A 141,506-nucleotide genomic window follows, 5' to 3' on the forward strand; every position below is an offset into this window, starting at 1 on the left:
AATTTTTGTATTTTTAGTAGAGATGGGGTTTCACCATGTTGGCCAGGCTGGTCTCGAACTCCTGACCTTAGGTGATGCGCCAGCCTCAGCCTCCCAAAGTGCTGAGATTACAGTTGTGAGACACCGCGCCCAGACGGTTGGTTTTAACTACTTGGGGCACACACTGTGATTTTTTTTCTGACGCAGCTAGAACAGTGCTTGCTTGTAACAATTTGCAATTCACTAAACTGAGCAGGGTCTGGGCACCTCGAAGGCACACATGCCAGTGGCTGAGGAGAACACAACATTCAAATCCTCTCCATCTGGGGACTTGGTCCGGAAGGCCAATCTCACTGCAACCCGAGCGGCTTTGAGACATCTCCCTCGTGGCGGGTGCCCGAGCTGTAGCCACGCGGCCTCTGGAAAGAGATGTGCTAAGTCCCAGGACTTCAGAAGAGCTCTGTGACCTTGGCCAAGTCCCTTCCTCCTTCAGGAACGCTGCAGTGGGCCTAAGTGCCTCCTCCCGGGACTGGTACGGGACGGGCGTGCGATCTGGACAACATTCGCCTTTTAATGTTTATTGATCTTTTGAGACACGCGCGTGGGTTTCCATCGGCAATGAAGTCAACGGTCGCGGCGCTGGAGACTGCGGAACTCGCGCTCTGGATCTCGCGAGATCTCCGCCCAGGGCTTCGCAGCGTCACGCCCTCCGCGGCCGTGGCGGCGACGGCGGTGCGTAGCTTACTCACGGGGCGGCCCGTATCCCTCCGCCGCCGGCGCGGCGCGGCCCTCCCTCCCCTGGCCCGCCAATCCCCGCGCCTCCCGACCTGCCCCTCGGTCGGGCCCACCCCGTACTCCGACGGCCCCACCCCGGCGGCGCAGCCCGCCCGCCCGCGCGTCCCTCGGTCCACCTGCAGCAGGGAGGAAGACAGGCAGTCCCTCCGGCTGTCCGACCAAGAGACGCCGGCCGAGCCCGAGGCTTGGGCTTTTGCTTTCTGGCGGAGGGATCTGCGGCGGCTGAGGAGGCGGCGCTGATCCTGGGAGGAAGAGGCAGCTACGGCGGCGGCGGCGGTGGCGGTGGCGGCTAGGGCGGCGGCGAATAAAGGGGCCGCCGCCGGGTGATGCGGTGACCGCTGCGGCAGGCCCAGGAGCTGAGTGGGCCCCGGCCCTCAGCCCGTCCCGCCGGACCCGCTCTCCTCAACTCTCCATCTTCTCCGGCCGACCGGGATCGCCGAGGCGGCCTCAGGCTCCCTAGCCCCTTCCCCGTCCCTTCCCCGCCCCCGTCCCCGCCCCAGGGGCCGCCGCCACCCGCCTCCCACCATGGCTCTGAAGAGAATCCACAAGGTAAGCGGCCGGAGGTCGGCTGCGGGGCTGGCCAGCTGAGCAGGCTTCGGCCTGCACTTCCCGCCGTAGTCTCCGCCGGGCTCGCGGCCTCCTTGGATCTTGCTGCCGGTGCTGGCCCGGCGGGGCGACCTCCATACCCCACTCCCAGTGATGGCGCCCGTGGAGGCCCCGGCGCGCAGCCCGCGCTTAGGCCGGAGGTGCTCTGGCGGCCTCAGCGTTCCTCCCCGGCTGCCCTTCTAGGCCCGCATGGTGTGGACTCTTAGGGTTTCTCTCCAGTCTGGGACTGCCGCTGCACTTGAGGGCCATTGTCCGGCCAGGATGGCGGGGTTGGGGCCGAGGGGGGCGCTGGGGCGTTGGGCGGCCCCTTCGACAGAGGTCGAAAGGGCTTCTCGCCCCATTTCTGTTTCGTCCTCCCACACCTGCCCTAGCTCCCTCCACAAAACCGCCTGAGCTCGGGCGGACGGAGGAAGCCGTTTTGCCCGATCCACAAGTATATCCTGAGTTCACTTACCTCTTGGGTGGCAGCACACATCGGTCCACCCTGCTTGTCCAGAAACTGTTAAGAGTTGGAAGTTCAGAAGAAAAAAAAAGGTGACTTAATGAGGGAGGAGGGAAGTAGAGGGAGAATCATTTTATTCCTTGAGGTTGCTATATGTAGTTAGAAACTAACACTTACGTTTTGCAGGATTGGATCTAATAGAAAAGCTGTACGTTGGCAAAGGTAGAGGTAGAAACCTGAACATTGAAAACCACCAAAGAAATTATACAAAATTCCTTTCACAGCCTCTTCGCAAAATGGACTTGACGCTATTAGGTGATATGTTTACGGAGACTCTTAACTGGGAAGGGGTTTTACTAGATTTTGTATTAAAAAGGATTTCTCTGCTCTTTAAAGTGAAGGGTTATTTAGTTATCGATAAGGAGGTTTTCCTAATCTAGAGTATAAGGTTGGCTTAAAGTTTATTTTTTTTCCCTTTCTGATGTTGTAACCTCTTAGTGCCACTTTCATGTTTTTTTTCTTAGAAGTAGGGAGGCACCACTATTAATTTCTGTTTGGTGTTTCACTTGGCTACTCAGATTGGCTATATTAAACCGGTAGCTACTTTTTTCTTCAATACATATTTTTCCTTTTAGTGGAGAACGGGGTCTTGCCGTGTTGTCCAGGCTGGTGTGGAACTCCTGGGCTCAAGCTAGTCTCCTACCTCTGCCTCCCTTAAGTGTTGGGATTACAGGCATCAATTAGCCACTGCACACGGCCTATACCTGTAGCTACTTAGAAGTAGGTACTGGGGTTATCCATTCTGAATGATGGGATGGGGATGCAAGAGGAAGAGAACCAGTTTTCAGCTTGTCTTAAACTAAGTCAGAATACAGATTGATGATTTAAACACCTCAGCTCAGCGGTTGGTCCTCATTTCATTTTTGCTCAGACAGTGTGGAGTCAGTCGCATTGGTTACTATAATTAGGTTAGCTACTTAACTTCTTTTGACTTTGATTTCTAACAAATGAAGAAGGGCAGATTTTAGACAATAAATCTTGTACTAAAATGAAATGGTATTTGTTAAATACCATAAAGAAGCTTGAACCTTAAGCAAAGATATCTTAAAGAACCATTTGAGGGGCAGGGGAGCACACTGAGGAGTAGTCATCCAAATAAAATATATACATATATATTTTAAAGGCTTTTAGGAATTGCTAGGTCCTTATGGAATCTAATTGGGAAGTTATCAAATACCTGTAGAAGCTTGTCCTCTTATTTTAAAACCTGAGAAAAAGCAAGTGGGTATAATGTGTGATAATTTACAGATAAAGAAATATAGATCTGCTGGGCGCGGTGGCTCACGCCTGTAATCCCAACACTTTGGGAGGCCGAGGTGGGCGGATCACGAGATCAGGAGATCGAGGCCATCCTGGCTAACACGGTGAAACCCCGTCTCTACTAAAATATACAAAAAAAAAAAAAACTAGCTGGGCGTGGTGGCGGGTGCCTGTAGTCCCAGCTACTCGGGAGGCTGAGGCAGGAGAATGACGTGAACCGGGGAGGCGGAGCTTGCAGTGAGCCAAGATCGCGCCACTGCAGTCCAGCCTGGGCCACAGGCGAGACTCCCTCTCAAAAAAAAAAAAAAGGAATGTAGACTTTAATCTCTACATTGAATTATATGTGTAACGGACTTTTTCAGAGAGGGAAATATCTCTTTGACACAAAACACACATTTTAACTAATAATACTTGCTCTGGTAATATAGTTTCTTATGAGTTGCTACATATTTTCTAGAATAGATTTTCCCTAAAATATGCCTTTGTAAGATTTTTTAATAAAATCAAGTTTAGAAATAATTTGAACTTTTTTGGGGGATAGAGTTTCAGTCTTGTCGCCCAGGCTGGAATGCAATGGCACGATCTCGGCTCACCGCAAACTCCACCTCCTGGGTTCAAGTGATTCTTCTGCTTCAGCCTTCTGAGTAGCTGGGATTACAGGCACGCACCACCACACCCGTCTGATTTTTGTGTTTTTAGTACAAACGGGGTTTCACCATGTTGGCCAGGCTGATTTCCAGTTCCTGACCTCCGGTGATCCACCTGCCTCAGCCTCCCAAAGTGTTGGGATTATAGGCGTGAGCTACCGTGCCCGGCCTGAACTTTTTTTTTTTTTTTTTTTTTTTTAGAGACGGAGTCTCCCTCTGTCGCCCAGGCTGGAGTGCAGTGGTGCTATCCTGGCTCACTGCAACTTCCGCTTCCTGGGTTCAAGCGATTCTCCTGCCTCAGCCTCCAGAGTAGCTAGGATTACAGGCACCATGCCCAGCTAACTTTTGTATTTTTAGTAGAGATGGGATTTCACCATGTTGGCCATGCTGGTCTTGAACTCCTGACCTCAAGTGATCGGCCCGCTTTGGCCTCCCAAAGTGCCGGGATTGCAGATGTGAGCCACCTCATCTGGCCTGGCCTGAACTTTTAGAATTCAATATTAACCATTTTCCCCTAGTTTATTCCCTAGAGCCCTTCACAAAGTATGGCTTGACTTCTCTGAGACTGCCAGTGATAAGAAAATGAAGTTTATTTTGGTATACCACTCAGAAAGATTGTGAAAACAAAATGGAGATTAATTTTTTTTTTCCAAACTCTTTGTACCACAATTTTAAGTTGAATAGCTGACTTCCTAGGCATGGATAAGATCAGTTCTATCTTATCTTCAGTCCTAGTAATGTGTCTGCAGTGGAATCCCCATTGCTTGGCTTCTATAATTGATCTTGATCTTAAACCTTCCCAATTATCATTCCCTGAAAAAATAATTCTACTTAAATACCTTCTTGACTTAAATGTCATGAGTTGCTACATCTGGGTTCTAATAAGATTTTTCTAAGAAAAACTACATTTGACATGTGACATCTTCAGGAATTCAATATCTTGTTTCTTTGACAGAGGGACGCTATTCATGTCTGTGAATTTGGCAGTCTTTGAAATGCCATGTCTTTTTTGGAAAAAGCTTTTGATGGGCTTTATTTTGATATACGTCTTAAGGTCCCCTGACCTATGCTATAAGCAGAGCATAGCAAAGAGGGTCATTATGAACATTGTGTGTAGTTCTGGGCAGGGCTTGGGATCCTTTGGGATTGTTGGTATCTACACCACGTGGCCCCACCCTGCTATGTTTTAAGGTTTTCTGCTAACTTTTTAGGTCTTCAAGCCTTGATTTTGATGCTTTGAGTGCCTGCCTCTAGCAGCACCACCCCCAGCCCTTTTCCAGTTGGCTGCATCTCATCTGTTGTGGGCTAAGAAACCAGATCACAGAGCTTATTAAAATTGTGTCTAAAATAAGATCCAGTAGGCTCTTGACTGAAGAGGGCTTCATGTGCTCTGTGAACTGTGTGGTTTCCTTGGCTGATCGGAGACCTTTTTGACTTGCTTCCTGTTTTTCTTCTTTACTTTTGCTATACAGATGTAGGAGGCTTTTTGGTGTTCTTAGAGTGCTGTAATGTTGAAGTATTTGGTTAATTTCTCTATTCTTGGGAAGGGTAAAAGGCCAAATAAATATCTTGATTCTTTGAGGAGTTGAAGACTGACCAGAGTTGGATACTAAAAGCTTTTCTTAACAGTAATAGTGCATTGTACATTTTAATGGTGTCCTACTAGTTGCAGATAACGTTTGGTATACATAGCTTTCAAACAAAGTAATGCCAGGATTATCACTTGATCTATTTCTGTGATAGAGATTTTTTTTCTTTTTTTTTTTTTGAGACAGTCTCGCTCAGGCTGGAGTGCAGTGGCATGATCTTGGCTCACTACAAACTCTGGCTCCCAGGGTCAAGCAGTTCTCTTGCCTCAGACTCCCAAGTAGCTGGGATTACAGGCACTCGCCACCATGCCCAGCTAATTTTTGTATTTTCAGTAGAGACAGGGTTTTACCATGTTGGCCAGGCTGGTCTCGAACTCCTGACCTCAGGAGATCCGTCCATCTTGGCCTCCCAAAGTGTTGGGATTACAGGTGTAAGCCACTGCGCCCGGCCTATGGCTAGCTTCTTTTAAGGCGTCTCAAGACAAAGTTCTCAATGAAATAAAGATTTCAGGTCATGCACAGTGGGCCACGCCTGTAATCCCAGCACTTTGGGAGGCCCAAGTGGGCAGATCGCTTGAGCTCAGGAGTTCGAGACCAGTCTGAGCAACATGACGAAACATGGTCTTTACAAAAAATACAAAAAATTAGCTGGGTATGGTGGTGGATGGCTGTAGTCCCAGCTAGGTGGGAGGCTGAGGTGGGAGGATCTCAGGAGCCTGGGAGGTAGAGGCTGCAGTGAACGGTGATCAAGCCGCTACACTCCAGCCTATGCAACAGAGTGAGACCCTGTCTCAAAAAAACAAACAAAAAAAAAAGATTTCAAACTCTGATGTCTATAAAAGCCAGGCAGGTACCAAAGTGAGCAGAGAGAACTTGAGGGAGCTAGAAAGCATGTGCTATCAGATGAGGGCAACTGCTAACCAGCTCCCTGCAAATGTTGCCATTGCTAAAATCTGTGGGCCCAGTGTTGCGATATCTTCCATTCAAAAAAAAAAAGAGAGAGAGAAGCCACAAATCCAGATTTTTTGGCAACCGATTCAACTTAAAAAAAAACAACAACAACAACAACAAAATACACCTTTTTGGTCGACATCCGTTTAGTATGTGGATTAAAGTAACCAGGGATTAGGGTTCATTAAGTAATCAGGAGTGTAAAAAGATTACGTCATTTAAACAGTACTTTCTGTATTTTTAAAAGTTTGAAAGTATTGCTTTATGTAAGATTAAATTTTCTTGTTTGTTTGTTTGTTTTTGAGACGGAGTCTTGCTCTGTCGCCCAGGCTGGAGTGCAGTGGCATGATCTCGGCTCACTGCAACCTCTGCCTCCCAGGTTCAAGCAATTCTCCTGCCTCAGCCTCCCGAGCAGCTGAGACTACAGGCTCGCACCACCACACCCAGCTAATTTTTGTATTTTTGGTAGAGACGGGGTTTCACCATATTGACCAGGCTGGTCTCGAACTCCTGACCTTGTGATCCACCTGCCTCGGCCTCCCAAAGTGCTGGGAATACAAGCATGAGACACCATGCCCGGCCTTAAGTAGTTTTTAAATACAATTCTAATTAACTTGCTTTTTTTTTTGAGACCTCAGGTGATTTGCCCGCCTTGGCCTCCCAGAGTGCTGGGATTACAGGGATGAGCCACTGCACCTGGCCAATTTGCTAAGTTTTGTATTTTTTTTTTTTAGTTTTTTGTTTGTTTGTTTTTTTTTGAGAGAGAGTCTCGCTCTGTTGCCCAGGCTGTAGTGCAGTGGCACAATCTTGGCTCACTGCAAGCTCTGCCTCCTGGGTTCACGCCATTCTCCTGCCTCAGCCTCCCGAGTAGCTGGGACTACAGGCATGTGCCACCATGCCCAGCTACTTTTTGTATTTTCAGTAGAGACGGGGTTTCACCATGTTGGCCAAGCTGGTCTCAAACTCCTGACCTCCAGTGATCCACCCGCCTCCACCTCCCAAAGTGCTGGGATTACAGGCGTGAGCCACCGTGCCCAGCCTTTTGTATGGTTTTGTGTGAGGTCTTGGGAAAACCAGTTTTGTAAATACATTGATCCCATAGAAGTTTATGTATTACTCTTCCATTATGATCTGTTTGATGTTTTGAGTTTCTCTGTAGACTGACAATACACTTTGAAAATGTCTGAGATTGGGAAGTTACCGAAGCATGATCTTAAAGAAAGTAGTTGTATACGCTGAACAGTACTGTATTTAAAAAATTGCTTAGGCTGGGTGTGGTGGCTTATGCCTGTAATCCCAGTACTTTGGGAGGCTGAGGCGGGCCGACCACCTGAGGTCAGGAGTTCAAGACCAGCCTGCCCAACATGGTGAAACCCCGTCTCTACTAAAAATACAAAAGTTAGCCAGGTGTGGTGGCACTCGCCTGTAATCCCAGCTACTCGGGAGGCTGAGACAGGAGAATTGCTTGAACCTGGGAGGCAGAGGTTGCAGTGAGCCAAGATCTCGCCACTGCACTCCCGCCTTTGCAACAGAGCGAGACTCCATCTCGAAAAAAAAAAAAAATTGCTTAAAAATACTGTAGGCCGGGCCGGGCGCTGTGACTCACGCCTGTAATCCCAGCACTTTGGGAGGCCGAGACAGGTGGATCACAAGGTCAGGAAATCGAGACCATCCTGGCTAACGTGGTGAAACCCCGTCTCTACTAAAAATAGAAAAAATTAGTCCGGCGCGGTGGCAGGCGCCTGTAGTCCCAGCTATTCGGGAGGCTGAGGCAGGAGAATGGCGTGAACCCGGGAGGCGGAGCTTGCAGTGAGTGGAGATCGCGCCACTGCACTCTAGCCTGGGCGACAGAGCGAAACTCTGTCTAGAAAAAGAAAAAAAATAAAAATAAAAAGTACTGTAGGCCGGGCGCGGTGGGTCATGCCTGTAATCCCAGCACTTTGGGATGCCGAGGTGAGTGGATCACGAGGTCAGGAGTTCAAGACCAGCCTGGCCAAGATGGTGAAACCCCATCTCTACTAAAAATATAAAAATTAGCTGGGCATGGTGGTGAGCGCCTGTGATCCCAGTTACTGGGGAGGCTAAGGCAGAGAGTTGCTTGAACCCGGGAGGTGGAGGCTGTGGTGAGCTGAGATCGCACCACTGCACTCCAGCCTGGGCAACGGAGCAAGACTCCGTCTCAAAAAAGAAAAAAAAAATACTGTACTAGAGGTGTGGTACCATATATTAGATTAATATTAGAGGTAAGGACTCATTGAATTCCTATCAAAATGATGAAATGAATTAACAGGTAGTCCTGTGGAGTATTGGGAACTTTAATACATGGTTGTCTGAATATGTCTATTTAAATTAGTTCTATCTTGGATAGCAGACATACCTTCCTACTCCAAAAGGTGAGCTTCTTCACATAATTTCTGGGAATTTTTTTTTTCCCCACTAAAAAAGTATTCTTTATTTCCTTTACAAAAGATCATTGAATTGAGGCACTTTCTTTGGCTCTACTAGATTGTTATTTAAATATAATTCAAACAGCCATCGAGGATAACTGTTAATAAATCTAGGTTTTCTCTGAAGTCTCCCAGTGTATATTACTGTACTGATGACTGACAAGGAAGAGGTTTTGACAAGGTCCAATTCTGTATATTTCTGCTAAAATATCCTAGGCAGTTCCCAGGATAGGAGTATCTGACTCATGCCTCATGCTACCAGGAACCTTTGTAGCCTCATCCCAGAAATGCAGAAACACACTTGTTTTGTCTGTAGAAATAAAGTTTTGATGGTTAGATTTCCAGGCAAACCTTCAAAATCATGTTAAACTATAATATAGGGAAATAAAGTAGTAGTTCTTCTTCTGTCTGCAGAGTCAAGTGAGATTTCGGGTAATAGAATCATAAAATGTTAGCACTGCAGCACATCTCAGGGCTGCTGTCTGGTAAGGCCGTGTGACCTACCAGGTAAGACTAGGTCTGAATTGAGAACCTGGATTTCTTGACTGTGTCCAGTGTGTTTTCTGGCAAGCCATGTGTTATCCGTACATAGCTGTTAGGTATATAAATCCAGAGGATGCAGCCTTTTTTCTTTGTTCAAACAATTGGATATTTAAACTGTGTCTTGGAACCTGAAGATCCTCCTCAACTTCCCTTTATATGGTTGGCAAGGTTGCTCATAAGCCCGCTTAAAACTGCAAATTTAGGCTTGACACAGTGGCTCATGCCTGTAATCCCAACACTGGGAGGCCAAGGTGGGAGGATTGCTTGAACCCAGGAGTTCAAGACCAGCTTGGTCTGTAATGGGAGACCCTGTCTCTACAAAAGCAAAACAAAGCAAAACAAAATTAGCTGGGCATGGTGATGTGTGCCTGTAGTCTTAGCTACTCAGGAGGCTGAGACAGGAGGATCACTTGAGCCTGGATGAAAGGTCAAGGCTACAGTGAGCTGTGATCATACCACTGCACTCCAGCCTGGGCAACAGAGCCAGATTCTGTGTCAAAACAACAACAACAACAAAAAAAACAACTACTGCAAATTTGGTGTTCTATTCTCACCACCACCACCCCTGCCTTTTTTTTCTCCCTGAAACGGAGTCTCTACCTCTGTCGCCCAGGCTGGAGTGCAGTTGTGCAATATCGGCTCACCGCAACCTCTGCCTCCCAGGTTCAAGAGATTCTCCTGCCTCAGCCTCCCAAGTAGCTGGGACCACAGGTGCATGCTACCACGCCCGGCTAATTTTTGTTTTTTGTGTTTTTTTGAGATGGAGTCTAGCTCTGATGCCCAGGCTGGAGTGCAGCTGCGTGATCTCGGCTCACTGCAGCCTCCGCCTCCTGGGTTCAAGCGATTCTCCAGCTTCAGCCTCCAGAGTAGCTGAGACTACAGGCGCGTGCCAGGATGCCCAGCTAATTTTTTGTATTTTTAGTAGAGACGGGGGTCTCACCATGTTAGCCAGGATGGTCTTGATCTCCTGACCGTGTGATCCACCCACCTCGGCTGGTTTGGAACTCCTGACCTCAAGTGATCCACCTACCTTGGCCTCCCAAAGTGTTGGGATTACAGGCATGAGCCACCGCCCCCAGCTTTCTGCATATATCTTTCATCAGAGTCAAATGGATTTTGTTTTTTAAGTGAAAGTGAGTTTATTAGGAAAGTAAAGGAATAAAGAATGACTACTCCCTAGGCAGAGCAGCCTCAAATGGGTTTTTAATCTCTAAAAAGACTAAAAACCACTGTCCTTCCATCTTAAACATTATTTTAATCTCAGCAGATGAACAGAGTACCTGTTCTGCAGAGAAAATATAAATCTTATGTGTGAGTTCTTAGGGATTTCCTTCAAGGTATTGAAACAACAGATCGGCTGGGCGCGGTGGCTCATGTCTGTAATCCCAGCACTTTGGGAGGCCGAGGCGGGTGGATCCTGAGGTCAGGAGATCGAGACCATCCTGGCCAACATGGTGAAACCCCATCTCTACTAAAAATACAAAAATTAGCCAGGCACAGTGGTGGGCACCTGTAATCCCAGCTACTTGGGAGGCTGAGGCAGGAGAATCACTTGAACCCAAGAGGCGGAGGTTGCAGTGAGCCGAGGTCGTGCCACTGTACTCTAGTCTGGGCGACAGAGCAAGACTCCGTGTCAAAAAAAAAAAAACAAAAAACAGATTTCAGCTATCCACTTTAGGGTACTCACTGTGCATCAGGAATTACTTGATCTTTTCAATCTTTCAATAATTCTGTTCTCCCCAGGTTAGATAAGGAAACAGTGGGAGAAATAAACTTGCCTAACATTATATGGTTATGGTAGGAAGAACTAGGATTCAGATACAGGCGATCATGACTGTAGAGCTATTGTCTCTCCAGATTTACTTGTTTTAGTCATAGCCCTTCTCCCCTCTAATCTCTAGAGAAGCTTTACTTTTCCCTTTGCCAAACTTAACTTTTGCTTTCCATCCTTCTCTCTCTCTTTCCCTCTTTCCTTCCTTCTCTCCCTCCCTCCCTCCCTCACTTCCTCCTTCCCTCACTCACTTCCTCCCTCTTTCCTTCCTTTTTCCTTTTCTTGTTTTTGCTCTCCAGTAATTGTCTTTGTTTTCATACTTCCAGTCTCTTCTCCACTAACTCCTCTTAGCATCCAAACTTATCGAAGGTTTTCCCCTATTAAAAAAAAAAAGCAGTAAAATAACTTTTTAAACTTCCCTCTTCCATAAGAGCTACTTCCTTCCTCATCTTTATCCTTCCCATCTCTGACATTTCAGTCCCAGAATTCTTGAAAGAATAGTCTATTCACTGTTCTGGAACTATTTAGTAGGGTCACTGATGATTACTTAATTGCCACATTCAGTGGATACCTAAGTTTTTGTTTAACTTTGGTAATAATTGACATGATTTTCATTCAGTTCCTTTGGCTTCTGATAAACTGCTTTCTTCTTCCTCATATCTGGTGTTTCCCAACTTTATTAGAATGCTTATCAAAGTAGTATTGTTGATGGAGTACAAGCCAAAGTGTATGAAATCATGTATACTTGTATTAAAATTGAGAGCACTGGCTGGATATGGTGGCTCATGCTTGCAATCCCAGCACTTTGGGAAGCCAAGGCAGGAGGATCACTTGAGCTCAGGAGTTCAAGACCAGCCTGTGCAATATAGCAAGACCCTGTGTCTACAAAAAATTAAATTAGCTAGGTGCGGTGGCATGTGCCTGTAATCCCTGCTACTCAAAAGGCCAAGGCAGGAGAATCGCTTGAGCCCAGGAGTTTAAGGCTGCAGTGAGCTGTGATCATGCCAGTGCACTCCAGCTTGGGCCACAGAGCGAGATCTGTCTCTTAAAAAAAAAATTGACAGCACAAATTACCTAAGATAAATTATTATTATTATTATTATTTTTTTTTTTTGAGACAGAGTCTTGCTCTGTTGCCCAGGCTGGAGTGCAATGGCGTGATCTCAGCTCACTGCAACCTCCTCCTCTCAGGCCCAAGCAATTCTCCTGCCTCAGCCTCCCAAGAAAAGAAGCTGGGATTACAGGCATGCACCACCGTGCCTGGCTGATTTTTGTATTTTTAGCAGGTTTCACCATGTTGACCAGGCTGGTCTTGAACTCCTGGTCTCAAGTGATCCACCCGCCTAAGCCTTTCAATGTGCTGGGATTGTAGGTGTGAGCCACCATGCCCCACCCGATCTCAGATAAATTAATTAAAATATATAATCAAAATATGTCACAAAATTATTAAGAATTATCAAGATGAGGCTGGGCGCGGTGGCTCATGCCTGTAATCCCAGCTCTTTGGGAGGCCAAGATGGGTGGATCACGAGGTCAGGAGATCGAGACCATCCTGGCTAACACGGTGAAACCCCATCTCCACTAAAAATACAAAAAAATTAGCTAGACGTGGTGGCGGGCGCCTGTAGTCCCAGCTACTCAGGAGGCTGAGGCAGGAGAATGGCGTGAACCTGGGAGGTGGAACTTGCAGTGAACCGAGATCGCACCACTGCACTCCAGCCTGGACGACAGAGCGAAACTCCATCTCAAAAAAAAAGAACTATCAAGATGAAACATCTGTCATTCTTATTTTGCTTTCAGTTTTAAGAATAGTATTTTTCTTACATAATAAAAGTCATCCTCATCAGGTACCCCTTTAAATGTCTTACTGTATATTGTTTTCATTACAGTATAATATGAAAATTTGTTTCCAACAGATACATTGTAGCAAAAGAAAGAATACAGACTGCATATTTTGCAGTTAGGCTGCTGCTGACATTATTAATTATCCCATCATGGATAGGTCACCCTAATTTTTCTGAAAAATGCCTGTTCTTTGCTTGTGTTTATTTTAAAATAATATGATTACTTGGGCTTAAGAATCAAAGGACTCTGCTTTCCATTTAAAATGTCTTTCTTGGCCGGGCGCGGTGGCTCAAGCCTGTAATCCCAGCACTTTGGGAGGCCAAGGTGGGTGGATCACGAGGTCAGGAGATCGAGACCATCCTGGCTAACACGGGGAAACCCCATCTCCACTAAAAATACAAAAAAAAATTAGCCAGGTGTGGTGGTGGGCACCTGTAATCCCAGCTACTCGGGAGGCTGAGGCAGGAGAATGGCTTGAACTCGGGAGGCGGAGCTTGCAGTGAGCTGAGATCACGCCACTGCGCTCCAGCCTGGGCGACAGAGTGAGACTGTAAAATAAATAAATAAATAAGAAATAAAAAATGTCTTTCTCCTAGATATAAGTCAATTGGGAATGAGTACACTTGAAATATTTAATATATAATAAGCTTTGATTAAATAACTTCTCTATTTTTTTGAGACGAAGTTTCGTTCTTGTTGCCCAGGCTGGAGCGCTATGGCATGGTCTCGGCTCACTGCATCCTGCACCTCCCAGGTTCAAGCGATTCTCCTGCCTCAGCCTCCCAAGTAGCTGGGATTACAGGTGACCGCCACCACGCCCAGCTAATTTTTGTATATTTAGTAGAGATGGGGTTTCACCATGTTGACCAGGCTGGTCTTGAACTTCTGACCTCAGGTGATCCACCTGCCTCAGCCTCCCAAAGTGCTGGGATTACAGGCGTGAGCCACCATGCCTGGCAATAACTTCTCAAATATATATTGAATTATGATAAGAAACATAGGATAGATCTGTGATGGTCAAATAGACAATGCTGGAGACTAAATGCTGTTTATACCTCAGAACACAGATGGAAAGTCAAATGTAGGCATCATTTGCTTTCTGGTGTGCAAGTTTCTTGAGGCAAATTACTGCTTTAAGGCTACAAAAACATGTAGTATTTCTTAAAAACGTGTTAAAAATGATAAAATTGTCCGGGTGCCGTGGCTCATGCATGTTAATCCCAGTACTTTGGGAGGCCAAGGCAGGGGGATCGCCTGAGGTCAGGAGTTAGAGACCAGCTTGGCCAACATGGTGAAACCCCAACTCTGCTAAAAATACAAAAATTAGCTGGGCATGGTGGTGGGTGCCTGTAATCCCAGCTACTTGGGAGGCTGAGGCAGAAGAGTTGCTTGAATGCGGGAGCCGGAGGTTGCAGTGAGCCCAGATTGAGCCACTGCACTCCAGCCTGGACAACAGAACGAGACTCTGTCTCAAAAAAGAAAAAAAAATGCCAGGTTCGGTAGCTCAGGCCTGTAATCCTAGCACTTTGGGAGGCCAAGGCAGGTGGATCACTTGAGGTCAGGAGTTTGAGACCAGCCTGGCCAACATGGGAGAAACCTTGTCTCTACTAAAAATTCAAAAAAAAAAAAAAAAAATTAGCTGGGCGTGGTGGCGGGGGCCTGTAATCCCAGCCACTCAGGAGGCTGAGTCAGGAGAATTGCTTGAACCTGGGAGGCGGAGGTTACATTGAGCTGAGATTGCACACTGCACTCCAGCCTGGGCAACGAGAGTGAAACTCCGTCTCAAAAAAAAAAAAAGTAAAATTTAGAAGAAAAATATTACTGTCTTTATTACTATAATATATATTAGTAATTAGTATCTCCTGGGGAATGCTGCTGTAGTTGTAACGCTTGTAGTTGGTCCTTCCTAGAATCTTGTTCTCCGGTCTTTGTTCAGTGCCTTTGCTTATACAGAGAATCTCTTCTCACCCCACCCCTACCTCCTAAATTCTTTATTCATACTTGGGGACCCAGCAGAAATGGCTTCTGTAGGAAGCATGCATGAGGCATACAGGCAGTCAGAGTTCAACTGTAGAATCGTTTCTTAGTGTGTAGACATGATTGATTATTCCCCTATTTAGACTGAACTCTCCTGGGCAAAGTTCTTGTCTTATTCTTCGTATTCCTAGTACCTAAAGCATGGTATTCTGTGTTTGCCAACAACATTCAGTGAATGCCAATATCAGGTGGGGTGGCAAAAAAAAAAAAAAGAAAAGAAAAAGTGGAATTTTGGAGCATTTGTGGCCTTAGGCAAGTCACTTCGTGAATTTTCCTGAGCCTCAGCTTCGCTGTCTGTAGAATGGGAATTAAACCCTGCAAGCCTGTGGGGAAGATTAGACAGAAGAGGGTTTAGCATTTTGGACTACATAAAAGGTAATTTTGTTGTGATTTTTTACAAATGTGCTTGGCAGTTTTATTCACAGTACCCGATACTTAGAAACAACTCAGATATCCATCATTGGCTGAATATGTAAACAAAATGTAGAAAATTCATATACTGGAGCATTACCCACCAATACAAAGGAACAAATAGTGAAACACCCCTGCCACTTAGCAGTTTATTAGTCGGCTCCAAGTTCACCCTCCAGTACTTGCTCTGCTTTGACTAAATAACTTCTGAAATACGTATTTGAGCTGGTGAAGAGCTGGACTCTTTCACCTTTGCAGTGAACAAAATGTTGGGCTTTGTCAATAGAGGGCACTAGAGGGACATTACAGAGGAAAGGGGCTTCTCAGATTTGGTGGACTTTTCTTTTTTTAAGTTTTTAAATATTATCATGGTGTCTTAACATGCCAATAATGTTGACGTACGGAATTGGTATAATCTCGAAATCTTAGGTGTCAGTGTTAAATATATGTTTCATTTTTACTTCATCGTCACCCCAAGCAAAAAAAGAAAAAAAAAACCTGAATGTGAAAAGAATGAAGTCTTATAATATTTCTAAACTAAAAAAGGGATTGAATCCAAGTATTCTTCAGCAAACTTCAAAATACTGTCACCTTAATATGTTTTTAATACATGTGATATTTTTGTAGGTCTAGAATTGTGAAATCAATTCTCTTAAACATTATCTTATTATAGAAGTGTCTGCTGCTATCCTTTGAGCATTAACCCCACCACCTGTAATGCATCATGCCAGTATAAGTGATAGAATTGCTTTGCTAAATTCTTAAGGGCTTATGTCAGGGAAAAACTTTGAAATTAGCTGGGTACAGTGGCTCATGCCTATAATCTCAGTGCTTTGGGAGGCCAAGGTGGGAGAATCACTTGGCTGGGAGACCAGCCTGAGCAATTTAGCAAGACCCCTTCTCTACAAAAACTGCAAAACCTAGCCAGGTTTGGTGGCACATGCTTGTAGTCATAGCTACTGGGAAGACTGAGGTGGAAGAGGAGGATCTCTTGAGGCCCAGAGTTCAAGGCAGCAGTGAGCTATAATCTGCACTGCACTCCAGCCTAGGTGACAGAGCGAGATCCTGACTCAAAACAAGACAAGCCTTGAAATCAAAGTTGATTTTTACAAAAGCCTCAATGGTAGGAGTTTTAGATTTCTTAAAATAATAGCACACTAATGGAGTGAGTGATTTTCTTTAGATTAAATGTTTACGTATTTATACCATCTGTATTAGTTTCCTAGGGTTGCCATAATAAATTACCACAAACTGGGTGGCTTAAAGTAACAGAACTATATTCTCTCACAGTTCTGGAGGCCAGCAGTCTAAAGTCAGTCTGTCTTCAGGTCCATACTCCCCCTGGATGTTCTAGGGGAGAATCCTTCCTTGTCTCCTCCCACTTTGGTGGCTGTCAGCATTCCTTGTCTCCTTTGGTTTGTGGCTACATCACTCTAGCATCTGCCTCCATCTTTGTATCACCTTCTCTGTGTGTGTCTTCTCTTTTGTGTCTTATATGGCCACTTGTCATTAAACTTGCCCATCCACGTAACCCAAAGATTTTTTTTTTTTTTTGAGACAGTCTACAGACGCGTGCCACCACGCCCGGCGAATTTTTTGTGTTTTTAGTAGAGATGGGGTTTCACCTTGTTAGCCAGGATGGTCTCAATCTCCTGACCTCGTGATCTGCCTGCCTCAGCCTTCCAAAGTGCTGGGATTACAGGTGTGAGCCACCGCGCCCAGCCAGTAAATTCTTTTTATTACTGTAGTAGATGATACTTGATTAAGTGCTATCTCGGGTGCTTTCATTGTTAACAAAGGGGCTCCCATCTCTAAGCTTACATAAAATGTAATTTTAAAAAGACATTTCTTTAGATGTACCTGTTCACATTTTTGTTAATAGTGTCTCATGTCTGGTTTTGGAGGCTGGAATGTTCCAGGGAGCCACAAAAATCTCTGTCAGTTGGTGTTTTGAATAATTGTTCTGAAATATACTCCCAGGCTTGAAACTTGGATCTGGCTTTCTTTTTTTTTTTTTAACTTGATTTTTTTTTTTTTTTTTTTTGCTCTTATGTTATTCATATGAATTTTGCAAATAGAGAGTCAGTCTTGTAGCATAGTAAAATTTAACAGTTTATGTGACTATTGATCTACCCATCTTATAGAGATTGTCTGTCTGTAGGAAGACTATGGTAACCGTGTTCAGACTCATCATTTTGAACACTCTAGGTTAGTGTTGGAGAATTTGTAAAACAGAAACTTAACCAACTGTTCTTTGAAAGAGTAAAGTCCATGAAAAGTATTACTTTTAAGTTTCAAGGATTTATAGTTTTAGGTTAACAGTTTTTACATATTATATTTCAAAACATCAGAGTACTGAAACTTACCTATATGCTTATTACTAAAAATAGTTCATGCAGGTTCTTTTGGGTGATCATAGTTTTACAGAGTATAGTAGAAAACAGGATGCCAGTTAGCATCTCTCTTTTTTTTTTTTTTTTTTTGAGATGGAGTTTCACTCTTGTTGCCCAGGCTGGAGTGCAATGGCGTGATCTTGGCTCATTGCAATCTCCGCCTCCCGGGTTCAAGCAATTCTCCTGTCACATCCTCCCGAGTAGCTAGGATTACAGGTGCATGCCACCACGTCTGGCTAATTATTGTATTTTTAGTAGAGACGGGGTTTCATTATATTGGTCAGGCTGGTCTCGAACTCCTGACCTCAGGTGATCTACCTGCCTTGGCCTCCCAAAGTGCTGGGATTACAGGCATGAGCCACTGCACCCGCTCCTGGCCAGCCAGTTGGCATCTCTTTAAGGTCTCCACTATCCAGCTATATTAAGTAGCACAGAAACACACCAAGTTAATGATATTAACATTCATCACCCCCCACCACCACATTTTCTCAAGCTTCGTACTACGGTACATGTGTGATTAGTGTTACAGAAGAGGGTGTCAGTAACCCAACAAATAAGTTCTTTTGGTTTGTGGTTTGCTATGTAGTTACTAAGGAGGGATTCAGCTGGTGGAGGAGATCCTTGCACAAATGCCAGGAAAGAAGCCCTTTTCCTAGCATTTTAGTGTTTCCTTTGAAGCTTAGTGAGTGGTGAAGTCTTTTGGCATAGGTGCTCCACCATCTGTCTATTCACGTAGACTCTTCCCATCTACCTGGCTATGTGCCACCCTTGTTGTGGACATAGAGGGGTAGAGAGCAGAGACCACTGCTTCAGTAACTAAAAATAGATGGAATTTCAGATCCTGACAGAGATTCTCTGTGGAGTCGCTACCACTGCTTCTCATCTCCTGGAGTTAGCAAGGAACAGCTGTTTGTCTGATCTGCTTTTGGTACTATGTATACTTCCTAATACTTTTGTTCCCCTACTTGCTATAGAAGTAGAAGTAGTTTTACTGGAATACCTACGATTTTCCTGTCCTGTCTCTCTCATTCACTTAGTTATCTTCTGCCTTGGCTCTGGTTGCCAAAATTCTAAACTTCCGTTTTGTGTTTTGTGTGTGTGTGTGTGTTTTTTGTTTTTTTTTGACAGGGTCTTGCTCTGTTGCCCAGGCTAGACTGCAGTGGCACAATCACGGCTCACTGCAGCCTTGACCCTCTGGGCTTAAGTGATCCTCCCACCTCAGCCTTCCCAGTAGCTGGGACAGCAGGTGTGTGCCACGATACCTGGCTTTTTAAAAAATTTTTTGTAGAGATAGGGTCTTGCTGTGTGGCCCAGGCTGCTCTCAAACTCCTGTATTCAAGTGATCCTCCTGCCCCAGCTTCCTAAAGTGCTGGAATTACAGACAGGAGCCACCCCACTCTGCTAAACTTCTGGTTTGTTAGGTATATGATCCCATGGCTGCAGTATCAGAGAATGAGGTTATTGCCTTTCCATGTACCTTATTTCGTTGACTCTAAAACGCATCAATTGAAAGATGTACCATTATTCTACTAAGAAGGAAAGTATATTTAGTGCCAATTAAGCTGACATGCCATTGATTATAATATGCAGCCTGATTTCAGCTATGTTTTATTTTTATTTATTTATTTATTTATTTTTGAGACGAAGTCTCACTCTGTTGCCCAGGCTGGAGTGTAGTGGCACAATCTCAGCTCACTGCAACCTCTGCCTCCCAGGTTCAAGTGATTCTCCTGCCTCAGCCTCCTGAGTAGCTTGAATTAACAGTTGTGTGCCACCACACCCAGCTAATTTTTGTATTTTAATTTTCTAAATTTTTTTGAGATGGAGTTACGCTTTTGTTGCCCAGGCTGGAGTGCGATGGCGTGATCTTGGCTCGCTGCAACCTCTGCCTCCCGGGTTCAAGCGATTCTCCTGCCTCAGCATCTTGAATAGCTGGGATTGCAGGCATGCGCCACCACGCCCAGCTAATTTTGTATTTTAAGTAGAGACGGGGTTTCTCCATGTTAGTCAGGCTGGTCTTGAACTCCCGACCTCAGGTGATCCACCTGCCTTGGCCTCCCAAAGTGCTGGGATTACAGGCGTGAACCACCGTGCCTGGCCTAATTTTTGTATTTTTAGTAGAGATGGGGTTTTGTCTTGCTAGCAAGTCTAGGCTGGTCTGGAACTCCTGACCTCAAGATGATCCACCCACCTTGGCCTCCCAAAGTGCTGGGATTACAGGCATGAACAACCGTGTCCAGCCTCAGCTATGTTTTTTTTAAAAAGTCTTACAATCAGTGACAATCACTGTAATTGTAACTATCTGGTTCTTCAACAGACATTTACTGGGCAGTTTTCATGGACCAGGCACTGTGCAAAAAGCTGGAAGTCAGGTCCCTATTTGTTACTGGGTCAAGAGACATTAAATAATCACATGTCGGGCGCGGTGGCTCACATCTGTAATCCCAGCACTTTGGAAGGCCGCGGTGGGCAGATCACGAGGTCAGGAGATCAAGACTAGCCTGGCCAACATGGTGAAACCCTGTCTCTACTAAAGACACAAAGAATTAGCCAGGCGTGGTGGCGTGCACCTGTAATCCCAGCTACTTGGGAGGCTGAGGCAGGAGAATCGCTTGAACCTGGGAGGCAGAGTTGCGGTGAGCTGAGATCATGCCATTGCACGCCTGCCTGGGCAACAGCGAGACTCCCTCTCAAAAAAAAAAAAAAAAAAAAAAAGTTGTTCCCATAGATAAAGCTCATGTCTGTAATCCTAGTACTTTTTTTTGAGAGAGTCTCACTCTTGTCACCCAGCATTGAGTGTAGTAGCACAATCATAGCTTGCTGCAGCCTCAACTTCCTGGGCTCAGGTGATTCTCCAGGCATGTACCATCAGGCCCAGCTAATTTTTTGTATTTTTAGTAGAGGTGGGGTTACACCATGTTGCCCAGGCTGGTGTCGAACTCCCGGGCTCAAGTGATAACGCCCACCTCAGCCTTCCAAAGTGCTGAGATTACAGTCGTGAGTCACCCTGCCTGGCCAATCCTATCATTTTGAATGGCTGAGGAGAGAGGATGGCTTGAGTCCAGGAGTATAAGACCAGCTGGGACAGCGTAACAGAGTGGGACCGTTTCTACAAATTTTTTTCCCTTTTGAAATGGAGTCTTGCTGCGTGACCCAGGCTGGAGTGCAGTGGCACGATCTCGGCTTACTGCAACCTCCGCCTCCTGGGTTTAAGCGATTCTCCTGCTTCTGGGACCACAGGCGTGTGCCACCACACCCGGCTAATTTCTTGTATTTTTAGTAGAGACGGAGTTTCACCATGTTAGCCAGATGGTCTCGATCTCCTGACCTCATGATCCACCCACCTCAGCCTCCCAAAGTGCTGGGATTACAGGCGCGAGCCACCGTGCCCAGCCTCTACAAAATATTTTTAAAAATAAGCAACACCCAGGTGTGGTGGCATGTGCCGGTAGTCTCAGCTCACTCGGGATGCTAAGGCAATATTGCATGAGCCTAGTTCAAGGTTTCAGTGAGCTATGATTCACATCACTGTACTCCAGCCTGAGCGACAGAGTGAGACTCTGTCTCAAATAATAATAATCACACAGACAAATATGAACTGTATAAAGTTGTTAAAGCAACCTGGGCTTTACCGTAGTACTTAATAAGAAATAAATTGAAATGGCGTAAAGAGGCTTCTGGGAAGGTCTGTAAGGGCAACATTTAAGTGAAGCCTGAAGGTGGATGTGGGGGAGGAGAGGATGGGAAGAATATTCTAGGCAGAGTGTTCCTGTAGTCCTGGAGTGGTTGAAATTTAAAAGTTAATTAAGAAAAAGTAGGCCGGGAGTGGTGGCTCATGCCTGTAATCCCAGCACTTTGGGAGGCCGAGGCGGGTGGATCATGAGGTCAGGAGTTTGAGACCAGCCTGGCCAAGATGGTGAAACCCCATCTCTACTAAAAATAACAAAAAATTAGCTGGGTGCGGTGGTGAGCGCCTGTAATCCCAGCTACTCAGGAGGCTGAGGCAGGATAATCGCTTGAACCCAAGAGGCAGAGGTTGCAGTCAGCCGAGATCACGCCACTGCACTCTAGCCTGGGTGACAGAGCAAGACTCTGTCTCAAAAAAAAAAAAGTAGAGGTTGAGCATTCCTTATCCAAAATGCTTAGGACGCTAAGTGTTTCAGATTTTGAATTTTTTCGGATTTTGGAATATTTGCATATACATAACGAGATATCTTGGGGATGGGACCCAAGTCTAAACACAGAATTGATTTATGTTTCATTTAGGCCTTGCACAATTTTTTGGAGCCTGAACATAATTTTATGTAGTTTGTTTTTTTTTTTTTGTTTTTTTTTTTTTTGTTTTGTTTTTTTTTTGAGATGGAGTCTCGATCTGTCCCCCAGGCTGGAGTGCAGTGATGCAGTCTTGGCTCACTGCAACCTCCGCCTCCCGAGTTCAAGCTATTCTCCTGCCTCAGCCTCCTGAGTAGCTGGTATTACAGGCACGCGCCACCATGCCTGGGTAGTTTTTGTATTTTTAGTAGAGATGGAGTTTCACTGTGTTGGTCAGGCTGGTTTCAAACTCCTGACTTCGTGATCCAGCCGCCTTGGCCTCCCAAAGTGTTGGGATTGCAGGTGTGAGCTATTGCGCCAGCCGTTTTTTTGTTTTGTTTTGTTTTGTTTTGTTTTTTTGAAGATAGAGTCTCACTTTGTTGCCCAGGCTGGAGTGCGATGCAATGGTGTGATCATGGCTGACTGCAGTCTTAAACTCCAGTGCTCAAGCCATCCTCCCAAGGACTGCGGGCACTGTGGTATACAGGTGTATAGGCACTGCTGCCCAGCTAATTTTGTAGAGACAAGGCCTCACTATGTTGTCTAGGCTGGTGTTGAACTCCTGGACTCAAGTCATCCTCCTGCCTTGGCCTCCAAAGTGCTAGGATTATAGGCCTTACACAATTTTTTTTTTTTTTTGAGATGGAGTTTTGCTCTGTTGCCCAGGCCGGAGTGCAGTGATGTGATCTTAGCTCACTGCAGCCTCCACTTCCTGGGTTCAGGTGACGTCCAGCTAATTTTGTATTTTTAGTAGAGACGGGGTTTCACCATGTTGGCCAGGCTGGTCTTGGACTCCTGACCTCAAGTGATCCTCCCACTTCGGCCTCCCAGAATGCTGAGATTACAGGTGTAAGCCACTGTGCCTGGCCTTTACACAATATTTTAAATAATTTTGTTCATGAAATAAAATTTAACAGTGTTTTAACTGCTGCCTACCACACGCGAACAGGTGTGGAATTTTCTACTTGTGACATTATGTCAGCACTCAGAAAAACTTTCAGATTTTGGAGCGGTTTAGATTCGAATTTTTTTTTTTTTTTTTGAGATGGAATCTTGCTCTGTCACCCAGGCTGGAATGCAGTGGCTCAATCTCGGCTCACTGCAAACTCCACCTCATGGGTTCACCCCATTCTCACGCCTCAGCCTCCCAAGTAGCTGGGACTGCAGGCATCCACCACCACGCCCAGCTAATTTTTTGTAGTTTTAGTAGAGACGGGGTTTCACCGTGTTAGCCAGGATGGTCTTGATCTCCTGACCTCATGATCTGCCCGCCTCGGCCTCCCAAAGTGCTGGGATTACAGGTGTGAGCCACTGCGCCCGGCTTTTTTTTTTTTTTTTTTTTTGAGACGGTATCTCACTGTGTCGCCCAGGCTGGAGTGCAATGGCGTGATCTTGGCTCACTCCATCCTCCACCTCTTGGGTTCCAGCGATTCTCCCGCTTCAGCCTCCCTAGTAGCTGGGATTACAGGCATGTGCCACCACACCTGGGTAATTTTTGTATTTTTAGTAGAGACGGGGTTTCACCATGTTGGCCAGACTGGTCTCAAACTCCTGACCTCAGGTGATCCACCTGCCTAAGCCTCTCAGAGTGTTGGGATTACAGGCATGAACCATTGCATCTGGCCAATAACAATGTATTCTTAAAAATTGCTGAGAGTAGATTTTTTAAGTGTTTTCACTACCAAAAGAAGTAAGTATGTGAGGTAAATAAGTATGTGAGGTAATACATATGTTAATTAGCTCAGTTTAGCCATTCTACAATGTATTCATATTTCAGAACAACATGTTGTGCATGACAAATACATACAATTTTGTCAATTTAAAGAAGTTGGCCAGGTGCAGTGGCTTACGCCTGTAATCCCAGAACTTTGGGAGGCTGAGGTGGATGGATCACCTGAGGACAGGAGTTTGAGACCAACCTGGCCAACAAGGTGAAACCCTGTCTCTATTAAAAATACAAAAATTAGCTGGGCGTGATGTCAGGTGCCTGTATTCTCAGCTGCTCGGGAGGCTGAGGCAGGAGAATTGCTTAAACCCAGGAGGTGGAGGTTGCGGTGAGCTGAGATCATGCCACTGCACTCTAGCCTGGGCGACGGAGCAAGACTCCATCTCAAAAGAAAAAAAAAAGAAGTTGTGAAATGAACAAAGGATAGTTAAAGGTAAAATAGGAAAGGTTCTTGAATGAATAGAGAATATGGTCATATGCCACATAATGACATTTTGGTCAATGACAGATGATATTATGACAGTGGTCCCATAAGATAATGGAGCATAAAATTCCTGTTGCCTAGTGGCATAGCTGTTGTAGTGCAATTCCTTTTTTGAAAAAGTAAATTAAAAAAATAATAAGTTTATTATAGCCTGAGTGTACAGTGTTTATAAAGTCTGCAGTAGTGTACAATCAGTAATGTCCTAGGCCCTCACATTCACTCATTACGGACTCATCCAGAGCAACTTCCAGTCTTGCAGACTTTGTTCAGGGTGAGTGCCCTATAGAGGTGTGCCATTTTTTACCTTTTTTTCCCCATGTTTTTACCATACCTTTTCTGTTTAGATATATTTAGGATACACAGATACCATTGTGTTATAGTTGCCTACAGTATTCAGCACAGTAATATGCTGTATAGGTTTCTAGCCTAGCAGCAATAAGGCTGTATACCATGTGGCCTAGGCTATACCATCTCGGTTTGTGTAAGTACACTTTGATGTTCCTACAGCTACACATTTCTCAGAATGTATGCCTTTTGTTAAGTTTAGCATGACTATATTCTCTTCATAACACGTTTCCATCTCAGTGGTTGCTAAAGTACTCAAATAAAGAAACTCCTTATTCTCTCATGTTTTCCACATTTACCCCAAAACACCTTTTCCTTTTTTTTTTTTTCTTTTTTTTTGAGACAAGAGTTTAGCTCTTGTTGCCCAGTCTGGAGTGCAATGGCGCGATCTCGGCTCACTGCATCCTCTGCCTCCTGGGTTCCAGCGATTCTCCTGCCTCAGCCTCCCTAGTAGCTGGGATTACAGGCATGCGCCACCATACCCGGCTAATTTTTGTATTTTTAGCAGAGACCAGGTGTCACCATGTTGGTCAGGCTGGTCTCGAACGCCTGACCTCAGGTGATCCACCTGCCTCGGCCTCCCAAAGTGTTGAGATTACAGGCGTGAGCCACTGTGCCTAGCTCAAAACACCTTTTTCATTCAAGTTCAGTAATTACATCGTAATATATTGTGTATGTCACTATAAACTAACTTTTTTTTTTTTTTTTTTTTTTTTTTTTTTTTTTTTTTTTTTGAGAAGCAGTTTCACTCTTGTTGCCCAGGCTGGAGTGCAATGGCGCGATCTCGGCTGACTGCAACCTCCATCTCTTGGGTTCAAGCGATTATCTTGCCTCAGCCTCCCATGTAGCTGGGATTACAGGCATGCACCACCACGCCCAGCTAATTTTGTATTTTTAATAGAGACAGGGCTTCTCCATGTTGGTTAGGCTGGTCTCGAACTCCGCACCTCACGTGATCCACCCACCTCAGCCTCCCAAAGTGCTCGGCCGCGTGCAGGTCTTTCTTTCTTTTCTTTTCTTTTTTTTTTTTTTTTTTGAGACAGAGTTTTACCCCATCCCCCAAGATGGTTGGAGTACAGTGGTGAGATTATAGCTCACTGCAGCCCCAAACTTCTGGGCTCAGGTAATCTTACTGCCTCAGCCTCCTGAGTAGCTAGTACTACAGGAATGTGCTACCACATCCCAGCTAATTTTTTTTGTTGTTGTTAATTTTTTGTAGAGACAGGGTCTCACTTTGTTGACCAAACTGATCTCAAGCTCCTGGGCTGAAGCAGTCGTCCAGTCTCAGCCTCTCAAAGTGCTGGGATTATAGCCATGAGTCCCTGTGCCTGGCCTATAGACTTTCTGTTTCCTGACGCTATTGGTGATTGGGCTGAATAGACTAGACTTCCTTTTGGAAATTTTTTATGTGCCTTTGTAAGTATTTGAGCATTAATTCTGCTTGGTACTCTACTAAGCATTAACCCACTCAGACATTTGAGTGCCTCTCATGTTCTAGTCTCTACAGAATGCAGTGAAGAATATGATATACCTTGTCTCTCATTCAGGGAGTCATAATTAAACATTAAAGGGGTAGAGGTGAGTTTGTGCAGAGGTTAACTTTTGGTAGTTGTGGATAAATTAAAAATGAAACATAGGGAGGCTGAGGGAGGGGAATCAATTGAACCCGGGAGGTGGAGATTGCAATGAGTCGAGATTGTGACACTGCACTCCAGTCTGGCGACAGCGAGACTCTGTCTCAAAAAAAGAAAAAAGAAAAAAAGAAATATAGCTATATAGTACCATATATGATACTAGATTTGTATAGTACAGTTAATAAAATAGCTTCCTAGGAAAAGGAGGCCCATAGAGAATAAAGAGTTAAGATCTTTCTCATCCTAAGAAAGATAAGTCTATTCTTTTTAATTGCAAATGTTTAGTGTTGATGTTTTAAAACCATAACTGCTGTTGTGAAGATAGATAAAGATTATCTGGGGTCTAGCTTAGAATTTTTTTTTTTTTTTAAATCTCAGAATTTCATATTGGTTTCTCCTTTGTGAAACTTTAAACGTGGTAGGCAAATTTTAATGTCTAAACTGCAATTTATTGGATATAAATAACTTATAAGATGGAACTCACTGACTTTAAAACTGCTTTTCCCATAGCTGACTTTTCCTACTTAACAGTGATAGACCTTATTCTCTGACTTGCTGATTCTAACTAACACCCTCCACCCCCTCTTCAAGTGTAGATCTGGTTTTGTATTTAAGGTCAATGATGAGTCTAAAAAAGAATTTTCTTAGGCCGGACACAGTGGCTCACACCTGTAATCCCCACACTTTGGGAGGCTGAGGCGGGCAGATCATGAGGTCAGGAGATCGAGACCATCCTGGCTAACATAATGAAACCCTGTCTCTACTAAAAATACAAAAAATTAGCTGGGCGTTGTGGCGGGCGCCTGTAGTCCCAGCTACTCGGGAGGCTGAGGCAGGAGAATGGCGTGAACCCAGGAGGTGGAGCTTGCAGTGAGTCGAGATCTCGCCACTGCACTCCAGCCTGGGCGACAGAGCAAGACTCCGTCTCAAAAAAAAAAAAAAATTTTTTTCTTTAAAATGTCTATAGTTTTTTGAATTATTTGTTTTATGTTAGGGTAATCAGCATCTTCTTTTGTTAAACAGAATTTTAGACCTTTTACTTTATCAGCATAAATACAATATAGTGCCTTGTTTAGTTTTTATAAAAAATATTTTTAGAGACAGAGTCTGTTGCCTAGGCTGAAGTACAGTGGCACTATCGTAGTGTTACCAGGGGTCCTTGCTCCCAGAGCTCTCAAGATGGTGGTGGGCCACTTCCAAGATGGTGGCAAGCCTTGTGTTCTCTGACCTGGGGTTGTTGGCCTCCCGGATTCCAAGGAATAGAATCTTCGGCCATGCCGTGAGTGTTATAGCTCTATTAGAAGCCGTGGGTCACGGAAGAGAACCGTGGAACCCAGTGACTAGTGTTCAGCTGGATAGGACGAACCCAGGCACTTAGCCATGCAGGAACAATGGCAAGCCTTTAGCCCGATCGGGAGTGGTAATGGGCGTCTCACTGGATCAGGAGTACAGTGGACACCCTGCTCCATCCGGAGGGATGGAAGTCAGCAGCGGGTCTGCGACGGCAGCAAACAATAGTGGTGGACAGTGAGTGAAAGCGCAGCTCAAGCCATAACAAACATGGACGAGGCCGCGGTGGCTCACGCCTGTATTCCCAGCACTTTGGGAGGCCGAGGTTGGGGGATCACGAGGTCAGGAGATCGAGACCATCCTGGCTAAGATGGCAAAACCCCGTCTCTACTAAAAATAAAAAAATTAGCCAGGCGTGGTGGCAGGCCCCTGTAGTCCCAGCAACTCGGGAGGCTGAGGCAGGAGAATGGCATGAACTTGGGAGGTGGAGCTTGCAGTGAGCCAAGGTCGCGCCACTGCACTCCAGCCTGGCCGACAGAGCGAGACCCCATCTCAAAAAAAAAAAAAAAAACAAAAAAACAAAAAAATCACGGGCCAGAAGAGTGCAGTTGCAAGATTTAATAGAGTGAAAACAGAGCTCCCATACAAAGGGAGGGGACCCAAAGAGGGCAGCTGTTGCCGGCTCAAATGCCTGGGTTTATATCCCGATCATTGTCCCTCCTGCTGTGCTCTCAGGCAGTAGATGATTAGCTATTTCTTTACCTCCTGTTTTTGCCTAATTAGCATTTTTGTGAGCTCTCTGATTGGTCGGGTATCAGCTAAGTTGCAAGCCCCGTGTTTAAAGGTGGACGCGGTCACCTTACCAGCTAGGCTTAGGGATTCTTAGTCGGCCTAGGAAATCCAGCTAGTCCTGTCTTTCCATGGCTCACTGCAGTCTCCAACTCCTGGGCACAAGTGATCCCCCAGCCTCAGCCTCCCAAGTGGCTGGGATTACAGATGTGCGCCACCATGCCTGGCTAAATGTTTCTATTTTGTAGAGATGGAGTCTTGCTCTGTTGCCTACGCTGGTCTTGAACTCCTGGCCTCAAGCAATCTTACTGCCTCAGCCTCCACTGCACCTGCCTTGCCTTGTTTAGTCTTTTTTTTTTTTTTTTTTTTTTTTGAGACGGAGTTTTGCTGTGTCGCCCAGGCTGGAGTGGAGTGCAGTGCAGTGGCACAATCTCAGCTCTGCAACCTCCACCTCCCAGGTTCAAGTGATTCTCCTGCCTCAGCCTCCCAAGTAGCTGGGACTACAGGAATGCGCCACCATATCTGGCTAATTTTTGTATTGTTAGTGGAGATGGGTTTTACCGTGTTGGCCAGGCTGGGCCTTGTTTAGCTTTACTTTCTGGGTTGTGATAGTGTAAGCTTTTAATTTTTAACTAAATGTAGTAGTACAACAAATTAGATTATATAAATGACAAATTTTGTTAATGTCTTTATATAGCATATCATTAAAAGGGATAGGCTTCATGAGAAAAATCTTTTTTACCTAGAGAAAATATTGTAATCCAAAAATTAAGTATTTGTATATTTGATCACTACTGGAAGCTGTCAACATTGTCACACAGATTGCATTTTTAAAGGATTTCCTGGAACCTGACGTAACTTCTTTAGTTTTTTGAGATAGGGTCTTGCCCTATCACCCAGGGTGAAGTGCAGTGGCTACTCATTGCAGCCTCGACCTCCTGGGCTCAAGTGATCCTCCCAGTTGTAGATCCTCCTGCTTGTAGTTCTAGCTAGTCAGCCTCCCGAGTAGCTGGGACTACAGGTGCACACCACCATGCCCAGCTGATTTTTAAATGTTTTGTAGAGACAAGGTCTCCCTATGTTGCCCAGGCTGGTCTCAAACTCCTGGGCTGAAGCTATCCTCCCTTGGCCTCCCAAAGTGCTGACAGCCTCTCTTGCTTTAAATAATCTTCTTAGCAGAGTGTCTTTGGTTTGCACCTGTAATCCCAACTACTTGGGAGGCTGAAGTGGGAGGATTACTTGAGCCCAGGAATTCAAGGATACAGTGAGCTATGATCAGACCACACTGCATTCCTGCCTGGGTGACAGAGCAAGACTCTGTCTCTGAAAGAAAAAAAATAGCCCGGGCACGGTGACTCGTGCTTGTATTCCCAGCACTTTGGGAGGTCAATGTGGGCAGATCACTTGAAGTCAGGAGTTCGATACCAGCCTGACCAATATAGTGAAACCCCGTTTCTAACAAACAGTACAAAAATTTGCCAGGCATGTTGGTGTGTGCCTGTAGTCCTAGCTACTTGGGAGGCTGAGGTGGGAGAATTGCTTGAACCTGGGAGGTGGAGGTTGCAGTGAGCCGAGATCCTCCAGCCTGTGCGACAGAGTGAGACCCTGTCTCAAAAAAGTAACCAAAAAATAACAACATTTGCATACAGTGCTTGTTTTGATGGAAACAATTATTGAAATGAAGGCTGTCTAGAGTTTTTAAAATACACTTAGAAAGTAGTGATTTATTTAGAAGAAAATGGCTTTAATAGTTGAAACATCTCAATAAATAGCAAAATTAAATAACAAATCATTTGTTGTATGAAACATTAACTATAGGGTTGACAAGGAAATTATAATTTAAAAGTGGGGGTTGGTACTTTGTTTTTTTTTTTCTTTTTTTTTTTTTTTTGAGGTGGAGTCTTGCTCTGTCGCTCAGGCTGGAGTGCAGTGGCGCAATCTTGGCTCACTGCAAACTCTGCCTCCTGGGTTCACACCATTCTCCTGCCTCAGCCTCCCGAGTAGCTGGGACTACAGGTGCCCACCACCACGCCTGGCTAATTTTTTGTATTTTTAGTAGAGACGGGGTTTCACTGTGTTAGTCAGGATGGTCTCGATCTCCTGACCTTGTGGTCCGTCCTCCTTGGCCTCCCAAAGTGCTGGGATTACAGGTGTGAGCCATCGCACCCGGCCGGGGGTTGGTACTTTCTAGTTAAAGTGAAGTGTTTACCTAGTACTCATGTGTACAAAAGTATTTACCAAATCGTTGTGATAGTGAAAAATAGGAAATAAAGGATCTGTTGTGATTTAGACATAGAGTAGCAGAATAAACAGTAGTAGAAAAAGTTGAACAAGCCAGCCTGGCCAACATGGTGAAACCCCGTCTCTACTAACAATACAAAAAATAGCTGGGCGTGGTGGTGGATGCCTGTAGTCCCAGCTACCTGGGAGGCGGCTGCAGGAGAATCGCTTGAACCCAGGAGGCAGAGGTGGCAGTGAGCTGAGATCACACCACTGCACTTCAGCCTGGGCGATAGAGCAAGACTCTGTCTCAAAAAAAATTAAAAAAAATAGGAAAGAAAAAGGAACAAACTAGATCTACCTGTGTATCTTCGTGGAAAAATATCTCAATATTTTGAGGGAAAGCAAAGTACAGAAGAATACATGCCATGTAACACTATCTAAATAAAAGTTTAAAAACATGTAAACAGTACTGTCTTGTTTATGGACTCTTAGAAAAAAGTATAAAAGAATGCATGGGAATGATAAACACTGTATATTTAGGGTATTAATCAGTTCTGCGAGGGTACACAGGGGATGTAGATCCAAAGCTAGTATGGCGATGTTAAGACTGGGCAAAGCTGGGTTGTAGGTTCATGGTGGGTATTTTCTCTTCTTTTTTTTTTTTTTTTTTTTTTTGAGACGTAGTCTTGCTCGGTCGCCCAGGCTGGAGTGCAGTGGTGCGATCTTGGCTCATTGCGATGTCCGCCTCCCGGGTTCCAGTGATTCTTCTGCCTCAGCCTCCTGAATAGCTGGGATTATAGGCATGTGCCACCACTCTCAGCTAATTATGCATTTTTAGTAGAGACAGGGGTTTCTCCATACTGGTCAGGCTGGTCTCGAACTCCTGACCTTAGGTGATCTGCCCGCCTTAACCTCCCAAAGTGCTGGGATTACAGGTGTGAGCCACTGCGCCCAACCTATGGTGGGTATTTTCTTTTTCTTTTTTTTTTTTAAAGATGAAGTTTCGCTGTTGTTGCCCAGGCTGGAGTGCATGGTGCAATCTCGGCTCACCATAACCTCCACTTCCTGGGTTCAAGCAATTCTCCTGCCTCAGCCTCCCAAGTAGCTGGTATTACAGGCATGCACCACCACGCCCAGCTAATTTTGTATTTTTAGTAGAGACAGGGTTTCTGCATGCTGGTCAGGCTGGTCTCGAGCTCCCAACCTCAGGTGATCCACCCACCTCAGCCTCCCAAAGTACTGGGATTACAGGCATGAGCCACCGCACCCAACCCATGGTGGGTATTTTCTATACTTTTAGTTGCTTTGAATCTTTTTAGAGGGAATACAAAGTTTAATCTCAGATAAGCTTACCATGTCTTCTTACAGTTAGTTCACGGAGAGATTGTTACTGATACATGTTTCCATCGGTTTGTCTGTCTTTATACTAGAAGGCAACAATATTAAGAGAGAAATAGAAAATGAGAGTGCTAAGGGATTAAGTCTGTCGGCTCCAGATAATTTGATTTGTCAGAAATTATGTCTTTCAAACTCATGTAAGTTAATTATGAGTTACTAATATTTCCTGAGTTTTAAAAATTCATAATTTTAAAATATGTAAGCAGTTATTTTCAAATATTAGCTTAAGTGTTATGCTGGGAACATAAGCAAGTAGTAAAAATTAAATTGTTTCTGTTGCAACCCTAGTTAAGATAGGAGTGAGGCAGGGAGAATGCAGGTACTATAGTAATGACAGACTGCTCCCCTTCAATCTGTCTTGAAAACCTGGGGCCGGGCGCGGTGGCTCATGCCTGTAATTCCAGCACTTTGGGAGGCCAAGGCGGGCGGATCCCTTGAGGTCAGGAGTTCTCAAGACCAGCCTGGACAACATGGTGAAACCCCCTCTCTACTAAAAGTACAAAAATTAGCCGGGCCTGGTGGTGGGCGCCTGTAATCCCAGCTACTCAGGAGGCTGAGGCAGGAGAATTGCTTGAACTTGGGAAAGACAGAGGTTGCAGTGAGCCAAGATGGCTCCACTGCAGTCTAGCCTGGGCGACAAAGCAAGACTCTGTCTTAAAAAGAAAAAAAAGGAAAAAAAAGAAAACCTGGAACACACCTTGGCCTTCTAAGTCTCATCTGTTTTTCCATTTTGTGCCATTTTGCGCCATTTTGCCCTTTGCCCTCCCTTGCTTTCCCCTCGAATCTTCTTGGTAGTGAGTTTTCTAGTATCACCTTTTGTCTCTGATGCTTTTTAACTCATCAGACATAAAAGTAATGAGCTCTGGTGTGCATTATAATTCCTTGAGGCCTTGTTAGAACAGTTTGGCTCCACCTCAGAGTTTCTGACCTGGTAGTTGTGGGGTAGAGCCTGTGAATTTTCATTTCTAATAAGCTTCCTTGTGATGGTGATCCTGCTGTGTCAGTATCTCAGTTTTGAGAACTACTGGTTTAACTGTTCTTTCTTTGCAATTCAGTAATCTTTTTTTTTTTTTTTTTTTAAGAGATGGAGTCTTGCTCTGTTGCCCAGATTGGAGTGCAGTGGCACGACCTCGGCTCACTGCAACCTCTGCCCCCTGGGTTCAAGCAATTCTCCTGCCTCAGCCTCTCGAGTAGCTGGGACTACAGGCACGTGCCACCACGCCCGGCTAATTTTTTGTATTTTTAGTAAAGATGGCGTTTCACTGTGTTAGCCAGGATGGGTCTCAATCTCCTGACCTCGTGATCTGCCCACCTTGGCCTCCCAAAGTGCTGGGATTACAGGCATGAGCCACCACGCTTGGCCACAGTTCAGTAATCTTAAAAGAGGTTCAGCTTAATTTCCCAAATAACGTGATTCTCAGACATTTCTTTTTTTTTTTTTTTTTTTGAGACAAAGTCTCGCTCTGTTACCCAGGCTGGAGTACAGTGGTGTGATCTCGGCTCACTGCAACCTCCGCCTCCTGGGTTCAAGTATTTGTCCTGCCCTCAGCCTCCTGAGTAGCTGGGACTACAGGCAAGCGCCACCACGCCCAGCTAATTTTTGTATTTTTAGTAGAGACAGGGTTTCACCACATTGGCCAGGCTGGTCTCGATCTCTTGACCTTGTGATCCGTCCGCCTCGGCCTCCCAAAGTGCTGGGATTACAGGCATGAGCCACTGCACCCGGCCGATTCTCAGATATTTCTAACTTGTACATTTCTAATATTTTAGATCCAGATTTAAAGAACCATGGTATAGCAGAACACTCAAGTCCTTACCCTTGGGTTAGATACTTTGTATTTTGTTTTCTTATAAAATTGGGAATAGGTCTAAATGATCTCTTATGACCCTGAAATTTTATATATACATACATATTTTAATACATGTTTTAATATGTAAAATATGTAATATAATGTATACATTGTTATATATACATTGTTCTATATAACATATACAAATACGTATGTATTGATGTATGTAATAAACACATATGTAACATTAAAACATATATTAAAATATGTACTTTTTTTTAGAGATGGGGTCTCACTTTGTTGCCTAGGCTGGAGTAGAGTGGCATGATCCACTGCAGCCTTGAACTCCTGGGCTCAAGCAATCCTCCTACCTCAGCCTCCCAGGTAGCTAGGACTACAGGCTCCCTCCACCATGCTGGGCTAATTTAAAAAAAATTTTTTTGTGGAGATAGAGTCTCACTGTGTTGACCAGTCTGGTCTGGAGCTCCTGGCCTCAAGCCATCCTCCCACCTTAGCCTCCCAAAGTGTGGAGATTACAGACATGAGCCACCATGCCCAGCCCTGAAATTACAATGCTATGAATCATAATCTTTGTTTAAATATTTTCATAGTGTTTAAATATTTTCGTAGTGTGATTTTAACCACCAAAGAGCCTTGATTTGTATAGCAATATTCAGACAACTAAAACTTGACTTTAGAGCCATTTTTCTACAAAGTTAATTATAACCTCTCTCAGTTTCCCATCTTGTTCCTTTCACCTTACACCATAGGGTGAGGACCAACAGGGTAAACAAATCTTTCCCATGCTATTTTTATTTTGTTTCATAATTGTTATGATTGGGGAAGGAGGGTGGTTTAAAAATAGCTTGTGAAGAAGCATTAATTTTTACCGACTAATAGCTTAAGTTGCCTACTCAAGGATATAGTGAAAGGGAAATCTGCACATCCCTTGAAGGATGCCTTCCCCTCAAGGAATTTAGAGGGTTTCTTTTTGCTGTAGTGTTGTGATATATATAGATGTCTTAGGCTTTCAAAGTTTCAGTGTTCTACTTTAATTATCTGTTTTGTTTTTTTTTCCTTATATATATATTTTTTGAGAAACAGTCTCTATTGCCCAGGCTGGAGTGCAGTGGCATGATCTCTGCTCACTGCGGCCTCTGCCTCCCGGGTTCTAGCGATTCTCCTGCCTCAGCCTCTTGAGTAGCTGGAATTAGAGGCATGCACCACCACACCCGACTAATTTTTGTATTTTTAATAGAGACCAGGTTTCACCATGTTGGCCAGGCTGGTCTTGAACTCCTGACCTCAGGTGATCCACCCACCTCGACCTCCCAAAGTGCTGGGATTACAGGTGTGAGCCACCGCACCCGGTCAATAATCTTTTTATAAATTGAGAATGTTCTACTTTAACTGTCAAAGTTCCTTACCCCATCACTTTTTTCTATACATAATTATATATACATTCCTGCCTCAGTATCCATGAAAGGTTGGTTCCAGGTCCTTCCATGGATACCAAAATCTACAGATGGTCAAGTCCCTGATATAAAATGGCATAGTATTTGTGTATAACCTGTGCACATCTTCCTGTATACTTTAAGTCATCTCTAGATTACTTATAAAACCTAATACAGTGTAAGTGCTCTGTAAATAGTTGTTAAGCTGTGGTGTTTAGGGAATAATGACCAAAGAAGTCTGCACATGTTCAGTACAGACATGATTTTTTCCCCAGTGTTTTTGACCCACAATTGGTGGAACCCATAGACACAGAGGGCTGGCTGTACTTTATTTCCCTATTCTTCTTTCTCATAAAATAGAAAGTTGAAATTAATGTATAGGTGTAAAGCCAACTGTTAAAACACAGCCTGATATATTTGGGTATTATTTTTTTCTACCCACATGTTCCAACTAGATCGATGCCTTTATTAAATTTTAAGATTCAACTTCAGTTTTCATCATGATGTAGAGATACCAGTTTTATAGATTGTATGTTTATTTGCCATAATTGGGTTTTCACTATTTAGATTACACCCCAAATGACAGTTTTTTGTTTTTTCTTGAGTCGGAGTCTCGCTCTTGTCACCTAGGCTGGAGTGCAGTAGCACGATATTGTCTCACTATAACCTCTGCCTCCCAGGTTCAAGTGATTCTCCTGCCTCAGGCTCCTGAGTAGCTGGGATTACAGGAGCCCCCACCACGCCCGGCTAATTTTTGTACTTTTAGTAAAGATGGGGTTTCGCCATGTTGGTCAGGCTGGTCTCGAACTCCTGACCTCAGGTGAGCCACCATGCCCAGCCATGATGACAATTTTTAACAGCTATTTTAATCCACATTTATAGTTGGGATAATTCTTGCACAGACCCAGTTGGTTAAAAAAAGAAAAAATTTTAAAGGGTAATTTATTTTTCAAATGGGCAATATACACACTTTTATAAAATTCAAAATGTGTAAAAGCAGTGTATATATAGTTCTCATTCTCATCCCTAAGCTTTCCTTCCTAAAGGCAATTATTTATTAACTAGTTTCTTGTGGGTTTTTGTTTTTGTTTTTTGTTTTTTGGTTTTTTTTGAGACAGAGTCTCACTCTGTTACCCAGGCTGGAGTGCAGCGGTGAGATCTGGGTTCACTGCAACCTCTGCCTCCCTGGTTCAGGCAATTCTCCTGCCTCAGCCTCCCGAGTAGCTGGAACTACAGGTGCGTGCCACCATGCCCGGCTAATTTTTGTATTTTTAGTGGAGATGGGGTTTCAGCACGTTGGCCAGGCTGGTCTTGAACTCCTGACCTCGTGATCCGCCCACCTCAGCCTCCCAAAGTCCTGGGATTACAGGTATGAGCCACTGTGCCTGGCGTTTCTTGTGTATTCTTGGGAGATATTTTATGCACATGTAAAGATGGATAGTTATGTGCTTTTTCTTTTTTAAAAAAGATCTGTTTCTGAATCTGAATGTCCTGTGTGTGTGTATGTGTGTGTGACGGAGTCTCGCTCTGTCGCCCAGGCTGGAGTGCAGTGTCACAATCTCAGCTCACTGCAACCTCCACCTCCTGGGTTCAAGCGATTCTCCTACCTCAGCCTCCCCAGTAGATGGGATTACAGGTGTGTGCCACCACACCCAGCTAATTTTTGTATATTTTTTAGAGATGGGATTTCACCATGTTGGTCAGGCTGGTCTTGAACTCCTGACCTCGTGATCCACCCGCCTTGGCCTCCCAAAGTGCTGGGATTACAGGTGTGAGCCACCGTGCCCAGCCCAGATGTACTTTTAAGAATAAAAAACTGGCCAGGCACTGTGGCTCACACCTGTAATTCCAGCACTTTGGGAGGCTGAGGCAGAAGGATCACTTGAGTCTAGGCATTAGAGACCAGCCTGGGAAACATAGTGAGACCTTGTCTCTGCATTAAAAAAATAATGATAATAATAGGCCAGATGCGGTGGCTCACTCCTGTAATCCCAGCACTTTGGGAGGCCGAGGTGGGCAGATCACGAGGTCAGGACATCGAGACCATCCTGGCTAACACGGTGAAACCCTGTCTCTTCTAAAAATACAAAAAAAAATTAGCCGGGTGTGGTGGCGGGTGCCTGTAGTCCCAGCTGCTCAGGAGGCTGAGGCAGGAGAATGGCGTGAACCTGGGAGGCGGAGCTTGCAGTGAGCCAAGATCGTGCCACTGCACTCCAGCCTGGGCAACAGAGTGAGACTCTGTCTAAAAAAAAAATTAAATTAAAAAAATAATAATAAACAACTTTGAGATACAGTATTACAGTAAAATTTAGTGTACAATTTGAGTTTTGACAAATATAGTTGTCCAATCTCTACCAAAATAATGATTTTGAACATTTCTATCACTCCTCAAATGTTCTTCATGTCTCTTTTATAGTTATTCCCCCTTCCAACTCCCTCCAGCCACTGGAACCATGGATCTGCTTTCTGTCACTGTAGTTTTGCCTGTTCCAGAATGTCATATAAATGGAATCATACATCATGTAGCTTTCACTTAGCAGTATGCTTTTGAGATTCAGCTGTATCAGTGCCATCAGCCAAGGAAGTGTTGAATGAGTGTGTTAAATGTCTATTAGCCTAAGTTTGGCTTAGGGTTTTAAAATTATATTGGCTCCTGAAATGGACTGATGGATCTTGTATTCTGCTTAGATAAATCTTAGCTCTTGAGTTAAAAACCTTGATGTCATTCAGCATGGAAAAAAAGTAACTCAGTTTGAAAGGAGCAAAAGATTAAAGTGAAATCAAAAGTAAAATTCCACTTAATGAACATGGCAGGACTTCAGAATTGTTCAATTCAATTGTTAAACTGTTAAATTCAAGTTATATTTTAATAACAACCTGTTGCTATAGCAGTGTCTTAAATAAAGCCAGGTGTTCTTAGTTATACCAACCTGTGCTGTCAGTAATATTTGAGAATGGGAACTATACAGTAGGCTATTACTTTTTTTCTTGAGATGGGCAGAAAATCTCTACTTTAGAGACACAAAATCCAAAATTTGAGATATTTGAGTAAGTTAATCGTTATCTCAATCCAGAGCCTTCTTTTTTTCAAACTCTATTTCTTTTTTTTTGAGACGGAGTCTCACTCTGTCGCCCAGGCTGGAGTGCAGTGGTGCGATCTTGGCTCACTGCCAGCTCCACCTCCCGGGTTCACGCCCATTCTCCTGCCTCAGCCTCCCGAGTAGCTGGGACTACAGGCACCTGCCACCATGCCTGGCTAATTTTTTATAATTTTTAGTAGAGATGGGGTTTCACCATGTTAGCCAGGATGGTCTCAATCTCCTGAACTCGTGATCTGCCTGCCTCAGCCTCCCAGAGTGCTGGGATTACAGGCGTGAGCCATTGTGCCTGGCCCTTTTTCAAACTTTATTTCTGTACTTTATGCTTTGTAGTTCAAGCTTACAGACAGGATGAAACAACGTAAGAGTCTAAATGGTTTTTGGATTTAAAAAATCTTAGACTTTACTGTTTTTACTGTTGTAGTTTTAAAGTATAATCAAAACTAGTTCTTCTTGAGAACTTTCTTTTTGTCTCAAAAACCAAGCTGAAGGGAAATGGAATATAGTATGATTTCCTGCCTTGTGATTTTTCAGGCATCCCCACCCAATAACAAGTCTCAAGTTTCCGGGCTTTTATGTTTAAAAAGCTGAAAAGCTGGTAACTGGTTGTAAAGCATTATTACAGGTAGACCAGTCTCTGACTACACAGCTTTTTTTTTTTTTTTTTGAGATGGAGTCTCCCTCTGTCGCCCAGGCTGGAGTGCAGTAGCATGATCTCAGCTCACTGCAACCTCCCTTTCCTGGGTTCAACCATTACTTCTGCCTGAGGCTCTCGAGTAGCTGGAATTACAGGCATGTGCCACCACTCCCAGCTAATTTTGTGTTTTTTTAGTACAGACGGGGTCTTGCTATGTTGGCCAGGCTGGTCTCAAGCTCCCGGCCTCAAGTGATTGGCGCCGCCTTGGCCTCCCTAAGTGTTGGGATTACAGGTGTGAGCCATCGCTCCTGGGAACTACAAAGCTTTATGGTGGCTTTTATTACTTCAGTCAGCCTTTTAAAATATATTCCCTTTTTTTTTTTTTTTTTTTTTTTTTGAGACAAAGTCTCGTTCTGTTGTCCCAGGCTGGAGTGTAGTGGCATGATCTTGGCTCACTGCAACCTCTGCCTCCTGGATTCAAGCAATACTCCTGCCGTAGCCTTCTGAGTAGCTGGGACTATAGACATGCACCCACTACGCTCGGCTAATTTTTGTATTTTTAGTAGAAATGGGGTTTCACCATGTTCACCAGGCTAGGCTGGTCTCGAACTCCTGACCTCAGGTGATCCTCCCGCCTCGGCCCCACAAAGTGCTGGGATTACAAGCGTGAGCCCCTGTGCCCAGCCTAAAATATATTCTTTCAAAGTTTTTTCTACTTTTAGAACCCTGGTAGTGGACTTCCACTGAAAGCGTATCAACTTGTCAGATGGTCCAGTATAATTTTGGAACATTTATGACTTTAGGAGCTTGTCCCAAGTGTAACCTAATAGTTTTGAGGTACAAAAATTGGCCTTAAATTTTTTTTTTGAAAAATAATAAATGAAATGTTTACATTAAAACAATTTTGGCCAGGCGCGGTGGCTCACGCCTGTAATCCCAGCACTTTGGGAGGCCAAGGTGGGCAGATCACCAGGTCAGGAGATTGAGATCATCCTGGCTAACACGGTGAAACCCTGTCTCTACTAAAAATACAAAAAATTAGCCGGGCGTTTGGGTTGGGCACCTGTAGTCCCAGCTACTCGGGAGGCTGAGGAAGGAGAATGGCGTGAACCCTGGAGGTGGAGCTTGCAGTGAGCTGAGATCGCACCACTGCACTCCAGCCTGGGCGGCAGAGCGAGACTCCGTCTCAAAAAACAAACAAACAAAAAACAGTATTTTTGGTTCTTTAATACATAATACATGTTTTTTGTTTGTTTGTTTTGAAATGGCGTCTCGCTCTATCGCCCAGGCTGGAGTGCAGTGGTGCAATCTTGGCTTACTGCCACCTCCGAGGCCTCCCTGGTTAAGGGGATTCTCCTGCCTCAGCCTCCTGAGTAGCTGGTATTACAGGCATGTACCACCATGCCCAGCTAATTTTTTCTGTCTTCAGTAGAGACAGGCTTGTTGGCCAGGCTGGTCTCGAACTCCTGACCTCAAGTGATCTGCCCGCCTCAGCCTCCCAAAGTTCTGGGATTACAGGTGTGAGCCATCGCGCCCGGCCCATAATACATGTTTTACTTTCCTCATTGTATTTATTTGCTAAGCTCTGAACAAAGCAAAAATGACCCACTTTAAAAAAATACACATTGCCTTGAAGAATCCAAAATACCTTAAAGATTCACCAGTCTACTCATCTCTTACTCTGAAGGAATGCTCTTAAAAGAGTTTCACCAGCAAGACAGAGAATATTGGTAACAATATAAACTTTAGTAATGGATAAAAGGTACATTTATGTTGAATATATTTCTTTTCTTTCTTTTTTCTGTAGGAATTGAATGATCTGGCACGGGACCCTCCAGCACAGTGTTCAGCAGGTCCTGTTGGAGATGATAGTAAGTATTTAAAAGGAATAATGGAGTAATAGCATAACAGTGGTTATTTTGTGTGAAGAAACAATTACGGTATAGGGAAGAGGCAGTGTTTAACCCTTAGTGGCCCATGAAGGGAGCAACTCTATGTTCATCTCTTTATCATCTGTGTTGTTCATTACATTTTGAATCTTCTGCCAGGTATTGGCTATATCGTTGTTCTGGTCCTCTCCTACCTTACCTTCATCCCTTCTGGGTATTTTCCTGGAGTGAAATATTTGAGCTTTTACCTACAACTAGCTATTATTCTTGAGTAAGATAATACTAAGGATGATAGTATATGTGTCTGTGTCTGACTTTCTGCTGACTCATACTTGTGCAATCAGGTCTTTATTTATTTTTTTCTTGAGACAGGGTCTCGCTGTGTCGCCCAGGCTGGAGTGCAGTGGCGTGATCTCAGCTCACTGCAGCCTCTGCTTCCTGGGTTCAAGTGATTCTCGTGCCTCAGCCTCTCGAGTACCTGGGATTACAGGTGCATGCCACCACACCTGATTAATTTTTGTATTTTTAGTAGATTCGTGGTTTCGCCATGTTGGCCAGGCTGGTCTCAAACTTCTGGCCTCAGGTGATCTGCCCGCTTTGGCCTCCCAAAGTGCTGGGATTACAGGCATGAACCACCACACCTGGCCAAAAGCAGGTCTTTATTTTTAATGTCCAATTTATCTGCTTAATTTTGTCTAAAATAATTTATGAGATGATCTTAATGCATACATTAGATGATAATTTCCTCTTTGTTCCACTTCATTTCAACATAATTTTTTCCCATATAGTGTCTTTTAACTTTTTTTAAAGAGGGGATATTTGAATGAGACTATGCTATGTGATGTAAAACTAATTCACAAAAAACTGTAACATTTGGTTGGGTGTGATGGCTCATGTCTCTAATCCTAGCACTTTGGGAGACCGAGGCAGGTGAATCAGTTGAGCCCAGGAGTTCAAGACCAGCTTGGTCAACATGGTGAAGCCCTGTCTCTACAAAAAATACACAAAAAAATTAGCCGGGTATGTTGGTGCAGGCTGGTAGTCCGAGCTACTTGGAAGGCTAAGGTGGGAGGATTGCTTGAGCCTGAGCCTGGGAAGCAGAGTTTACAGTGAGCCAGGACCATGCCACTGCACTCCAGCTTGGGCGACAGAGTGAGACGCTGTCTCAAAAAATAAAAACAGGACGGGGCGTCGTGGCTCATGCCTCTAATCCCAGCACTTTGAAAGGCTGAGGCGGGCGGATCACGAGGTCAGACGTTTGAGACCATCCTGGCCAAGATGGTGAAACCCCGCCTCTACTAAAAATAGAAAAAAATTTAGCCAGGCATGGTGACAGGTGTTTGTAATCCCACCTACTTGGGAGTTGAGGCAGACAACTGCTTGAACCCAGGAGGCAGAGGTTGCAGTGAGCTGAGATTGTGCCACTGCACTCCAGCCTGGGCGACAGAGTGAGACTTACTCTCCAAAAAAAAAAAAGAAAAAAAAATTTGTAACATTTAACAAATATTTTAAAGTGTGCATACTTACAAACACTTGTGTAAATATGTAGATTCAGACCAAAATGAGTACATGGTTAAATTAGCTTATGTTTAATATTTTTTTGTTTGTTTGTTTTGTTTTTTAAGATGGAATCTCACTCTATCGCCCACGCTGGAGTGCAGTGGCGCGACCTCGGCTCACTGCAAGCTCCGCTTCCTGGGTTCACGCCATTCTCCTGCCTCAGCCTTCCAATTAGCTGGGATTACAGGCACCTGCCACCACACCTGGCTAGTTTTTGTATTTTCGGTAGAGACGGGGTTTCGCCATGTTGTTGAGGCTGGTCTTGAATTCCTGACCTCAGGTGATCCACCTGCCTTGGCCTCCCAAAGTTCTGGAATTACAGGCGTGAGCTACTGTGCCCGGCCTCAAATTGTTTTTTCCTGATTTTTCTTAATAATGTTGTGTCTGGGTCCAGCACAGTGGCTCACACCTGTAATGTCAGTGCTTTGGGAGGCTGAGGCAGGCAGATCACTTGAGCCCAGGAGTGCGAGACCAGCCTGGGCAACATGGTGAAACCCTATCTCTACAAAAAACTACAAAAATTAGCCTGGCCTGGTGGTGCATGCCTGTAGCCCCAGCTACTCAGGAGGAGTTTAAGGTGGGAGGATCGCTTGAGTCCAGGCAGTTGAGGCTGTAGTGAGCCAAGGTTGCACCACTGCACTCCAGCCTGGGCAACGGGAGCGAGACTCTGTCTCAAAACAAAAACAACAACAACAACAAAGAAAAACGGAAAAAAAGAATGTGTCTGGTCTGCTAAATCCTGAAGAATCAAAGCAAGGCCCTTTTACAAGGATTACTTTACAAATAGATAAATATTATAAATTATGAGTCTAAGTACATGTCATGAAAAAACTCATTTACATTATTATATTCTGACTTACCTAGCGTGAGTAACTATAGTATTTGGTACCAAACAAGGCAGGCTAAGTACTTAAACCATACAAAATGATTTAGTAAGTGCTCTTACACACATTGTCTCATTTAAGCCTTACAACAACTCATTTAAGTGAGTGGAGTAGAAATTTTAAATTGTTTTAGAAAAGAGTACCATGAGAATCTCATGGAGATTCTCCATGTGGACTAACTCTCAGGTTTTCTGATTCTAGTTTGTCCTTCCACTGTATCATATGGGCCACATCCATCAGTGTACTCTTTCTATTCAGTTGGAAAAGTGCTTTTAGGTAAATTCCTCCAAGTTAAGAATGGCTGAAAATCTTTAATTAATAGTGGTTGGAGTCAGGGGATTTGATTTCAATTTTGAAGTTTTCTTTAGCATGCTAAAGTAATTTGTCTTTGCTTTGCTTCTGCCATAGTTAGAACTATACATTTCTTTCTCAGGTTGAAAAATTGTTCCCTTTGGAGAGTTAAATAAAACTCTCCCACAGCCAAGTGCGATGGTTCACGTCTGTAATCCTAGCACTTTGGGAGGCCAGGAGTTCAAGACCAGCCTGGCCAACATGGTGAAACCCTGTCTCTACTAAAAATACAAAAATTAGCTGGGCGCGGTGGCGCCTGCCTGTAATCCCAGCTACCCAGGAGGCTGAGGCAGGAGAATCGCTGGAACCGGGACGCGGAGGTTGTAGTGAGCCGAGATCACGCCACTGCACTCCAGCCTGGGTGACAGAGTGAGACTCTGTCTCAAAAAAAAAAAAAAAAAAAAAAATAGGCTGGGTGTGGTGTCTCATGTCTGTACGCCTGTAATGCCAGCACTTTGGGAGGCCGAGGCAGGTGGATTACCTGAGGCCAGGAATTCAATCAAGACCAGTCTGGCCTTGGACTCGGGTGAAACCCTGTCTACTAAAAATAAAAATACAAGAAATTAGCCAGGTGTGGTGGTGGGAGCTGTTATCCCATCTATTTGGGAGGCTGAGGCAGGAGAATCGCTTGAACCCGGGAGGCAGGGGCTGCAGTGAGCCGAGATCGCGCCATTGTACTCCAGCCTGGGCAACAAGACTGAAACTCTGTCTCAAAAAAACAAACAAACTCTCCCAAAGCTAATCAGTAAGAGAAAAACATAGATATTATTAGACTGATGTCATCAAAGTTAAAGATATACAGGCTGCAAATGATGCCATCACGAAAGTGATAAAACATATAGAATGGAAGAAATTATTGCAAGTCATATATCTCATAAGGGACATATATCCAGTATATTTTTTAAACTTTTTTTTTTTGAGACGGAATCTCGCTTTTGTCACCCAGGCTGGAGTGCAGTGGTGCGATCTTGGCTCACTATAACCTCCGCCTCGTGGGTTCAAGCAATTCTCCTGCCTCAGCCTCCCGAGTAGCTGATTATAGGCACGTGCCCCGCTGCCCAGCTAATTTTCGTATTTTTGGTAGAGATGTGTTTCACCATGTTGGCCAGGCTGGTCTTGAACTCCTGACCTCAGGTGATCTGTCCACCTCTACCTCCCAAAGTGCTGGAATTACAGGCGTGAGCCACCCCACCCAGCTGTTTAAAAACTCCTATAACTCAGTATAAAAATAAATAACCAATTAAAAAATAGTCAAAGGATCCGAGTAGACATTTCTCCAGAGAAGATGGCTAGTAAGCACATGAAAAGATGCTCAACATCATTTGTCATTAGGGAAATACAAATCAAAACTACAGTGAAGAAAAGCCAGGCATAGTGGCTCATGCCTGTAATCCCAGCTACTGGGGAGACTGAGACTGGAGGATCACTTGAGGCCAGGAGTTTTATGTCAGCCTGGGCAACAAAGCAAGACCCCATCTTTAAAACTAAAAATTAGCTGGGAGTGGTGGCTCATGCCTGTAGTCCCACCTACTCACAAGGCTGAAGCAGGAGGAACACTTGAGCCCAGAAGTTTGAGGCTGCAGTGAGCTATGATTTGGCCACTATACTGTGGCTTGGATGACAGATTGAGACCCAGTCTCTAAAAAAAAAAAAAAAAAGGGTATTGATCAGATCTTTCTGATGAACCCCATATAAGAGTACATCAAGTATGATTGGATAAGCTAAATGTCCTTTTGTCATTTTATTTTTGTTATAAGGAGTCAGAATTTAATCTTAGAAAAAGGAAGAGAGAAACTGTTGGCCTTTTGAAACTTTTGAGCTCCTTTTGACTATCCTGGTACCCAAATCCCTCAGTACCACATGTTATTGATATTTAGTGTAAAAATAAAGTGGAGACTTGTGCTTTATTTTAAAACATCCAGATTTTAATGTTGATATTTAGTATAAAAATAAAGTAGAGATCTGTGCTTTATTTTAAAACATCCAGATTTTAATGTACCAGTAAATTTTTTTTCACTTTCCTGCAAAGATCTGGTAAGCAGGAAGAAATGTACTTCCTGAAAGAAGTAAGCAGCCGGGCGTGGTGGCTCACGCCTGTAATCCCAGCACTTTGGGAGGCTGAGGCGGGCGGATCACGAGGTCAGGAGATCGAGACCATCCTGGCTAACACGGTGAAACCCCATCTCTACTAAAAATACAAAAAATTAGCCGGGCATGGTGGCAGGCGCCTGTAGTCCCAGCTATTCAGGAGGCTGAGGCAGGAGAATGGCGTGAATCCGGGAGGTGGAGCTTTCAGTGAGCCGAGATCGCGCCACTGCACTCCAGCCTGTGTGACAGAGCAAGACTCTGTCTCAAAAAAAAAAAAAAAAAAAAAAAAAAAAAAGAAAGAAAGAAACAAGTAAGCTGAAGATTTAATGGCCATATATCTGTTTCCTTCTCTCTTCTCTCTTCCCTCCCTTCTTTCCCCCTCCTCCACCCCTCCCTGTCTCCCTCCCTTCTCTCTCGTCTTCCTCTCCTCTGGTCTTGTTTCAAGGCAGGGGCTCACTCTATTGCCCAGGCTAGAGTGCAGTGGCGCGATTGCAGCTCACTGAAGCCTCAAACTCCTGGGCTCAAGGGATCCTCCCACCTCAGCCTCCTGAGTAGCTGGGACTATGGGTACATGCCCCTACACCCCTGGCTAATTAAAAAAAAAAAAAAATTGTAGCAATAGGGTCTCACCATGTTTCCTACGCTGGTCTTGAAATTCTGGGCTCAAGTGATCCTCCTGCCTCTGCCTCCCAAAGCCCTGTGATTACAGCTGCGAGTTACCGCACCCAGCTTTCTTTTGTTTTGAACACTTGGTAAATGTGACTCTCTTGAGATCTGTGCATTCAAATGTAGGTCTCCGGAGATTCAGTCTCATACTATCAAATACTCTCACTGTCCCCTGCTGTTTTGTTTGTTTGTTTGTTTGTTTGTTTGAGATGGAGTCTGACTCTGTTGCCCGGGCTGGAGTGCAGTGGTGCAATCTCGGCTCACTGAAACCTCTGCGTCCCAGGTTCAAGCAATTCTCCTGTCTCCGCCTCCCAAGTAGCTGGGATTACAGGCATGCACCACCACGCCCGACTAATTTTTTGTGTTTTTAGTAGAGACCGGGTTTCACCGTGTTGGCCAGGCTGGTCTCGAACTCCTGACCTCAGGTTATCCACCCACCTCAGCGTCCCAAATTGCTAGGATTACAGGCTTGAGCCTCTGCGCCCGGCCTGTCCCTTTTAACCTCAAGGCTTCATCCAGAATACTAAAGAGTAATCATTCATCTGTGAACTTCACATTTAAACTCTCATAAAACAGATTGTGTAACTTTCAGTTTGCATAATTTGGTTTGATAGTATTTAAACCAACATAGTGCTGGGAACGTATTTTTGTTTTTTACTATCAAAACTTTTTATTTTGGTCAATTTTGATCAATCCTAAGATGGATCATTAAATGAAAGATTTTTGAAGTAGATGTTTATGTAAAATGTAGCAATATTTTATGCTTATGGGCCAGTATTTCATTCAGTAACTATTTTGGGGGTCCTTTTTACTTGAACCTCTAGTAACTCTTGAGCTATTTCTCTTTTCTTGAGACAGTCTCGCATTGTCGCCCGCCTGGAGTGTAGTGGCATGATCTCGGCTCACTGCAACCTCTGCCTCCCGGGTTCAAGCAATTCTCCTGCCTCAGCCTCCCAAGTAGCTGGGATTACAGGCGCCTGCCACCATGCCCAGCTAATTTTTTGTATTTTTAGTAGAGACGGGATTTCATCATGTTGGCCAGGCTGGTCTTGAACTCCTGACCTCGTGATTCTTCTGCCCTGGCCTCCCAAAGTGGTGGGATTACAGGCGTGAGCCACCGCGCGTAGCCTACTTGAGCTATTTCTAAAAACATTGTAATGTGAGACAGGTTTGGTATTCTCTCACTAGCTTCTCTGACTTATACTTCTGCCTATAAGAGCTAAGAGTCTAGAAAGGCTTCCAGAGAGAGTAACCTAAATCAGTGGTTTTAGTAGGTATCTTTATATTCAACCAGTGTGACAAAATTCTCAATTAAGATTTAAATGGTAGGTCTTTAAATGCTTTCATTAATTACATTGATCTGAATGGGTTTTAGTTTCTCTTTCTCTGCCTTTTTTTGGTACTGTAGATTCTAGATCATTATATGAGAGCCATAAAGATTATTTGTCTTGGTTGCTGCATTAGTAATTTTCTTCTTCCTTTTCCTTCTGCTATTTTAAAGACTTAGCCCTGTGTATGTGTTTTTGCTCATTTTTTTGATGAAGGAATTTGACCTTAATAACAGTGAAGACAAATTAACATAGTGTTGTTAGAATGTGAATAGGTTTTTATTCAGAGTTTAATGCCAGTGGATTACATATGTTTAGTCCTGTTGGAATGTTAAACAGATATGATCTACTAAATTAAATAGATATGGATTACAGATGAGATCATCTATGATGTTGAGTTAAAAGTTCACAATAATGTAAGAATGTTCGGCCTGGTACAGTGGCTCATGCCTGTAATCCCAGCACTTTGGTAGGCCAATGCAGAAGGATCACTTGAGGCCAGGAGTTTGAGACCAGCTTGGGCAACATATAGCAAGACCCGATCTCTACGAAAATAAAAATTAAAAAAATGAGCAGGACATGGTGACACTTGCCTGTAGTCCCAGCTACTCAGTTGGCTGACGTGGGAGGATTGCTTGAGCCCAGGAGTTTGAGGCTGAGCCAAGGTTGTGCCACTGCACTCCAGTCTGGGCAGTAGAGTGAGACTCTGTCTCTTGGGGGGAAAAAAAAAAAAAAACTTAAATATACAATATGCTAGAGTATCTTTAACTTTTTGTAGCGTGGGTATGAAAGATTGCAATATTAGTTGAAAATACTTATTTTTTTCCCCATCTTCTATCAAGAAGGATATTCTGGCCAGGCGTGGTAGCTCACGCCTGTAATCCTAGCACTTTGGGAGACCAAGGTGGGCGGATTGCCTGAGCTCAGGAATTTGAGACCAGTCTGGGCAACATGACAAAACCCCATCTCTACTAAAAATACAAAAAATTAGCCGGGTGAGGTGGTGCACACCTGTAATCCCAGCTACTTGGGAAGCTGAAGCAGGAGAATTGCTTGAACCTGGGAGGCAGAGGTTACAGTGAGCCCAGATCGTGCCATTGCACTCCAGCCTTGACAGAGTGAGACTCTGTCTCAAAAAAAGAAAAAAAAAAAAAAAAAAAGAAGGGTATTCTGGGTATTCTGGCTGGGCACTGCTGGTGGCTCATGCCTATATTCCCAGCAGTTTGGGAGGCCAAGGCAGGCAGATGGCTTGAGCCCAGGAGTTTGAGACCAGCCTGGGCAACATGGCAAGACCCCGTCTCTATTTAAAAAAAAAAAGAAGAAGAAGGGTATTCTTTCCGTAATTGTAAACATTGGCAGCTTGTTGGCATTTCTGCTTCAACCCTGTTGGGGATTCTGCATTGTCCAATTGTTAGTAGATTTTGATCCCACAGCCTATTTGTGCTTTGTTTGTGTTAGTAGGAAGAACAGGGAATCACAAAAAAGGAAATATTTAGCTAAAAATTTCTGATTTAAGGCCGGGCCTGGTGGCTTATGCCTGTAATCTCAACACTTTGGGAGGCCAGGGCGGGTGGATCACCTGAGGTCAGGAGTTCGAGACCAGCCTGACCAACATGGTGAAACCCCTTCTCTACTAAAAATACAACAAAATCAGTCAGGTGTGGTGGCACACACCTGTAATCCCAGCTACTCAGGGAGCTGAGGCAGGAGAATTGCTTGAACCTGGGAGGCGGAGGTTGCAGTGAGCAAAGATCACGCCACTGCACCCCAGCCTAGGCGACAGAGCGAGACTCCATCTCAAAAAAAAAAAAAAAAAAATCTGATTTAAATTTTTCTAATAACTTCTTAAGTCTGGTAGTAGTATTAGCAAGAAAAGAAAAAGATTGATCTTGAAAAGACTAGTGAAGACCTTGAAAAGAATTAGTACCTAAATGGTTAATGGAAAATTTAATTTTTTAAGTTGTCTCAATAGTTTTATATTTTGGCTGAGTGTGGTGACCCACACCTATAATCCCAGCACTTTGGGAGGCTGAGGTGGGTGAACTGCTTGAGCCCAGGAGTTCAAGACCATCCTGGACAACATAGTGAGACCCCCGTCTCTTTTTTTTTTTTTGAGATGGAGTTTCGCTCTTGTTGCCCAGGCTGGAGTGCAATGGCGCGATCTTGGCTCACCGCAACCTCTGCCTCCCAGGTTCAAGCGATTCTTCTGCCTCAGCCTCCCGAGTAGCTGGGATTACAGGCAATGCGCCACCATGCTTGACTAATTTTGTATTTTTAGTAGAGACGGAGTTTCTCCGTGTTAGTCAGGCTGGTCTTGAACTCCCAACCTCAGGTGATCCTCCCACCTCGGCCTCCCAAAGTGCTAGGATTACAGGTGTGAGCCATCACACCCGGCTGCGCATCTCTATTTAAAAAAATAATAATAATTAATACTTTATTAAGTGCTTTCTTTCTTTTTTTTCTAAGTTCTTTTCTTTCTTTCTTTCTTTTTTTTTGTTTTTTTTTTTTTTTGAGATGGAGTCTCGCACTGTTGCCCAGGCTGGAGTGCAGTGGCACGATCTCAGCTCAGTGCAACCTCCGCCTCCTGGGTTCAAGCGATTCTCCTTCCTCAGCCTCCCAAGTAGCTGGGATTACAGGCACCTCCCACTACACCCAGCTAATTTTTTGTATTTTCAGTAGAGACGGGGTGTCACCATGTTGGCCAGGCTGGTCTTGAACTCCTGGCCTCGTGATTCATCTGCCTCGGACTACCAAAGTGCTGGGATTACAGGTGTGAGCCACTGCGCCTGGCCTTAAGTGCTTTCTTAAAAAATAGTTTAGTGTATTTTAATAGCAAACTCAAGGGAACAGTACAGAGACAGACAACATTAAAAACATACTTGCATGTAGGGCAACTCAGAAAAATAGAGTGAATGAATGAAGAGTCTACCATATGATAAAAATGCTACAAACACCATTTAGTTGCCATCAATAAAAATTTACGGCCGGGCACAGTGGCTCATGCCTGTAATCCTAGCACTTTGGGAGGTCGAAATGGGTGGATCATAAGGTCAGGAGTTTGAGACCAGCCTGTCCAACATAGTGAAACCCCAGCTCTACTAAAAATACAAAAATTAGCTGGGTGTGGTGGTGTGTGCCTGTAATCCCAGCTACTCAGGAGGCTGAGGCAGGAGAATTGCTGAACCCGGGAGCCAGAGGTTGCGGTGAGCTGAGATCATGCCATTGCACTCCAGCCTGGGCAACAGAGCGAGACTCCGTCTCAAAAAATATATATATATTTTTTTGCTTGGTATGAAAAAAATCCAGGAGGGTCTGGGCACAGTGGCTCATACCTGTAATCCCAGCACTTTGGGAGGCTGAGGTGAGGGGATTGCTTGAGCATAGGAGTTCGAGACCAGCCTGGGCAACGTAACAAAATCCTGTCTCTACAGAAAATAGAAAAATTAGCTGGGTATGGTCCCAGCTACTCGGGAGGCTGAGACAGGAGGATCCTTTAAGCCTGGGAGGTGGAGGTAGAGCTGAGGTTGCGCCCTTTACTCCAGTCTGGGCGACAGGAGTAAAACCCTGTCTCAAAATAAATAAATCTAGGAGAGCAGCGTACAAGCTGTGGCAGCATCAGGAGTCATAGCAGGACAAGAGTTTAGAAAGTTTCTTTCACTCTTTTACAGAGTATTGGTTGAAAGGAGTGCTGCCAAAACTATAACCAAAGGAGGCATTATGCTTCCAGAATAATCTCAAGGAAAAGTATTGCAAGCAACAATAGTGTTGACAGTTGTTGAATTGAGCTCTAAAGGAAAGGGTGGAGAAATTCCACCAGTTAGCGAGAAGTTAGAGATACAGTTCTCCTAGAATATAGAGGCAATAAAGTAGTTCTAGATGACAAGTTTTCTTTCTTTCTTTTTTTTTTTTTGAGATGGAGTTTCGCTCTTGTTTCCCAGGCTGGAGTGCAATGGTGCAGTCTCAGCTCACTGCAGCATTCACCTCTGAGGTTCAAGTGATTCTCTTGCCTCAGCCTCCTGAGTAGCTGGGATTACAGACGCCCGCCATCACGCCCAGCCAATTTTTTGTATTTTCAGTAGAGACGGGGTTTCGCTATGTTGGTCAGGCTGATCTCAAACTCCTGACCTCAGGTGAGCCACCTGTCTCGGCCTCCCAAAGTGCTAGGATTACAGGCGTGAGCTACCGCACCCAGCGACAGTTTTATTTCTTATTTAGAGATGGCGACATTCTTGGAAAGTGTGTAGACTGAAATAAATCACTATTGAAATGACATCAACGTGAAGCTGCTCATTCCACTAAAGTTCTGAAATCTTTCATCATGTAAATAATTTCTATGTCTCTCTCTTATAATAAACCAATCATACAACTAGTGGCAAAAATAAAATCCAACTGCTAGCATTGTCCAGAAAAAATTTACAGATCTGTTTATAATTGTTATAAAGGTGAACTGCTGAAACTTGTTCACCGAAATAGTTTGACTTGAATTAATGCTTTACATCCTCAATTTTATATTAGAAATTCACAGACAAGTTAAAATGGAAAAACTGCCAATACCCGATTTCTGTCCCCTATTTTTCCACTCGCAGTCATATACGTAGTTACCTTTTGACCCCATGGGGTAAAAATACATCTAACAGAGAACTATCAATAACAGAAAGAAGAAAAATAATTTTTTTTTTTTTGAGCATGAAATGTTTCCCAATCTTAAGCACAGTCTCCATGTAATTGGCATGCTAGCTGGATGTCTTTTGGCATACTTGTTACATATTTGGCATGAGTAGCACATAAGTTAGTGTCTTCATAAAGGCTCATCAGATAGGCCTCACTTGCCTCCTGCAAAGTAACAAAAGCCAGAAGTGTACATTTGTTTTGAAGTCCTGAGCAACTTCTTGTATCAGATGCTGGAAAGGAAGTTTGCTAATCAGAATTCAGTGGACTTCTGATGAGATCTGTTTTCACAGAGTACCACAGTACCAGACCTGTACCAGTGAGGTTTCTTTACTCTTCCAGTAAAGGGTGCACTCCTGTGAGTGACTTCTGTAGCTAGTTGCTTCCTGGGTGCTTTACCACTGGGCCAATTTGCTGGTAATCTGCCTTGTACTAGTCATGATCTAGAGGCCCCCTTACTTATCCTCCTTCTCAGCAGACATTAGAGGTGAGGGCGCCACTGTGGCAGGCAGTGCCTGAGAACACTTAAAAGCAGTGCTTTCTTACTATCTTACCCAACTCTTACAGCTTTGAATGGGAAAGCAGGTACAATTAATACTCTTCCATTATAACCACAAATTTAAATAACAGGAAAGAATTAAGTAGAAGAACAGGTCCCTTGACCAGTTGGTCATTCTTTTGTCTAATAGTGTTTTTAGCCTTGTTATTGGGGGTTGTTAATTCTAGTTATCAATGTTTTATTTACTCAAATTGTAAGTATATTTGTGATTAAAAATAGAGTGAGACTCTTGTGTATGTGTGCGTGCACGCGTGTGAGCATGTGCGTGTGTGTGTTTTAGTCTTGTTTTTAATTTTTTTCAGAAACAGGGTCTTGCTATGTTGCCTGGGCTGGACTTGAACTCCTGGGCTCAAATCATCCTCCCATCTCAGCCTCCTGAGTAGCTGGGACTACAGGTGCCCACTTTTGTGTCTTTAAACAGCATATATAAGGGGCTTTTTATAGGACTAACTTTGAAGATACTAGGTCCAGTTTTAGTGGCCCAGAATGGCTTTGTCCTTGGCTTACTCAGTCCATGAAATGGTCGGCAGAGAGTAATATAAGTGTTTGTAAGTACTAGTGAGGGCTAATCTAAGGAAGGGAGCCTCAGCAATTCCTATCCTTTACCTTTAACTCCCAATCAACAAGCTGCTATTTTTAGGTTCAAGTCCCAGTGAGCAACAAACCAACCATAGGGATTAGTTTGATATTAAGGGGGTTGGAAGGAACTTTAGGATTTGGACTGACATTCTGGTGGATTTTTATATGGCTTCTTAGTCTTCATGTTTCTTCTACCTTGTGACAAGAGTTACCTGGTTTGGGTTGTTCAAATATAACCCCAGTGACAACTTCCCTTAGGTTGCTCAGATCATAGTATGAATGGTAAGCGTGCTAAGTAGTAGCTTACTTATAAGGAAAAACTCTGGCTTTTGATCTCTCATGCTGCACTTAGTAGCATGAGAACATGGAACAAGCACCATTTTCTGCATTTGGAAGATATTTATTTATTGAACAAGTTTATAACTTATTGGAAGTATCCCTAGAGCTTGTAATCAAGCCCTAGAGCTTGGGCTTTCAGCTAATATTTTCTTCTTAAATTTTAGTCCTTTTTTCTCTTTTTTCCTCTTTAACTTATCCTTTACATTAGGAGAGATGTTTTTCTTTCTTTAATGAGGGCCAGTAATGTACAGACCTACACAAGAGTTTTTAGAAATTTTTTCTCATTGTTAAAACCAGTCTTTCTTAATTTGAGTATTATCTACCTTGACTTTACTGTTTTGTCCCCCGTATACCAGCATTATAAAAGGAGTCATGCCTGTAATTCCAGCTTTGGGAGGCCGAGGTGGGCGGATCATCTGAGGTCAGGAGTTTGAGACCTGGCCAAACGTGGCAAAACCTTGTCTCTACTAAAAATACAAAAATTAGCCAGGGGTGGTGGCACTTGCCTGTGGTCCCAGCTACTTGGGAGGCTGAGGCAGGAGAATTGCTTGAACCTGGGAGGCGGAGGTTGCAATGAGCCGAAATTGCGCCACTGTACTCCAGCTTGGGCGATAGAGTGAGACTCTGTCTCAAAAAAAAAAAAAAAGTGTATTATATGTAATTGTTTTGAAGAAATGATTTACCCTGTGAGGTAAATAAATAACTGTTTAAAAGTAGAACTGTAAGCCTTGTCAAGAAGTTTGTCTACCTGACATGAAGTTTCAAGAAGTTTTAGCCCAAATACTTTGGTTTTTTTGTTTTTGTTTTTGAGAGAGTCTCGCAGTGGCGCGGTCATGGCTCATTGCAGCCTCCACTTCTCAGGCTCAAGCAGTCCTCTCATCTCAGCTTCTTGAAGTGTTGGGATTACAGGTGTGAGCCACCACACCTGGCTCTAAATATTTTTCATTGAGTACCTTATCAGTGTTCTAGGCCATTCTATTCATTTTTCTTGTTTCTTTAGACTGTTAATTTATGTTCCTCATCTTGCTTATACTCATTATCATATTATTTACAAATGAATTTGGATTAGAAGGGGAATGATATGTTACTATGGCATAGATACAATGTAGATATTGTTACATGGTGACTTTTTTCTTGTTATTTTTCAGTGTTCCATTGGCAAGCTACAATAATGGGGCCAGTAAGTATTCAGATTAATTTCAAAATAAACAGTTTATGTAATTTACTCATTTTAATCCCACTTTTCTTGTTATCAACAGAATGACAGTCCCTATCAGGGTGGAGTATTTTTCTTGACAATTCATTTCCCAACAGATTACCCCTTCAAACCACCTAAGGTAATTAATTGGAATGTGGCAGTTTTTAATGTACTTTATAATACTAATAAACTAGTTTACAGAAAGTTTCCTTTCTTTCTGTAGGTTGCATTTACAACAAGAATTTATCATCCAAATATAAACAGTAATGGCAGCATTTGTCTTGATATTCTACGGTCACAGTGGTCTCCAGCACTAACTATTTCAAAAGGTAACAGTGGGTATTTGATATCACGATAAAGCAACCGTGTCTTTTGTCTTTTTAGAGTTATTTATTTTTGAAAAGATTACTTATGTTTCTTTTAAGAAGAGATAGCAATTCTTCTTATTCTGAAATGGACCTTGAGAACTGAAAACGAGTTGGATTTTTCAAGTAAAAGTATTCCTTGGTGTAGTGACTAGTCTGTCAGTTGTGCTACTCAAGCATAGGTTAGAAGATGGACACTGGGCCTGGTGCCGTGGCTCATGCCTGTAATCCCAGCACTTTGGGAGGCCGAGGTGGGCGGATCACAAGGTCAGCAGATTGAGACCATCCTGGCTAACATGGTGAAACCCCGTCTCTACTGAAAATACAAAAAAATTAGCCGGGCATGGTGGCAGGTGCCTGTAGTCCCAGCTACTCGGGAGGCTGAGGCAGGAGAATGGTGTGAACCCGGGAGGTGGAGCTTGCAGTGAGGAGAGATTGCGCCACTGCACTCCAGCCTGGGCGACAGAGCGAGACTCCATCTCAAAAAAAAAAAGAAGATGGACACTGGTATGAATGTTTTTTTAGAGCATAAAGTAGAACACAATTAACATCTCTTCCAACCTTGAGATTCATGAATGGAAAAAGATAGATACTATTGCAGAATAGGAAATAGACCAGCCCTTTAGACAAATGCCTATGCTGTAAACATAGACATTAGGTTCTTGAAGAACAAAATATAGGTAAATATTTTACCAGCTCTTGTCTTTAGGTTTCTGTATCAATGAACTGAGTGATATAGTTGTTGTCTTAATGTGTTGATTTGAAATTGTACAACCCTTCAACATTATTCCCAGACGATATCACAGTTGGGTTAAAATAATCTAGTTTTTTTTTTTTTTTTTTTGAAATGGAGTCTCACTCCGTCACCCAGGCTAGACTGTAGTGGTGCAATCTTGGCTCATTGAAACCTCCGCCTCCCGGGTTCAAGCGATTCTCCTGCCTCAGCCTCCCTTGTAGCTGGGATTACAGGCACCCGCCACCACGTCTGGCTAATTTTTGTATTTTTAGTAGAGACTGGGTTTTGCCATGTTGGCCAGGCTGGTCTCGAACGCCTGATCTTATGATCCACCTGCCCCGGCCTCCCAAAGCGCTGGGATTACAGGCATGAGCCACCGTGCCCAGCCAAATAATCTAAAATTTATAAAGGAAAACAAAAACGAGTATTTATGGCCTGGCACGGTAGCTCACGCCTGTAATCCTAGCACTTTGGGAGGCCGAGGCAGGAGAATCGCTTGAACCCGGGAGGCGGAGGTTGCAGTGAGCCAAGATCGCACCACCGCACTCCAGCCTGGCCAGCCTGGGGAACAGAGCGAGACTCCATCTCAAAAACAAGAATATTTATTAGATCTCACGGCTCTACTCTGAAAGGTGATAAAAGAGCTCACTGGATATACTTTTGTGAAAATGAAATCAGTTGTTTAAGAGAAAAATCAAATATGGTAATGGATTAATATGTTTAAAATATGAAGTACAAAAATCAGAAAAAAATTCAGATCCCAATAGATGAATGGACACAGGGGAACCAAAGAATAAATGAATGAATGTTACGTTCCTATTTTTTACCTTTTTAATTAACAAAGATGTTTTTAAAAGAAGACAAAACACTAATGAGGTATATTGAAATGAACACTCATATACTTCAAGTAGAGGTATAGATTTGTAGAGCCCAGTCTGCCAGTATGTGTTAAGAGACTTAATCATCCATGCCCATTCACCCAATAATTCTAGTTTCATTTATTTATACTAAGGGAACAATCCCAAACGCTGAAAAAACTTTGTATGCAAGTACATTTGTGACATTGTGATTTAGTTCTGAAAATTGGAGGTTACTTACAGTAGAGGAAAAAATAAATCGGTTCTAGCACATAAATTTAAAAGAGTATTGACCCTGGCCAGGCATAGTGGTTCATGCCTGTAATTCCAGAACTTTGTGAGGCTGAGATGGGCAGATCACTTGAGACCAGGAGTTCAAGACCAGCTTGGCCAACATGGCAAAACCCCATCTTTACTAAAAATACAAAAATTAGCCAGGTGTGATGGTGCGTGCCTGTAGTCCCAACTACTCAGGAGGCTGAGGCGGGAGAATCACTTGAACCCAGGAGACAGAGGTTGCAGTGAGTCAAGATAGTACCACTGCACTCTAGCCTGGGTGACAGAGGGAGACTTTGTCTCCAAAAAAAAAAAAAAAGTATTGATCTTTACAAATATTGTGAAAATAGGAAAATACTGTGCTTGAGAAAAGCAGAAAAAAGAAAAAAGGCATATACACTGTAACAAGAGTTAGATATAAAAGTATGTTGAGTGTCCAGAAATAGACAAGCAATGTTAGTTTTGGTATTTGTGTGGTGAAATGTGGTGTGTGATTTTTTTTTTTTTTTGAGACAGAGTTTCGCTCTTGTTGCCCAGGCTGGAGTGCAATGGTGTGATCTTGACTGACTGCAACCTCCGCCTCCTGGGTTCAAGCAGTTCTCCTGCCTCAGCCTCCCAAGTAGCTGGGATTACAGGCACCCACCACCATGCCCGGCTAATTTTTGTATTTTTAGTGGAAATTATCTGCTTATAATTTACCATTTGAACCATTAAGTAGCAATTATCTGCTTATAATTTACCATTTGTTTAATGCATGTGTTTAGACAGGAAGCAACATAGTTTCATGGTAAAGAACATAGATTCTAGATCCAATTGCCTGTGTTCAGATCTCAGATCCACCTCTTATTAAATGAGACTAAAGACACATTGGCCCCTGTATTCCTCAGTTTTTTCATCCGTAGAAAAGGAACAATAATAAATATTTCATTATTGTTACGAAGATTAAAGAAGCAAAAACGGACAGTTAACTGGTTCCTTGTAAGTACTCCAAAAACTGGGATAAAGGCACAGTTGTCAAAAGTGTTGGGTATTTGTCATATTATCACTTGGATGTCAAGACTCAATCTTAAAAAAAATTTTTTTCTTTTTTTTTTGAGAAGGAATTTCACTCTTGTTGCCCAGGCTGGAGTGCAGTGGTGCAATCTCGCCTCACCACAACCTCCACCTCCTGGGTTCAAGCCATTCTCCTGCCTCAGCCTTCTGAGCAGCTGGGATTATAGGGCATGTGCCACCACGCCCAGATAATTTTGTATTTTTAGTAGAGACGGAGTTTCTCCATGTTGGTCAGGCTGGTCTCGAACTCCCAACCTCAGGTGATCAGCCCACCTCAGCCTCCCAAAGTGCTGGGATTACAGGTGTGAGCCACCGCTCCTGGCCACAAATTAATTTTTTAAAGCAAAAAACTCTGAGGCATTAATTTAAAATTTTTGGAGTCCTAGGCAGAAATAAAAACAGGATGCCAGAGAACCACATTTTTTAAAAGTTGTAATGAAATAGTTTTTTAGAGAAGTGTCCCCTTTTCTTTTGGTAGGCCCCCTTACAATTCAAGAGCTACTTGAGAAAAGTGTTTGTGGACCTGTGCCTGGCCTGGTGAGGGTCCCATTGGTTGCACTTCCTTCACCAAATAGCAATAGAGATGTAAATCTAGTAATGGGACCAAGATAAGTGGAATTATGTGAGAGGTGTGTGTTTGGTGGGGTGAGGTGTTGGAGACACAAGATAGCTGAAATTATTGCCATATCTCTTTTTGTTCTTCCCCTTCTCTTGCCTAGCATTGATTTTTTTTCAGCTATTCTAAATGATAAGGACTGTTACAAGTCTGATTTGTTAGGTTCTCTCTATCTGGATAGCTGTCCTTTAAAATAATTGCAGTGCCATTTTGTTGAATTTGATTGTATTAACTGTCTCAGGTTTAAGGTTTTAATGAGTCCCTTTTTGTAAATTGAATGTATGGGCAAGTAGTTCTATGAAATGCCTTAATCCTGTATATATTATTCCTTTAACATATAGTCTGTCTTCAAGGACAGAAATTTTGACCCAGTAGTCCCTCTACTTTGAAGGTCCATGATGGGGACCTAAATATTTAAAAAACAAAAACAAAAACACTGAAAAAAACTGAAGGGAAGCAGATAAGTGTGCCATAAAGCCATTTGATTATATGTTTTTAGAGGTGAAAGTAACTATTGTTGTAACACTAGTGAAAATGAGTAATACTGGCCAGGCACAGTGGCTCATGACTGTAATCCACTTTGAGAGGCCAAGGAAGGTGGATCACTTGAGGTCAAGAGTTTAAGAACAGCCTGGCCAACATAGTGAAACCCCATTTCTACCAATAATACAAAAATTAGCTGGGCAGTGTGGTGTGTGTCTATAGTCCCAACTACTCGGGAGGCTGAGGCACAAGAATCGCTTGAACCTGGGAGGCAGAGGTTGCAGTGAGCCAACATCACACCACTGTGCTCCAGCCTGGGCAATAGCGCAAGAGTCTGTCTCAAAAAAAAAAAAAAAAGTAATACTGATGAAGAAGAATATATATAGGTAAAAGTTCAGTGAAGAGACTATACAGGTTATAGAAATAAGAGTTACTGTCTTTACAGAAGAAGGTATAGTATATGTATCAGTCCATTCTTGCACTGCTATAAAGAAATACCTGAGACTGGATAATTTATAAAGAAAAGGGGTTTGCCAGGTGTGGTGGCTCACGCTTGTAATCCCAGCAGTTTGGGAGGCCGAGATGGGCAGATCACTGAGGTCGGGAGTTTGAGACCAGCCTGACCAACATGGAGAAACCCCATCTCTACCAAAAATACAAAAATTAGCCTGGCTTGGTGGTGCATGCCTGTAATCCCAGCTACTTGGGAGGCTGAGGCGGGAGAATCGCTTGAACCCAGGAGGCGGAGGTTACAGGAAGCTGGGATGGCGCCATTGCACTCCAGCCTGGGCAACAAGAGTGAAACTCCTGTCTCAAAAAAAAAAAAAAAAGGTTTAATTGGCTCACAGTTCTGTGGGTTATACAGAAAGCATGGCAGCATCTGCTTCTGCGGGTCCTCGGGAGCTTTTACTCATGGCAGAAGGCAAAGGGGGAGCCACCTGTCTCACATGGCAGTAGCAGGACCAAGAGAGAGATGGGGGAGGTGCCACACACTGTTAAACAGCCAGATCTCATGAGAACTCTATCACAAGAACAGCACCAAAGGGGTGATGCCAAACCATTCATGAAGGATGCACCCCCATAATCCAGTCGCCTCCCACCAGGCCCCACCTCCAACGTTGGGGATTGCAGTTGACCATGAGATTTGTGTGGGGACACAGATCCAAACCATATCAGTATATTATAAACCAAAGTGAATTTTTCATGAAATCAAGAAGCTAAGTAGTGTACTAAAAATCTTTTCACAAGGTCCAGATAGCCAGTACTCTACTTTCCTTTCCTGGAAAGAAAGAAAAGCCCTTTTTTTAAAACCTGTCCTTTAAAGTTGACTTATTAGAATATTTAGAAGAATAAGTTAAAGGAACATTAAAAAATTTCTGACTTCCCTGTTGTCATTTCCAGGAAATACATGAAGTCTTTCCTAATTGATGTTAGAATGTTCTGTGCTTGAAGAGGGCTTCAGGTGATGACACCTGACAATAGGAAAATGTTTTTGGAATGCCAGCTGCCAGAATTGTGGGTAACAGGAATGAAGAGTCAGAAAACATCTCTCCTGATTTTTTAAAAAAACTTTTCATATACTCTTAAGGCAAGGAAATAGCATTTTTGTTACCAAACTGAATAGGACATGCCAACTTTTTCTTTACTTCTCAGAAGGCCTTGATCTCTATAGGGTAGATTTGGTAGGAATATGAGCGAATCCTTTCCCTGCTGAATTTATGTGTTGGGAGTAAAGTGGGCTGAGAGTTATTATCTCTTGGTACAGAACATCAGAGAAAAGAAAGATGGCTGAGCTCTATTAGCATTAGTATAGAAGGATTTAAATTTATTTCCTTATGTCAGAGGCTACTGAACTTAATGTAATCGGTGACTTTATGCCCCCTTTGCATTCAATAAGAAATGCATAAGTTAATGATAGATATGGCCAGGTGTGGTAGTTCACACCTGTAATGCCAGCACTTTGGGAGGCCGAGGCAGGTGGATCACTTGAGCCTAGGAGATCAAGACTAGCCTGGCCAACATGGCAAAACCCAACCTCTACAAAAAATACAAAGAAAATTAGCTAGCCGTGGTGGCACTCACCTGTAGTCTTACCTGGAGAGTGAGGTGGGAGGATGACTTGAGCCCAGGAGGTTTAGGCTGCAGTGAGCCAAGATCGTGCCACTGCACTCCAACCTGGGCGACAGAATGAGACCCTGTCTCTAAATAAATAAATAAATAAATAAATGTTTTAAAACATAAGTTAATGACAGATTTGAACAAAGGAAATTACACTATTGAGATTTGTCTGCTACATCCCAGGTTGTCACCAAGGAAATGGCTTAGATGAGATTCTAAATTGTCACTGAAGAGAATTTGAGACATTCATAGAAGTATGTTGTATTCTCTGTAATGAGTGTATGACCATCCCCATTTAGGGGCAAGTGTTTGCATTTATGTTCTTGATTTAGACTGAATTGTTTTCAACTGAAAATTAAACAAAACAATTGTCTGAATGTGGTGCCTGCCACTTGAAAACAGTGATTGTTGGATTTTATGGTTGTCATTTTTGCTAAGAATATTCAGTAGTGTGGCTGTCTTTTTTTCTTTTTGAGACAGGGTCTCACTCTGTCACCCAGGTTGGAGTGCAGTGGTGTGAACACAGCTCAATATAGCCTTAACCTCTTGGGCGTAAGTGATCCTCCCACCTCAGCCTCCTGAGTAGCTGGGACCATAGGAGTGTGCCACCACATCCAGCTAATATTTTTATTTTTTGTAGAGACAGAATCTCACTCTGTTGCCTAAGCTGGTCTCAGACTCCTGGCCTGAAGCGATCCTTCTGCTGTGGCCTCCCAAAGTGCTATGATTACAGGAGTGAGCCATTGCACTTGGCCTGTCTTTGGAATTTTGAAAGCCATTTATCCTTGAATATGGGCTTCTAAAAAATTGAACTTTATGGGATCTGAAAAATGTTCTTGGTCTAGGATTTAGACAAAGTTCTAATTCTATTCTAATTACTAGCCAGGGACATTGAACACGTCACTGCACCTGTCTGGGCCAGCTCCCTTAGGAGTTCAGGCATAAAGACAGTCATATCAACTCTTCTTACATCATGGGATTGTTGTGAGACTTTGCACAAAGGGGCTTATATTTGTATCTTGGAGACCAAGATGTCATTTAACATTAATTTTCTGCTATTTGTTTTATTTTATTTTATTTTTTATTTTTATTATAATTTATTATTTTTTGGAGATGGATTTTTGCTCTGTCGCCCAGGCTGGAGTGCAATACTACAATCTCAGCTCACTGCAAACTCCACCTCCCAGGTTCAAGCGATTCTCCGGCCTCAGCCTCCCGAGTAGCTGGGACTACAGGCACGCACCACCACGCCCAGCTAATTTTTGTATTTTTAGTAGAGATGGGTTTTACCATGTTGGCCAGGATGGTCTCAGTCTCTTGATCTCGTGATCCACCCGCCTCCGCCTCCCAAAGTGCTGGGATTACAGGCGTGAGCCACTGCAGCCAGCCTTCATTTTTATTTTTTAATCACCTAACCTGAAGTCTGTTTAAGCTTCTTAAAATCCTTGTTGGTAGGCTGGGTGTGGTGGCTCACGCCTGTAATCCCAGCACTTTGGGAGGCCAAGGTGGGCAGATCATGAGGTCAGGAGATCAAGACCATCCTGGCTAACACGGTGAAACCCCGTCTCTACTAAAAAAAAATATAAAAAATTAGCCGGGCGTGGTGGCGGGCGCCTGTAGTCCCAGCTACTCAGGAAGCTGAGGCAGGAGAATGGCGTGAACCTGGGAGGCGGAGCTTGCAGTGAGCCTAGACCGCACCACTGCACTCCAGTCTGGGCAACAGAGCCAGACTCTGTCTCAAAAAATAAAAAATAAAAAATAACTATTTGCCGGGTGTGGTGGCTTACGCTTGTAATCCCAGCACTTCGGGAGGCCGAGGCGGGTGAATCACGAGGTCAGGAGTTCAAGACCAGCCTGACCAACATGGCGAAACCCCGTCTGTACTAAAAATACAAAAATTAGGCCAGGCACGGTGGCTCAAGCCTGTAATCCCAGGACTTTGGGAGGCCGAGGTGGGTGGATCACCTGAAGTCAGGAGTTCGAGACCAGCCTGGCCAACATGGTGAAACCTCAACTCTGCTAAAAAAAAAAATAATAATAATAATAATAATAATAATCCTTGTTGGTTACTGTTAATATAAAGTTAAGTAAAACTTACAAAGCTGCTAGGCATTACAGTATAAATTCTTAGAATTTTCTCATGTTTTGGCGTTTCATGTTTCTCTCAACCCTTTGCTTTTATCCTCTACTAATTTATATGATTTTTTTCATTCTAGTACTCTTGTCCATCTGTTCTCTGTTGTGTGATCCCAATCCAGATGATCCTTTAGTGCCTGAGATTGCTCGGATCTACAAAACAGATAGAGAAAAGTAAGTATGGCCTCAAGATGGAAAGTTATCTGTGGTGGGATGGAGATGTTTGTCACAAATCTTTCTTGTTTAAGGGCTGAATATGGGCCAGATATTTAAAGTGGAGTCCTAATATACTCCCCTGGGGCTAGAAAAGAGGAATATATGCATTGAGTATTACTATAAGTAGATGATGCCAGTCTTATCCCTGATTGTTTCATGTGACTCCTCTTGTCTACAAAAATTTTTTGTTTTTGTTTTTGTTTTTGAGACAGGGTCTTACTCTGTCACCCAGGCTGGAGTGCAGTGGTGCAATCTTGGCTCACTGCAACCTCCGCCTCCTGGGTTCAAGTGATTCTTATGCCTCAGCCTCCTGAGTAGATGGGATTACAGGCGTAGGCCACCACGCCAGGTTCATTTTTTTTGTAGTTTTAGTAGAGACTTTCACCATGTTGGCCAGGCTGGTTTCGAACTCCTGACCTCAAATGATCGGCCTGCCTAGGCCTCCCAAAGTGCTGGAATTACAGGTGTGAGCCACCGCACCCATACAAAAACTTTCCTATGGTATGTTTTTCAACAGCTTAATGCCTTATGCTTGGCTTTTGATATATAAAGCATTTTTCATCAAGTGCCCATTTGCCTGCCATAGGTATTTGTCAATTAATGGGAAAAGAGAATTCATTTTCTACCATTTGACATAATCTAAAGGAAGAAAGTAAATAAATGCCATTAGACATGAAAGCCCCAAATTTCTTTTAAAAACAAAACTTGATGTAGAATTTGGGTATTTTAGAATTATACTACGAATTATTGAACAGTGGTCAAGATATCAAAAGAGATAGTAACTAAAAGTGTTCTAGTAGCATTTTTTCTTTTATTCTTTTGAGATGGAGTCTTGCTGTGTTGCCTGGGTTGGTCTCAAACTCCCTACCTCAGCCTCTGGAGTAGCTAGGATTATAAGCAGGCCCACCATGCCCAGCACTGATAACATCTGTTGTTTTATGTACTATTCAGTAAAGTTATAAGAGGAACTAAATAGGAGAGGGTGGATAGTTTTTTTAGGGCCGGGCACGGTGGCTCACGCCTGTAACCCCGGCACTTTGGGAGGCTGAGGTGGGCGGATCACAAGGTCAGGAGTTTGAGACCAGCCTGGCCAACAGGGTGAAACCCCGTCTCTACTAAAAATACAAAAATTAGCCAGGCATGGTGGCAGGCACCTGTAATCCCAGCTACTCGAGAGGCTGAGATAATTGCTTAAACTCAGGACGTGCAGGTTGCGGTGAGCTGAAATTGCACCACTGCACTTCAGCCTGGGCGACAGAGCAAGACTCCCATCTCCAACTTGAGTTCTAATGGATTAGAGAGGCATAGATACGTTTTTGTTTTTAATGGAGGTAACACTGGGAATGGGGTATTCTTACAGTAGTTGGTTCTTGCTTTTTCCTATTTGTGAATTTATTCTCAAAATTTTTTGATTAGAGAACTGTTTTGTCCGATATTTAGAATTGTGGGTCTGAATGCTTACCAGAAGTCATTTCCCAAGTCATCATGGAGTAATGTTGAACACTCTTGAACAGAACTTTCCCAAACTGCACTGCCCCCACCCTCTAACCCCCCACTTTTTTTTTTCCAGAGACAGGGTCTTGTTCTTCAGCCCAGACTGGAGTACAGTGGCACAATCGTGGCTCACTGCAGTGTCAAACTCATGGGCTCAAGTGATCCTCCCACCCCAGCTTCCCCAGTAGCTGGGACTGCTAGTACATGCCACTACACCTTTCCAGCCTCCCCAGTAGCTGGGACTGCTAGTACACGCCACTACACCTGGCTAATTTGTTTTTTTTGTTTTTTGTTTTTTGTTTTTTGTTTTGTAGAGACAGGATCTCACTATGTTGCACAGGCTGGTCTCTAATTCCTGGCCTCAAGCAGGCCTCCTGCCTCAGCCTCCCAAAGTGCTGTTGTTATAGGCATGAGTTACCATGCGAGGCCAGCATACCCACCCCCACCCCGAGGCCAGCATACCCACCCCCACCCCCCTTTTTTTTTTTTTTTGAGGCAGGGTCTTGCTCTGTTGCCCAGACTGGAATGCAGTGGCACAATCACAGTTCACTGTAACCTCAACCTCCCAGGCTCAAGTAGTCCTCCCATCTGAGCTTCCCAAGTAGCTGGGACCACAGGCAGATGCCATCACATCCAGCTAATTTTTTTTTTTTTTTTTTTTTTTGAGACAGAGTCTTGCTCCATTGCCCAGGTGGAATGCAGTGGCACAATCTTGGCTCACTGCAACCTCTGCCTCCCACGCTCAAGTGATTCTTGTGCCTCAGCCTCCTGAGTAGCTGGGATTACAGGCGCACACCACCATGCCTGGCTAATTTTTGTGTTTTCAGTAGAGACGGGATTTTGCCATGTTGGCCAGGGTGGTCTGGAACTCCTGACCTCAAGTGATCAGCTGCCCCAGCCTCCCAAAGTGCTGGGATTATAGGCGTGAGCCACCATACCCGGCCTAGCACCCCTTTTTTAATAGGAGAATTATAGAATCATTTGCTCTGCTTACTTTATTTGAATGTTCTTCTGAAGCAATAAACCCATTCATTTTGTCAACCGAATTGTTGAAATTAGTTCTACCAGAACCAGTTGTTTTATTGAGATGAAAGGAAAGTTTGGTTTTTTTTCCCCCTTTTTTTTTTGAGACAGAGCCTCACTCTGTCACCCACGCTGTAGTACAGTATTGCAATCTCAGCTCACTGCAGCCTCTGCCTCCTGAGCTCAAACGATCTTCCCACCTCAGCCTCCTGAGTAGCTGGGACTATAGGCATGCGCCACCACACCCTGCTAATTTTTGTATTTTTTGTAGAGACAAGGTTTTATCATGTTGCCCAGGCTGGTCTCAAACTCCTGGGCTCAAGTGATCCACCTGACTCAGCCTCCCAAAGTGCTGGGATTACAGGTGTGAGCCACCACGCCCAGCCTTCTGTCGGTTTAATCATTATTAGTATATGAGTTCAAGAACTATGTAATGTACAATCATACAGTTTCAAGTACTTTAAATAAATGAATTGAGTTGACATCTTTTGTAGAAATAGGCCAATCAAGTATAGAATAAGGTATATGCCAACAAATACTAAAATTTAATCAGAACCCTCTGTAAGTAGCAATTAAAGGAGACTTTCACATTTTACAGCTCCTTCCCATTATCATTGAATTAATGCTTATCAGAAATTTGGGATAGAAAGGGGCCTTTCGTTGAATGTCCTATAAGCTACTCTCTTCAAGTTACTTGATGGGATAATGAATGGAATCTGTTGCTTACTGACTCCACACCTATGTTAAGCCAAGCTTCTCTTTGTGTGTACAGGTACAACAGAATAGCTCGGGAATGGACTCAGAAGTATGCGATGTAATTAAAGAAATTATTGGATAACCTCTACAAATAAAGATAGGGGAACTCTGAAAGAGAAAGTCCTTTTGATTTCCATTTGACTGCTTTCTATGAGCCCACGCCTCATCTTCCCCTGTGCACATGTTTACCTGATACAGCAGTGCTGCGTGTTGTACATACTTCGAACAACAAACTAGAAATACTGTACTTCTGTACCAACATTGCCTCCTAGCAGAGAAGTGTGTGTGTGACAAGCCAGTTCTACAGGCATTACCTAGGTGTGAGACTAAAAGCTTTTCTTATTGACTTAAATTTGGATAACAGCAAGGTGTGAGGGGGGGTGGTGGGTATGGTGTGTGCTTGGATGGGAAAGAAAAGGCTCCACTCACCTATAGGAGATTATTTTTAAGTGGAATCCATTTAAACTCAAAACAGTTATGAAAAGCAAGGTGAAGAACATGAAGCTGTGTCTGTATTCATTTTATTCCGAAGGAGCTACGTCTTAGGTGAAAGTTATGACCAACCAGATTAAACTCTATCCACATCCTGCATTTTAAGGTCTAAGTTTAACTGGTCAACATTTAAATGGATTGGAGCTATTAGTACATCAAGTGTGATGGGCTTTGTTCCCAACTCTTTTACATCTCCCTACCCCTTCAACCTTTGGCCTTTCAGCCCTTCTTTCTCTCCTCCATATTCTTTGGTTTGTATGTGGTTTCTCAGTTAATACATAGCTAATAGCTCTTATTTTTCTTATGTTTTTAACCGCTTAGGTCTATTTGGATGTAAGGGTGAAAATTCATTTGATGGAAATACTTGTGTATATTTAAAGACCCAATTGCTCCTCTGGAGCTTGTACGTTCAAGAATGATTAATCTGTGTAATAAACTGGTTACTACAGTCATTACATATAATTTTGTGTGAATAGGCTTTTTGATTTTTAAGAAGTTTGTCTAGCTGAGATTAGTGGTGGATTTTCTCCCACTTCTGAAATGTTCATTTATACTGGTTACATTTTAAGATCATGAAACAATTCCAGTTACATTGTAAAAAGGATATCTTAAGAGTAATTTTATTGAACAAGTTAGAGGCATAAGCTTAAGAGCATTTCCATGAAACTTAACACATGCAGCATTCCAGGAACCTGATTGTTAAATTCAATAAGAAATTTGCTTTATTAATGAAACTAAGCTGCATTTCATCAAAATCTTGTGACATTCCCTTGGTACATAGGACATAAAACACAGAGGCATTGCTATTTGGTAAGTTAAGCCTCTGTGATTGTAATTATAAAAGAGCAACATTGACCAAACCTGGGAAACAAGAGCACAGTCTTGTTTGGAGAGTCTACATAATTACTTTGCACTAACATTTGCAGGATGTTCATACAATTTTAAATTGTACTGTATGTGGCTTTTTGAAGTCTTCCCTTGACTCTAGTAAAATATAGCTTGAAACTTGTAAACAACTGTGTTTGCCAGAAACATCATTCGTGTGAACTAGGCAAGTTACCTTTTTTTCCCACTTCTTTTCCTAATTGTAAACTAGGCCAACCTGAAAGCCATGGCTGATGCTCTAGCCATCAGGTTCTTTCAAATGCATCTTTACACTCTTGCACAAAAATTAAGGAATAAATGTCCACTGCTTTTGGTTTTAAACTTGTTCACCTTGTCTTATCTCTCACTGTCACTGCTCCTCCACCTTGGAACTTGTGTGATAAAAACAAAACCTCTTACAGTTCTCTTATAAGCATTTCAAGCATCTCTTATTAGCATCCTTGACTTTGCAGAAAAGGCTTAACTGTTAACAGTTGTGGGGAAAGGAGTTAGAATTTAGCTTAAGCCTAAAATCACCCTGTATTCTCAGTATTATGGGCAAGTTGGAATTCATCTTTTTTTTTTTTTTTTTAAGAGAGGGACAGGGTCTCATTCTGTTGCCTAAGCTGGAGTGCAGTCAGAGTCATGACAGCACAGCTCACTGCAGCCTCAACCTTCTAGGCTCAAACAATCCCCCTGTCTCAACCTCCCAAGTTGCTGGGACTTATGGCACATGCCACCACACCTGGCTAATTTTTAAATTTTTTTTAGAGACAGGAGTCTCACTATGTTGCCCAAGCTGGTCCTGAACTCCTGGGCTCAAGTGATCCTCTTGTCTCAACCTCCCAAAGTGCTGGGACTACAGACATGAGCCACCATACCCAGCCTTCCATCAATTATTGGCTTGCTATTAACTATATACTGTTGACCGTGGGTCAGTTGCACAGATCCTGAAAGCTCATTCTGTATTTGCCTGTCATCTTAGAGAGCAGCCAGCTTATTACCATTTATTAGATCATAATATGGATATTTTCACAAGAGTGTTCTTAAGTATTTTTAAGTGCCAAATAAAAGCCATCCTCCAGGTGTGCAGGTGCCAAATGAAGGGGTTTGGATGGTCACAAACAACATTAGGCCCTTGAATGGGGTTTGGTCTTGCCCATTTGAGTATGAAACTTCTTTGGTCCAATCTGTGTATATGTGCCTGGCCAGAATGAAAGCCCAGTGAGGGAAGCCACCTTTCCCACTCACCAAAAAAAAAAAAAAAAAAAAAAGTCCCTCAGGGTGGTTTTCATCTGGACCACATTGCTCTTCACAGAAGTTTCTATGACTTTGTTGTGTGTAAAATCCAGTCTGTAGCAACCTTGATTATCTTGGAAAAGTTATAGGAGAACGTCAAGTGTATGGTTTCCTTTTGTTTGCTTCTTAATAGTCTAAAGTACTTTGTCAAGTTAAAGCTGGGGCAGTGTCTTTTGGTAAAACGAAGTCACTTCAGATATTTACATGCTTTGCTATTGGCGAATCAGTAGTCAAAGGTAGCATTGTCCTGCGAGTTTATGCACTTTGACTAGTACAGAGACTTGGAAGGAGGGCGGTAGGGGTGGGGAGAGAGAAGTTAGGAAGGTCGGTGAAGAGAAGGAAAAGGTAGTTGTCAGAGAGACCCTTTCTCTACACTAACCTAGCAATAGAGGCATTCTTTTTCCATTTTCAACTGCTGAAATACTCTGCTTTCTGAATCATTCCTCTTTGTTTCAACAAGTTATTTTGAGACCTGGGTAGCTTGTCAGGAGAAGTGGATTATTTCTAAATTATGGCTGGAATGCCTATAAACTGTCCCTTGTCTGTAATTAAGGTGAAACTCTGGCTTTGTCTCTGTGTGCTGTATGGCACCCCTTAACTACCCGGGGTAAGTTTTGAAGAGGAGAACTCTCAGCTGGGCCCTGTGGCTCATGCCTGTAATCCCAGCATTTTGGGAGGCCAAGGCGGGCGGATCACCTGAGGTCAGGAGTTCAAGACCAGCCTGACCAACATGGAGAAACCTCGTTTCTACTAAAAACACAAAATTAGCCAGGCATGGGGGCACGTCTGTAATCCCAGCTACTCAGGAGGCCGAGGCAGGAGAATCGCTTGAATCCGGGACGCGGAGGTTGTGGTGAGCCAAGATCGCGCTATTGCACTCCAGCCTGGGCAACAAGAGCGAAACTCAGTCTTAAAAAAAAAAAAAAAAAAAAAAACTCTCTTCTCATTCCTAGGTCTTCAGGATTATAAACACATCTTTCTTTCTTTTCCTTCCTTCCAAATCAGGAGTAAGCATTTTTATTACTCCTACAGAAAACTGTAACTAGTGTTAGGAATCCATCTCCTTTTGATTTCCTCATTTTCCCTTTATGAAACACTATTTCAAGTGATGGGTTATTTTGGTGAGTGATGTTAGGCAGGAGAAAGCAGGTTTGTTTTTCGTTGTTGTTGTTGTTTGGAGACAGAGTCTCACTGTCGCCCAGGTTGGAGTGTAGTGGTGCCATCTTGGCTTACTGCAACCTCCACCTCCCAAGTTTAAGTGATTTTCCTGCCTCAGCCTCCTGAGTAGCTGAGATTATAGGCGCATGCCACCCACACCTGGCTAATTTTTGTATTTTTAGTAGAGACGGTTTCACCATGTTGTTCAGGCTGGTCTTGAACTCTTGACCTCAGGTGATCTGCCCACCTTGGCCTCCCAAAGTGCTGGGATTACAGGCATGAGCCACCACACCCAGCCAAGAAAGCAGATTTTTAATATGAAAATAACTGAAGGTAGCAAACTGTTTGCACTATACATCCAGCAAGAGGAAATAGACTTCCTTTGGGGCACTCCTGGAGCTAGTCCCTTCTATTTTCCTTTTCTTCCTTTCCTTTCCCTTTCTTTCTCTTCCTTTCCCTCCCTTCCCCCGCCCTTTGCCTGCCTGCCTGTCTGCCTCCCTCCCTCCCTCCTTCCCCACTTTCCTTTTTTTCTTTCCTTCCTTCTCTTTCTCTTTTTCTTTCTCTCTTTCCTTTTTTTTTTTTGAGACAGGGTCTCACTTTTTTGCCCAGGCTAGAATGCAGTGGTGCAAACATGGCTCACTGCAGCCTCACACTCCTGAGCTCAAGCAGTCCGCCCACCTCAGCCTCCCAAAGTGCTGGGATTACAGGCATGAGCCACCTCGCCCAGCCTATTTTCTTTTATATTGTGCATGCACTTAGATGAAAACTGGCTTTCTCCACCCCACAAAAGCCTTCTTTAAGTGTTTCCCTGGCACTATAACCTTTTTTAGTCAGGACTGGTATAAGTGGTTGATATTCAGGCCCCTCAATATTTCCAGACCAGTTTCTCAGATGGGCTTAGAAATAGGGAAATGAGATGGGATCACATTTGTCAAGGTTACTATTCATGAAGCAATTCCTTCATTGTTGGCATATTTTACCTTAGTCAATGTAAGGAGAAAAGCTCAATGGTTAGGACTAAGTAAGCCTTTAAGGCCTTTGTCCTCTGGCTGAATGTGTAATACAGTCACCAACCAGCTTTGCTCTTTCTATGTCTACTCCTGGTCTGGGTAAGGCAAAGGCAGACATTTTTGTGATGAGCAGTCACTTTTCATTAAATTAAATTATTTGTGGATCTTTATCTGATCAGAGACACAGTGTAATCTGCCTCTTAGCAGATGTAAAACTATATGAATACCTTAGTGCCAAGACAGCAGCTTAATAGTTTTCCTTGATTGAGTGGTGGTTTGTGTGTGTGTGTGTTCTTAACGTCCTGTGTAAGTTGTTATTGGTAGAATGGTTTTTTCCAGAGCTGAGGAGCCTGATTGCCCAACATTGTACTCTGAAAGCAAATGGTTGATCCCATTTGGAAAAGCCAAGAAGAGGCCATTGAGTGTCCAGCCCAGGCCTCCTGTGACTGCTGTACAGGAAAGAGCAGCAGCAGCCTTGGTGAATGTACCATGTTCCTTTCCCAACTTCTAAGGATGCAAGGAGTAACAACTGCCATTTTCCCAGGCACACCTCTCCCTGACCTGAGCCACTTGTTCTCAATTCTGTTTAAACTTCCTTTTTGGTACTTAAAAATCTTAAATCTTAAAAAGATGTCGCCCTTCCCTAAACTTAAGAGCCTCTAGAAAATGTGAGTGGGGAGGGTTTGGTTTTTTGACTTAAAACCTAGTCTTCAAATTGCCAGCTTTCCTTGGGTTTAAAGTTCTCCATAGAAAATGAGATTGCTTTAGAAGCTCCAAAGCTCCTGGGCCCTCTGACTTGGAGGTTTCTAGAAACAACCCACAAATACAATCTGACATTTGGGACGCAGAGCCAGCACCATCTTGGGTAAGAGAAATGTTCCATGTTTGAGGTAGTTGGCAAATGCTAAGCTACCTACGTGGTGACAGTTGTCTGGAGCTTTTCCCATCTGATTAAGGGGCAATACTGATTTGGTCATTGTGGGTAGTTTCTCCTCCTAGCCAGCATCACTGCCATCTTGGAAGGTGTGGCTACCTGTCATGTGTTGCACAAAGAGTCGAGGGGAGCTGGCCTTGTTTGAGAGGGCACCCGAGACTTTCAGTCACCTGCTGCAGAGTGACAGAAGGAACAAGGGAAACCAAGGCTTTCCCAAACTTGCCAGAGAAGGTGAGCTTTTTGAAAGGATGGTTCCAGGTGACCTCAGCTTAGTCCTCCTTTGGAGAAAACAAGGGAAGTTGGGGAGGCTCTGGTGCATAACAAGTTATAGGGCAGGTACTGTTTCCTGGATTCAACCTCCAAGCTTCATAAAAAGGCACTTCCAGCCAGGCGTGGTGGCTCACACCTGTAATCCCAGCACTTTGGGAGGCCGAGGCAGATGGATCACCTGAGGTCAGGAGTTCAAGACCAGCTTGAGCAACATGGAGAAACCCCATCTGTACTAAAAATACAAAATTAGCCAGGCGTGGTGGTGCATGCCTGTAATCCCAGATACTTGGGAGGCTGAGGCAGGAGAATCTCTTGAACCGGGGATGTGGAGGTTGCAGTGAGCCGAGATCCGAGATCGTGCCATTGCATCCAGCCTGGGCAACAAGAGCGAAACTGACAAAAAGGGCAGGGGGACTTCCTTTTGAAGTTTCAGATGTATATTGGAGGGAGCAGAATTCCTTTGTGATTTCTTCCTTAATACATTGTGTCCGTGAGGTGGTCCCGGCTCAGAGGACAGCTGAATGGAGTTGCATTTCAGTGCCCACAGATGGAGGTGATGACTGAAGTGTGTTTGCTTATGTGGGGCGGGAGATGATGGCTTGGGTGTCTGAGTGGATGCTAGTGCCTTGAGTGGCCAGCAGAGGGCAGTGGTGACCCATAGCTGTGACAACCGTGAGGCATGTGGTCAGTGAATTTGCACGGGCAGAACCTGAGAGGGGCTTTTGTTGGAGTGGGGAGATTCTTTTGGACTTAAGCTTTGTTCGTGGTGTATCCAGAATCAGATGGGCCAGTGCCAAGTTCAGTCAGGTTCTCAGCCTTACAGTGAAGGAAAAGGTTAGTGACTTGTATTTCAGCCCAAAGCCTACCAGAAGTGTCAAGCTGCCAGCTCCCCTCTGCCCTCCCTGCTGCTATGGCAGCCATATCTCTGTGTGTGAATAGGTGAACCAGGCTCCAGGTTAGGACCTCTGCCCACCTAGCTCCAGGTTACATGGAGGAAAAGATCTGTCTATTGCTGCATGTGAACAAGGAGATCCCATATTTCTAGCAGGTCACAGAGGCAGCAGTCCATTATCACTTGCCTGCCCACCTACCCTGGGCAACCAGCACATGGCTCCTTAGAAGATGGAGGCCTGGGGACAGAAGGAGCAGAGTTGGGGGCTAGTGGTAGGGCCTGGGAAACGTTCCCGTCTGTTTCAATCTATCTTGTATTTTGGGGCCCTGGTCTCCTCAGTCTTCCAGCCCAACAGGTGTGAGCATCCAGGGCCACCACCCGGAAGCCAGCTGCCTCTTCATGGGGAAATCTTTGAAATTCAAGGCTTGGCCATCTGGGTATGCAAATGTCTCCAGATTTGCTGAGCCCACCAAGTGGCTGAGCCCCCCATGCCTGGGGCCTGTCAGCCACATTCTCCATGGCTCCTTCCTTCTAACAGGGACAGGGGCAGGCAGGGAATCTAAATTCCCAGGTCAAGGAGTTTATTTGGGAGCCCCAGGCAGGGCTGTGAGAATTAGCTACCACTGCCCCTAGATGGGGAAAGCTGCCTGGGTGCCGTTGGTGTCTAGAACACAAGCTTTTGCCTATTGATAGACTCTAAAGAGAAGGGTGTATTGAGAGCTCCACGAGTCCTGCTGTAGTGCCTAATCATGTGAGGGATTTTGCTGGATCCAAAGGAATCTCAACTAAGAAAGTTTCTGGAATAAGGAGGGAAGCCTTGGGTCTAGCCTTGCTAGAGGGTGGTAGCTACCTGCAGGGAAAGCTGCTGACTTCCTATTATGTGAAACCCAGGCAAATAACTGGAGCTTAGGCAGTTGGCCCCCAGAATTGCTTATTCTCCCCCAGGCCTCCCTCTGGTGCTGGTTATCTGGCTGTAGCAGGAGGAATGTGTTCTCTGAGTGGGAAAGGAGGGGGGTCAGGGTCAGGGCGGAAACCTGGGAATTTAGATTCCCTGCCTGCCCCTGTCCCTGTTAGGAGGAGGGAGCCATGGAGAATGTGGCTGACAGGCCCCAGGCATGGGAGAGCTTAGGCCAGCCTGTATGTGTGTGTGCAGAAGGGGACTGCACATGTGTTCAGGAGCTTGAGAGTGAGAATTGTGAGCATGTACACTCAGTGTTTATGCATCAGGGTGTGATGCATAAACACGAAGGCTCTGTAGCTTTTGAAGAACAGGATCAGATCTGGGTTTGAATCACAAGACCATGGGTTTTCAGTTGGACAATAAAATCTGTCTTTTGCTTTGATTTTCTCATCTAGAAAACGCGCACTTGGTCACCAGCCTGACCCACAGGCAATGCTTGGTGGAAAATGGCCTTATCAAATTAAAGGGTTGTGACTGTGGGTACTTATGGTTCAGGGAGGTAGGTCTGGACAGTGAGACATCTTTCTTGGATTCCTGTACAAGCAAGAGGTTTGCCCTCCTTTGAGCTGGGCTAGCTGCTGGGACAACCAAGGGACCTGGGGCAGACTGGCTGGGCCCTTTTGCAGCCTATGGCTCACATGCCCACTTGTTAAGGCCTGCAAGAGTGTGCCCACAAACAGGGTGAGCAGGCAGAATAATGGCCATGGCTAGCCAGCCTGTGTGTCCTTGCCCAGTGTCTGTCTGTCCTTCCCCTTACCTTGGGGGACAAAAGGGAATCCAGTTGTCCTGCCTGGTGAATAAAAGCCTGGGGTTGGGGGAGGATTTGCCTCCAGCCACGGAGGAGGGGGTATGCTGTGGAAGGAGGCCAGATCTCCCCCAGCTGTTTCCCAGCACTGTTTGAAGGGGAAGGGAGAGGGATAAATGACGGGGTGATTGTGGCACCTACAGCCAGCATCTGTCCTCTCCACATTCTAGGTCACAGGCCCACACCTCTCTCCCTAGTCAAGAGAGCCTCTGTGAGGGGGTTGAAGGGTGTCTCGGATCTGTGGGCAGGACTTGAGATCTGGGCACAGAGAGGTTGGGGAATTAACAAAGGTCACACAGCCAGGCAAAACTAGGGAATGCGGGGAGTCATTCTAGACAGGACCTTTAGGGGGAGCTCCTTGGCTACAAGAGATTTCCTGGAAGCCCTTTGGTGGGCCCAGGCCTGAACTGAGGAAGTGAAGGCTACAGCCCAGCTGGCCTTGCACCGGAACCACAGGAGTGGCCTTTAAGGGTGTGCTGAAGGACTGATGAATCTTGGCCCTGTTCCCACACACATGCACCACTGGGAATGGGAGTGGGGAGATTGCTGAGCTCTGGGGCCGGCCCTGTTTCCTGCTTTGGATTTGGAATGGGGAGAGCCTTTCTGGGGACTGAAACTGATGCTTCAGCTTCTCTAGGGGGAAATGGAGGAATGGAGAGGGGGACTGACAAGGGATAGTCCTTAAGGAGTTTATTTGGGAGGCTCTGGGTCCCTTTGTAACTAGGTGGGTGACCTTTGGGAGGGAAGTGCTTTGTGTTCTACAGCTTTCTGAGAGTGGCAGGAAATGGGGCCAGTAGCAGTGCACACTAGTTGGGTTGCACCTGGTGAGAGATTAGGGGTGGTTTCCCCACCAAGGTCTCTGAGCCAGAGCTTTCAGCTGCATGAGCACAGCCTGCTCCCCCTGTGGAGGGGATTCTGGGGTGGGTGTGGTTGTATACTGGGGGAAGTGAGAATGTGGCCTCTCTGTGGGTGAGTGCAGCACCGTGAATTGTGTTTGTAACACTCGAGTTGTGTTTCCCAGGTGTATGTGATGGCACAAATAGTTTTGCTGCTGGGGTGAATCAGGTTCCTGGAAGGGACTGGACTAACATGGAGAGAATCAGGCCAAGTAGTTACAGTCATTATTATATACATATGACTTAGTAGTATAGAACCATTAGCAATGACCAAGACCACCTGTGTGTCCAGTGCTTAAACCATGTGCCTGGTGCTGTGCTAAGCTCCTCACCTACAGTGGCTCATTTAGTCCTGTCAGAACCCTGCAAGTTCATGCTGGTTTGCCTGGTGTTTGTTTATTTTGCCGTGTTGGGTGGGGTATAATCATATTCACGTTGTGGGATGCAAAACAGGTTTATCCCTCTCTTAGTTACTGGGGTGCAACTTATGGCAGCATTTGCCCCTGTCATATTCTATACTTGGGCTCCTGGTCCCATCCTTTTGCCAGTATGGGCACCATTTTGTTGTACAGCGTAGATGCCTAATTTGACAATGTTCTTTGAGGTGGTGGTGATGGATGATATGACTATATGACTTTTTTGCTTTGTTGTGTGACTTGTGCACCCAAAGTATGTAACTCCCTACTGCTCTGTGGTTGAGACCAGCTAGTGTATGACTCATTTTGTGTCCCGGTGATATTTTGGGTGTCTAGTGTAGGGATATCTGTTGTGGTAAGGTGAACTGGTTGTGAATAGTGTGACTGTATGTGGTATCATTAGGTGTGTCTGACCCTGTTGTGTCCTCTTCTGACTTGTGTCAGAGACTGTTGTGGTGTCACTCCGTGTGGTGAGCGTGCCTCCTTTGTGGTGTGGGTGGCCTATGGTGGGGTGGTGCTTCCTTTTACAAATTGTGTGTCCGTGTGACACCCCCCCCCCCAGCCGCTGTGCCCCTTTGCGGGTCAGTGTGTTGTTTGACCTCGGCCGCGGGTGCCCCCTCCCCTGTCGGCCCCGCCGCCCCTCCCCCGCACCGTCCGCCCGCGCCGCGCGGCGATCGATCGCCATTGATTGTCCCTGACGAGCTGCTCCACTTTCCAGCCAATGTCAGGAGGGGGGATCTCCGCCGCCCTGGCGGTGTCATTTCCACACACTCCCTGGGCTGCCGCCAGCGCGGGCGCCTCGAAGAGCCGGCCTGGATCGCCCGGAGCCCGGGCCAGACCGCCCACACCGCGCGAGGAAGCCCCCGATGGCGTGGCCCGACCCCCGTCTGCCGGCCTGCCCGCCCTAGGCCTCTGCACCCAGGCCCCCTTCCCAGCGCTGGTGGATGTTGTCACCACAGGAGTTTAAGCTGGACCGGGTATGGGGAGGGACGCTGTGTCGGGTGCGCCCTGCGCTTGCCCTGGTGGGGGCGCGGGGCTGTTTCCGGCGGGCGGAGGCGCCAGCAGGCCAACTTTGCCGCGGCCCAAACAGATGCTAATGATTTTCCGGGAGGCGCCGGTTATCTCTGGCCCCAGCCGGCCGGTGTGCTGGGACTGGGCCCCCGGCACAGACACCACCTCGCCCCCCCACCCTCACCCTCCTGAGCCCCACCTAATAACCACTTGGCCCCGAGTGGACGGGTTGTGGGGGCGTCGGGGAGAGTCCGCAGGCTGCCCCGGGTGTCCTGGAACTGTTGCTGTGTGGGATTATTTGTGCCTCCTTCACCCAGGATGCTACTGTCTTTCTAAGCACTTCCCAAAGCCACACACACACCCGAGAACGGGAAACTGAGGTTCATAGAAACTCGGCCCAAGGTCATGCCGACCCATTCCCTGCTCAGCTGAGTGGGTCACCCTCTGAAAGCCATCCCGTCGGAGGACCCGCAGCCCCCTAGTCCCCTTCTCGCTCAGGGGCCTGAGCCAGTTTCCAGACTCGCCGGTTGGAAGTGCTGACGTGGCTCTGGGCAGCTGTCTGGGGCCGGGAAGCGGGGCAGATGTCACGCAGCCCAGGGGAGGAGGCGGCTCCGCGGGGAGGACAGGCTGGGCCTCAGGCCTGGCAAGACTGCCTCCTCCCCCTAGGGCCTGGCTCTGCCCGTCTGGGGCTGGGGCACAGCCATGGGCCAGGCTGACCTGCTTCCAAGTCTAGCTCCAGCTCTTCGGTGTGGCTACCCGCAAGTGCTAGAGCCTCTCTGAGCCCCTTTCTCTCTTGCTAGAGAATAACAGCACCTGCTTTGAGTGGGTGTGGTCCTCTAGTGAAAGGAGAGGTGTGCAAAGCCCAGCCCAGTGCTGGGCACACTGTTCCTGCTCAATAAATATCAGCTGCTAATATTACTGTTGTTGTCTCTGCAAGTGGGAACTTGGTGTGTCTAAATGCAAAACTGAATCCTGAGGGTGCAAGCCAGCTTCAGAGGTCATTCCAGCCAGCCTCCTGCCTCACTGCCCCTGGCCCTCTGCATTTCTCATGCCTGTCTAGCTTTATGCCTTCTTGCTGCACTGTCAGTCCCTCTTGGCTTTGCCTACTGCCAAGCTGACCCCTCCTCCGTCTCTAATCCATGTGGTTCCCTCCTATCTGGCGGCCACATTGGGTCCCTCGAGCAGCACAGCCCCCTGGGAACAGCAATCGATGGGGCGGAACAGCCTCCCTGACAGATGGACCCACGGAGGCTGGGCTGCTTCAGCAGAGCTCCCTAGGAAACCGGAGACAGGAGCCGAGCCACCATGGCTGCCTCCTAAATAGAAATGAAAGGGGGTGGGGAGATTAGGAGGAGGAGGAGGAGGAGGCCAGAGCTTCCAACCAGCCCCCTGGAGGGGCTGGACAGCCCCTACCCTTTTCCATAGTCCTAAAATCCCCATGTGGGGAGGGCTCTGTAGAGTTTGCCTGGAGGTGGGACTTGTGAGCCCCTCTCCATGCTCAGGTGAAGAGCTTTGCCAGGCCCTCCATCGTGGACACCTTTTCTAATAAGCCCAGAGGCTGGTGTGTGGGTAGGGGGTGCAGGCAGGCAGCTTACCACATTCCTAGGGCCACAAAGGGCCTTGGAAGTCAGAATGGCAGAAGGGCCTTCTCTGCCTGTGGAGGCGGGAGATGAGGAGCCCTGGCCCCTGCATGTGTGGTGGGGGATGGAGAATGCCTCCTGCTACCTTCCGTACTCCCAGATCAGTCAGGGAATTCCTTCCAGGGTTTAACCTGGGATTTCTCAACTTCACACTATTGACATTTTGGGCCATTTAATTCTTTTATCTTTTGCATTGTAGGATGTCAGTAATGGTAGTGACAACCAAAAATGTCTCCAGACATTGCCAAATATCCCCTGGGAGGTTCTCTAGTTTAGAACCACTGGTCTAACCTCAGGACCAGTCCCCTGGAGGAAGTGGCGAGGACTCCCATGGGGATGCCAAAGATCTGCCATAGTAGGGTAGAGAGGCCTTCCAAAACAGCCTTGTCCCCTGCTGTCTCGGGCCCAGAAGGGTGGGAGATGCCCCACCCCCATCATGGTCCCAACTGCCAGGCTGGAGCAAACCATGCTTGCCTGAGATGGCAGGGCTGTTGGCGTCACTGCTCAGCTGCGCCAGGCCTGGTGCCAACACCTCACTGCTGAGGCTACGAGTCATGGGGGCGGGGGAGCAGACACGGTCAGTGGGCACTTGGGCTGCCTAGGTATCCTTCTATCTAGTCAGCTTGAGATAGGGGTAGCCAGCACAGATGACCAGCCTTCTCCCTTCCCGTGGCACCCTGGCAGTGTCTCTGCTGCCTCCCTCTAGGTCGGTTTTGGGCTGGTGTTGGGGCTGGAGAGCTAGTGGGGGCTACTGCTACTGCCGAGTAAGAGAAAGGATTATGGACACAGGTCCTGCCGGCCCAACCAGCTGATAGCTGGGCCACCTGAGCACTGAGCAACTGCCCCCTCCAGGAAAGTGGGAGGGAGGAAGGCACTATGGGTTGGCTAAATGGTACAGAGTCCCCTAACTCACAGCCTTTAAACCAGGGGGTTGGGGAGGGGGCTCCCTCTGGAGACATTTTCTTCCTCTTCCTGCCCAGGAAGACAGGAGGGAAAGCACTCTTGTGCACAGTCTCACTGCCGGGAAGTTCCTATATCTGTCTAACCTACTTCTTTTCTTCCTATAGCATCAGCCCTATAATGGCCTGCAAGCTCTGACCCCAGCAGAAACTGGGCCCAGCATTGCAGGCTTTCTGGCCAGGGTGTGCCCTCATTCCTGGGGAAGATAACTCATCCATGGGAGAAATCTCAGTCAGAATACAGCTCGATGAATCCCTGTGTGTGGGGAGGAATGAGGGTGCCTCAGTGGACAGGGCTGGGGGATGGAGAGGAGCATTGGTGCCAGTTGACAGACTGCCCCAAGACACACTGAACCCAGCACCAGCCTAGGGGGTCCCAGGGCAGGGAGGAAGAAGTGACTGGGAGGTGGGCAGTGGCTTTGTAATCAGAGATGGCCTGGCGGGCTAAGGCGGCAGCTTGGGGCTGGGGTTTAAAATAGCGCCTTGGCCTGGCTAGGACCTGCCTGGGATCGGGTTCGGGTCACCCGCAAGGCAGCGTGGCCACCACCATCCGGCTCGGGTTTCTTGCCTTCCCGGATGATTTGGCGATGGAGGAGGGGGCTCACCCAGGCAGATGGATCTAAGGAAAGGAGTCCAGGTGTGGCCACTAGATCCCCCACAGCAGGCCCTGGTCCATCTCTCTTTTTCCTGTGCCCTACCCCCCGACATGGAACAGACTTGGTCCAGCCACATCCCGATGCCTTCCCTAAACATTTAGCACCAAGTGGAACCAGGCCCTGGACAGCATGGAGATGGGTAAGGCCTTATCCCTCTCCTGAGCCCCAGGAGTGCACAGACGGAAAGATCAGTATGCATTGTGACCCTGTCACTCCCATGTTTCACTGATGTCCCAGACTCACTCTGAAAGTCCCTAGGCCTGAGGAAAAAAAACCCCTCCCAGGCTGCAGCAAGAGCGGAAGGTGGAGCCTCAGGTAAGCCTTCCACCTGAGAAAATGGCTGCAGTGGGGAGGGGAAGATGTCCTCAAAAGCTAGTGATCATCCTAGAACATTCCCTAGGATGGTTCACTCCCCTAGTGTTCCCTGGAGGGAGTGACCAAACAGAGTGATCTCCCCCATCCCTCACCCCTCCAGCAAAGATCTCAGGCATAGGTCTAAGAGTGTATTCTGGTAATTCTGTCTCCAAGTAGGGTGCCCACTTCCTCAGGCCAACTCAAGGAACAGGGAAAGGGATCGGGATATGAAGGGGGTGTCCCCTCTTTAGTATTTCAAGGGAAGTAGATAGTTATAGCCCTACCATTCCCCATTATGCCATTTGAAAGAGGAAAAAAGTTACTTCCAACAATAAACAGTTCCATCTAACCACAGCCCCACTGCTGCACTCTCCCTTGCTGTAGTCTCTGGGCCCCTGGACACAGTTGCAGTCTCTGGGCAGTGGCCTCTGGAGCCTGGCAGGTAGGGATTCTCTTCATTTTCTCCTTCTTCCCCCGGATTGAGGTGGGTGACACAGGAGGCCAGCCAGCTCAGGACCAGATCCCCTCTCTCTAGCTGGAGCAATAGCCAGCCCTCCTGACGGAGCTCACATATATCTAAAACATCATCTTGTATATCTTAATGATTTCTCAACAGCCCCTGATTGAAGTATGCCCAATTTAGCAATGCCGTAAGTAACTTTTTATATTTCCTTAGGGAATCATTTCACTTATGAATCTTTTCTGAATCTGCAATCTCGATTAAAAGTTGATGTTGTTTTTTCTCGTCTCCTCGGCTTCTGAGATGCCTCCCTAGCGAAAAGGGTGGTAGCACCATCAATCCTCCTCATTAGTCTGTCTGGAGAATTTTTCTTGAGGGCGGGGTGGGGGACAGCAACCAAGTCTCCTCTGTGGTGGCACCTATCAGGGTGTGACCTGGGGGAGGGTTGCCCTCGGGGAGGAGCTCGGAGAGGTGAGGGGGGGCATGACCGTCTTCTGCCCACATACACTCCCCCATCTGCCCCCATCTCAGGGGCCCCTGACAGTGTTTCCGTGGGAGAGAGGGGTTGTCCAGCCCATTCTGCCTTTAGGGTGTGTCCTCACACCTGTAGCTTAGGAATTTGAGGAGAGGGCTGAACCCCATTCAAGGCTCAGCATGATAGCACAAAACTGGACCAAATCCAAGCCCTTTCCTGTACAGCCGCCATAGCCTGGGTGAATCAGTCACTCCCCTCTCAGAGCCTCAGTTTACTTATTTGCTAAGTGGGAATGAGATTGCTAAACAGATGACCTAGCATGCTGGTGGAGGGATCACTTAACACAGTGCCTCTCTACAAAGGGTCCTGTCCCAATTCTGAACAGTATCTAGTTCTTTTCCTCATCTCATTCACCTTCTAGTCCTGGTGACGCCTTTGAGGTGGAGTGAGTGGGAATGGCATAATTATCTCCAGGAGGAGAAAGGACTGGTGGGATTGGGACTTGCCCAGGGGTTGCCCCAGGAAGCCCACCCAGAGGCCTGCCTCCCCTGAGAGGCAAAGGTCAGGGATGCAAGAAGGCTGGACGAGGGCAGACGAGGATGAAAAGCTTCCGGATTCGAAGGAAGCAGCGTCCCCACAGAAAGCCCTCCTGCTCCCCTCCCTGTTGCTAGCTGGGGGAAGGACTTGTCCAGGTGCTGAGACCTCTGGCTCTGACCTCTCACCTTTGACTTCTGGGCTGGGATGGGCATTCTCAGGACCAGAGTCACGACTGGGGGTGGGGCCCAGGGCACCCAGCGGCGGCTGGGCTCTGGGAGTTAACGATTTACGAGGGGCCCTTTCTTGAGGCCTCCCTCCTCCGAGGCCTGGCAGGCAACCCCGTGACTGCCCAGGCGGCTAGACACAGAACCAGTCTCACCAGTTCAAAGAGCAGTTCATCCTGGGCCCACCCCCAAGCACTGTCTGAGCACCCCATTCCTTGGAGTCTGAAGGGAAGGGCAGAGTAGGGGGTGGTAGCTGGGGTCTTGGGGCCCCAGGTCTGAAGAGAAAGAGGCTGGGCCATTTTTGGAAGTCTCAGTGCGGGCCATTTCTGACCCTGCACTGCCCTCCAGGACCAGATTTGTAGACAGGAGGCTGAGCCCCACCCTGCCTCCTCCAGCAGGCTTCCCCCACACCACCACACCCTAGCCTTCAGGCTTTGGGTCGGGCAGGGCACTTTCAGGGCAGGCTGGCTTCTCCTGCCCAGGGCACCCCTCCTCCAGGTGTAGGGCTCCAGATTGGGACACTGTGCCCTCTGCCTCCCCTAAGGCCCCATTCAGTTACCTCCCCACCTCTCAGCAATGCTCTCCCTCCCTCTTCCTGAAGTGCGGCGGGGAGGCTGGAGCCACAGCTTTGGCCTCTGGGAGCACTAAGTCCCACTCCCATAGGACAGAGTTGAAACACGATTGTGTCTAGAGAAGCTAAGGGTTATTGTCAGGGGCACGACAGCCCCCAAACTGTCCCTCTCCTCATCAATATCCCATATACAGGCTGAGTTCTCTGTGCCTGACTGAGAACAGGGCTGTATCTCATTGTCTATGGTGTGTATGTAGCTGTGCCCGGGCAATGGGAAATATGGCTTGCTTCCTGCTCTCTCTCAGCCTCTGTCCCCAGAGTCATTTTGTTCTGGGACTGGAGTCTTCCTTCTGTCCTCATCCCTTCCCCTCTGTTTATACAGGTCAAGGCCAGGCATCGGCCACCAAACTGACTTCTCAGGAATGGGCAAGCCTGGGTTACTTGAGAGACCTGACTTTTTGAATTTTCATTTCACAGCTCTCTGCTCCTTCAAGGTCATGGGGGTGGGGTGGGGAGGACCTAAAGTCCAGTGGTCAGTGCATGAGGGCCCAGACCCAAAGGCCTGGGGCCACAGTCTCGTGCGGTTAGGCTCCTCCCTGCCTCTGCCTGTGTTTGCACCCCCAGGCCTGCCCTGGGATTTTGGCTGAGGTCACAGTCCAGCATGACCCCACTGAACACTATCCTGTGCCCTGCCCCAGCAGGCAGGGTTTCAAATGCCTTTGCTCCCATCCTTTGTGATACAGGTGACAGAACTGGGGCCCAAAGAAGGGTAAACCTTAGACCGAGTTCCAGATTGGCCATCTTTATTGGAGACCCTAAGTCCCACACTCCTCTCCATGTGGCCATTTCCAGTCACTGGATGTTTAATCAATGACAGATATTAGCAGATAAATGGCAGTCATGGAAAATTCCTCAGACAAGGCATGGATTGAAATCCTGGTTTTGCTACTTTGTAACCTCGCACAGGTGTCCAAGCCTGTGGATTTAATAAGCCTATGTTCAAAAAGCAATTAGCATGGTCCCTGACAAGCAAGAGCTCAGAAAGATTCTGGCTACAATTGTTATTACTGGTACCTCTTTGGAGGCCAAGCTTCGGGCCCAAGGCAGGTAGGGGAATCCTCCTTACCTTCAAAGAATTTTCATGGCGGGAGGTGGTGGCGAGGAGACAAGTAGTGAGATGAGCAAATAAAAGCTATTTCTGTGCACTGTGGTCACTGTGGCCATAGGAGGGGTCCCAAAGCCAGATGAGGGACCTAAAGTCAGGCCATAGAGTACATCTGTCCTGTGCATGCACTGCAAAAAGGCACCTAGCAAAGGGAGCTAGGAAGCTGAAAGGCAGTCTGTGACCTCCTTCATGGTTTCCTGTATCTGCCAAAAGTGGGTACCTTTTTCTGATTTGCACAAAGGCTAGTGGTGGCCCTGTAGGTATGGCCCAAACTCAGGCTGGAAGTGGCAGTCTGAGATGGTTCCCAGGTGATATGTGCTCCTGGTCTTCCATGAGGAGTTCATGAGGTGAGCTTGATGAGGCCTATCTTGGCAGAGGGAATGGTACATGCAAAGCTCTGGAAACCTGGAGAGGAGTCTTGGGGTGTCAGAGGGAATTGCCAGTGTTAGATGGCATTGGTCAGCAGGGCCTGGCAGGGAAGAGCGCCAGTTAGGGAAGCCAGGCTGAGTAGGGTAGTCTGTGAGGAACCACTGCAGGATGTGAAGCAGATGAGCCTCACTGGAGGCTGTGGAAAGCCTCCCTAGAATAGCACATGGTCTCAGGGGTTTGAGAACAGCTCTGATGCCAATCTCATTTCAGTTTCCTCATCTGAATAATGGGGATGACATTATTGCAAGGGCTGCTATAAGGGCTAAATAAGATAATGTACCTTAACTGTTTAGCACAATGCCCTGCTCAGGGTAAGGGCACAAATACCAGCCATGGGTGTTATCAGCAGGATCCAGGAGAGCACAATCCAGGGTCCTGGGCGGACGCACCCCTCCCTAGAAGACAAGGCTGGCGATGCCGGGGCCATCTCCCCCAGTGGTGCTGGAGACTGAAGGAGCTTCTTCCTGACTTGAAGGCCGATTGGTTCAAAAAACTCAGCAAAAAGTTTAATAGCAAGGTGAGACTTCAATTCTCCTTTTTGAGGTAGGCAGAGGTGGGAGAATAGTGAACCAGGCTTCCCTTCTTCTTGGGGAAGGGGGCTGTGGTGGGGACAGTCTCACCCAAGGGCAGAGATCCTCACCCCATCCTTCCTGGATGTCCCCCACTTGTCTCATTGGCATCTGTGGTGGAGAGTTCTTTGTGGATGGCTTGCACATGACATTTTCTGTTTCTGTAACACTTTCTGTGTGGACAATTCTGCCCTTTTCCTTTGTGGCTCCCACATGGGTTGGATAGGTGACAGTCTAGGTCTCCCTCCCGAGGTGTTAATTTCCAGCAAGGGAAAACTCCAACATCCACCCCCTAAACTGGGCCAGACAAGTCAACACCCCTTCCCTGAGGAAGCCATCACCACTGGGACCACCTGGCCTTCCTCCATCGCAGGCTGTGGCTCCTTGGCCTCCCGCCTGATTTGGGGGTGGGGGTGGGGGCATAAGTCTCAAAAAAAAGTGGGTAATAGCAATTCCCTAAAGTGGAATTACTACCCACCCTCCGCCATGGACCCCAGCATAAAGCTTTTTGTGGGGTGTGCATGACCTGACTCTGTACTGACCTTAGGCTTCAGGAGATCTGTGGAATAGAGTTTCACTTCATGGATCCTAACCCGCTGAGATCTGCTGCTGACTCCCAGGGAGCAGGTCCTCCCTCACAGTCTGTGCCTCAGCTTCCCCAGAAAAGGTAGATGGAGGTGAGTTAAATGCTCGGAGATCCTGCACCTGGGATTTTGCTTCCTTTTTCTTTGCACGGTCAGTGCCCAACACAGTGCCTGACATTCACACTGAGGCCCAGCATACCTATCTTTAAGCAGTTTGGAAGTGATCTTCTGGGGGTGATGGGCGTCTTAAAACGGTTTCCATAGCAAGCACCTTACTTTTACTCACATGGGATATTTGTTTGGAGGGGGGCATTAAAAGGACTGCTGGCAAGGAGGAGAAAGACTAAACGCCTCCCCAGGGGAGCCATTTTTTGGGATAGTAGTTAAGGGAGATCACTTCTCAGCATTCGAAGGAACTGGTTGAGAGCAGGTGTCCACGATGTCTGGGGAGGGGTCACTTCGTGTGGTCTTGGATATCAGGAGTGGCAGAGAGGCAACACATTCCAGATGAGCTCTGCCCTTTGACACCTCCCCTCACCCCACCCCGGCTGGGTCAAGGCCCCAAGGCCACATATAGAAGGCGTGGAAGGAAGGTGGGCACCAGCTGCTGCTGCCAGGAGATCCATGCTCCATAGCCCTCGCGCCAACCTCGGAGACAGCCAGGCTGCGCAGAGCAGAGGAGAGGAAGCAGCGAGGTGGGAGACAGTTTCGCTTCTCCCACCGAGGCCGCGCCTGTGGCTGCAGGCGCCCAGATCGCCACAGTTAACTCCCTGTTATCTGGGCCCCAATCGATCTCAGGCTGTAACGTTTAACCCTAGGCTGACTTCCCCAACCGCCCTCTCCCTCTCCCTCCCCTGCTTGGGTCTGGGGACTGCGTTTTCTTCGCCTCGCAGAGGAAGGTCGGCCTTGCACAAACCCTCTCCCACGAATCCCAAAGAATTGGAGAAAAGTTCCACTTTGGGATTATATGCAGTTGGGATTATATGAGCCCGGGGCTTGCACCATGGGTACGTGAGGTGAAGACATCTGCAACAGCAGAATTAGCCCAAGATGGGCATATGAAGGCCACTGATGGAGTGAAAGCGGAATATGCGGGCCCAACTCTGTCCCCACTGGAGCCTACTCTGGCAAGGCTGAGTTTTCCTTCTGTCTTTCAACCAGTACCTATTGAGCGCTGCTGTTCCAAGCATTGTTTCGGGTTTTGAGTGCGTAGGCCATGGTCTCAGGGCACCAAATGTACGTAGTCGTTTTAGCCCCGGGACTCAAGAGTTGAGGCTGGTGCCTGCCTAAGAGATAAAATATCCTTTCTCGGATCAGTTTCCTCATCTGAGAAATGGGAACGGGAATCTCTGCCCCTTTTCTCCCGAGGCCCTAGTGCCCACTGAATCCATTAAGGCGCTCTTGGAAGGGTGGGGTCTTGGAACACGCGTCTACCTCCCAAGACCCTCGGCTAGGAATCTCTGGCCCGCCGCGCACCTGAGCTGGGGGGCGCGGCCAAATTCTCCCTCCCGGTCCTCGAAGCTTCTGGCCCCGCTCTAGAGGGGGCAGAAAGATAGCAGATTTCCCCGGAGGTGCGTCTCTAAACCCAGACTGCCTCACCAAAGCGGGGAGGTCGTCCTTTTTTTTTTTTGTAAAGTTGCGGGAAATAGGCGAAGACAGGGCGCGCGAGGGAGCTGAGCCTGGGTGGACCGCGTCAGGGCGCGAGGAGCTCGAGGCGCAGCGGCTGCAGCTCCTGCCTCAGAGCCCGCGGCGTCCAAGTGGCCCGAGCTGCGCTGGGAGGGAGGCGGCGGGAGGAGGGAGGGGAGCCGAGGTGGAGGGGGTTGGGGGGAGGAGGGAGCGGCGAGTCCGGTCCGGGTTTTGCCGGCAGCCCCCGGGCAGCGTTCATAGCTCCTGCCCGGGCGGGCGCGCGGCGGCGGCGGCAGAGGCGGCTGAGCCTGAGTGGGGATGTAGAGGCGGCGGCAGCAGAGGCGGCACCGGCGGCAAGAGCAGGCGCCCGAGCCGAGCAAGAAGAGCGGCAGAGGCTTATCCCCTGAAGCCGGGCCCCGCGTCCCAGCCCTGCCCAGCCCGCGCCCAGCCATGCGCGCCGCCTGCTGAGTCCGGGCGCCGCACGCTAAGCCCTCCGCCCGCGAGCCGCGCTCAGCTCGGGGGTGATTAGTTGCTTTTTGTTGTTTTTTAATTTGGGCCGCGGGGAGGGGGAGGAGGGGCAGGTGCTGCAGGCTCCCCCCCCTCCCCGTCTCGGGCCAGCCGCGGCGGCGCGACTCGGGCTCCGGACCCGGGCACTGCTGGCTGCTGGAGCGAAGCGCACCGCGGCGGCGGTGCCCGGAGCGGAGCGCAGCTCCCTGCCCCGCCCCTCCCCCTCGGCCTCGCGGCGACGGCGGCGGTGGCGGCTTGGACGACTCGGAGAGCCGGTAGGTGTCGGGCCACGGCCCTCCCTCGACCCCCCCCGGAGGCCGGCCCCCTCCCCTTCCCCGCCTACCTCCCTCTCCTCCCCCGGGGTTCGGTGCGCGGCCGGGGCCGGAGTTCGCTGCAAGTCGGCGGAAAGTTTGGCTGCGCGGGTTTCCCCGAAGTTCAGGTGCGGAGAGCCGGGGACGGGGAAGGAGGGGTCCGTGTTTGGGAGGGGCGGGGGGCGCCCGCAGGATAAGCCGCGGAGCCCCGGAGCCTGGGAGACCTAGCGCCGGTGATCGCTTGGTGGCCGCTGCTATACCCAAGCCTCCCTAAGCCGCAGTATGCTCGGTCGCAGATCACTGAGTTCAGACAAAAAGAGGGGTTTTAGGGTCTGGGACGGCGGCTTGGGCGCCGTGGAGTGGGGCTGGGACGCTCCCTGCGGGGTGCCGCCCCCCCCCACTACTCCAGCTCCCGGGCGCTGGGGCGGCGGGCGCCCGGGGTCCTCACCTCTTGGCGTTGGGCGGGCGCTCAGCCTGCGGGGGCGGCTGCTTGTAGATCTCTGGCGCGCACTGCCCCCATCAGACCCCACTCGCAGCCCTGTGTTGAGGGGCGACGTTAACTGCTCTGGAAGCTCTCGACCACGCGTTGCTGAGCCTCCCCCACCACTTGGAAGAGGCGGCGGCTACTTCTGCATTTTTCCTCCGGCTCCTCGCCCCCGCTGCCCGCGGGGTGCCCGGCGGGCTGATGAAGTTTGACCTTTTTTTTCCATCAAAGTATCTCCCCCACCACCATGGTGCCCCGCGGCCCCTCCCTCCCTCCTTTCCCAGCCTTGGGGAGTCTTTTGAGCTGTCTCCCGAGCCCCGCGTGGGCCACGCAGCGTGCAGAGCCTGGGAGGGAGAATGGGGGTGTTCCTCTAGCTGCGGAACTGTGGGGGGCGTACGTCCCAGGCGTCTGCCACGCTGCTGTGGCCCCAAATTTACCCATGAAGTTCGGCCCGAGCCCCCCTCCCCTTCGCTTCCCAGGAGCGGAGTGAGGGGCTGAACCGCCGCGAGAGGAATGTGTTAATTTTCTGGCTGGGGGAAGTTGTCCTCGCCCGGAATGGGCTGCTTTCCGGCGGGGAGCGCGGGGTGGGCCTGGCTTTGTTTATTTGTAGGATCGACGGAAAGTGAGTGACCCCGGTTTTTAAATGGGGGGCCACCTTCGGGACCTGTCAGAAGAGCTGAAGCGCCCAAAGTGGGAGCAAGATCTCTTTTTGTTCTTTTTTCCCCCCCGGGAATCTGAAGGGGTGCGCGGAGTTGGGCTGGTGCCTCGGGCTGCAAGGAAGCACCACTAAATTTGGGGGGTTCTGTAGTGACTCATTCGGAAAGACCCGCTCCCTGAAGTCTCCCGCGACGGGGGTCTGAAGGTTTGGCAACCGCGCCCTCCTTTACCCCCTGGACCTTGGGTGGTCTGAGAGTCGCGTCTTCGGATTAGGGGGAGCTAAGGGGGTGACCAGCGGACCAGACTCCTGACCCGCACCTTTCCCCGCGCGGCGGGCGCTGTTTGGAGCCCTTGGATTTGTGGTGGGCCCTGCCCCCCAACCCCCGCATTTTCTTTGGAAGCGTTGGGGAGGGGGCTTGTGTGAGATCGCTCGGCCCTCGCCCCCGCCGGAGCCGCCCCAGGGCCGCCGGCAAACAGAGTCCCTTTCAAGTTTTCCGCTGGGGCCGCCTGGCGGGGGCTGCGAGCGCGGTCGCTGCGGACTTGTTTGGAGCGCGATTTGAACGCCCGGCGCCACCTCAGCTGCCCCAGGCCGCGGGGTGAGGGGCGTCTGTCCTTTGCAGTTGGGAGTATTTAAATTAGACGTTTTGGGGGGGCCTACTGGCCTAAGCTTCACCTGGTCCCCCTCCTGAAAGATGCCCGTGCCTTGGTTTCCAACCGCCACTAGAAAACCGGGAACTGAGACCGAAGCCCCCTCTAAACCCCTTTCTGAGAGCCATGCGGGGAAACTCAGGCTGGCGGGCTACCTACCCGTAAGTAACTGCGTATTGTTGATTTAGCAGTTTCCCTAGATGAGAGTCAGGCTGGAGCTTGGGGGGGTGGGGAGTGGCCCGCTCTGCAGCTGTCACCCCCCTCCCAGAACGGAAATTGTCCTCTCCTTGGGGAGGAGGGAGAGGGGGTGATGGTTTGATTTTTGCCCTGGTAAGAGATGGGAACAGCTGAGGGAGATTGGCCTCTGAGTTCCCAGCCAGCCCCTGGAACTTGGGTAGAACCCCCCTACCCCTCATCCTCGCAGTAGCTGGGTCTCTCCCAGGGACGCCCCTAGTTAGCCTTGGCCTCCCTCTCCATGCCACCTCCCTTTCCAAGGTGAGACTCTGCAGAAGACAGACCCTTGGCTGGCTGGCTGTCGGATTGGTGCCTTATTTATGTGTGTATCTGGTCCTGGCCGTTTTCCCCGCTCAGCAGGTGACCCTGGCCAGGGCCTCCTATCTCTCCCGCGACAGAGCCTGTTGACTTACCCGAGGGCCAGTGGCCTCGTCTTTATCACGTGAGGCCTGGAATGTCCACCCGGCTTGGCTTGGCTGGGCTGGGCTGGGCTGGGCTGGGCTGGGCTGGGCTGGGGTGGGTGGGGGAAGGGGAGGGGAGGATTCTGCATCCAGGGCCCCGGCTAGCACAGGCCCATGTTCCATGGGTTCCCACTGTGACCCTCAACTCTTGCTGCCCCTTTCCTGCTCAGCCTGCCTCCTACCCATTTGGCACATGTGAAACTGAGACCCATAGGAGTGTGGGGGCAGGCTTGTATCTGGGTGAAGAAACAAGTCCAGGAGAATGAAATACCCTGCCTTCTTTAGGACTGACTGCACCTTGTTGTTTATGGGAGGATGGAATGGAGGGGGTCTTGCTAGGAGGGAGAGAGGGATGTGGGCTGGGCTGACTTTCCAGGTTGCAGGATAGGGTGGAGGAATGAGGGAATATGGGTGAGCCAGACCCAAGCCTGGGTTCCTAGAGCCCCTGTCTGGTGGCTTGACCGTTTAGTCCGAATTAACAAGCATGATGCTCTGGGGCATGACCTAATTGAACAAGAATGGGGGGGTTCACACATTGTTATTACTGTTACTATTGCCCACTCTTTATATGTTATTCATTTGTTGGCGCAATATGTTTGTATTGAGCACCTACTGTGTATCAAACCCCACCCTTCTGGTGGTACACAAATGAATCACTGCTCCAGCTCTGGAGGCAGGCCCAGGATAGAAGCTCCGCCCCGTTTCCCCGCCCCCTGGGGCCCTGATTGGGGCTTTCCCTCTTTTCTTTTTTCTGGGGCTCTCCCTCTCTTACCCCCACCACCTGGTCCCATCCTAGCCGCGCGCGTGTGTGTGTGTGTGTGTGTGTGGAGTGTCCTTGATTAAGTGTATTAATAGTTAAACTCTCACTCATAGCTGGAACTCACCAGACCACAAAAAGCCTCCCCCGTTACTCACGCGCTACTGCCCAACAAGAATATCCCACTAAAGTTTTTTTCTGCTTTCTCTTACTTCCCCCTCACCTCCCCCCAACGCTGAGCCCACCCTTCCTGGATTCGAGCAATGAGAAAGGACTGCCCCCTCAAAGACCCAAGAATCTCCAACCCTCCACCTGCCCCCTAAAGCCAGAGGCAGTGTCAGCTGACAGAGATGAGGCTGTGTGGGCACTAGTCTGTTGCTCTGGGATGTGGGAATCTGGGTAATGTGTGCTTATGACTCAGGACATGTGTGTCTCTAAGTAGTGTATCTATATCTGTGAATCTCTGTGTTGAGTGTCTGTCTCAGGGTGTGGGAGTCTGAACATACATGGATTTATGAATCAGGGCATGTATATCTGTCCTGATCTAGAAGTGTGTGGATCTGTAGTGTATGTGTACATGTGTGTTTGTGAATCTGAGATTGTATTTCTGAAGACTGGCTATGTCCCTGTGAATCTGGGGATGAATATATTCTGTGAGTTGTGTGTGCTTGGAATTTTGGAGAGTTTGGATTTGTGATTTGTGTGTATCTGTGTGCTTTGTATATGCTTATAAATCTGGGGGATCTGACTCTGAGTAGAGTGTGTCTGAATTGTGAATGTGGGAGTGGGCCCGTCTGTGCTGTATGGACAGTGGTTTCTCTCTGTCTGTGGTGGCGGCTGGCTATGTTTTCCTTTCTTTCTGTATCTCTGTCTTACTGAATCTCCCCTTCTGGTTGTTTGAGGCCCTGAATGTGTGTGTAGCATGGAGTGTGTGTGTGTAGAATTGAACCTCTCACACCCAGTCCTTCCCCCTGCAACCCCTACACCCCTTCCCTCCCCAGCAGTAACTGGGCAGCCTCCCCGTCTGCCTGCCTGCTGGGAGTTTTGGAAGCCGCAGAGGGAGACAGGCTGGGGCTGGGGTGACAGCGTGTATCCACGGCAGTGGTAGCATGTGATTACGGGAATAAAAGGATTTTAAGGTCATGGGTGGGTTTTCTTGAGGGAGGGGGTTGTGCCCCCACAACCCACCATTTGGTGGAGCCAGTGGCAGCAAAGGGCCAGCCTGTGTGTCTCCAGGCTGGGAAGCCTGCCCCTATGCAGGTGAATGTGGATATGTGGGGCTTACCTGGGAGTGTGAGCACATGCTTGCACATGTATGAACGGAGCCTGTGAGAGCATGTGTGTCTGGCTGCCAAATCCCCAGATGAGAGTCCATAGGCTTGTTCCCTGGGGGAGGATTCCCAGGAAAACTTCTTGCTTCTGGGTATTACGTGGAGCTGGAACCCTGCAGTCCTCTGTATGTTGAGAAGCAGTCTGGTCCCAACCTTTTCCTGTACCCATACTCCCAACCCCAAGTCTAGTGTCTCTGGCCAGAGACTGACTGGGCCAAGTCACCTGGGCCAGACCACATCTTGGGGTGTCAGTGCCCTGGCCCCGCTCCAGCCCCTGTAATTGCATTCTGCCGCCTAATCCCCCGCCAGCTCAATTAGATCGCAAATTCTTCTTCATTTCCTGCCTCTGATGCTGGCCTCCCTCTGGGCTCACAGGGCCTAGGAGGGAGGGAGGGGATCCTGCCCCGCCTTCCACAGCACTAGGGGCTCTAGAGAGGTGATTAGTTCCAGGCACCCTGGCCCCAGAGCACAGGTTAGAACCCTGGGGACCAACAAGACCAGGGCTCCACTGGCCCTTTTTGGGTCAGCCTCAGTATCCTCACACTGGGGCAGGGCTGGTGTTACCTGGTATAGGGGCTCTGGGTAGACCAAGCAGATCACTCTAGCCAGGACCCTAGCTTGTACCCTCACCTGGGGCTCCTACAGGCTCTGCCCCTCTCCCATCCTCAAAGCAGTTGCCATCTCCCCAACCCCCCACAGCAGTTGTGACCTTGTTTTTGACCTTTTCTGGGTGTCCTTTGTCAGAGCCAATTGAACCACTGAGCTCCACTCCTACCGGCTCCTCCTAACCCCCACCCAGACAAGTGTGTATGAGCAGTGGCTCTAGAGTCCATCAGATCTCACTCCAAATCCTGGACATGTCACTGCCTAGCTGGATGTGTGACATTTGGGCCAGTTGTGTTATCTCTACAAACCTCAGTTTCCTAATCTCTGAAATTGGACGGTAAGAGAATGCCTGCCTCACAAGGTCATTTTCAGATGGACACAGATGGTTGCATAGTGCCTGGCAGGGAGAGGTGCTCACCTACAATCTGTATTCAGTAAACGCTGGCTTTTATAGAGACAAGGAATGCATGTCCCCCGTGACTCCTAAGAAAATAACATGTGGCTCACACCTAGCACTTCTGTCTCCATTCGGCTGATTACCAGGTGTGTGACCATGGGCGCATCACTTTGTCTGACTTTCTCTTCCTCATCTGTGAAATGGGACTGATAATAGGACAGACCACATGGGGCACATGGTAGCCTTCTCTGGGATGATGTGTGCAGATGCTTGGCCTCAGTATGTTTTCAAGGTGTTACTTGCCTTCTTTCTTTCCTCATCCCAAGCCTAGAGTGGGGTGGAGCTGGTGAAGACACAGGCTCAGGGACAAGGGGACTGACCGAGGTCGTGAAGCTAGTAATGGGGCCAGGCTAGGGTAGCGTGGGAGGGCTGGGGGGTGACCTGCTGGCTCAGCTGAGCTGTGAGGCCCAGCCGTCCCTCCCCGCAGGTCTCTGTGGAAAGTGGTGGCTTGGCTGATTTTTCCTGGGAAGGAGAAGCTGGATGTCTCCCGCTCCTTCCCCAGGAGGTGCCGTGGCAGCGGCTGTGTTGACAGGCCTCCTGGCTTTCTTGATAGGGTGGCTGGCTGGCAGCTTTGGAAGGCTGGCTGTACCCAGATCAGCCCTAGGGAAGAGGGAACTGCAGAGGTCTCCCTGCCATCACTAATCCCCACGGCCCATCCCACCCTCAGCCTGTCCCTCCATCGCAGGAGGAGAGCTGGGGAGACTGGCTGTGATGGAGGTGGTGGAGAGACAGGCCAGAGGTGGGTGGGGCAGCCCTCCGCCTCAGGGTCCCCCATTGCTCCCTGGCTAGTCTCCTGCTTCCTGTGACCTCTGTCACTCACTGGCCTAGCTCTTTAATATTTCATGGCCCTTCAAGCCGGCCCCCTGCCCCAGCCCACACAGCCCCCTTTGTCTCTGCCTGCCACCCCACCCCGCCCCCTGGGGCATCCCTGCCGCTGAATTACTGACCCAGAGGCTGCCTCTGCCTTCTCCTAACTGTCCCCCACTGTGCCTGCCCCTGACACTTTCCCTGTCCCTCCTGACCTACCTCCCCACACCTCGCCTTGTGACACCCTTCATCTCTTCGGGATTCTCTTCCCTTCGCTGACATCTCTGACCATCTCCCTGCCCTTTTCCTCCATTTTCCTCTTTTGTTGGCCTCCTCCTTCCCAGTGGAACAGAAACCGCGGCAACTGGTCCGCCTGCCTGTCCACCCCCCAACCACTGTCCACCCCTTCCTGCCCCCTCCCCCACCAGCTGTGCCGGCCGGCCGTGAGAGCTGGTTTTATTTATTTTTCTGTTTGTTTGGGAAGAGGGCAGTGGCGGCTCTGGGCCTTGGCTGCTGCGCTCTGCTTAGAACAGCGGGCAGGCGGGCCTCGCTGGCCTCCCAGGAATGTGGCTGGGACGCCCCAGCTATATTTACTCCCCTCCAGCTGCCGGCCCCAGCAGGGGAGAGCCAGGCCTGCCTGGTGGCCCCCGGGGAGCCCTGTACCCGCCCTCCCCTGTCTGGCAGACCCCACATCGCCCTTGGGCCCAGCACTCCCTCCCTCGCCTGTGACCTTTTCTGACCTCCTCAGACGTGCCCAGCCTGCCAGCGGGAACACTTTTGTGCCATGCCAGTACGGGCTTAATGTTCGGGCACTGGGGGCCTGGGTTCCTGTGGGGCAACACCTAGCGGCCCCTACACACCCAAGTAGGGGCCTAGACTGGGCCTGTAATCCGATGGCCAGAACTATGCAAAGCATGTTTCCAGGCCTCTCTCTGTGGGCCTGGCCCCTGCTCTTGGCGCAGTCCCCTTGGCTCTGCTGTGATCACTGGCAGGGGTGGTGTCAGGTGGGGGCCTGAGTGGGCTTGAGTGGCTGTGCTGCTGACATCACTGGATCCCCAGGTCTCTCACACAGGCACACATATGTACATGTAGCACACCTAAGTGTTTACATACACACACACACGTGTGTGCAGAAAGACACCCTCACCCATGAAAACATGCTGGCTTATACCTTCCTTGCAGGCAGGGCCATGCCTCCTGTCATTGATCCCCTCATTCATCAGATGCTTACTGGGGCTTTTTAAGCCTGCTCCTTGCTAGCCTTGCAATGGGATATGGCAGTGATTCCTTCTTGTACCCCCAGTGCCTGGCACCAAATAAGTGTTTGAAGAACTTTAGCTGCTGCTGTAATCAGTTGCGGCCCCCAACTGCTAACTGCTATTTTGTTTTTGTTTTTGTTTTTGTTTTTTTTGAGATGGAGTCTCATTCTGTCACCCAGGCTGGAGTGCAATGGCGCCATCTTGACTCACTCACTGCAACCCCCACCTCCTGGGTTCAAGCAGTTCTCCTGCCTCAGCCTCCCGAGTAGCTGGGATTACAGGCGTGCGCCACCACGCCTGGTTAATTTTTGTATTTTTAGTAGACACGGGGTTTCTCCATGTTGGCCAGGCTGGTCTCGAACTCCTGACTTCAAGTGATTCACCTGCCTCGGCCTCCCGAAGTGCTGGGATTACAGGCGTGAGCCACCACACCCAGCCAACTGCTATTGTTTTAATAGATTGAACAAAGCCAGTGGTAATGGGTAGCCCAACGAAAGTCCTCTCTGTGGCAGGCAGCATGTTAACAGCTTTATGACTTTCACTTTTTTTCATCCCCACAGTAGCCTCAGGTGACATGAGCCCATACCTGGGACAGATGCATGTTGTTAGCATCCCCATATACAGATGAGGAAACTGAGGCCTTGGGAGTTTGTGGCTTGCCACTGCCTAGTGGGATGGAGTCCTGGCGGAGCCCTTGACAGGCTATTGGCCTCTGCGTGCTGTTTCCTGCACCTTCCACACTATCTGGCACACGAAAGGGACTCCTTAAATGCTTGCTGGGCACAGGCCTTGCTCTGTCCTCTTTGAGGCCCCCATAACCCTTGGCAATGGGCCGGACGTGGTGGGAGATGGGCTGATAGGCTAGTTGGGCAGACAAAAGTGAATGAATGAATGACTGGATGATTGGTGGTGAGGATGAGTACTGTCAGGGGACACTGGGATAGGGGGTTGCTGGTGGACAGGCTGGCATGTGGAGACCCACTGGCTCTGTGGAGGACTCTGGCAAGCAAGGTAGGGGCAAGGCGGAGAGATATGGCCAGAGAGCAATAGGCTGCTAAGCCAAGCCAGTGGGGTAGGTCCTATCTTCTTCGTGGACCACAATTTTTCCATCTGTCAGATGGGCTTGGGAGCCTTTGTCCTGGCTGGCTGCCGGCTGGCCTGGGCTGGGACTGGCCTGGGAGGTGAGGGGACTGTGGCAGGAAGGAGGAAGCAGTGGGTGGTGAAGACAGGAAGATAAAGCGTGGAGCTTGGCTTGGAACCTGAGAAGCAGAGACCAGCCCTGACCTGACGCCCGCCCTCCCTCCCTTCCTCCTAGCCGCAGGATGGGGTGCAGGCATGCAAACCCCCCACCACCCACTCTCACTCTGGTGTGGGCTGACTTCCTGACATCTGTGGCATTAGTGGCTGTGTGTGCCAGGAGGAGGTGGCCTGTCCCCTAGGACTAGACCAGCTTCTCTCCGGGCCAGGGGCTCCCCACAGCTTCATGCCAGTTCCTGTTGACTCTGATGGGAGAGACCCAGCCCCTCTCCTGCCTGACCCACCTCCCCCAGAACTAGATGGGAAATTAGTTAACTGGGCTCACAGCAGTAGGCAGAAGTGGACCTGGCCCCCTTTCTTCCTGGGGTGCTCAGATCTTGGTGGCCTAGAATTTCTTAGTCATGGGAGTCTAGAATCATAGATAGAATACTTGGAATGGAGGCATTTTTCAAGTCAGGATTCTCGTTGGGATTCTAGAATCACAGAACCATGGATTTTGCTGCTAGAAGGAAGTGTAAATGGTCATGTTTCAGTCTCCTTGTTTGATGCTAGGGGACACTGAAGCTCTAGGGGTCAGGCTGCCCTGAGGTCACAGGGCCTCTTGCCCTCAGGTGACATGAGCCCATACCTGGGACAGAAATGCCTGTTCTGCCCCTAGCCAGCCCCTCTCTGGAGCTCTAGCCGGTGTGGAGAGTGGGCTGTGGGCCCAGTCAGGCAGTGAGGGGATGCGGCTGGCCCACAGGCACAGGAGGGGTCCTCTTGGCGGTGCCCGCCCGCCCGCTGCCCACGCTTCCCGAGGCACCAGCGTGAGGAGGAAATGCAGGCTGTTGCTTCCAGCAACAGCCGGCAGGGCCGGGCGGCTTCCCAGCTCCCCCTCTGACTCATGGCCGCCTGCAGCTCCCCCTCCCTTGGGGTCCTCAGCAGCCCCATCTGTGCAATGGGGAGAGGAGGCTTTTTTCAAGGTCTAACGTCACCGTGAGAATACCTTGGGATTCTTTTTAAGACCACTGTTGAACTGTAGGAGAGTTGGGAGTGTCATCTAGAGCAGCCTAGCTGGGCATTTGAACCCAGAACACAGAGATTCTGTTTGGAGTCATCCTAATGCCTCCAGAAGCCTGGGAAGGCTCAACTGGCTCCTGAGGCAGAAAGTGTGGTGGGAGGCAAACGAATAGTGAAGGGACCTGCAGTTAACCCCTTTCAGGAAGAGCACAGTGGGGGATGCCTGGCTCTCTGGGCTCTCCCCGACCTTGGTTTGCCCATCTGCAGAATGGAGGTGGTTACCCATGAGGTCATTCATTCAGTGTCTGTGCTGTGCCTGGATGCTGGGGCTAGTGGCAGATTGGGTGGGAGGGGAGGATTCCTCTGCTGCAGATGTGGGGTGGGGGTGTGACTTGGTGACTCCCGGGGAAGGACTGAGGTGGGGGGAGGTAAGGAGCTGGCCAGTGAGGCGCAGTGTCCAGCGGAAAATCCCAGCTGTTGTCAGGAAGTGTTTCCTCCACTGGTCTCCTGGGAGGGAGACAGGCTAACAGGAAGGAGGGCAATAGGGGCAAATAAGGCCCCCAGCCAGTCCAAGTGGAGACATCCCAAGCCTGGCAGCTGGGCGGGTGTGCCCCGCACACTGCAGGAGGGCTGGAATGCACCCCCCATGCTCTGAGGCTGGGCCTATGCTGGGGGGCTGGGACTGCCAAGAGGGGCTGGGCCCACGTCCAGATTTCAAAGCCTTCCCCAGGGGCCTTGTGGTGCCCTCCACCCTGTCCTGAGCTGCCGCCGCGGGGGTGGCAGATGCTGTTTCATCGGTCGAGGCAAGTGGGAGGCCTCCAGAAGGTCCTCCTGGGAGGTTCCGGGGGGCAGCAGGGGTGTCCGGGGGCAGTGGGGGTGTCGGCAGCTGCTGCCCCGCCTGGGCTGGCTCTCAGTGGCCTCCCAGGTCCTTCAGGCCCCGGGGGCTGGAGGTGGTGCTTCTGCACTGAGGCTGGTCCCTCCTGCCCTTGCTTTCTCCCACTGCCCACCGAGCTTCTTGGTTGGCTCTGGCCCCCTCCATCCCTGGCTGCGTCTGCAAAGCCCCCCGGGAAGGCAGGGAGGAGGCGCAGCAGGCTCAGAACAGCGGGTGCCCGCGCAGCCAAGTATTTGTGCGAGCTGTCAGAGACAGACAGGCATGTGGGGAATTTGGTGCGTGTGGGGCTGGGGGAAGCAGCCGGGTGGGCAGGCAGGCAGGAGGAGGGAAGCTGGGGCTGCCTTCCAGCCTGTGGAACCCTGCAGAGACCACCTTTCCCCAGTCCTAGAGGCGAGCTGCATCCAGGCACCTTCCTCCTGCCTGTGCCAGTGCAGTGAGGGGAGTGGGATGATCCTGTGGGGTCTGATAATAGCTCTGACACAGGGAAGGGGGTGCCTTGTCGGGGGCCTGCAGCCTCAAAGAGGCTCTGGTGGAGTGTGGAGCCAGGCAGGAATCCGGGTTGTGCCCGACTGTGGCCTCCAGGAAATAGCAGCTGTCATGCTCCCGCCCCTCCACCCCAAGCCTGGCACAACTTGTTTCCTGGCCAGGATCCGGCCAGGGCAGATTGGAGGAGCCTGGTATTGCCCGGCCTGGGCAAGGAACGGGCAGGATGCAGGGGCCATGTTTATAAGCCTAAAGGCGCTTGGGGTGCTCTGGGGAGGGGACCTCAGCCCTTATCTCCTATGCGAAGACCCCAACCCAGTCACCTTTGTAATCTACACTCCAAAAGCACCCATTAGGTAGGGCAGGGCCCAGAGCTGAGTAATGCTTGGTTTTTCCTAGCTTGAGAGCCCAGAGAGGGGGATACGCTGCCACAAGGTCACACAGTGGGCTCCTCAGCCTTCCCCTCTACCCTCATGTGGGTGGGGCCACTGGGAATTGGTGAACGTGGGGGGTTTGCTGGGGTGGGGGGCCTATATTTAGTCAGTCCTGCAGAGCCAGGGCGCCTCTGGGAGCAGCTGCTGGGGTTGGGGGGAGTACACAGACAGAGGCCTAGAGCTGCATTTAGTCTGGACAGAAATATCCTCCCCCCACCCACCCACCCACTGGCTGGGAGGCCAGGCTGCGGGCCTGTCCCCTGAGGGGCAGCTTGCCTGGGCCTGGTGGCCAGCGGGACAGGCAAGATGACCCGATAGGCTTTTCCCAGCTCAGGTTTCGATGAAACAGGAACCCCGGAGCCGCAGCTTGGGCCGAGGGGGCCAGGGCAGCCGGAGTCTGGGGGACCAGGACAGCCTCCCCCACCTCCGCCCTCCTGCTCCTCCTGCTCCTCCCCATGCTGCAGCCTCCCCTTTTCAGAGGCCTGGGGAAGCAGCAGGTTATTTATCAAGCCAGCCTCCCCGCCGCGGCTGCCCGCGCCGCCCCCCCACCTCTTGCGCTGTCGGCCATCAGCCCAGCAGAGCAGGGTGAGCTGGGCGGGCGGGCGGCAGGATTAGCTCAGGAGACGTGAGTCACCCCATCCCCAGCAGCCCCGAGAGGCCCTGCGGCCTGGCAGGCAGAGTGCACACTCACGCACCCCACACGCGGCATACCCGGGCACACACTTAGGACAGACACAGTCACTTGCAGCACACGTAGTTCCACACGACTCAGCACACCCAGCTGACACGCATGGTACAGACTCGGTCACATGCACCGTGCACACACAGCTCCCATGTGGTGCTCCAGAAGCACACTCATGGTTCCAGCCACAGCCCAGCCTCTGGCGCACACACCCACTGGCACGTACCTAGGCGAATGCACATACACAGGCACACATAGGCGTGCACACATAGGCCACTCTCACCCCATTGGCCCCACACACTGGGGCCTGATCATTCTCAGGCCATAGCTTACCCCCAGATGATGCCATAGAGTGGGCCAGGGCACTGGCACACACAGGCACACCTGCTGTGGTCAGGGCTCTGCTCCCCCAGACGCCCCGTGTTTAGGCTCACATGGAAGAGGCCCAGCCTTCAGCCATGTTGTGTCCACTGGATTCTGCAAGGTGTGGGTGGGGAAGTGGAGATGGTTTTTTCCCATAGCCAACCTGGCTCTGCCCTCTCTGGGGAGGAGGTCCAAGTATCAGGCATGAGAGTGTTAAACCCACTGCCCTCTAGTATAGGCAGAGGGGGTTGGGTACATGGGGGAGAGATACAGGGGAGCTGGGAAAAGGAAAGGCTGGAGAAGGAGTGCCAGGGAAAGTGGATTTCCCCAGGACCACTAAGTGGCCAGCTGGTTCCCTGACCTGGGGCATGGGGTCCTTGGGAGGTGACAGGGGTGTGCCAGAGATGGGGGGAAGAATGAGACATCTGATCAAATGGGCCCGGGAGTCTTTCTGCCTACCTTCCCTGCTTACCGCACACCTGCTTCTCCCTGTCCCCTTAGTTGCCGAGGCCCTCATTATCCAGTGCCCCCACTTAGATTTTGGCCATGTCCCTGGTTCTTAGTCTACAGCCCTGCAAAATGGGTACAGAGCTGGCTTGTGTATAAGGAAGTCCTGGGGTGCTGAGAGCTGAGGATATGCCCTCAGGGAGGCTTTTTAAGCCTCTGCCCCCCTTTGGGGTCGGGGCCTGCCTTCCTTGCACTGGGCAGAAATAAGGATATACCCCTTTTCCATATGCTGCCAAAAAAAAAGCTGTTTTTCGGATGAGAGAAGTGAGTCTGATGAGAATGGCTTCATGGTCATGAAGGGCTTTGGATGCAGTCTCCTAACACCCAGACTACAGGTCATTCTGGGCCTACAGTACTGAGACAGCCTAGCAGTGGTCAAAGGGCATGTGGCTATAAGGACTCAGGCCCAGTTGGGCTCCCTCCTCCTGGCCACACAGGTCTCCATAAACGACTGGGCCATGGTTGAGGAGGAGAGAGGGACCCAAGCATCCTGAGGGATACAAACAGCAGTGGCCAGTCAGGAAACTGGATGCCCGTGCCGCGGACTCTGGAGTTGGACAGGCCTGGGCTCCACACCTGGCTTGGTCACTGCCTGCTATGTAATCATGGGCCAGTCTGCTCACCTCTCTGACCTCATGTTTGTCACCTGTGAGATCAGTATGACTCTCATCTCTGTCTCAAAGCCGCAGGACCTGAAGTAGATGGTGGGGTGTGTTGTTATCAGTTCTCATTGTGTCACACCTGGATCTCCAGGCAAGTGTGCCCCTCCACCTGCTCCACTAGAGCTGGCATTTTTCTGGGGGTAGCATCCCACAACAAGGGCTCCTTAATTAGAATGTCTTGGATTTAGCCTTCTCTAGGGCTATTCTCAGATGGGGATGATGAGGTACCTAAGTGAAGAGGCTGAGCTGGGGGCCAGGGGTTGAGGGAGGGATGGGAATGGGTTGGACCCAGGGCAAAGGAACCCATGGTCCTTGGGTGGAAAATCCTGGAGGCTTCCTAATATCAGAGGGAACAGAGAGAGCCGACTGTAGTTTCAAGGCTTTCTCTGTCTCCCACCCCCTACGCTCACACAACAAGGCTATATGTTAGACTTGAGCAGGGACTTCCAGGTGGCAAATGGAGCCTTTGCAGGGTGGCGAGAGGCTTGGGATGTGCCTTTGTGGCAGGGCTGTCAGGGCTGTGGGAGATCTAAGAAGAGCCGACATGAGCCGGCAGGGCTGAGGGCAAGGGAGGTAGGAGGAAAGGCTGTCTAGAAGTTTAGGTAGGCCTTCTTCCTTTGGGCAGAAGAGGAGATGCAAGCCTGGCCAGTGGGGTGCTACCCTCGTTGTAACCTTCAGGCTTCTACCACATGTCCATCTCCCCATGGTCCTGCAGGCTAGAGGGGGAATGCTTTGTATTTGGGGCTGGGGAAACTGAGGCATGAAGGATTGCCTCAGAGCTCAAAAGCAAACGGTGAGAGAACCGGGGCCATGACCTGGGTTACCCAACATGCCTGGCCTGACTTGTCCGTGACGTTCATGCTTATGCTGGCAGATGATGACAGTAAAAACAACAACACAGCTATCCTTAGTTGAGCACCTACTGCATGTGGACCCTACACTGACCCCTTCACGTAGGTCCTCCTCTCCAGGACCTGATGAGGTGGGGGCTGTCAGCGGCTGCATTTCACTGGCTAGGGGTTGGGCTCAGCGAGTGTCAGCAACCTGTCTGAGGTCACCTAGGCTGGAGGTTGCAGAGCTAGGAGAGGAATCCTGACTCCAAAGCCCACTTGGACCCTGGCATGGCCTGAGCCTGTGTCTCTGAGATGAGGGGCTCCCCTCGCCCCATTACACACAAGATGTGTAGTGTTCCTAGTTGAGCCAGCCCCCTCCCCCATGCCCAGCTCCTTAACTCTCCTAGGCCCTCTGCTATCTCAAGGCACTTTCCAGGTTTGAACCTAAGAGCATTGGAACTGCTAACCTAACCCCTTAACTCCAGGGAGGAGGGTGGATGGGTGGGTGGGGGATCCCCCTGAGGAGCAGATGGATGCCCCTTGGGGTTTCTGGGTTCCTCCTGCAGACACGTTCTGGGAAACTCCATGGTTAGGCCTGTGGAAGCTGCCTCGGGGCCTGGTCAGGGTTGCGCACCTCCTCCACCCCCTCCCCAGGGGCTCCATTTCCCTCTCCTGGGCACCCTGCAGGGAAGAGTTGAGCAAGTGCCCTTGAGCTGGCACTTCCTCTTTGGTATACAGGGACATAGCCACAATGACCCCCCATCCCGTGGTCCGTGTGTCACTTAGCACCAGGCGCTGCATGGCCCTGGGTCAGGGCTCACTAAAGGTCACTTCATCGGGTTGACTTTACTAGAGGCTGGTCCCAGCCTCAGATCATTTCCCCTTTCTGGTCTCAGTTTCTTCATCTGTGAAATGACTGTGCGAGTCTGCCCTGCACACTCTCTGAGGCAGGGGTAAGTTCATTCCCCGCAGACAGACACACTTAGGAGCTTTGTGACTGGTGTTCCAGTCCCTCAGGCCCAGAGCTCCTGTAGCCCTGACACCTGCACAGGGGTCCAGGGGAAGAAGTGTGGGCTCTAGAGTTGGGCCAGCCTTCTTTTTAGCCTCACCTCCACTGTCCACACTTGTTTGACCTTGACCCACACCAGTGCCCCACTCAGCTCTGAGCCTCAGTGTCCTCATCTGCGAAATGGGAGAGTCATGATGCCTACCTCAGGGTTGCTGTGAGCATCAAACAAGTTGATGTGGACAGAGCACCTGGCACAGAACTGATGGAGCGTGGTGACAGCGGAGCCCCTCCCCCCAGACTATCCTCCTGGTCACTGTACCCCAGCCTTGGTCTTGAGGATTCTGGGAAGGAGACGGTGCCAATCTGCTGGCTCAGCCAGCTTGGCCACTGACCTTCAGAGCACCCAGGCTGTCAAGGCCGCCGACTGCCTGCCGGGCGGGCAGGGGGGAGTGCCAGCCAGCTCCTCGCCTCACGCTGCCCACTCCTGCTCCCACTCTCCTCTCCCTCTCTGCGCCTGTGTGTGAGCTAATTAATCTCAGCCCCTTTGGGAAATTAGAACGCCGCAGCCGCGGCGTCCTCAGCCTCACGGTGCTTGTGCTGCTACTGGGCCATGCCAAGACCTGCTGTGGTTTAGGGGCACCGGGGTGGGGGATGGGGGCATCGGGATGAGCTGGGCCGGCCATGGGTCTCCCTGAGCCCCCACCTCCTTGTCGGAATGCTCTGGTCTCTCAGCCCCCTCCTTTCCCAGATAGCATCCATAAGGATGCCAGGCCAGTGCCCGACTGTGGTGAAACCTAACCCCCAGTGGCCTCTCTGACCTGGTCCCAGGGCTGGTATGGCCACCCCCTTACACCACATTCCATCTCATTGCAGGGTCCTCTTGCCTGCCCAGCTTGGCCTGATGGAGACAGATGTAATTATGGAATTTTGCTTGGGAAATTAATTTGAAAAAGTTAATTAATTGGTGGTTCCGGAGGTGGCAGGCTCCACGCCCGGCCAGTCTTGCTGACGTCAGTGCTGACCCACTGGAGACGTGCAGCTTCCGGGCAAGCCGGGCAGAGGGACCCCAGTGACCTGGCTGGCAGCCCTGGGACAGGTAGATAGACAGCGAGGAGCAAAGGGCAGACCAGTGTCCTGGCCCAGAGTGGGCACCTGGGAAGGGTTTGTTGACCAGACCTGCTGAGGATAAGAACCCGGCCACTTGTTTGTGTGTTCAACAAGCCGTTGTCAAGCTGCTATGGTACACTGACCCCAGTGTCTCAAGTGCCCCCAACCAAAAATAGACCAGTTCTTCCAAACCCCTTTTCTCAAGGAAAACCTCTAAACCTATTCTCAAAGGCTTTTTCAAAGTGCTCAAAGGACATTATTGGGCCAGTGTGCAGATGAAGCCACTGAGGCTCGGAGAGGGTGGGCCTTGCCCAGCTTCTCAGCAGTGTCCTCCAGCAGGGTGGAGCAGAGGTGGGTAGAGCTCGGTCTCATTTCCAGAGGACATGTGACCCAGCTTCAGAATCCCATGGGCGGCCTCCTCCCAAGTGTGGGTGATAGGGGCCTTGAAGTTGACTTTTCCCAGGGAGGAAGCCACAGAATATGGCCAGCCCCTTCACCCCCTTCACCCCCATCCCTGTGTGTGCCTGTGGGAGCTTCCCCTACTACCCCATCCAAGCCTCAGAAGACCCCCATGCCCCAGGGGTCTCAGGGTACACAGAGACCCCCACTACCTCCTGGACCTCCTGTGGGTCTTCTGACCACAAGCCTCAGCCAGATCAAGTCCTAGTTTCTGCAGGAGCGTGGGCTTTGGTGTGGTCTTTGTCCAGACAGGAGAAGAGTCAGGGCTGGGGCAAGAATGGCCAGGCCTGGGACAGGTCAGGGATACTGAGCCACAAAGAGACCAGGGAGATGAACGTGGGCACTCCTGAGCTATGTGGCCTTGGGCAGGTCCCTTAGCTTCTCTAAGCCTCATTTTGCTCATCCGGGAAATGGGGATGATCATAGATGCCATTCAGAGAGCTGCGGAGAGGCGCAGGGATGCATAACCACTTGAAGTGGTGCTGGCCCTGGCGCAGGCTGTTTCACTGCCCAGTGGAGGCAGGCTGGGTAGGAGAGCAGCGAGCTGACTGGGACTGTGCTGTGGCTGGGGCCTGAGGACCAGTGGGTTTTGAGAGGGGAGCCTGGTGCATGTGTCAGAGGAACTGAAGGATACAGGAGATGATATTTGTGAGACCCTGGGCCCTGCTCCAACAGAGTCAGCCCACCCAGCATTTACCCTCTGACTTGCTTCATGTGTTCCCTCACCTCCAGGATTTCCAGGGGCCAGGTGGGCCCTGCTCAGTTTAGTATGCCTCATCTCCCATAGCTGTTCAGGATCAAAGGGAGCATCATGGGCAGGCTGAGCTGGGCACTTTGCATCCTTGTCACTCTGATGTGGTCTGTAGTTCTGGGTTTCTTCAAGGTCCAACCCCAGTCTTGGGTTTAAGTGGGCCACACCCACTCCCTGAGCATCCTGTGTGGGCTGGTTATGGGGTCAGAGGAGAGGCATTTCCTCCTCCCACCTCACCTCCTCCAAGAAGCCCTCTGGGTACTGCTCCCCAGCACTTTGCCCATTGACTGAGCGCTCAGGGTTCTCTGCACAGGCTTTTTTAAACCTTTCTCTGTGTGTCCCTACACTGGGAGCTCTCTGACCATGGGGTCCATAGTATCTCCTGTCTATCCTAGTGCCCAGCACTGGGTTAGCACTCAATGTGGGGGCATAGGGCTCCTGTGCTCCTATTTTACAGATGGGTCCGTTAAGGCCCTGCAAGGTCACACAGCCTGTTGAGGGGCAGAGCCAGCCTGGTTCAGGTGGGTGTGGGGGCCACTTGGTACTGGCTGGGGTCTTCTTTCAGGCCTCAGGACCATTCCCAGGCTTCCTTAGGCCCTGCAGCTCCTGACCCTCCTGGCACTATTCCTGGAGGGTGAATAGTCCTGTGCTCTTAAGAGCTTGGGGGTTTGGGGGTTAAGGGGTTGTGGCATCAGACTGAGGGTCAGAGGGCAGGCCTTTGAGCCTCAGTTTCTTCATCTGTAAAACAGATCTTAGTGTTTGGGGGAGCAGGGGTGGCTGAAAGAGATCACGCATATGTTGTTCTCGCCATCCTTATTATTACTACTGACACTGTTATTTTGTTATCATCACATTATTATTCATGCTCCCAGGGCCCTAGCAGCTGCGGTGGCTCCAGGCCTGGATGCAGAGCTCTGGTGTGCTGAAAAGAAGTTGCAGTTCCTAATTAGTCAGCGCTCCAAGGAGAGGGCCTGGGTTTTAATTTTTGCTGCAGAGTCCCACCTGCCCGAGGCCTCCCAGCCCCTCTCATCCCTTCCTGGGCTGGGCCTGCGGCACCCTCCCCAACCTCAGGTAGGGGGCCTGGCCTGAGGCAAAAACCTCCCCAAATTTCCCCTGCCACTCCCTCCGCCTCCCAGACCTCTGGGGCCATGAATCATTTATAAGGCAAAAATGAAACCAATTAAGGACAAACTTTGAAAGCCTCTAATTGCTGCGCCTGGTGGCACCGTGGAATGAGGGGAGGCCAGCCTTCTCGGTGCGGAATCTCCTTGGCCCAGGCCTTCCCAGGCTGCCCGTCCCGCCGCGGCTCAGGGCGCCTCCCGGCTCCCTGCCGCCTCCCAGCCGGACGCGGACGTGCCTGCGCGGCTCTGGCGGCTGCGTCTGCCGCCCCGGCGCCCGCCCGGGTCCCAGGCCGACTAATTAGGCCCGGCTCCCTCCCGCGCCGCCCACTGCCCGCTCCAGGCCCGCTGCCCGCTCCAGGCCCGAGGTGATGGCGGCTGTTCCTGCCGTTCTGGGGCCTGTGCCCCAGAGCTGGCCGCGTTTCTCGGGGCGGGAGCCAGCTCTGCTCGCCTGGCTTAACCCAGACGAGCCCAGGACGCCCTGTCCCTGAACCCCATCGTGGCGTGCAGGTCTGAGTAGGCTCTGGGCCATGCCGAGGTACCTGGCTTGGAGGCTCTCTTCAGTCTCGGGAGAGATATGCTTATCCCAGGCGGAGCGGAGAAGGCAGGGGGATGACTGATGGTAGGGGGAGTCGGGAGGGGGTATTGAGCCCTGAGGTGTTGCACTGAGCACGGATCCGGTTCCTCTTGGCTTTGCCACAAACACAGTAACCTTATGTAGATTCCTTAACCTCAGTTTCCCCATTTGTAAACCATCAGCACCAGCCCATTTTCTCCTGAATTTGGGATTTAGGGAGCTGGGCTTTGTATACCCCTCCCAGTCTCCTCTCTTGGATGGCTGCTGAGGGGGTGGAGGTAATGTCTGGACCTAGGAGGGCCTGCCTTACTGCCATGAGCCCTGGGTGCCAGTGGCCAGCCTGCTCGCTGTGCTGAGGGCCAGGCGGGCCCTGGGCACTGAGGCACGTTGTTTGCTGAAACCAAATTTCTGTGCTTGTGTTTTTCCATAATTATATTAGCAGGTGGGATTTTTCCTCGGGGAAGCAGTGGGAGGGGGAGCGCCATGGCAGTGTCCCCGCCCGCTCTGAGCGTGAGCTCACACTCAGCTCTGCCCGCCTGCTGTAATGATTTTTTAATTATGCAGCCAGTGCTCGGAATTGCTAATCCACCTCCAGCCCAGCATCCCCTCCTGCAACTCACACCCCAGCCCCTGGCTGATGTCCCTAGAGTGGCGGTGCCCAGCGCCGTGCCCATCACTGAGTGCCTGGGACAACCGCCATAGCAGGAGAGAGGGTAGGTCAGGAAGGGCCGGAGGGGCGCCCCTCCCCCATCTGCAAGTGACAAGACTTGTGGCTCTCTTTGTCTCCCACCCTACCCCTAGACCCAGCATGGCTCACACCCGCCAGGACAGCTATGGCTTTAAATGAGTTTGGGGAGTGATCGGTGCCCACACCAAGTGATGTGGCCACACCCATTTCAGGGACATTAGCCTGTCTTCCCAGCCTTGTGTGACCCCAAGGACACATGCACACAAGTACAATTTTTGTCACACCCACACTCAACACTTTACTTCCCTTCTCCACACAAACTCAGCCCCACAGCCAAGCTGCACACATACAATGGCAGGCTCTGCTTGCTTCTCACACATGTAGCCTTACCTGAGGGCGGGGGCACCCTCAGGAGACCCCACTGCTGCCTCCTGTGCCCTGCAGTGGCCCTGCTCCCACTCCCTTGCCTCCAGACCCCCCAACCCCATCCCCATCCACCCTACTGGGAGGTGCTCCGAGGTCTTCTGGCTCCCGCCTCATGGGGTGGCTGCCTGTGGCTGGGGCCAGCCTGAGCCTCCATCAACCCTGGCCTGGGGGAGGTGCTGGGGGGGTTCTGCAGCGCTGTGGCGGCGGCTCCTCTCCAGGCGCCCAGCTGTGGCATCTGTCAAGGTCAGATAGCGACTCCGGAACCAGCCGGCTCGGCCCCATGGCCCCTCTCGCCTCATTATTTTTGTGTTCCGGGGCTGCGGCGACACCTCCCTCCCTCCTCCTCAGCCTCCCGCCTCTCGCCTGCCTCCCCCACGCCTCTGCAGGGAGGGCCTGCGGTCTGGGGGCTTTTGTTTTCCAGTTTTTTCCACGCTCAGGCCAGGCAGGCGGGTAGACACTGGCCAGAGCTGTTGGACCTTGAACAGCAGACAAGACAGGTGTCTCCCTTACAGCTGGGACAGATTCTCGGCTAGTGGAACCCTGGGTTGGTTTCTCAGAGGCACAAACTGAACCTGAATGGAACCCAGCCCCCACCACAGCCCAGGTGCACCTGTGGGCAGCTTCCTGTTTCCATAGGGGCCCTAGCAGCTGGCACCAGTTCCTGTCTACACCATCCCCGTCCCAGTAGGGCCCCAGACTCACATACAGCCCAGAGCTCCTGACTCAACTCACCGTGCATGCGAACATACACTGGCATTCATGCGGCAAAGATGTGTTGACACGTACAGACCAGAAGACCCCACAAACATCCTCTCACCACGTAAACCACCCTATTCGCACACGCATGCACTTGGACATCCATGTACATTCACAGACTTGGGTCGCACACACACGCCTCCACTTTACCCTCAGGGAGGTCACAGAGTCAAAGATCTCCCCCAGCACTGCTACATGATCCCCGTATATGCTTTAATGCTGTGGTCTGTAGAGGGCAACATCTTGAGACTACACACTCAACCAGGCACACTCACAGTCGACTGGACACACACACACAGTTGTGCAGCACACCTCCCAGGTAGACATGCGAAAACACACTGTATGCATTGCTCTCGTCTCCATACACACTCCAGCCCCCGAGCTCACTCCCAGGTACCCAGCATCCTTGGGCAGTTATGCCAGCCGAGGGGCTTTTGTCCCCCGAAATACTGGGAAGTAAGCTTGAGGCCTCAGCTTGCTGAACCCTGTGTCCAGGGAGCCTCGGGGAGTGGGAAATGGTTTGACAAGGACTGCCCAGCCCACTGCCCAGCCTCACTGTGTGCACCACTCTAGGCCCAAGAGCGCCAGGATGGTATGAGATGGGGCCGAGGATTCCAGGTGTGTCATGATGGGCTTGGTGGCTGCTGGCAGAGGCAGACTCTGGGGGGTGACCCTCAGCTCTGTCTCTGGGTCCCTCTTCCCACCTCCAGCCCCTGATTTGGGTGTGTAAATGTTGGAGGAATGGGGTGTGGGCGGACTCCAGGCCCCCAGGGTCTCTAGAGTGGCCCTGGCCATCCCCTCTCTTCCTCCTCCAGCTGTGGACTGCTGTGGCTGCCCCCAGGAGAGGAGCTAGATGGAGGCTTAGCAGTGGCTGGGCCCCCACCCCCCAGGAAACTCAAAACCCTGGGCCAGCCGCGGGTGGCGGGTTGGGGCAGGCACAAAGAGGGCCTCTGTGCGGCCGGCTGGGCTTCCCACAGGATTCTGGGGGAGGAGGCAGGAGCCGGTTTCCGTCCCGTTCTGCTTCCTGCGGAGGCTGCGGAATGCCCGGAGCTCTGGCCCAGCCTGCCCCGTCTGGCCCACCCGCAGCCCCTTCCCCATCTTTTCCTGGGCCTTGGGGTACAGCTGCAGACTTCTCTGCAACAAGGCCCTGAGAGCCACCCTCCAGGACCCAAGGGAAACCTAGGGGATTTCCCCAAGCCGAGAGCTGAACTGGACCTCACCCTTTAGCTGAAGTCTTCCCTCCATGTGCTGCGGAACCCTCAGCCAGGGTTGGAGCGCCAGGCCCTGGAGTCACTCACACAAACCTGGGTTTAAATCCTGGCTCTGCCACTTAATGACCTTGTGACCTTAGGCAGGTGACTATGTCCCTGAGCCTCAGTTGCCTCATCTGTAAAATGAGGATAATAATAATTGTAGTAGAATCTGGTGAGAAAATGCATGTGAAATGCTTAGCACAGTGCCTGGTGGACAGTGAGTGTGCATTATTAGGACCTGCTGTTTATTTTTATTTATTTATTTGTTTGTTTGTTTATTTTTTTGAGATGGAGTTTTGCTCTTGTTGCCCAGGCTGGAGTGCAATGGCGTGATCTTGGCTCACTGCAACCTCTGCCTCCCAGGTTCAGGCAATTCTCCTGCCTCAGCCTCCCGAGTAGCTGGGATTACAGGCATGCACCACCACGCCCGGCTAATTTTTGTATTATTAGTAAAGACAGGGTTTCTCGATGTTGGTCAGGCTGCTCTGGAGCTCCGGACCTCAGGTGATCCACCTGCCTCGGCTTCCCAAAGTGCTGGGATTACAGGCGTGAGCCACCACGCCCGGCCAGTACCTGCTGTTTATTTTAATGTCCTCTGGGGAACTTAAGAGTGGAAGGGACTGGATGCTCCTTGCCACGATAGGTCTCACCTGTTCTAGGGTTCAGTCTCAGCCCTGCGTCCTGCTCAAAACCCTTCTCTCAAATCAGTCTCCTACCTGCAGATCATATCAGTGACTGATCCGGGCCTCTGGGGCCTTCCTCCTGAGGTCTGGAGGGTGGAGGGGATTGCTCTCTGGAATCCTTTTTTTTCCCTCTGTATCTCTACCTCCTTCCCCATGATATGCCCTGGGATCATGACTCCTGCGGTAGTTTGGGGTGGGAAGCAAGAGCCCTTCCTTTCCATTTTACAAATGGGAAACTGAGGCTTAGTGGCGGAAAGAGCTTGGTCAAAGTCATCAGTCAGGGAGGGACAGGGTGGAGCCACAAACCTAGGCCTCAGGACTCCAGTTCCCTAGCCAGTCCTATGCACATATGCCTCCCCCAACCCCAGACACACAAACACACCCCACACAGGAGCCCCAGAAGGATAGTGCCCCATCTCTGATTACTTGACTCATGCATCCCTGGACTAGCCTTCCCTGGCTTGTCCCATGGTGAGGCCCATCAGTAGGGAGGTCCTGAGGGGGTACATGGGCCTGATTTCTGATTGGTGTCAACTCAGAGATCACCACATTAGGAAATGTTTACTACAAGATTCAGGGGATCCCAGATAGACAAGGCATCATTACACCCGCTTAATCAAATTGCCTGCGGCAATAATAGGACTTCCTTCAGAGATTGGGTATGAGGATAACATGAGATAAAGCATGGACAGTATGGCACATAGGAAGAGCCCCATACCTGTTAGCTACGGTCCCATGTGACAGATGGGAAAACTGTCTCAGAGGCCAGTTTTTTCCCAAGGTCAAAAAATGAGGAAGGGTCTTCCTGAACCTTTGACTCATCCAGGAAAGGAACTTGGCCTGAGGGAGGTGCCTATTGAGGAAAGGGCCTGTCTTTATCAGAGGCATCCCAGGCATCTCAGTCCCTAGAGCCCCAGGTCAGAGCTTACTTCCTTCCCCGGGGCCTCAGTGTTGCTGTGCACAAATGGGCTGATCTCCTCCTCCAGCTGTTTTTGGGGAGCACCGTAAAACAGAACAGAGCCTGGCTGGGTGAAGTGGCTCACTCCTGTAATCCCAGCACTTTGGGAGGCTTAGGTGGGTGGATCACCTGAGGTCAGGAGTTCAAGACCAGCCTGACCAACATGGTGAAACCCCATCTCTACTAAAAATACAAAAATTAGCCAGGTGTGGTGGTGTGCGCCTGTAATCCCAGCCACTCTGGAGGCTGAGGCAGGAGAATTGCTTGAACCCGGGAGGTGGAGGTTGTAGTGAGCCGAGATCGGGCCATGCACTCCAGCCTGGGTGACAGAGCAAGACTCCGTCAAAAAAAAAAAAAAAAAGAGAGAGAGAGAGAGAGAAAACAGAGCCCTACGTACTCCAGGTTTGCTCAAACCCTTTAGTCCTCAGGCCAAGGCATGGTTGGCACCCACCCCAGGAGGAGGGGTGTAAGAGGGTCAGGGGTGTGGAGTCAGGGACATAGAAATGCTGTCCCTTGTTCTGTCCTTGGCAGTCAGTCTTGGGGTGACTCTAGTGGGGTTGAGGCCATGTCTCACCCCAGGCCACCCGCTGGGTGCTCGCAGTGGCCAGTGTGTGGGGTATGTGTGTCCATCCATAGCTGGATGTGTGCCCTGTGCTCTCCGCCTGGGGCTGCATTTCTCCCTGCCTCCAAAACCAGTCTCCCTGGGCTTGAGCAGGGCTTCTTTTTCCCTCTGGAAACTCCCCAGGCTGAATCATGGAAATCAGAGACAGAACACCCTCCCTTCCACCCCATTGCCCAGCTTGGTTCAACCACCATAGCCTGTGGTCTGCTTTGCCCACCATCAGCCTGTCTGCCTATTTTGCCTCACTTGGAGGCCAAGGAGACCAGCCCACCAAGGTGGGGGGAGAGGCAAGGGCCGGGGTGTCAAATGCTGCATGGAAGCATGGAAAGTGGTGCATTGAGCCAGGGTGTGCAGCTCTGCTGGGCCAGTGTTGGGGGCCCTGAAACGCAGCCTCTTCCACGAGTCTCCCTGGGCAAGCAGAATGGCTGCAAGGCTGGTCAGCCAGCAAGGAATGGGGGGGATGGTGCCTTGGTCAAACCCTGCCCTTGGTAGTGGTGATGGTTGCACAGCTCTGTTGATTTACTAAAAATCATTAAATTATATGTATACTTTAATGTGGAAGAATTTTATAGTATGTAAACTATACCTCGATAAAACTGTTTTTTTAAAAATCCTGCCAGCCAGGCGCAGTGGCTCACACCTATAATCCCAGCACTTTGGGAGGCCCAGGTGAGAGGACTGCTTGATCCTCATAGGAAGACCTCATCCCTACTAAAAATTAAAATAATAGTAATAATAAAAATCCTGCCCTTGGCCTCAAGGCCCTGCACAACTGGGACCCTGCCAGCCTCATAGACACACCTCACTTCTACTTCCCCAACTGCTTAGGCTCTCTTTCATGCCTCTCATTGCTTCTCCTTATCCTTAACTCTCAACCTAGCAGTCCCTTCCTCCAGAAAGACCCCAGATAGCTCACTGTGTCCCCTTCCGGCTCTTGTTTCACACTGGTTCATGTGACTGTGGGCCCAGCTCCTGTGCACTCCTGGAAGGCAATGCTGGGGTCTGGGTCTGTGTGCTCTGCTGTCTCTCTGGTATCATAAGGTACAGGGCTGCTGTCGAGGTAGGTGCAGGGAAGATGTGTGCAAAGGGATATCTAGAACATCCAGCTGTGGGCCACCTGTGTACATGTCTGTGTGCAGATGGCACTATGTCATCCCAGGATGTCCCCTCCTTTCCAGTGCTTTCTGGCCCGAGAGTTCAAGATTGAACCCTGCGCGGGGGTGAAATGAGGCTCTTCTAGGGCTGAGGGTTGAATAAGGGCACTGCCACCACCTCCAGTGACCTCACTGCCAGCTGGCATTATGATGTCACTGGCTTAGCATTCCGGGCCCTGGGCATCTCCAAGTCCCCCAGGTGGGGGCACTCTCCTGGGGTCTGTGACAGCTTGCCCCCAACCACGGAGAGGTGACAGGCACGGTAACAATCCTGGGGAGTGAGAGCAGCCTTAGGGGTACCTAGGTCACCTGCCTTGGGCCACTCTGTCAATTGCAAAAGTGGCCGCAGAGCAGGGTGACTAACAGTTGGGCTCTGGGTTCAAGCACTGCCCCTGCCAGGCACCAGCTGTTTGACCTGAGGCTGACAGCTTGAACCTCTCTGAGCCTAAATTTCCTCATGTCTGAAATTGGCAAATAGTTTCTGTCTCCCGGGGTTCTGGGGAGGCATTCAGAAGCTAAGACATGTAAAGCATAAAAGCACAGGGCCTGGGACACAGTAGACACTCAGTAAATGCTAGTTGATAGGATCCGTTGGTTAAGGAAACCGGAGTGGCAACACAGGTGGTGGGGGCTGGCTAGAAGGGGGCAGGCTCTGTGCCTTCTGGGGCTGGCCAGAGCCTTAGGGTAGAGGCACGGGGTGGCCTCCACTGCCAGGAGGGTGGCCCCAGGTATGAGTCTCCCTCTCCTTCCAGCTCAGCCAGTTAGCTGGAGCCTACAGGAGGCATTGGGCCCTGCAGCCATGCTCTGGGGCCAAGAACCCATTACCCCCCACCTCCTCCTCAGTCCTCCCCAGTCCTCCTCCCCAGTCCTCCCCCGCCTCCTCCCCACCTCCTCCCAATCCCTCCTCCCCAGCCTTCTCCCCACCTCCCCCCAAGCCCTCCTCCCCAGCCTCCTCCCCACCCTCCTCCCCAGCCCTCCTCCCCAGACTCCTCCCCACCTTCCTCACCAGCCCTCCTCCCCAGATTCCTCCCCAGCCTCCTCCCCACCTCCCCCCAAGCCCTCCTTCCCAGCCTCCTCCCCACCTCGTCCCCAGTCCTTCTCCCCACTGTCCTCCCCACCCACCTCCCCAGACTCCTCCCCATCTCCTCCCCACCTCCTCTTCTCAGGCCTTGGGCTACACAGTGGGTCTGATCTGGTCTGCTCGCCACTTCTCCTCTACGCTTCCCTCTGCTTCCCTCTCCTGTGGGCATGCCCAGCTGCCTTCTGGGATTCCCTCCTCAGGGCTGTTTCCTTGTCTTTTAGACCCTCAAGTCCCTGAGCCTGGACAAGATGTCCTGGGTCCCTGAGTCTCTGAACCCTGTTGCCCCAGACACTGCTTCCCATGACATTGTCTCCACTAACCTTGACCCTCTGCCCCCTCCTCTCCAGCTCCCCTTTTCTCTGATCCACCCCCTCTAGTTCTCTGTGTCACGATTCTGTCCCCACCACCTGTCTCTGTTCTGCCCCCACATGCCCCTCTGCCCCCCAGCTTTCCATGACTCGTCCCCCCTCAGCCCCCCGTGCTCTGTCCCCGCCCGTCAGCCCCTGGTCCCAGCTCCCGGCTGGCCGGCTCCTGCATGGACAAAGGGGTCCTTTGTGGGCTGACCGCGGCTGACGGGGCGGCGGGGCGCTGGCTCCGCATTGCTGATGAAACGGAGCCCTTTGTTGTCCCTCCTCAGGCGCAGTATTTCTTTTTGGGGGCTGGATGCGTTCCTGGCAGGGCCGATGATGGATGCGCCCGCCGCCGCCCGCCTGCCCGCCAGCTTTCCCTCCCGCTCATTCCCGCTCCGCTTCAACGCAGCCCTGACTCCTCCCCTGCTGCCTGGGCACTGCCAGGCCCTTCCTGGCCTGGAAGGGGGTGGCTGTGTGCCCTAGAGTAGAAGGCTGGGATCTGGGAGAACGTCCCCTCTATGTCCTCCCCTTCCATGAGTAGGGCAAATGGGGCTTTTGGTCAGGGGTCCACTGGGACCAGGGCATCAGTTTTTCCTAAGGTCTGAAGGAGAAGGTGAGCCAGGTACCAGGGCCGATTTGGAACAAGCTTGAGGACCAGATGTTCATGTCTGTCCACTCTGGATTTGAAAACAGAGTTGTCCCTGTGAGCTAGTCCCCCTGTGTACCCACCTCCCTTCAACTTCTGTGGCTGAAAAACCATAGTGTTCTGCCTGCAGCACCTGTTTGGTGACATATCACATCCTCTGGTCCCAAGCTCAGTATGTCCCAGGACCTCAGAGGCTGGGGGTGGGTGGGCCCTGAGGAAGGATAGAATAGTGGAAGATCAGAGAAATTCCAACAGAGGAACAGAACATGAGGTTTGGTCCCCACCAGGAGAGACTCAGGACGGAGACAAAAGCCGAGACACTCAGCCAGAGCGCCAGCCCTGAGCGCAGGCCGGCTGTGTTGGAGGGAGCTGACTTCTAATTGACCTGCCCGCCCCGCACGCAGAGCCAGATCCTGGAGCTGGGAGGAGGGAGGGGGTGAGCAGAGCAGGAGCAGCGTTAATGCAGCTATCGATTTCTGCCACCAGCCAGCAGGCCGCAGAGGCGGGGGATGCACACAGGGGCTGGGGCGCAGCCTGCTCCCCTCCCCATCTCTCCAGCCCACAAGACACCTGCCTTCTGCCTTCTCCCCTCACCCAGTATCTGGGCTGCTGGGCTTGTTGTCCGGGGCAGGGCAGATAAGCTTAGTTGGGCAGGAGCTGGATGAGCTGACTTGATGGTTTCTGTCCCTGATCTCACTGACCCTGGTCCCCAACAACTAACCAGGGTCACTGATTCCTGAAGGGGTCACCAATCTCTGAGGAGAGGGGCTGAAAAGACCATCCTGGTGTTGGCCCTTATGAGGTGGGAGGGAACACAGCTATCCTTGGACACACATGATCTTCTTGCTTCAGCTCTGACCTCTGATGCCCCCCAACCCAGCCTGGATTCCCTGCCAGGGCCCCCCGGCTCTGTCCTGGTGGAATCTTCCAGCTTGCCCATTTCCCTCTCCCATTTCCTTCTGCTAGGAAGGAGCCCTAGGTGGTCTGGTGCCCACTGGGGAGGGACAGGGAGTATCTGGCTGTTGATGCCGGCTACTCGCCTCATCCTGGAGACAGAGCTTTTCCTTTCCCCACACCCGGTCCTCTTTGGCCACTCCTTAGTCCTGGGGAAGCCCTCCCCCCGCCCGCGCTTGGGGCCTCAGTTTCCCCCTCTGTAAATGCAGAGGGTTGGACTAGATGCTCTCTTGGGACAGGCTTGAATCCTGTGACTAGGGGGGTCTTGGGGTTGTCTGGGGACAAAGATCCAGTGTATGCTGCCCTCAAGCCCAGGGTGCAATGGGGCCCGCCAGATGTGCGCCTCCCCCTTGAGCCTCCAGCTGCTCTGGGTCTGGGCCCTGTCCTCCCACCCCTCTCCTGGGGGATGCTAGGCCACAGCAGGCAGACAGGGAAGCGAGGCTGGAGAGCCAGGACTGATGAGGAAACCGCCGCCTTGCTCCATCTGGCCCAGTTCCTTCAGCTGAGGAGGCAGCTCAGACGCCTTAGCCTTGAGACCTGAGTAGAGCAGGCCCTGTCCTGGGATGGGCTGCCTTGGAAATGTGGAGGTGGCCAGAGGACAGGCTCCTGCTGGGCTCCATTCCCTTGAGGTTCACGCCTACTCCTCAGTGCCAGCCTGCCCCAGCCAGAGGCCCCTCCTGGCAACAGCCCACCCCGGCTCTCTTGAGTTCTCACTGAGACCTCCACCCAGGCCCTACTCTGCAGGCCTTGTGAGGCCTCTGCCCACCGCCACCCCCAATCTGGGAGCCAGGCCAGAGCACCACAGTGAGGCCTGAGTAGAGACAAGAGTGAGGTCTGAGACGATAATGATTGTGGTTCGGGGGTTGAGAAGGAAGCGTGTGCCAGGGTGTGTACAAGCATGTCCTCTCACTGTGGCAGGGGACGGCTGGTCCTCTGGCCCTGTGCTGCTCGCCCTGTAGCAGGAGGGGAGAAGATCCCTGAAATAAGGGTTCTGCACTCATTGGCAAACTGGGTTACACAAAGGCAACCAGGTTCCTTTGCCTGCAGGACATGTCAGAGCCTTGAAATAATTCCTAATATGTATTAAGAATCCCCAGATGAGGATCCAGGGGCAGCCTTCCAGACTTAATGATCTGTACCATCAAGCACTCTTCTCCTCGGATGGAGAAGGAAGATTAGGATGTGGAGGTGGTTTTTTTTTTTTTTTTTTTTTGACAGGGTCTCACTGTGTCATCCAGGCTGGAATGCACTGGCATGATTATAACTCACTGCATCCTCAACCTCCTGGGCTCAAGCAGTCCTCCCACCTCAGCCTCCTGAGTAGCTAGGACTACAGGCATGTACCACCACACCTGGTTAACTTTTGTATTTTTTGCAGAGATAGAGTTTCACCATGTTGTCCAGGGTGGTCTCAAAACTCCTGAGCTCAAGCGATCTGCCTGCCTCTGCTTCCCAAAGTGCTGAGATTACAGGCGTGAGCCATTGCACCCAGCTAATAAGCATCTCCAACACTCTCCCACCCCAGCACAAGAAGGACTGCCTGCTTCCGGCAGGTCTTCCTAGACCCTAGCAGGGCAGATTTGGGCTGTGGAGGCCTGGACTAGGGCCTCCACCATGCCGCTTGGTGGCTGTGTGTTCATAGACTGGTAGTTCTCCTAAATCTTGTTTCCCTCATCTATAAAGTAGATTACCAGCCACTGCTTCTAGAGTTCTTGTAGGTCTTAACTGAGATAGTATAAATAAGAAATTTCTCACCAGGATGGATCTGGTGCTTAACAAATGCCTGGTCAAGCACATGGTGGTCAGGATGGCAGGACAGTTGATAGTGGCGGTGGTGGCAATGTTGAAGGGGGAGATGTTCACTGCTGCCCTGACCGTGTATCCTCTTGTTGTGACAGAGTGAAGACATTTCCACCTGGACACCTGACCATGTGCCTGCCCTGAGCAGTGAGGCCCACCAGGCATCTCTGTTGTGGGCAGCAGGGCCAGGTCCTGGTCCGTGGACCCTCGGCAGTTGGCAGGCTCCCTCTGCAGCGGGGTCTGGGCCTCGGCCCCACCATGTCGAGCCTCGGCGGTGGCTCCCAGGACGCCGGCGGCAGTAGCAGCAGCAGCACCAATGGCAGCGGTGGCAGTGGCAGCAGTGGCCCAAAGGCAGGAGCAGCAGACAAGAGTGCAGTGGTGGCTGCCGCCACACCAGCCTCAGTGGCAGATGACACACCACCCCCCGAGCGTCGGAACAAGAGTGGTATCATCAGTGAGCCCCTCAACAAAAGCCTGCGCCGCTCCCGCCCGCTCTCCCACTACTCTTCTTTTGGCAGCAGTGGTGGCAGTGGCGGTGGCAGCATGATGGGCGGAGAGTCTGCTGACAAGGCCACTGCAGCTGCAGCCGCTGCCTCCCTGTTGGCCAATGGGCACGACCTGGCGGCGGCCATGGCGGTGGACAAAAGCAACCCTACCTCAAAGCACAAAAGTGGTGCTGTGGCCAGCCTGCTGAGCAAGGCAGAGCGGGCCACGGAGCTGGCAGCCGAGGGACAGCTGACGCTGCAGCAGTTTGCGCAGTCCACGGAGATGCTGAAGCGCGTGGTGCAGGAGCACCTCCCGCTGATGAGCGAGGCGGGTGCTGGCCTGCCTGACATGGAGGCTGTGGCAGGTGCCGAAGCCCTCAATGGCCAATCCGACTTCCCCTACCTGGGCGCTTTCCCCATCAACCCAGGCCTCTTCATTATGACCCCGGCAGGTGTGTTCCTGGCCGAGAGCGCGCTGCACATGGCGGGCCTGGCTGAGTACCCCATGCAGGGAGAGCTGGCCTCTGCCATCAGCTCCGGTAAGAAGAAGCGGAAACGCTGCGGCATGTGCGCGCCCTGCCGGCGGCGCATCAACTGCGAGCAGTGCAGCAGTTGTAGGAACCGAAAGACTGGCCATCAGATTTGCAAATTCAGAAAATGTGAGGAACTCAAAAAGAAGCCTTCCGCTGCTCTGGAGGTAACGGCGCCTTAGAGGGAGGTGTGTGGGCTCTTGTGTCTGTCTGGCAGTCCAAACCCACCCCCATCCCCTGACCCCACCTTTCCTACCTAGGCAAGTGTCTGGGGGATGCCCCCCAATCCTTGGGGCCTGGGGGTCTGGCTTCAAGACACCAATTTACTGCCCCAAAAGTCAGAGCCACATTCTGAGAATCCCATCAGGCCATAATTTGCAAGGCAAGCATAAAACTCCAGGCGAGGACCTAGCATTCTCAGCCAGGCCCTGGGATTCTGATTCCTCTCCTGGGGTTCTGGGTCAGGTATTGAGATTTCCGTACAGGTCCTAAGTTTCTGATGCTCAGACATGGCCTAAAGCATCCAGTCCATGACCTAGAACTCTGGGTCTCTCCCCTGCCCTGTTTAAGGGATTCTGTTTCACGGGCCCTGTGCCCTTAAGCCCTTCATTTGCCCCTCCAGGGCCATCTTTCCCCCAAGGCCACCCAAGGATAGAGCTGTTCCAGTGCTGGGTGCCCTGCTCTGAGGCCTGGAAGGACCCTTGGTCTGGGCACCTAGTTGACAGATTTTTGGGGCTGGGATAAGGGGAGGTGACCATGAGCCCGGAGTGGACAAGAACCTAGCCACTGTGGGATTGGCTTGGAGAAGGCAAGGGGTTCCCATGCTGCTATCTCTGCACCCCTGTGGCAGGGCCTGTCCCTGTGCCCCCAGATGCAGCAACCTAGCTGGAGTGCCAGGCCTGGGTACAAAAGCATCTTTTCAGCCTGCAGTCCCTGCCCCTGTCCCCGCCCCTCTACGAGTGGGCTTGACGCAAATGTCCAGAATGGTTGGAAAACAACAGTGGTGTATCCCAGCCATGGCCTCCTGGTTACCCTCCCCCAACCCCAACCCCGACCCCAGCCCCAGCCCCAGCCTTTCCATTTCTGCTCTCCTACATACACACAAAGGCACCCACTTTAGTCCAGTGTAGACACACATGCACACACACATAGACACGGCTGCTTGAGAAATAGCCCAAATACCCACCTCCCACAGCTCCATACCACACAGCTCAGCATAGCACGAGGCACACACCCATATGCACACCCGTCACACGTGCTCGCACGCTCATTTACAGAAACATGCCACAGCCACCTGGCACTGTTGCCTTTGGGCCAGGGGAAGGGACTTCCTCTCTGGAAGGAGGGTTCCTGGGCACAGCAGCTCAGGAGGCCTCAGAGTCCTCGGGGCCTTCCAGCAGCCCAGCAGGTCAAGCTCCTCCTTTGGCCTGGCTGGGGTGGCAGGAGCTCCGAGGGGTGGCTGCTCTTCCTCCATGCCTGTCCCTCCGCCATGAGGCCATCCATGGGGGAACGTCTTTGCTCCAGGCCTACCCGGACCCTGACTGAACTCTCTCCTTGTTTTTGTCTCCTGCCCCCGCCAGAAGGTGATGCTTCCGACGGGAGCCGCCTTCCGGTGGTTTCAGTGACGGCGGCGGAACCCAAAGCTGCCCTCTCCGTGCAATGTCACTGCTCGTGTGGTCTCCAGCAAGGGATTCGGGCGAAGACAAACGGATGCACCCGTCTTTAGAACCAAAAATATTCTCTCACAGATTTCATTCCTGTTTTTATATATATATTTTTTGTTGTCGTTTTAACATCTCCACGTCCCTAGTATAAAAAGAAAAAGAAAAAAATTTAAACTGCTTTTTCAGAAGAACAACAACAAAAAAGAGGTAAAGACGAATCTATAAAGTACCGAGACTTCCTGGGCAAAGAATGGACAATCAGTTTCCTTCCTGTGTCAATGTCGATGTTGTCTGTGCAGGAGATGCAGTTTTTGTGTAGAGAATGTAAATTTTCTGTAACCTTTTGAAATCTAGTTACTAATAAGCACTACTGTAATTTAGCACAGTTTAACTCCACCCTCATTTAAACTTCCTTTGATTCTTTCCGACCATGAAATAGTGCATAGTTTGCCTGGAGAATCCACTCACGTTCATAAAGAGAATGTTGATGGCGCCGTGTAGAAGCCGCTCTGTATCCATCCACGCGTGCAGAGCTGCCAGCAGGGAGCTCGCAGAAGGGGAGGGAGCGCCAGGCCAGCTGAGCTGCACCCACAGTCCCCAGACTGGGATCCCCCACCCCAACAGTGATGATTTTGGAAAAAAAAATGAAAGTTCTGTTCGTTTATCCATTGCGATCTGGGGAGCCCCGTCTCGATATTTCCAATCCTGGCTACTTTTCTTAGAGAAAATAAGTCCTTTTTTTCTGGCCTTGCTAATGGCAACAGAAGAAAGGGCTTCTTTGCGTGGTCCCCTGCTGGTGGGGGTGGGTCCCCAGGGGGCCCCCTGCAGCCTGGGCCCCCCTGCCCACGGCCAGCTTCCTGCTGATGAACATGCTGTTTGTATTGTTTTAGGAAACCAGGCTGTTTTGTGAATAAAACGAATGCATGTTTGTGTCACGAAGCACCGCTGGCTTCTTGCTCTCCGGTTTTGGGGGGCTGACTTGGGGGCCGTTCCTGAGCAGGAGTTGTCTGGGACCACCTGGAGGAGGAAGAAGGATGGCCCAGGGACATTTAGAATGGGAATTTCTTGGGGAAGAGAGGCCTCTGGATCCAGAATAGGGGAGAGCAGGAGCAACCAGCCCAGCAGACAGGAGGGAAAGGCTCTTAATCTGGAAGTCACTGGTACCGGAGTACCTCACCTGCCTGGTTGCACCCCATGCCTCAGAACCTGGACCTCCAGGAACCTTCACTCACCTGGGGCCACCTCTGTTCGCCTAAGTTCATCAGGGCCCGATGAGTAAAGCAACCAGCACCACGAGGCAGGTGGGGGTAAGGCTGAGCCGCCTGTTCAGGGTCGTCTTTCTTTCTTCTTACCTGGCAGGGATCTAGTGCTCCCGCAGCCACCAATGTCATTCTCCAGGGAATAGTTTCAGCTCAGCTTCGTGGGGACCTGGCTGTACACACACGCCTATTCCTCTTTAGGCCTGAGGGCTGCTAGACTGAGTTAATGGGGGTGTGGGGTGTCCTTGGCTTTGACTGTCCCCACTCTCAGAGGGTTTGTTGGTACAAGGTTGCTGGGGACCTCAGAGGTCAAATATCTGGGGAAGTCACCACACAGCCACATGGTCTGGGCCAGGACAGCCTGAACAGGAAGGGGTGGCAGTGGCATGCCCCTCCCTGTACATCACAGAGGCCAACCTGAAGGAGGAGGCTTAGCCATCCACTGGGGGAGCGTTCTTCTCACCCAGCTGCTTTGAGCCTGGCTGAGACGGAAGCTAGACTTGAGGAAGGACTTCCTGACAGTGTTGGGCACTGGCTTCAGGTGGGTGAGAGCTGGAGCGATTTCTGAGGCTGAGTGGGCAGTGAGGTGGGGGAGATGGGCTATCTCTGCCATTGTCCTGAGAGGAGAAAGCAGCCATGTTGGGTGGGGGTGGCGCTGACCCCCAACCCCTTCCCAGGTGTCACAAGCTCCCTTCGAGCGCCAGGGCCTCAGCAGCCTGGCCTGGCACAGCGGGGGCAGGCAGGGACGGTGGGAGGCAGCTTTCAACTTCAGCTCTGCCTGGGAAAAATTCCCTTTCATGTGGCTGCCTGTGATCCCTCCAGGCGGCTCTGCCGAAGGGGGGGTGTCCAGCAGGGAGTAGGGGGAGGTGTTGCAGCTGGGGGGCACCCTCACCCCCAGCACAAGGCAAACAGCGGCACCTCCAGAACCTCAAGGAGGGTGGGGAGGGTCCTCCTGTGGGGAGTGGGGGGAGCCTGGCCAGCAGGGAGCACCGGGCAGGAGGCCCCTTCCTGCCTCCGCCCGCTGCTGGCAGCACACGGGCTGCAGATGGCCTCAGCCGGCCCTCGTTGGCACACCTACAGGTGTGGGGTGGACGGCTCTGGTGCCAGCCCAGAGGGGGTGCTGTGACTCAGCCGGCCTGTACCTTTCAGTGTGCCAACCCACAGCCCAGCGCATCTCCTGAGCCCACTCCCCAGCACACAGCCGAAGCTCAGAGCTCCTCACCTGTTCCAGCTTCACACTGCTTTGTGGAAATGGTAAGCCAGCCCCTCTGTGTTTGGAGGCCAGGGGTGGGGACAGCTGTGAGGCTGGCTGAAAACATGCTGAGGACTCAGTTACCTCATCTGGGAAATGGGACAATAATTGTTTCCCCCATAAAGTTGCCTGAGGATGAAACGCGATCACACTTGGGAAGGGCCTGGCTTGTTGTAAGCTCTTGTCAGTGGCAGCTGGTGTTGCTATTTTTAAACTATTACTCACCTAAATCTCAACAAGATGTCCCTCACCTTCTGCCCGGCTGTGTGTCCTCCCTGAAGCCCTGGCCACCCCCACCTCCCACCTCCCACCTCCCACCTCCCACCTCCGCAGAGTGGCCCAGCCTCCGGCCCTTCCCCTACCTGGATGCAGCCCGACCCCAGCCTGCACCAGCTTTCTGTCTGTCTCTGGCTCACTCTCTGCATGTCCTGAAGGTCTCTTTCCGTCCCTGACGCTCCTGTGTCTTTGGGTCTCCATCTTTCCTGATCTCTAAGCCTCTCCGTGTCTCTGGGTCTCTGCCCCTCCTGTCTCTCCATCTCTGTATTTTGTACTCTGTCTGTTGCAGGCTCACCCCTGCTGTTCCCCGGCTGACAGAGACGTCCTTAGAGGCAGGCTCCCTGGCAGGGTTGTGTACCCAACTCCCCTCCCCTCAGGTGCCCTCACCTCTCCTCTGCTACAGTTGGGAAACTGACTTCTGGTGACCCAGGAGCCTTTCCTCCGGGTACCCTGTACCCTGACCTGGGTGATCTGGCATTTAGAGCCAGCTCTAGACACAGAACAGTGGGGGTTTGAGAGGCTGGGTGCACACACTGGGCTGGAGAGAAGTCCAGCCTCCAGGTAGCCCCTGTGTGGATGTGTGTGTGTGTGTGTGTGTGTGTGTGTGTGTGTGATGCTTTAAGGGCCTGACAATTGTGTGAGGCTTTGTGCAGTAATGTGGCTATGTGTGACGTCGGGTGTGATATGCAAATGGTTTGTGACAGTGTATTGGAGACTGAGATGTGAATGAGTTAGTGTATGTCAGTGGCCACACTTTGGAATGTTCTGTGACATTGCGTGTGTGATCTTGTGACATTGTACAGTTCTGTAACAGACCCAGTGTGATACCGGCTTGTACAACTGAATGTGTGACTTTGGGTGATTCTGTGTGAGTGTGTGACATTGAGTGATTCTATGTGAGTGTGTCACTTTGGGTTTACAATACACGTGGCATTGCGTGACCCTGTGGCAAAACTGGGTGGTTTAATAAGTGTGTGACTTTGTGTCTGTGTGGCCATCATGGATGTGAGCTGGGACTGACCAGGGATTGTGTGTGTGTGATGTCTCCGTGTGACTATAGTGTGACCCTGTGATGCTGCCTGCATAACCCTGGGTATGTGGTCATGGCTTTGTGTCAGTGTGCACCTGTGATCCTCTCAGTGATGCTGACACTATTGCCTTGTGTGTCTGCCTCCAGCACTTCCTGGGTCTCCGCCCTGAAAGCCTCTCTAGGGAGAGAGTGGGGGATCTGACAGCCCCTCTTACCTGCAGTCTGCGCCCTCGCATGGCCCTGAGGCCCAGTCTGGATGGGGGAGCTGTCGTGGGGGCAGCAGGCGCAGTTCCCACGGCTGCTGCGGCCCCTCTCCCAGCCCCATCACCACCGGCTTCAGCTCCACAGAATATCCTGGCAACCCCGGCCTCTTTGTTCTCTGAGGCCGCCAAAGGCCTCCCCCAACCCCAGCCTGCCCAGCGCCTGCCAGGCGCCCCCTCCCCCGACAGCAGCCAGTCTTGGCCTGACCTAGTCTCCAGCCGCCTTTATCCCCCACCCAGACTGAGGCGCCTGTCCCATGCCCTGGACCTGACTCAGGACTCCAGACGAGGCCTTTGACCCTCTGCTCTGAGCTTGCTGTTGTTGCACTGTGCAGGAAGAAGGAAGCAGGATAGGTCCTGTGGCTGTACTGGGTGATTGTGGGCCAGGAGCTGGGCTGTCTATACGGGTACTTCCCCTTGGCCCAAGGCTGGTTGGAGGCCCAGGGTTGGTTTCAGTTTGTCCAGTAAGTTTACTTCTTTGGCCCCCAGAAGTCATCAGGACAGAAATTATCACCCATTTTATTGGTAATAAACTGAAACCTAGAGAGGGTATGTGACTTCCCCAAGAGGAAGAGCAAGATGGTAGCAGGGACCTGATTAGAACCCAGGCTCCTGGCTACCTTGAGAGAAAAACCAGGTGCCTCCAAAAGAATGGAGAGGGGGCCTGGGATTCTGGACACATGGGTCCCTGCTTATTTCTTGGTCACCATGTGTCAAAGCCATGTTTGTGTTTGTGTGTGTATGTGTGTGTCCTTGCTAGATGACCTTGGCCAGGTGCCCTTACCTCTCTTGTGTTCCAAGAAAGAAGGACAACATAGCCAGGGGTTGTGGGGTGGTGAGCCTGACAGGGTGCTTTGCAGAGCAAAAAGGTCACCTCACAGTTAGTGCCAAGACCCACACCATCTCCAACAGGGACAGATTCTGGCTCGGGGCCCCAGCCACCATTCCCAGGCTCAGCCCAGCTTTGTGCTGCCACAAAAAAGGAGGCAGCGATGGCTACATGGCTCGGCTGTAGTCAAGGCCACTTGGGTCTGACCTGATTGCAGCACAGGCTCCCACCCCCTCCCAGGTGCCAGAGATGGATGGATGGAGGTCACTGCACAGCCTGGCCCCAGCTCCCCACTGCCCACCCACAGCCCTGGGCTGACCAGCCACTGCTGAAGACAGTCAGCCAGGGTTAGGGGAGGGACAGGCAGCCACCAGCATGGTAATAACCCAGACCTTGGCCCTAACATCCTGCAGGCATGGCACAGAGAGGCCCAGCTGTCCCCTAGGGTCACACAGCCCTGTAGAGAGTCCTGTCCCCAGAGGCCCACATCTCCCTTGAGGGCTGTTCCTGCCACACAGGAGTAGAGAATGGCTGGGGAGGGTGGTGGAGGTGCAGGACGGTCCCCTGAGGCTGCCGGCCAGGCTGCCAGTGCAGACACTTTCATCTCTTTCTGCCTGTCGACCTGCCATCTCTCAGCGGCATTAAATTCCCCTCCTGCCGGAGAACAAGGGCTGCCTCAGATTCCAAGCAGCAGGGTGTGAAGACAGGGCAGGCCCAGAGGAGGTGAGCTGGGTCCTCCAGGGCTCCAGGCCTGGGTGCAAAGCGGCTGGACTCTCGGGGCACAGCTGAGGGGTCCAGGTGACCGCCTACCGCAGCCTCCCAGTGCTTCGTCAGATGCTGCTTCATTTCCTGTTGCCATCTCCCACCTGTATGATGCCTTCCTCCCGCCTTCGGAGCTTTCTTGTCCCTTGCAAGCTGGGTCAAGTGTCCCTTGCCCCCCACCCCCACCCCCAGCCCATCACAACACTGGTCATTCTTGGTGACATCACCTGGCCTCAGGGCTATGGTCCGCAGCTCAGTAAGGACAGCGCTGGCCCCCGACACATGGAAGGGGTAGGAAACATCTGTGGACTGAGTAAACACATTCTCTTCTCTTTCTGGACATTATTTTTCTCTCACGCATTTCCAACCTAACTGGGGAGCTGTCCACAGGTGAGGGAAACTTACTACAAAGAGCCTCCTTTCTCCAGTCCCTGGAGCCTCCATACCCCTTGGCTAGAGGCCCTTAAACAAGATCCTCCTGCTTCAAGGCATAGAGCCTGTGGCCTGTGCACCAGGGACTGGGCCATTCCATTGCACTGACACGCTCACAGCAACCTATGAGCGGGGCTTTAGGCAGTTCTCTCCATTTGACAGATAAGAAAGTTAAGGCTCAGAGAGGTAGCGAGACATACAAGGTCGCACAGCCAGGTTCGTCTGCTTTCGGAAGCTAGCCCTTAAGCACCTGGCCATGCTGCAGGCTTTGGCTGGAAGGACCCCCTCCCCCATCCCACACGCTGCCTGTGATCGTGCCCAGATGTGGGATTAGGGTTGAGTATTACTTACTTCCTTAAACTTGTCTGCACTTCTTTTTGTTTTTTTTTTACCTTTGCTTTTCAAATTGGAATACCTAATTTATTAATAAATTTATTTAAGTTATTTAACCAAATGTTCTCAAGCCCAGAAAGGTCTGGAAACAAAGGGCACAGTATGGAGTGAGGATAGGGGATTGGGGGTAACCTAGGATCACCGCCCGCTCCCATGCAATGAGAGGGCATGGGTATTTCGGGGGCCCGAAGTGGGTACAGCCTGAATCCACAAAGGCTCCTGCCCGCCGCTCCCCCTGGTGTCTTCCCACCAGGCTCCCAGCCCCTCTTCCAGCTTTGAGGCCTGACCGGGAGGGGCACCCCCTGTGGCTGTTTTGGCTCTGCAGCAGTGGGTTCACAGGCAGCTGCTGGGAGTTTCAGGGAGCGGCTGCAAGGGTGAGGGCGAGCAGTGGTCGCTGCTGTTGATAAAGCGACGGAAGCCTCAGGAGCGAGGACGCAGTGAAGCCATGGAAACACGGCTGAGGTGTGAGGCTGGCTCAGCCGCTTCCCCCAGGTGGCCACCTCCCAGGCCTGGCGGGGCCCCACGAGACGGGTCCTGCCACTGGCTGCCTCGCTCCCTGCCCTCCTGGGGGCCAGGTCTGGGCTGCTGACTGGGCTGGCTTGGTGTCACCCAGCCATCTCCCCAGGGCCAGGCTGGGGTCAACCCTGGGTCTGAGTAGGGAGGGCTAACAGTGGCAGGGGTTTTCTGAGTTCTCAGGCCCTAAAGCCCCCTTAGCCTGGTCAATCCCTCCCCTTCTACCACCTCCTCCTTTCCTATAAATATGTGTGCATTATTTACCTTAAGCATTTTGATAAATCATAATAGCAGAGACATCTGCTGTCAAAACTGCAAACTGCATTTGGGGCTCAGCTGGTGGACGATGAAGGCTAGAGGCCAGGGATACAAGGGCTCCGATGGTCTGGGGGAAAAAATAGGGATGACCCCACCCCTCATCCAGGGCTGGGCCTTGAAGGGGACCCAGGCCCCATCCTTTGGGACCCCTCCTCACCAGCCACTTAATCACAAAACCCTCCCAAGGAAGCTATCCACCACCCCCCAACTGTGTTCCCTCCTTCCTGCCGCCCTCTGCCTCAGAATGAATGCAGCAGTGACAGCGGCTGAGAAGTCCCCCAGAGCGGAGATTAACTCCCAGGGCAGCGCGGGCGGGGTTGACCATGGGAGGCTTGGGGGTGGGGGGTCTGACGCACAGGCCTGGCAAGATTAATCGCCCTGCAGCCAGCCTCATCACGAGGGCGCCCAGGGCTCTGGGCCCCCACCCTGAGGAGGGGTGCTGGGTCCCATGTCAGGAGCCTGCTCTGCCTCCCATGGCCTCATGGCCCCCAGTCCAACTCGTGGGAGGATTTTGGGAGCTGAGTTTCCTTCTCGTCCATTTTGCTGGCCCTCAGGGACCCTGAAGACCGAGCAGCAATCCTGTGGTCTAGTTCCCTCCCCGTTTCTGGCCTGGCTCAGCAGCCCTGCAATGGGGGAGGCTCTGACCCTTGCCTCCCTGCCTACCTCTTGCTGGCCCCACTGGCCCTGCTCCCATGGCTCCCCCAGCCTGCCAGTTCCCTAGCATGGAGCTAGAGGTGGGGGGCACTGAAAGAGGTCCCCGGACCTGCTGTATTTATCTGGGGGACTCAAAGAGATGTGTGATGGATCTGAGGACCCTGGGCCTGCTATCCAGCCAGCCCTCTTGAACTGTCCTGGGGAGCTTGTGGAGATGGTGGAGAGAGATACAGAGTGAGTGGGCAGATACAGATGAGGCTACTGGGTGATAAAGCACTGGGGTCAGTACCTGGATACTGGCCTTTGTCAGCCAGTCATTCACTTAGAAAGTCTTTGAGGGGTTGCAGCAAGTGGAATTGAGCTTAGACATGAGAATAAGGTTCCCCAGGCAGGTGGGACCTAAGAGAGGCTGAGCTGTTTTGCATAGAAGACTCCTAAGGTCAGAGTTGGCCTTGACTCTGTAAGTCAGAGCTGGAGTACCCTCTTCTATGCACCCACTGCCTTAAGTGCTCCCATCACAGCCCTGCTGGGATCACACTGGGTGAACTCACCTGTTCACTTGCTGATCTTCTGAACTAGAAGGAGCACTTCGGGAGGGAGGGGCTTGTCTGCCTGGCAAATGGCAAATGCTCAATAATGTTGAATCAATGGATGAATTGGAGGAGGACATGGGTCAGCCTGTTGTATATGAGGGGCTGGGGAAAGAACTGTTAGGTCTGAGCTTGGGGATCCTAGCTGCAGGGCCACAGGCTGGCGAATGCCAAGACGGGGCCCCAAGAAGTTCCAAGAGAAAAGGAGTTCTGGAGCCAGGCACCAAGTGGACCATTCACAGGCTATGTGACCTACAAAGGCTTTCCTTTCTGGGCCTCAGTTTACTCATCAGCAAGTAACATTGCTTTTCAGATATCCTAGGAAGGTGGAATGAGAAATCCTGTGTGAGGTCCCTTTGAGGTCTCTAGCCTTGTACCCCTTGGTAAGCAAGAGATTTGAATGCATGGGAAGAGCCAAGAAGGCTTCTTGGAGGAGGTGAGTGAAGCTGAGTCTCGAAGGACCATGCTGCCTATCTAGGAGGCTTGGAGACTGGTACTTCTGGGGCAGTGAGGAGACCACACTGGAGAAAGCCCAGGGGACGATGGGCCAGTCTCAAGATCCAAGACAAATGGGTATATTTTGTCTTGGGGACAGTGGGAGCCAATGATGGTTCTGGAACCTTTGGCCTTTAGGCTTTGGAGGGGCTAACATGTATCTGGAGTAAAGCCTTTAGTCAATCTGGGTATGTGGGGCAACTTCCCAACCCCACTCTGGGGCCCTGAGACTGAGGTAGGAAGTCAGCTGGAGGCTGATCCCTGACATATCTCCTTCCAGAGGAACCAAAACATATCCCATGTTAAAAAGTGAAGGGCTGGGCTGGGCGCGGTGGCTCATGCATGTATCCCAGCACTTTGGGAGGCCAAGGTGGGCAGATCACCTGACGTCAAGAGTTCTTGACCAGCCGGCCAACATGATGAAACCCCATCTCTACTGAAAATACAAAACTTAGCCAGGCATGCTAGTGCACGCCTGTAATCCCAGCTACTCAGGAGGCTGAGGCAAGAGAATCTCTTGAACCCGGGAGGTGGAGGTTGCAGTGAGCCGAGATCACGCCACTGCACTCCAGCCTGGGTGACAGAGCAAGACTCTGTCTCAAAAATAAAGTGAGGGGCTAGGCTTGATCACAAGTAATCTGTTAGTGTGGGGGCCTTGAATACTCATTACAGGATGGGGAATCCAAGTCACAGAATAGCCAGGCCAGTCAGAGAGCTTCAGGACCCACACCCTTCCTGGAGGTGGGGATAAGGGGACATCTGGCCTCATGCCTAGCCTAGAAGCAGCAGAGTCCTGGGCTAGGAGGCAGGGGGATAGGATTTCCATCCAAGCCCTACCCATAGCTGGATCATGATCACATGACCAAAGGCATAGCCAGCCCTTCCTGAGCCTAGCTTTCCCAGTTAGTGCAATGGACGTTCCAGTATCAATCGGCCACGGTTCTAGACCTTTTCTGGGGGTTCAGGACTCAGGAGGGAGCTGCAATTTGGGGGTCCTTCACTCTAGCCCCTCCCCCACCCACATGCTGAGCCCCTTCCCTTCTCCTGCTCTTCCACCCATACTCCCCTCACCCCTGACCCTGCGGCCAGCAGCCTCTGCTGCTGTCATCCGTTGTCATGGGAACCTTGCAGCACTGACCTGATGCAGGCGAGAGCTGGCCTGGAGCTCCTAGCAAGGGAAGCTGAGGTTAGCAGTGGGCAGATGGGGGCACCTGTCCCTGCCAGCTTAGCTGGGTGCTGACACACCCCCAAGGGAATGGGGTATTCAAAGGACGGCCTGGATGGGTGTGGGCAGGGGTGCAGGGGGTCAGGGCCTGACTGCCCCCAGTCACTGGGGTGCCTGCTCCTTTTCAGGCCCACCCCCACCCAACCCGGCTCCAGGCTGCTGGTGGGAGGGAGGAGTGGTGGGGACCTTCCCATTTCCTTCACTGTCGATGGGAGCTCAGAGCCCTGAGCTCAGCTCATTCTCGAGACTAAAAATACCAGGGAGGCAGCAGCAGCAGCTCCCCCAACACCCTGTCCACTGCCGCCCCACTCCCAGTAATAGACACACACATGCGCACACACACACACACACTCACACACACACACACCAAGCCCAGCCTGGACCAGATACCAAGGTGCTGCTTAACCATACTGTGCTGTGGTGTGGTCCATGGAGGTTCCCAAAGTCCTGGCCCAGTGTGAGACCCACATCTGGGGTCGACTTCCACCTCTGACCCCAAGTTGCCATGTGATTGTGGGGTAGTCCTCTGGCTTCTCTGGGCCTGGTTTCCCATTTTTTTGTGTACTAAGGGAGCTACATGGAAGAGGGGAGGCTCAGGAATGGAGTAGAGGGTCAGGGCCTTAGCTGCCCCATCTCATTTAATTACTGGAGCAGTCCTGACAGCTCCCTGAAGTATGCATTGAGTCAGAATCTGCTTTTTCTAGATGAGTACACTGAGGCCAGAGATGGTGGCTCAAGGGATGCTACTCCAGGCCTTTGAGCTCCAGGTGGCCCTCTCCTGCCCTGCGGTGGCCAGCTGAGCTACTGAGACCTCCAGGCATTTGTTGAAAAATAGATCTGTGCCCCACAGTGGGGCAGGAGGTTAGTGGCATCAAATCTCAGAGAAATTCCCGGTTCTCTGAGCGTGACTGGGAATGGGGTGGGGAGGCCGTACTGCCCTCTGCCCAGGGTCTGGGTGAAGCTTGAGGTGAGCGTTGACAATACCTGTCTGCCAGGTGCTTGGCCAAGGCCAGGGTGAGGGTCCACACTGCCCATCCAGGATGGGTGTGGTTGAGATACAGATGAGTATCCACACTGTCCATTTGGCCAAGGCCTGACTCTGTGTGAGACCCATATTGTTCATCTACCTGGGCTTGACCAAGGCTGGGGTGAGTGTCCATGTTACCTGCCTGCCCAGCCTGGCTGGGGCTGGGTTGAGGGTTTACACTGCCCGGTTGGAGATAAAGTCAAGATGATTAAACACACTGTCCATTTGTCCCGGGCCTGAGTCTTCTTTCCACCAGTTCTGGGCTCAGGATTTCATTTTGGGTTTCATATTCTCTCTTCTTTCCTGGAAATTAGAATCATCTTGTCTGCTCATTATTTCTGATTTAGAAGAGGCCCAGTTTCATCTAGGGGCCAATGGGTGAAAGTTGGGAGCCCCTTGCCATTTCTGGGACCCTCCAGGAGAAACCAGGGAAAATCCATTATAGAAATCACAGCCACTGGGCACTGAGAAGCCTGGAAAGCCAGACCCTGGCCTCTGGGATGCCTGAGAGATCCACTGCTGTGGGATCTGAGTCACTGAGTTCCTACACTACTCCCCACTAGCCCTGTCACCCAATTCCACTGACATCTTGAGAACAACAAGACATACTTCTCCCACAGACCCAAGGCCTCACAGTTTGAAGCCAGTATCTGCAGGACCAGAGTCTGGATTTTCTGAGGGGGGCCAACCAATACTGCAGTGCAGACAGTGGACTTTGTGCCCCACACCCTAATTTTGCAATGCCAGCTCTTCCCTTCAGCTGTCATGTGTGACCCTGGGCAAGACACTTCGTTCTCCTGGTTCTCAGTTTTTCCATCTCTGAAACAGGTGTTTATACCTTACCTGTTGGTAAAGGTTGGGACAAGGATTAAATGAGATAGTCCCATAAAGTGTCTGCCAGAGTAATAATTATTTCTGGAGGCTAGCAGGGAAGGGGCATGCTCCAAAAGAATTCTGGGACATGTGGTTGGTTGTTTTTTTTTTTTTTCAGAGGCAAGGTCTTGTGCAGGCTGGAGTGCAAATAGCATGCTCACTGCAGCTCACTCTCAGGCTCAAGCAATCCTCCCACCTCAGCCTCCTGAGTAGCTGGGGCTACAGGCACGTGCCACCATGCCCAGCCAATTTTTTAATTTCTGTAGATACGGGGTCTTGCTATGATGCCCAGGTTGGTCTCGAACTCCTGGGCTCAAGTGATTCTTCCACCTCTGTCTCCCTAGTGCTGGGATTATAGGCATGAGCCACCACAATTGGGCATTTGTTTATTAATTAGTGCAGTGCAGGGAGTTGTGTTGGTTGCTGGGTCTCAGGGCCTAAAACCCCAGCTGGGATCCCCTACTTTGAACTAGGGGCCTCCAAAACAGAAGCAATGCCCATTAGTTTTGTGAATGTGTTTTCAGTCCATGAATGGATGCTCTTAGGTAAAACATTAATAAACTGCATCACGTTGTTGGGGAAAATTAAATGTAAATTAGATAATTAAAAACGAAGCTGATGCCCGCTGCTTGGTGCTATTACCTCTTATTAAAAGTTATGAGAGGTGGCCCTGGGTGGAGGCTGGTTGCAGGGTTCCAATGAGGGTGGGGGCAGCAAGGGACTGCCTACTGGAGCCCAATGTGATCTTTAGAAGAGGCAGACCTAGAGGATGCTCTGGTATGGGCTCTGGAGAGCTCTGGGTGTGCTGGGGCCACAGCCCTGTTGTCTCTTGGGGGTGCCTGGGTCAGTGTCTTCCCCTTGCCAAACCTCAGTATTTCCTTATCTGTACAGGAAGGATAGTAACAGAACCTACTTCACAGGACTGAGGCAGACACTAGATGAGATGATATGCAGAAAGTACTCAGCCTAGTAGATCATCTTAGGTCAGGAATTCAAGACCAGCCTGGCCAACATGGTGAAACTCCATCTCTACTAAAAATACAAAAATTAGCCGGGTGTGGTAGCATGCACCTGTAATCCCAGCTACTCAGGAGGCCGAGACAGGAGAATCGCTTGAATCCGGGAGGCAGAGGTTGCAGTGAGCCGATATTACATCATTGCACTCCAGCCTGGGTAACAAGAGTGAGACTCAGTCTCAACAAAAAAACAAAAAAACAAGAAAGTACCCAGCCTAGGGCCTGGTACATAGTAGGTGTTCATTAAATAGCCTTGATTGCCAGGGATATCATCAACACTGTCATCACGACTGAGTCCCTTCCAGCAGCTGGCCCTGAGCCGAGGGCTTTAGAGATATCTCTCCCCATTAGCACATGGTGCTGTCGTCCCATTCTGCGGAAAGCAAGGCTCAGGCTAGGGGAATAAGATTCCAGGGTCACACAGCCTTTGAGGTAGGTGGCCTTGCTGTATTTCAGGTTCCTAGAGGAAGAGCCCTAGGAACAGCACTCCCACACAGTGCTCTGCTTTTCACGCTGAAGAGGTTTCATTGACTCCATTTTTCTGCACCTGCCCTGTGCTCCTGGCCTGGTCCGGTAGGGGGACGGGGGCGATCATTCTGGAGAGAAGACAGCCCCAGGAACTAAGTCCCAAAGGAGTGTTCTAACCAGAGCTTGTGGGAGATAGACGGGCCTCCTTAGGGGAGGGGGCTGTAACTGCGGACTGCCCCGAGGTGCGAGCTGGTTCAGTGTTCTAAGAAACTGAGAGAATGGAGGGTGGGCAAGGCAGGTAGCAGGACCTGCAGGAGCAGAACGGGGAGGCTGGAAAGCCTGGGGCCAGGCCTGTGGTGGGCAGGGGAGGGTGCATGATGAGGGGGTGGGAACACGGAGCGGGTGAGTCACCGTTTCTGGGCCAGGCAGGCGGCGGCTGCAGAGCGGGGGGCGCATTCCTGGCTGGCAGGGCGGCCGGCACTAATGTCTTTCCCACATGGCCCCGAATTCCCCGCTCGGCACGATCACACGGGCAAGACGCTCCCGCGGCCACCCCCGCCCCAGCTGCCTCCTTCCCACAGAGCAGGGAAGGGGGAGGGAGTGTGGTGGAGGCTGGCGGAACCGGCCCCTCCTGGGGCGGGGTGGGGGTCTCTAGCGTGGCCTCCCTGGGGCCTGCGCCCACGGTGTCGGCACGCGATGAGCGACTCACAGGGCAGCTGCAGTCACAGTGAGAGCAGGGCCACGCTTGTGAAGCGGAGAAGGAAGGAGGCCGGGAACCGCCATGGGTTCTTGGCCACGTCTCTCCTTCCCTGGCCCCCATTCACCCACCCCCGCCCTGGGTCAGGCTTTCCCTCGCCCTGTGGCTGTCGGAGGGCCGCGGCCGGATAGGGACAAGCGGCAGAGCAGCAGCAACTCCGGCCGCCTCCGATCCTACGCCTTCTGGCCCTCCCCTCCTTCCCGACCTCTGGGCCTGGCTGGCGTGGGGCGGGGTGGGGGGTGGGGGGACTGTGCCGCTGCCGCTGCATCCGGCGGGGGCCTGCTGGGGTGGTTCCTGGAAGAGGCCACACCCAGTCCCTCCCTCCGTGGGGTGGAGGCCAGCCCTTGCTAAGGCGAAGGGAACGAGGAGCGCCGCTCTCCCACGCAGCCCCTGTCCCCAGGCCAGGTCCTGGAGAGGGGGGAAACTGAGGCTGCTGAGAGGGCGGCCCACCCAGAACTCCCTGTGCTGGGAGAGGTTGGCCGCTGTCCCTCCCAGCTGGGCTTAGAGGCGCTAATGAGAGTTAAATGTAGGACGTGAGTCACCTCTTAGAGGGGGCTGGGACCACCCCCAGATGTGGGTCCAGACGCTCAGCCTTTTTCCTACTCCCCTGTGCGTCACCCCCTGCCCTTAGCAGGGTGGGACATGAGTTCTGACCTTGCTGACCAGGCTCTGTCACCCTGGACCAGCCTCACTTAAATGGCTGGCTGCCTCAGGAGCGGGTGCTGTGGGACCACAGGAGACTCTAAATCCCAGGATAGGCCCAGCGCACCCTGAGGACTTAGGGGAGGGACCAACACCTGGGGTCTCTAGTGGCCGTGAGCCCTGGGGTGTGGTCATGGGTCTTGGGATGGGGGTGGGCAAAGGGCCCAGGCCACCCTGAAGATTTCCCCACCCTTCTGCCTGCCTGGCTTTGCTCAGGCCACCAGGCTCTGACCACACAGGGTGCCTGTTCCCCCACTCCCCAAAGTCCCACTCTCTGACCTCCAGCCGGCACAAGGACCTCGGTCTGAAGTCCTTATGGCAGGGCAGGCAGTTGAGTGTGTGTGTGTGTGTGTTTGTGTGTGTACATACATGTGCCTCTGAGGCTGGGTCTATTTGTGCCGCTGTGTGTATTTATGACTGAATGTACAATTGTGTATATTTATGTGTGACTGGCTGTCTCTGAGTGGGTCTCTGTGTTGCAGGGGGCTTGACAGGGAATGTGCGTTTCTGCGTTTATATCTGTTTGTTCCTTCTATGTCTACATGTGGGTCTTTCTGTGTGACTGTGTTTGTGTCAGCCTGGCCCCATCTATGGGGTCCCTGCCTCCTCAAGCACCCCACCATCACCTGGAGCCACAGGCATCTGGGAGGAGACTCGGGAGGTGAAGCGCCTGCTGTTCCCCAAATGGAATGGCTTAGCTGGGTGGGCAGCACCAGGGGGTGGGCGTGGGCAGCCACAGGAGAGAGAAAAGTGGAGGCTGGGGAGGAGCCCTGCTCAGCAGTCCCCTCCCTGCTCCCTCTGCTCCCAGCTCAGTGCCTCCTGGCAAGAGCTTATTTGCATGGTATTTACATTTCATTTGCATCGTGTTCAATTAAAAACCTGACCAGCTCCCGCCTGCCTGGCGCTGCCCGCCCAGCCTGGTGAAAATGTTGGTTGGGCATGACGGCCTTCCCACACACCCCCCCCTCCACGCCCCCACGGACTGACCGATGTGGGAGGGGTCCTCCCCTCATTGAGATCGTGCAAGTCACCCACTGTGGGAGTGAGAGGGCTGGAAGTCCAAATGGAGAAACTGAGGTCCAGAAAAGGCTGCCTTGAGCTCCAGGCTAAGGGCCAGTCAAAGCTAGAAGAATACTAGTAGTAACAGTTGCCCCTTCATGGAAGAATCTCTGTGCCAAGAGTGGTGCCAACACCTGGTGTGCAATATCTCTTTGGAACTTTGCTACCCCTTGAGGTCAGGCCTTCCTTGCATTATCCTCATTTTCCTGATGAGAAGACCAAAGGCTAGAGGGGCAAGTCCAACATCACTCAGCCAAACTAGAATTCAAGTCTCTGTCAGTATGACTTCCAAGTCCACGCTGCAAACACATGAGCATGGCTGCCAGAAGACTGGTGCCTCCTGCTTCTGGCAAGTGAACCCAACTCGTTATTTCCAGAGTCATTGGCTCCAGGATGGGCTGCTGCAGTGCTCACCCTAACCTGGAGGCTGGCCTGGCTGCTGACTGCTTCATAAGACTGAGAGCCATATCCATTCCCGGCTATAGGGTGGAAGGCTCTCCCTGTGGCAGTCCTTCCTGGCACCTGGCCGTAGTCTTTCCTATTCCAAGACTGCCCTTCCTGGGCTCTAGCCAGAGTGGGTAACTTTGTAAAAGGCAAGTAAAGACTCTGATAAGGAAACAAACTCTAGGAGGAAGCTCATAGCTGAGCTAAGAGTGAAGGATGGGTGGAAAGATGAGATGGGCCCATGGAGACATCCAAGGCACCAGAGCAGGCCTGGCAGGGAAAACTCCCGACACCTCTCCTGTCCTAGATCAGGAATCTTCCTGGAGGCCCCTCTCACCTAGCCAGAGCTGGGCTGCTGTTTGTCATCTACACAGGTGGAACTCTTAGCATTGGGGAGAAAGTGGGGGTCCTTAGGCTGCCCATGGAGGGGTCATTCAGGGCCTAGAATCCAGCCCTGGGACTAGGGCACCCTGGTGTTGACAGGCCCCCAGTGCCCACCCTCCTCTGGAAGGACTACCTTTCACCTCTGCCACCAGCCTTAAGGCTCTAGAGGGACTCTACCTACCCCTGGTGCTGAGGGACCAAGCCAAGCAGCTAACTCATCCTCCCTGACCACAGTGATTGGTTCAGAGATGGACATGTGACTTGGGCCTGACCAATCAGGCTGAATGCCAAGGCTTTGGTTAGAAATACTGGGAAGAGGCCGGACGCGGTGGCTCTCGCCTGTAATCCCAGCACTTTGGGAGGCCGAGGCGGGTGGATCATGAGGTCAGGAGCTCAAGACCAGCCTGGCCAAGATGGTGAAACCCTGTCTCTACTAAAAATACAAAAAATTAGCCGGGCATGGTGGCATGCGCCTGTAATCCCAGCTACTCCGGAGGTTGAGGCAGAGAATTGCTTAAACTTGGAGGGGTGGAGGTTGCAGTGAGCCGAGATTGTGCCACTGCACTCCAGCCTGGGTGACAGAGCGAGACGCCGTCTCAAAAAAAAAAAAAAAAAATTACTGGGAAGAAGTAGGGGTTCTCTGATCTGGTAGTGTGGGAATCTGGAGCCACCCACCTATTGAGGAGAGCTACCCACGAATGAAGCCAGCAAAGGGATACTGACCCTTTTAAACTTGAAGCCAAACACTCTTCTACTTGAGCCTCAGAATGAGCCAGTAGGTTCCAATTTTGCTTAAGCCAGTGTGTGTTGGCTTTTTGTCACTTGCAGCCTGAAGGTCTGACCAGATAGTGCATGCCTTGCCCATTTCTGCCTTCAAGCCTTTGTCCATGCACTTCTCCTCTGCCTGGAATCGGAGAGCCTTCCTCTTGCCCTCTCCTGACCAGCCATACCTGTGTTTTGAGGCCCAGCTACTCTCCTCCAGGGCGCTGGCTTCCATGCGGTACCCTCCTCTTTTGGCCCCGCCCTCCTGGAGAGTTATCTGGAATTCTGACCCCCAGCTTGGCGCTCAGTGTCTATGCCTACAACTGCTGGGTTAATTTCCCTTTCTGGGGGCTTGTATCACACAGCCCCAAAGTAGATTGTATCACACAGCCCCAAAGTAGATTGTAAATTCTTGAGTGGCATGAGCTGAGTCCCCTCTTACAGAGAGGGGTGATAAAATACAGTGGTTAGAAGCTTGGCTTTGGCGTCAGGTAGTCTCAGCTCAAATTCTAGCCCATCGGTGTGACCTTTGGACCAGTCTCTCCTTTTCTGAGTTTCCTGTCGGTCCACCCAC

The 141,506-nt window shown here is 50.0% G+C and overlaps 2 protein-coding genes across 9 annotated transcripts; both read left to right on the top strand.

Moving 5' to 3' along the window:
• Positions 1–229: 229 nt before the first annotated feature.
• Positions 230–68,147, top strand: UBE2D2 (ubiquitin conjugating enzyme E2 D2). Its single transcript, XM_054488930.2, has 7 exons — positions 230–1,323; positions 40,763–40,826; positions 55,015–55,046; positions 55,126–55,203; positions 55,288–55,393; positions 63,785–63,878; positions 67,210–68,147. The coding sequence occupies exons 1-7, from the start codon at positions 1,300–1,302 to the stop codon at positions 67,253–67,255; spliced, it is 444 nt and encodes a 147-aa protein (XP_054344905.1). The 5' UTR covers positions 230–1,299; the 3' UTR covers positions 67,256–68,147.
• Positions 68,148–86,025: 17,878 nt separating this feature from the next.
• Positions 86,026–124,091, top strand: CXXC5 (CXXC finger protein 5). Of its 8 annotated transcripts, none has more exons than XM_063665535.1 (4): positions 86,026–86,188; positions 86,788–86,917; positions 120,572–121,655; positions 123,069–124,091. In XM_063665535.1, the coding sequence occupies exons 3-4, from the start codon at positions 120,732–120,734 to the stop codon at positions 123,111–123,113; spliced, it is 969 nt and encodes a 322-aa protein (XP_063521605.1). In that variant the 5' UTR covers positions 86,026–86,188; positions 86,788–86,917; positions 120,572–120,731; the 3' UTR covers positions 123,114–124,091. The 8 variants fall into 8 exon arrangements, with proteins under 8 accessions (XP_063521605.1, XP_054344334.1, XP_054344335.1 ...); XM_054488365.2 differs by lacking the exons at positions 86,026–86,188; positions 86,788–86,917 and adding exons at positions 115,819–115,892; positions 119,892–120,009; XM_054488361.2 differs by lacking the exons at positions 86,026–86,188; positions 86,788–86,917 and adding exons at positions 115,820–115,904; positions 119,892–120,009.
• Positions 124,092–141,506: the final 17,415 nt, after the last annotated feature.

Source organism: Pongo pygmaeus, chromosome 4 (genome assembly GCF_028885625.2).
Source record: "Pongo pygmaeus isolate AG05252 chromosome 4, NHGRI_mPonPyg2-v2.0_pri, whole genome shotgun sequence".
In the NCBI taxonomy this organism is placed as follows: Eukaryota; Metazoa; Chordata; class Mammalia; order Primates; family Hominidae; genus Pongo; species Pongo pygmaeus.

Coding starts and splice junctions, on each gene's coding strand:
- CXXC5 (XM_063665535.1), top strand. CDS start 120,732: ATGTCGAGCCTCGGCGGTGGCTCCCAGGACGCCGGCGGCAGTAGCAGC. Junction 121,656..123,068: donor AGCCTTCCGCTGCTCTGGAG/GTAACGGCGCCT, acceptor TGCCCCCGCCAG/AAGGTGATGCTTCCGACGGG.
- UBE2D2 (XM_054488930.2), top strand. CDS start 1,300: ATGGCTCTGAAGAGAATCCACAAG. Junction 40,827..55,014: donor AGGTCCTGTTGGAGATGATA/GTAAGTATTTAA, acceptor GTTATTTTTCAG/TGTTCCATTGGCAAGCTACA. Junction 63,879..67,209: donor TACAAAACAGATAGAGAAAA/GTAAGTATGGCC, acceptor TTGTGTGTACAG/GTACAACAGAATAGCTCGGG.